We start from the raw sequence: 144,179 nt of genomic DNA, 5'->3' as shown, positions 1-144,179 counted from the left end.
GCTACTAATCAAGACCTTTTACCGTTGACTGAAAACATTTAATTTATGGTGAGCAGGAAAACAAATTATTTTAATTGGCTACAGATAAAAACACTTGAAGTTATAGTTTACTCATACTAAATACTAATAATAGACAACACTGTCTACACAGAAGATATTTCATACAGGTAAAGAATTGTTTGAGATTCCCCTACTGTTAATTTGACACCAGTATATAATGTCTCAAAATCATAAAAAATTGAGTTCTTTTACACTTTTATCTTTAAAAAGAAGCCATTAAAGAAAAAGCAAAACCATCTCAGATAAGTCATTGTGAATCTGAAAGTTTTATCATTCTGTTTGGTTATGCTGATTAGTTAAACAAAAACAATTATTTTCCCCATTGAGAACTCTAAATCTTCAGATGCTGCATATAAACAATTTAACTGCATAACACTTCTTTTTGACCCATGAAATAAATTCTCAAATGCATGAATTGTCAAAGAATGGATGCATGTTTTAGGTAAGAATAGATATAATTTCTATACAAATGTGCAGTTCTTCAGTAAGCAAAAAACTAACTCCAAGTTCTCATGCTTTTAATTAATGGCCAGTTAAATAACTTTCAGTGTTTGTACAGAAAATTCTGAAGTGACAGAAAGCATTAGAAATAAAGAGTTCTTTAGTCAAACAGTTTACACTCCCTGTGGGACTTGCTCTGACATAGTATAAACAGGGCTTGCTTCAGTGTAAGCAGTCAAGTTTCTTGTTTGGGCATCAGCGACAGAAGCTGTGGATGGCTGCTCATGCACCAAGCAGGGCAAGCAAGGGGTGGAGGTTTCCTTGCATAACACCAAAATACATAACCCTCAGCCACATTAACACATTTTATTAAGTTTATTTCCAACATTTGATACAATTTATAATATCATTGACTAGACTGTTTTCAGCCTCAGCAATGGAAGAGTTCTGCTGGGTGAAGTCACCTAGTAAAGATTTCCATGAAGACACTTACACAGGTGTCATTATGTGACAAAAAGGACACCAGTCATTTTAAGCTTTTTTTTTTCTCTTGAATTATTCACGAAAAGATTATTCATACATATATTTCAGTATTTTCCATCATCAGCACAATGTTACAGTATCCTTTACATGCATTGCTTGACTCTATTCTACTTTGAGAAGCATTTAAGCTTATAAATTGAGTTTTATTTTATGATGGTCATCATAAAAAGACGAGAAAGTATGTGGAATAAAGACATCAAGCAGTTCAAACAGAAAATTAGAGAAAAGGAATAAGAATATATAGCAAAGTATAATTCAAAATCATTGCTCAACCTGGTGGTGCTTATGATAAGGTATAATGTGATAGCTCAGTAGACTAAATATAATATTATAATAATTCAGAAGACCTAAGCATTGAGATCATCATATCTTAACCTGACAGTTTAATAAACTTAACTGTATTCATAGTTCTATTTATTATGGTAATGACTACATCCTGGACAGCACTGATAGACATCTGAACAGCTGTCCACATGTCCACACATTAAATGTACCTCTGTTGCAGGATCCTATCTTGGACAGCAGTCATATGTTGATGACCAAGGAAGAGTAAGAACAGAGCAAGCATATATACTTTTTCCCCCTAAGATTCTCCATCAACCAAAAATTTTCAGCTCGGGTCAATTGTGACTTTAAGACCTGATACAAAGGCATCAAGATAAAAAATTTACACTAATTACAGTAGTACTGCTAAGGACTATGGAGAATTTTGGTCTCATTTCATTCTCAGATTTCATTAAAGGTGATTTAGTGAGAAATTATTCATTACTGACTAGTTCTAGATAACTGGTTCTGTTTCTGTAGGTCATGATCCTGTAAGTCATTTGAAGGTCAGTTTATATTTAAAAGCTTATTTTATAGTCCTCTCCTTTGAGAAAGGTATTATTTAAAGCATGATTCTGTCTTTTAAAGAAGTTCAGAGAATAAATTAGTTGGATTCCCTTGCAGAGCAGTTCTAGAAACATAAGTTTTAAAGTGCAATGCATTAAAAAATTTTTATTATTATTATTGAATACATGCTTTAAATTAATGAAATCTCAATTTCTCTGCTACATCACGAGAAAAACTGTTTCCAAAAACAGCCACATGTAAGCCAAAGGTTTTAAAAACTCTGTTGACAGTCTCTGGCTAACAAAGCATGCCTTAGAGGTCTTTAAAGTAGAGGGAAAAAAATCTTTAAAAGCTCCCAGGAGAACAAGTAGGCACAAGGATATGTAAGACTCACTGCTGCCTTTGACAGAGTGAATGGCCATGGCTGGATTCTGGCAGAGAATCCCTCCCTTCCCATGGTGGAGACCAAGTTACAAAGATGGTTCTTGTTCTCAGCCCCCAGCAGTATGTTAATCAGAGTAGATTCAATAAACTAGAGCTGAAGATCCTCACAGACCTGGGGGTCTTTAACCAGGTCAACCCAATGGTGTGAAGTACAGATGTCACTGGAAGGTTTAGGTGATTTTCCATTCATTTCTTTGAAACACTTTGAGCTGCTTGCTGTGGTCACCTCAGCACTCTGTGCCTTGCACCTCAGAAAACAGATTCTTCCTTCAGCAACGTACTTTTAGGCACTGCATCTGCAGCTGGTGGGAAGCAGAATTTGAGATGAGTAAATCAACAGTGCTTGTCTTTTCTGAGTTTTGGCACACGTGATATTTACTCCTTTGCACATCCCCATGAAGTGAGCGGTTACTTAGTAAGCAAAGAGCAAGCGCTGTGTGAAACAGAAGGATGAAGTGTTAAACTGTGTGTCAGAAGATTAGAAGCAACTATTCTATATCTGTAAAGTGTTGCTAGTGCATTTCGGTGTCGGTTACAAACTGTATGACATTATTTGTTGAAGTATTATGGCTTTGCTTTTACTTCTGCAGATGCAAAGGAAATTAAAACTATCCAAAATACCAAGTGTTGCCTCACACGAAACTTACAGTCTGTGAAACTCGTGATTTCCAGAGAATGTCTTGTACCTTAGCATTAACTGAAGTGGTTGTAATGATCCACTGAGGGGTCAGACATAAATTTCATGTTATTACCCTGGTGCAAAACACAGATAAAACCAGAAATATCTGTCTTCCTCAGACAGACAAGGTCATTCAGGCAGCAATGTAGGTGTGTAACCAACACCTAGATACAGACCTTGACATCAGATACTGGATTTTTTCCCCTTTGTTTTCTGCTCTTCCACTTTAATAGCCTTATTTCATGTATTTCTGGTTCTCTCTTGTGTAAGATGTCAGACTGGGGGCCTCTGATCCACGCTATATGAAGCAGATGAGAACCTTTTCAGTCATGGGAAGCAGCAGAAATCTATGCCGCTCCTTATTATATTGTAATATTATATTGTTTTTCCATTCTCTTCTTAGTAAAAAGTTCTCAGATTATATTTCTTTAGTCTTGTGAATACTGCCTTGCAATAAAAGCAATTAAACAGCAGTCTCATTTGGATCCACTTGTATCCTGATGTATTTTCTTCTCAAGTACCAATGAAAGGCAAAGACCAGCTGTTGTCTTTGTTCTGCAATAGCTGCCAGCCAGCACTGCCATCTCCACTATAATAGAAAAACTTATCTGCCTCCAGGTACTTTTTCCTAATGAGAAAAATTCAATTGCAGACTCTTACTTGTATTTTGTGTGGTATCTAACTCAGCAAGACTACAGTCTCAGATGGGCTTCGAAGGTGCTATTATAATTAAATAACAAATACTACTTACTCCCTGATGTACATTTTGCAAAGAGCAACTCAACCACATGCGAAAATGAAGCCATAGCCCCTGCCCTGAAGATTTCACTATCTAAAGATATAGAGTAGTCACAGATAAGAGAGGTGACGGAGAACTTGAACAGAAAACTGAACTGCTCTTGTGAGATGCTTTCTTTGCTTTTCTAAAAAAAACCCACCAACTTTGAAATGTAAATATTCTATGTTTAGTCCCTGCTCTTGGTTCATCTAATCTAATAGAACTGAAAAACATTTCTTCTACTGTTAATGGTCACATGGGAAACAATACTTTCCCTTCATAGGAAATTTTCTTTGACATTTCTAGGAATTGTGCTTTCTACTGTTACAACATTAATGAAGAAGAGAAAAAGAACACACAGAAAGACCTAGGTTGCTAATTCCATGGGTTGGGATGGAATTTACTGTTATGCAGTAGGGTCCTAGTTTGTGACCAGAATTACTGTGATATACCATAATGTGACTAAAATTCATATGCACTGTAGAATTTCAGAAGTAACCAAAACACCAAGAAATATCTTTTCCATTGCTGCAATATGAATGAGCTGAATTCTCATGCTGCCTTGCCAGATGCATAATAACAAAATTCTGATAACTAAATGCATGATAATTTTGTTTAACCAGTTAATGCTTTCCGGTTTATAAATCAAGTGACAGCTGGAGGCAACAACACATTCCAGAGAAAATGAAATTGCCATACATAAATGTTCTCATAAAGAGATGCCCTTTACCTATAACGTGAACACTATATCTGTAAATAGTGACAGCTTAATTAAAAAAGGCTTGAGTTGAAGCCCACTGGAAACCTGCAATTTTCCTCTTAATGTAATGGTCTATACACATTTTACATATAAAAAGCTTTTCAGAACATGAATCCAAGTCTCAAAGAATGCCAGAGAAATTCACCTTTGTCCGCTGCCTTCACCTATGGAGTGCTTTTCACTCTGTCCCTCAGGTCCAGATGTGATCACCCTTGTTATTTGAGTATCCTTGCTTTGCTGTATGGGTAGTTTCAGATTTCTTCTTGCCTTAGCAATTATACAATACTATTATGCAAAAGCAATCAAAATGGAAATCTCTAGTACAAGGGAAAGCAAATACTTTTCTCATGAAACTACCATTTTGTTCATTGAAATGAACTTTGGATACCAAGGAACAGGTTTTCTTGTCCTGAGCTGTATTTTAAATATTCTTATCTCCAGATCAGGTTCTGCCAAAAACAAAAGAAGTTTCTGATAAAGTTAAAACAGAACTGCTCAATTTTTCCTCTCAAAAGATTTTTTCCCAACTCTGGGGACCTTAGTTGCTCCTTTTCGAATGGCTCCAAGTGTGGCCTTCAGTTTTCAATGAGGCTTAAAAAATAATCTTAACTAAAATGGAGAGGAAAATTACCATAAAAATTACCATAAAATATCCCTCCAAAAGATTAGTTGCAAATCTGTCAGAAGTTGTTAATGACTAGGGAAATCGCCAAGGAGGGGAGGGGGGGATAGGGGGTGGTGAACATTTAAAAAATTCTTTTGTTTCTTTAGATACATAAAATCATAGAACAATTTGTGTTTAAAATCCCCTTTGTGGGTCATCTTGTCCAATGTCCTTGCTGAAGCTAAGTGGAAGTTCAAAATTGGATCAGGTTGCTGGTATCGTTTTTAGTTGAGCTTTGAATGTTTACTGGGATGGAGTTTCCAGATCCTTTCTAAGCCTTTGTTTCAGATGCATACAGACAGAATTGGCTACAAGTATCAGGATTTTCTGTTTCAGTTATTTTAGTCACACCTTATAATTGTTCATTTCCTTGGAAAAAAAATGTTGAAAGGAAACTATATTATCTCTTGGACATTAAAAAACCTTTTTAAAAAGTGAGAGCACCTCTCCTACAAATAAGGATTTGTTTGAGTTTGAATGCTCCAGACCTTGAAAAACTTTGTATTTGGTTATGTTTTAGAAACTCCACAAATCTCCAGGGCAAGAAAAAGCACAACTGTATTACGCTGTCTTTGCAATTAGAAAAATGATACATCGACTATTTCACAATAAATGGTTGGTAACCTAATTCTGAAATATGAGCAAAATTGTCAGTGGTTATAATCTAGGATAAATACAAGAAGGAAAATGGAGAAATTCTGCTTTACAGCAATAAAGCAAAACAAAATTACTAATTACTGTTAAACTTTTTATTACATCAAAACTATCATGTTCCCCTCCATTGCAGGAATTCTTTCACTAACTTTATATTTACAATGGATTGTATTTTCATTTCATAATGAAGATTGCTTTATTTTCCTAATGCTTTTGACTACACCTAGTAGAAATTACATTTCAAATCATACTTAGGATGACAATGTTTGCCTGTCCTTTGCCCAGGTAGGTGGACGTGCAGAGTGTCGAATGCATGAACTTCTTTTGCATTTGTCTTCAAGGTTTGGAACAGTGCCTATATGTTTCAATTAAACTGAAGGATCACCTAATTATTCACAGTAAGGCATAGTTAGGTCATTGGGGAGTTATTCTATAGCACATAACAAGTTGCCTTTGGAAGCTGTACTTATAATAGTAACTCAAATAATTAGCCATCATGAGCTGCTTTCTCTTCTGCTGTATCTTTTATGAAGTGTCTCAATGCTATTTGTTCTGTGCAGCAAAATTAGTTCACAGAGCAATAGAAAAGTTATTTTTCTGACTGCTTTGAAAGAGTTTGTCATCTTCATAAACATATCCACATGTAGGAAGTTACAGGCAATATAAATTACAAACAAAAGCAGAGGTTGAGTACTCTGCAGTGGGTCCAGTTCAAGGACCGAAAATCATGAAATCCAAGCAAAATAAAAATGCAGGTGACAAAGGTCAGTTTTGGCTCCTACTTAATCAGTGTACTATCCTTGTAAGAAATTTTTCCCATGTATATATATGGAAATATAATATACCTAATTGCCACTATGCTCCTACATTGTTTAGTAACCTTCTCAGTGGAGGATCACACACAGATCTAGTTCTAAAACCATTTATCCATGTGGTTAATTTTCTGTGGAATCCAGTTTGATTCTACACACCTACAGATCCAAGAATGCAGAGAAGATCCATACAGTCATGTTTGTATTCCAGAAATCATGTTTGTATAAGCAGCACACAACAGGTTTAAAAAACTCTCAGTTTTGTTAGATTTTCTGGGCATTGAAAATAATTTATCTCTCTTTCTCTTATCTTTTTTAAAATTCTAATGCTTCAGGAAAAACTATTGCCCAAACAACAACATCTGACACTTCAATTCTTTCACACAACTTTTAATTTTAAGACACAAGAATTGCTGACTCATTCTGAACATTAGCTCTCTACATTTATTGCTTTTAACTAAAAACAAGAAGAAAAATGCTGAGGTGATTTTATTTTGGGCTCTAACCTATGCATCACAGCTAAGTAATAAAATACTTTCATCTTCTACTATAAAAAATTTCTGTGTGTGTCAAAGTATATTATCTTAATATCAGCTTCAAAGAGAAAGTGTCAATTATTGTGAAATAGTCCCTCTGCATATGAGGGAAATGGTCTGTCATCAGTTTTCCACTCACTGTTTAGGCTGCATTTTAGTGGAAGGGGAAAGTATTTGTTCTACATTGATATTAGGAATCAAAAGACAACACTAATGAAGTAGACAGACTGGTATCACAACTTCATTTGTAGAACAAATTTTGCAGATTGATCACAATAAATGCCAAGTTCCTACATGTCTTATAAATCACTCAAGGAATATTCTTATAGAAATCCAATTGCTCTCTATGAAATAGAAGAAGCATCACTTTCATAAATGCAAATTGATTATTTTCTTGGAAATAGAGATAAAATAAAATCTTTCCACTGTAAGATACTTCATAAAAAAAATCCCACCTAACAACTGCATTTCTAGAAGGCATGAACAAAGTACTGGCGAGAGATGAGAAATAAGCAACCTTGCCAGTGACCCCTCCTTTTGTCACAGGTGTGACATGCAACTTCTGCCATATCTCACTTCTTAAGTGCTTGTTCTGTATTTATAGAGAAACAACATTTTGCTACTATATCAACTGAAAGTTGAATATTCTGTTTCTTGCAAAAGGAACAGTTGTGTCCCATGTCAGGTATTTTATAATTTTAAGTAGCTTTGAAATGTAAATGCATCTTATAATCTTGCTTTGGTGAGGAAATTGATGAAAATATACTTTCCTAGTTAGCCTCAATTTAAACTGTTTTCCTGTCCCAAGGCAACTAGCTACTCAAATAGTCCCACTTGGAATGTTTTGCCTATAGACAATTGGATTTGAACTTTGCTTTGAAAATCTTTGCTTCAAAATATAAAACACTGCCTAATGCACCACATAAAATACACATTGACATTCAGTTCATTCCAATACGTCTAGCCTGGATCTGGAGGCTTTCATACCTACTCTCCTAAGTAAAATGTATCCTGAAAACTGAAAATGTCATGACTCAGATTGATCAGCTCACTAACTACTTACAGTATTCTGCTGTCCCAGAATTTATTGGTGCAACCATCTAGTTGTCTAACATGTCTGAAGATGTCATAACATGTCTTTACTCAGAGTCATTGTCAGAATTGCATCACTTAGTGGCCTTTGGAATTTCTCTATGCTATTTAAGTTGTCATATCTCCCTCAGAGAACATCAGTCAGAATACCCCCTCCTTTTTTTTTGCTATTTCAGTCATCCCTTTAAGACTACAGCAATCACTAGGGTTTTGCAGCATTTTAACACAGAAGGCTTATATTTCCCAACACTTTTCAATGTCCTGTATTCTTTTTCAGTAGACTGCAAAAAACTTGAAAATTACTAAGGTTAACACAGGGGTAAGGATCATGGAGAGAAAAGAACAGGTCCGCTGTAGGGGCTGCAGCTGAGGACAGGGAGGGAAGTAGGGAGCCAAGAGAATGCTGGACATTTGAAATGAAGCCTAGAGACTGAAGGCAGAACTGAGGTCATACACTGGAGCTCAGCTGGATTGCTCCAGAGTCTGGATTTACTCTGAATTGCTTGTCTTGATTTGCTGCCTCATATCTGTCTTTTTGAATGAGAAATTTAAATTATACATTGAAAATTAAGTCACAAGAGCTTGAAATATATCGGTAGGTTTATATTCAACCACCACGACATTCTCTTAATGATTTTCCATTCTTCTTTTGCTGGACTGGAAGAACGTAATAATAGCAGAAGAAGGATCATATATGCTCCTATGCTCTTCCCTCTGCTGCCTGTTCTTGTTATAAATGCTTCAACAGTCTCTCTTTCAGACAGTGAAATTACCTTGGTGACATCCAGGATATCAAGACTATTGTACAAAGGTAAAAGTACATACTATTCCTAAATGTCAGCCAGTAGCCAAGTTCTGCTTTTACCTTAAACATTGCTTTTTCTAAAGACACATGGAACTAATATGTACAACAAGAAGTAGAAAACTGATGTGCCAATAGGATACTACATCCCAAACAGACTTGATTAAAAAACTGGGGCCAAATTCATCCTCAGGAGGACTTCTAATAGGGATACATGAAAGAATGGTTCTTCTTTCTGTATTACAAGTATCAAATAATATTGCAGATTACTGTGAACAACCATGCTCTTGCCTTCTAACACTTGCAATCTGTGACCACCTTAGAAAACAGTCATTGTTCTAAGACTCTGAAGATTTTGATTTTTCAAGTACAATAAGCTATTATAAGAGGGTTTCTTCACAGTCTGACATCAACCCTGCTGTCCTAGCAAAGAAAATAATGTGATAGAAAAAAACACACATTAGTCTTTCCTTAATTTAACTTTCTCAGCAAAACCCACACAAAATCTGCAGTCTACATTAATATTACACTGTTTTACTGATTCCACTTAAGTGTCTCATTTTATTTTACTTTTACTTCAGTTATTGCTTTTTTCCCCTGATGTAAAATAATCTTTCTGCTTTCAATTTCTTCTGTAATTTCTCACCAGAAACCACACTTTATTCCTACTTGAAAGGGTGCTGTCTAATGCTGCCACCACAGAATAAATCATAGAATAGAATCATAGAATCAACCAGGTTGGAAAAGACCTCTGAGATCATCAAGTTCAACCCTTGATCCAACACTGCTGTGGTTACTAGACCATGGCATTAAGTACCACATCCAGTCTCATCTTAAAAACCTCCAGGGACGGTGAATCCACCACCTCCCTGGGCAGAACATTCCAATGCCTGGTTACTCCCTCTGTAAAAAATTTCTTCCTAATATCCAAACTAAATCTCCCCTGGCAGAGTTTAAGACCATACCCTCTTGTCCTACTGCTGGTTGCCTGGAAGAAGAGACCAAACCCCACCTGGCTACACCCTCCTTTCAGGGAGTTGTAGAGAGTGATGAGGTCTCCCCTGAGCCTCCTCTTCTCCAGGCTGAACAGCCCCAGCTCCCTCAGCCTCTCCTCATAGGACTTGTGCTTGTGTCCCTTCACCAGCCTTGTTGCTCTTCTCTGGACCTGCTCCAGCACCTCAATATCCTTCCTGAAAAATCACTGAAGTTGTTCAGGGTTTTCTGCATCAATGTGATTCAGAACAGACTTGGAACTATAATCCCCACTGCCCTGTATTTTCAAACACTTTGCTAGTGTCTTAGCTAAGAAGTGAGAGCACTGGGTAAAAAGTGACTAAATCTCTGCCCTGTACTAGCTGCCTGGGCTTAGATCCCTGTGATTTAAGAACACTGCTTAGCATGTAATCTGCATCCCCCTCCCCTGTATATGGCTGGCCATAAGAATAAACTGTTTGTTTCAAAATCTGAGAGGATCAAAAACTGGGAGGTTTGAGAATGGAAGGAGAGAGGGAGTCCTGTTTTGTACAAGAAAGAAATCAAGGGGTTTTGAAAAATTTTCATACAAATAATGAGCATAAAACATGCTGTTGCCTCAGAATAGTTAATGTAACCTTGATCTTCCATATCCCTTTAAATCATATGCCAGTTTATCTTTCCCTTCCTATTACTATAAAGTCTTCCTTGGATGTGAGAAGCTCTGAGAATATATTTCCATCTTTGCTAGTGAAGGGAAATTTCCTCACAAAAAACATTTTCATAAAAATTCCCCTTTTTAAGTTTACCTCAGTTAAAATAATATATAACTTTGGTAATGCATACCACCCTAAGAAATTATGCAAATTTTAGACTCAGTTTCACTACTGATTCAAGTTTGGGATATTGTAGGAGTAGCTGACCTGTCTTGTCACCTGCCAAGACACAGATAATAGTTATCACCACAAACCAGCACACATTTGCGACCAAGTAATTTCTTTCTTTATACCCAACATTGTACTAAATCACATCTAAACATTGCTGGTACACACATACTGCTTGGAAGACAGCTTGCTAAAAGAATAATTGCAAAACTGGCCATGAAATTATATCTAAATATATTCAATATTTTATCTTCATAGAAGATTGAAACTTGAATATTTTTCACCATGATGCCCTGATGGAACATGTTACTCACAGAAGAGCGAGGAAACTATAACCAGAGAGAAGAGATCATTCTTTCTTCTCACAGTTTCCGAGTGCTATTTGAAAGAGGGTAAACACCCACAAGAACAGGTCTGGACACGATGTCTTGGAGCAGAACTACATTTAGGGCAGCACTGAACTAAGTGCTGTATTAAAGGCCAGAAATATTTCTATCAAGTAATCAGAATGGAATCAAGGAGACTATGAATGTCTGACACACAAGGTCTAGAGTTATATCACAATACATTTCTTAATCAGTCTAAGATGGCAAATGATTTTTTTTATGTAAAGAATGTTTAATATTTCAATTTCAGTATGTCAAATTGTTTATGAAACATAGGGGAACTTCTGCAACACTCAGAGATGTCCAAATATTAGTCTATCACTTTGCTTTGTATTGCATTTTGCCCAATTTATTGGTAAACTCAAACCAATGATTCACACCAGGATTTGATAAAATCCTTCATACAACTTTAGATATGTACTGAACTTTAATTTTCGCTTTTCTCCTGGTAATATTTAAATTAAGTAATCTGCCATGATAAAACAAATTCAAAGCAATGGACATTTTGCTGTTAGGAATTGCAGCTATTGAGGTTAACTCTGAGAGTAACACCACCTATATTTGTTTGTTTTGTGCAGTGACAATTTTCAAGCTAAGCCTTTCTGAGCAGCAAATGAGCATTCCCGGTTGGGTAGAAACCACCTTGTGTGTTCTGGATGCTGTCAAAAACTTGATGATTAATTATTATACATACTGCATCTCAGATTAGCTTTTTGGTGCCCTGTTAATTATATATAGATTTCTCTAAAACTAGCTTGTTTTCCACTGCTGATGCCCATCTCCACCTGTGGTTTGAACTGCCAAGTCCAACCATTTCCATAAAAATATCTCTCCATCTCAGGAAATCCCAAGTCTATTCCTCAGGCTTTTGCTCCCCTTCCACTTGGGTCTCAGAAGGAGACCCTTCTAAGAAGGGGACTCATCCCTCTGGTTTCTCTGGGGTCATGATAAAAGGTGCTGGAGTCAATGTTTCTCCATTTCCCCATTGCTTGCCTTACCCCTTTTCACTATGTTTTAAGAGCCAGGCCTACCTATTGTGTTGACATAGTTATTAAAGCAGAAGAGAGAGAACTTTGCTAAAGACAACTGCAAGGGTTTTATTCTATTTGCTTTAAAAATGGCAATCATTAATTCTAGTTATCATAAAATTATATTGCTAAAAATTGAAGTCAAATAATTCTTTAATTTGAATCATAAAGACTCCTCATAAAGCCCACAGAAAATAAAATTGCAATCACTCATTTCCTTCTTTCTGAAACATTATATTGCAATTTAGCAGATCATCTTTGACTGTAGAGAAATTATTAATTTAAACACTATTAAATCAGGGAGGTGTCATGTAGTTAATGTTTTACAAAAGCAAAATCTGCTCTAGCAAAGTCATTTACCTCAGAATCATTATCATTAAATGATTGAAGCATATAATCTCGAAGACTTAGTTGCTAATTGGAGTATGTGTGCTCTGTTGTTGAGGGGGTGATATTTGATTTGTGACTTCTAACTGAAGTAAACACCCTGTCTTGGTTTGGGTTTTTTCTATCTTTGTGATAACTGAAGTCCTATTGAGCAACCAGGCAATATTAGCGAATATCCATGATCTTTTCCTTCCCTGTTATTTCAGCACATACACATTATAGTCTGTGGATTAATCTCTAAATCCCAATTCAACCCATAATTTTGAGCATCTGTGCAAAAAGACACCAATAATTGCCTGATGGAGCTAGCAGAATTTAATACACCACAGAGGATGCATAGAGGGGAGAAAAAGCATGAGCAAATGTAACACCCTCTGGCACAAAGGCCAACAGAGGCATTCACCCTCTGTTCTCTGTCCTTCAGAGAAGGATCCTCTCACTGTGATACTCCTTTTCCAAGAAGTTTACAGCTTTAACTCAAGCAGGACACAAACTGACCCCCAGTGCAATGTGGTTAAATGCTGGCTTTGCAAACACACAGAGTAAGTTAGAAGGAAAATTTTTCTTTCTGTCGTTCTTTTTTTCTATGAGCTAGCCTGAATCTTTGCCCATGTCTTTAGATTGATGATGAGTCCTTAGATTGATGATGAGCTGTGAGCCACACAAAGCTACAGACCCTTAAAAAATTGTTTACAAAGATAAGACAACTCTCATTTCTCTCAGGTACACCTGGGTTTACATTCGAGCCTCCTTGCTGTTTCATGTTCCACTTCAAGCTAGCCAATTACAAGGATCTAGCCTCAACACAATAATTTATAACCCTCGTCTGTTCTTATACATAGCACTTGACTGTCTAACGTGGACTTGAAAATCTACAAACGAGAGAAAAGCAACTTCACAACTACAAATTAGATTTTACTCAATAGTCATTCAGTAAATGATGCAAAGGACCAGACTGCTGGAGAGCCTGATTTGTTGAAAGGAAAAAAAAGCCGTTGACAATATTTTTGTTTTCCTCTTTTCATTCTAAGACCTTAGTTTTGTTTTGTTTTTGTTTTTTTTTTTTTTTATTTTACCATCTACTTCTCTATGCTAAGCAAATAATAATCTGAAAAGGCAGTGACATTTAACTGTTAAATTGATGCTGGACCTTAGCTTAACACTGAGAGTACAACAAACCTGTACAGGGACCTGCTATTCTCATCTCTAGAGGTAAATGATTTTCTAAGGAGAATTACCTTTCACTGAACCAGGATCAACAGCTACTTCTAAATACAGTATGAGGCACTACAGCAACAATCTGGCTTTCAGTAATTTTTAACATGTACACAATTTTGGTACTTTTTAGTAATTCAGGGCTTTTTTGGTTTTATTTTGTTTTTAGAAGCACAGATGCTTTTGAAATTTGCTTCTTGCCATTGCCATTGCTAGAGAAATGACTGTTCTAACTAAATGCCTGAAACTGAGAACTGCTGCAAAACTCATACCAGCATACTGCTGCTGCCCATGTTCTTAAAATTCTGGTAGCAAGTTCAGCTGGATGTCAGCTGGCAACACAGGTATAACTCATTCATCAATCTGTATTGTGCAAGAAGTGAAAACATAATGCTAATGTGTGGAAATACAGAAAAAGAGTGGAAAAAGTGTCTGCTTTCTTATTCCAGAGACATTGAGAGAATAAGTGTGGAAGGATAATTATGCCTGCCATGGATAGATGAGTTATATGCTGAAGACCTCCATGAATTCCACCCCTGCTTCAGAAGTTTTGGGAACAGGCCCATTTGCCTGCCTGTTTAAACAAATACAAAGGCTGGAGGGTCCAGCTACCACCCTGATGAACTCATGTCTCCTTGGCTTCATCAGAGCAGGGAAAGGAGAACACACAACTCTAGGACTCCCCAGCCAAAGGTTTCATTCCTTGATAAATTCTTCTATTGACTACCACAAACAATTTTTTTAGCATCAGGGAATTCATCAAAGCTAAGTTTGACTTTAGACTTTCTCTGAGGAAAAAAAGCAAAGTTTACTCAACCAGGTGAATAAATCCTCTAAAGTGATCAATACTAGCAGTTAGGAAAACAGTGTTGCCTTCCCTTTCATAAGGCCAATGCAAAAATATTTTCTGTCAAAAGGACATACTTAGGTTGAAAGAAGACACAAAACATTCTTTTACTTATCAGAATGTCTCGACTAACCCTTTTGGGGAAGAATCCTCATCCCTTTACTGCTTCTACATCTCTCTCACACTATGAAAGTCTTTCTGCTCGTACCTAGAGCAACACACCTTCTCTTTTAAAGTCACCACAGGACTAAACTCTTTCTTCTTCAGTAAGGTGGGATAAAGTTATATAGTATTGGCTGGCACTGACAGTATGCCTGAAAAATAGGGGTGTTTTCTTCCCCTTCAAATATATTTCTATACAGCTCAGAATCTCACTGAATGATGCTTGGACATAGAAGCAGAATTTCTACTTCAGATGCTTCACAATTTTATCACGGCACCAGTGAGGTCTTGTTTCTAAAAGGCTTTCACAAGACTACTGTCCTCCATCTACTGTCTGGTAGTTTTATCAGTTCAAGAGAACTCTCCTGCAAGAGTGACAAATATCAGCCCATGAAGCTGCCACACTCTCAGCAATCAGTGAAAATTCACTGCCGCACATCAAAACAATTTGGCCTGAGGGAATTGGGTAACGTGCTGGCATATCTTGCCTTTTGAGGTAATTAAAAATCACACTTCTGAGAATCCATTAATGACACAACTGAGATCCCAAAGGACAGAAGTCATTATGTGTATGAATCATGCTCTGTCATCCTCAGTTTTAGCTATGATTGACAAAACTCTGTTAGATCTTTGGAAGATTAAGTCCACAATGTGAATCTCTTTCGTCATGATCTGCTTCCTGACTGTGTCTCAAGGAAGGACTTTTGTGCACTGAATCAAGAACTGAGCAAATTGTCAAGTGACTGACTATTTTGTAGCTAGAGATGAAGCCAAAGACTACATCAATTTACATCTTGTTGGCACAAATTGGCTTCTCTTTGCTTTTGGTTTTCTAGAAAGAGATCCTTAAGGCAAAAGTAGCGGCACACACACAGTTAGAGAGTAAATAAAAAGAAAATCAAATGAGGAAATATTCTAAAATATAATAGAGAAGAAAAGAGAAGAAAAAAGAGAAGGAGAAAAAAGGAATTTGCCTTAGTAAGCTGGACATTATTCTGAAAAAGCAGATGAAGGCTAGGTCAGAGATTAGAAGAATAACTCAGGATCAGAGTCCAAAAGTTTGTTCTGCACCTCTGGGCAAGATGATTGTGCTCACCTTAAATATTTAGAGGTAAATAACGAGCTGAAGGAGTACTGCTTGTTGTGATAGGAAGAAAGCAACAGCTCTGTTAGCTATTTGCAGTGTTTTCCTTCTTTCCTTATCTCTCCTCAAAGAACCCTGTATCCAGGAGATGGAAAATCCAAGTAGGTATGCTTGTTATTTAGTAGTTTTGTGAATTTCAATTGAAATTTGGACAAGTTTATGAAGCAGAAATATACTTAAGTTATTATGCCTATAGAAACCATACTTGTTTCAGGCAGACACTAAATTGTAAGTGCTGGGAGATGTGAATATTGTGAGGCATAATATACATGCTTAGTCTGTCCTTATATTTTTCCGTAAACAGTCCCTTTGGTTTTTAACACCCAGCAAAGCTTTGAATTGACAGGTTTCTATCCTGATCCAGTGGCACCATTCAGGGATAATGCTGAACTCAGTTTTACCTTATTAATAAAACTGCAAACAACAGTGAATGCTGAATTATTGGCAGTGACAAGCATGCTGTACAAAGTCCCTTAAAAGCCTTCACAGCTCCCTTTGAAAGTTGTGCTTCAACTCACTATTCAGTCAGGTTATATCTGAACACAGGCAGAAAAAACCTGTGTTCCAGTAACATAGAGGAAGAAAAATATGTGCCTTAGACAAGCATACACTTAATACAAATCTTTAAATCCAAATACGGAAATATAATTTCAAAAGACTTAGAATTATGCATGCGGCCTATAATGCAATAAACTCAGTTTGATGTATCTTCAGTCAAGCTGTGTCAAAGGTCTTTGCATTTTGGGTCAGTCCAAGGAAACCTCTTAACATGGGATCATCATTTCAATTTGTCTTCTTGGCAGTAGCAGCCTACTGTGGTTGGAATTGGATGATCTTTAAAGTTCCTTCCAAATCAAACCATTCTATGATTCTATGATATCACTACAAGGAAGAGAACATTTATTATTATTATTATTATTACTAAATTCAGTTAGCCTAAAAAGACACATTTGTTCACACCCATGTCTGTACTTGTTATCATGTGTTTGGTAACAAATAAAACATTGGTTTTATATGCCTGGACTGTCAACATTTCTGTAAATTGATAATTTCGCTTTGTTTACCTTGATTTTCCTCATCCCATCATGATTATGTGGGTCAAGTGGTTAATAATCAGGACACATTATTGTTTAATTGTGGCTGTGAATTAAAGTTCAATTTGCATTGCAAATATTACCTTCACCTGTAAGCACCGTGACAATCAAAACTGGAGCTGAGCACATTAGCAGTGAAGCCAAGAGTGTAATGGATGGTTAAGATGCTTTTTTTTGCCGTCGTCATGGTGTGTGAGGCTCACTGAAGAGACCAGCTGTTGTTACTCCTTTCCTTGTTCTGAGAACATGTGGGGAATTTCTGTCTCCAGACTTTTCCAACTAACACTGAAATTTGAAACTGAGGTAAACAAAAGTGCTGCAGTATGTCTCCAGCCATACAGACTGAGTGAATTACATCTGTTGGGGAATCTGGACAGAGACTGTAGCTGTGTTCATGGATTTGGGCTTTTAGGTGGATTTGGATCACAGCAGTCTCAGTCAAAAAGAAACATGAGCTGACCAGGAAGTGACTTGAGGACTCATGATATAAATCCAAACATCCAGTACAGTAAGTCACTAGCTCATCAGTATAATAAATCTGGACCAATTCAGATACCAGACTTTACAGGGAAAATTTATTGCCATTTCTATGCGATAGATATGTCAGTGGCACAACAGTGACAGAAAGAGTCAGTGTTTGTCTCAAATAGCAATGATACTGTCCAAGCTGAGCATGGCATATACTGTTCCTGCATCAGGACCTCACCTTGGATTGCCATGAACCTCATAGAACCACAGAGGCCTTGAGATCACCTCACTTCTGCACGAGCAAGGAACTGAAAGGCATACCAATGAATTTTAGGATGAAGATGGGATTTTATTTGGTGTGGGAAAGATGCACACAAATAAAAAACTCTCTCACGAAAAAGGAATGGCATTGGGAATAAGGTTCAAAAGATTTACTTCAATAGGACTGTCATGGTTTAACCTCAGTGACTACTAAACCTCCCGTAGCCACTCGCTCACTTCTCATGGTGGGATGGGGGAGACAACTGGGATGATAAAAGCAAGTAAACTGCTGGATTGAGATAATAACTGTATAATAATTAAAATAAAATATAAAAAATACTTAAAATATTATTAATAAATGAAAAGGAAAATAACAAAAGAAAGGAGAAATAAAACCCAAGAGAAACAAGTGATGCCACCTACTGACCAATGCCCAGGTTTTTCCTGAGCAGCAGTCCCCGGCCAGGTTTCCCCCTAGTTTATATGGTAAGCATGACACCACATGGTCTGGGATATCCCTTGGTTCAGCTGGGGTCAGCTGTCCCTGATGTGTTCCTTCTTCACTTCTCCTGCACCCCCAGCCCCATCACTAGAGCGGTGAGGAGCAGAAAAGGCCTTGGCTCTGTGTAAACACTGCTCAGCAACAACTAAAATATCAGTGTGTTATTAACATTATTCTCATCCCAAATCCAAAATACGGCAGAGTACCAGATACTATGAAAAAAATTAACTCTAGTCTGGCTGAAACCAGGACAAGGAATCTTAAGAAATTTTCCCAAAGATGCATTCTCAGAATCAAAAAATGCAGAATAGGGATTTAGTACCTCTTATGTAAGCCTGAGTCCAAGTATCCTTTAATAAAGTGAAATAAGGGGCAAATGAGTAAAGGTCATAAGGGAATAAAGGACAAGTAAGTAGGGTTTTCTTATCACATTTTGAATTCGTATTTCTTCAGTAAGTATTTTTCTTGGTTTTCTACCGACAACTTAATATCTGCAATAAAACATTTCTTCAGTTAGGTACCTAAGATGGGTCAGAATGGAGTAGAATACTGAAAAACCATCAAGCATGCAAATAGTATGTTTAAAAATCAACGAATTTGTTAGAGCTCTGTGACCATAGTTGTATTCTGCTGCCCTCTCCTGCCACTTGCACATCATTACAACAGTATAATGGCTATATACAGGAAAATTATGAAGATTCACATCCAATTGCATAAAAGCAAACTAGTGCTTTAAAATTTTTCTAGGTCTGTACAGATCGTTTCAAAAGATCCTTTGAAATTTCCCTTTCCTCGCTGCTTTATTGCTTTGTATAGTAGATTAATTTATGTCTCTGTGTATGGCTCTATGTTTCTGTATTTGTAAAAAAATGAGGAATTAGATTATGAGATAATTCTGGATAAGAGCTTCTAGATGAAATCATGAATCCATAGAAAAAAGAAAAAGTTCTGATGTCTCCAAAGAGTTCAAGGTTTTACTTTCTGGCTCTAAGGAGTGATACCTACCAGCAAGTGAATCTAACTTGAACTAACTTATTACCAACTGATTATAGTTCCTTAACTTTGCCCAGAATGGATTACACAGTCTGGTAGTTAAGTGTCTCCAGTTTTCATTAGCAAGTAAACCCAGAGTGATCAAGCTAGTTAAATTTGGTGCACTGCTCCAGAAGCATAGGAGGCAATGACTACTGGAATTCAGACTTTGGATCCCAAAAAGTTCATGCTCAAGCCATTGGATCACACTGACAAGACAACTATTTCTCAGGCAACATTTGGGTAAGAAAATTCCTTCCTTTGTCTTAAAAGTTCTTATTGATCCATCTTATTAAAGATGTCAAAGTTGAAAATATTTAAATTACTGCATGGAACTCAACACACTTAGGAAAATAATTTCATTTTGCATAGAGTGGGTGGTTTATCTTTAACATAATTCTCTGGAGAACATGTACAATTTAGAGCCATAACCTTAATCCATTGAAGGACTGTGTAGAAATGCTCATACTGAAAGAAGACCACATGTTTAGTGGAAGACTGTATGTTCAATGAAAGAACACATGAACAGTGAACTCAGCAAGGCTAACAGAAAAAAGAAAAGAACAGAATTTACCTAGCTTTTAATTTTTTTTTAATCCTGCAAAGGGATCCAGGAACTATAAAACCCAAAAACATATTTAAGAAATGAAATGGCAGTAAGGAGGTTTACACACTCATACAGTGTAAGACAGCCTTTGCCTTCTCATGTCTTTCTGGACACTGACTTATTCTGTCTGTAAGTAACTTTGCTCTGTGTATTTTACATCTCAGTTTCTGAATTTTGTTAATACTTCCCCACTGTGAAATAAGAGATGACTTAGTGTTTTGCTTAGTTTTCTCTGAGAGTTGTGTCTGTTGCGTGTTATGAAACACCACCACAGTTTATGAAATAGGTGTTTTTACATCTGAAGTGGAAAATTCTTTCTTAGTGTATGTGCAAGGGTCTGTAGTGTCTACATGATCTAGCTCTTTAGGGTTGAATCTCCCAGGATAACTTCTGGTACCAAGGGGCAAACTTTGGTTCTACTTACACTGTGGAAAAATCCAAGAATTTTCTTGAATTCATGACATTTGTGAAATTTCACTGGTTTTGTTTTCCACCTACTAATCTATGACTACAGAAAACCAGGAAACAATTCCTCTTGCTTCTGTTTGCTTCCCATTGTAAAAAGAATCTAAGGGATTGCCTTCTTGGATCAATATGATAAGATGTTTCAAGGAAACAAAGCAGTGTCATGACTCATCCTCTCATCCCAATTCTGAACACATTGTATCTTCCTTTAATTATTTTTGCATCTTAATTTGAATCTTTTGCAATAAAACACTCTACTATTTATTATAATTGAATATAGCATGTTCTTAGATATCCTTTTGAGTTCCTACTGGTTATTATCATTCTAAGTGAGAGATGGGCCAGTTTGTCTAAATGGTGATATGAAATTCGAGGAAATCTGTCTATATTTTCTTTCCACGTGAAACCATTATTGATTCTATTGAAAAAAAATCAAAATACTTCAGTATGAGAGCAGTGGGACATGAGAATTGAGTTTGTAAACTTTCCAGTTTCTGGGCTGAGTTGGAGCAGCACCTGAAGGAGCACATCATAAAACACAGTTTTATCATAGGAGTTTTCCTTTCATTAACACGGATTTTGCTTACACATGAAAATCTTACCAGTTATAATAGCTTAGTTACACTGGTGTTACTATTGTAATCTAACTCATTATGTTATTGTTTACGATATTACTAAATTACCTTCCCACTGGCACAAGAATCCTGGAAGCAAGGTGTTCCAAATCTGGAGAACACCGCTAGATGGGGATGTTTTCTCATGTTGGTCTCATTCTCTGGGTCTGTCGGGCTGCTATTGCTTACTATAAGTATTTTCATTTCTGATGACTGCACACTAAAAAAAGAAAATGAGTTCAAGTAGCTTTCATGTATAAGCAAGTGCCATGTGCTTGAAATGTTTGCACATGATGATGTACTAACACTAGTACAACTACTACAACTAGTACAGCTAGTACTACTAGGGTACTAACTAGTGTACTACTAATAGTACAACTAGTGTATGGCTGTTTAGACTCAGAGGAATACATAGTGTTTTAAGAGTAGACAAAAAAGAATGGAAGAATACATGAGGCCTCCTTATTTTTTTAAAAAAGACCCCAAATTATCACTTATTTAGCTTATGTCACATGGTGAAAAACATCTTTTAGTAATATTTCTTATCCACAAAGCAGCTTCCAGCTCCAGAGTACTTAAATGTATTCATCCCCAAGGAAACAACCCAAAACACGATATGGGATGTTCAGTCAATGCTGAAGTGACAGCATGTATTGTCTTTCTACCCTCAGCAGTATTAAATATAATGGCAAGGACAAAGACTGATTTAGAAGCAGTTGAATAGTTGAAGCAAATAAGGAGATCTAACTTAAACCATTCTGTGATTCTATGATCCAGAAAGACCTGCCATTCAGATAAAGATGGAGAAAAAACTGATCAGTGAGGAATAGTAAAAACCTTTTAAAAAGTGTTTTAAGGTGCATTTTTAGTCAAAACAATGTTATTTAAAAAGACAGAAATTTTTAGTTTAGTATTTCCTACATATATTATAATTTTTACAAAATTTGCATGAAACAAAGACTTCTTTTCTGAATTATTGTTTTCAAAAATTTTATTACTGCCATTCAAAAATAGGTTATCATTCTTAAAATCATAGCAATCATAATAGAATCATTGAATGGATTGGGTTGGAAGGGACCTTAAAGATTTTCTGGTTCCTATCCACCTGCCATTGTCAGGGACATTTTTCACTAGACCAGGTTTCTCAGGGCCCCATTCAGCCCGGCCTTGAACACTTCCAGGGATGGAGCATCCAGCAATTCTCTGGGCAACCTGTTCCAGTGCCTCACCACCCACAAAAGGAAGAATTTTGTCCTAATCTCTAATCTAAACCTGCCCTCTGTCAGTGTGAAGCCATTCCCCCTTTTCCTACCACTACATGTGATATCACCACATGTTTCTTCTCAGGTTCTGAATGATTTTGCCTAAACACACAGGTGTTCACACATATCTGCTTTCTCTTTTAGTTTCTGTATCTGTTGCGGAACAATTGCAGTTGGAGTAGATGTATATAAAACTATTACAATTAAAGTTATCATCCTCTGTATGATACCTTGCAGCTGGGAGCTGTACAGACATCAATGTGAAGCGTTTTGCTACCCTTGCCCTATTCTTTAATTGCACTGTACCTGTTGCAGCTGCTACTGCCTATACAGCACTTCTGCACTACATAGTGATGACAATCCCAAGCATCTGAAGAGTTCAGGGACAGGGCCTGTTTTCTAATATCTCTAGGACAAGTTGTGCCAGGGGATGTTTAGATTGGAAATTGGAAAAAAAAAAATTATTCAGTGAACGAGTTGTCAAACATTGGAATAGGGTGCCCAGAGAAGTGGTGGAATCACCATCCCTGGAGATGTGGCACTTAGGGATACGGCTTAGTGATGAACATTGCAGTGCTAGAGTAACACTTGGACTCAATTATTTTAGAGGTGTTTTCCCATCTAAACGATTCTATGATTTGCTATTTCCTGGCTCCAACAAAATTACCCTGGTTAGCTGTACAGTTGCCCTGGTTCCACAGTCCCACTTAGATTACCTGCAAATGCATCACAAAGGGAGTGTGGACAGACAAGGAACACAAAGAAAATTTAAAAAAAATCATCCGTGTAATTGACATAAGAATGGGACCCCTTTCTTATGGGTTTGTTTTGTTATGTTTTGTTTTGTTTTCACATATCAGTGACCTAAAACTGTGGATTTAAGTTTGAGGAATAAGAATTTTCATATGAGGTTAATTAAATCTTGACTCCCTCAAAGCTGTTTTGGCCATTCATATTACAGAGCATATCAAATTATAAGCAGTTTCTAAAGCTTTAAAGTTTCTATTTAGTAAGCAGAAAGAGAAATAGACATTTATAGGTAATTCATGTTATGCATAGCTATATTTTTACCTTTGTATTAATAGGCAGAAAACAGAGAACATGGTATTACCTCTACTCTGTGCAGGTCTTTATTGCTTCTTCTAAACCACTTAACATAAATGTACATCCCAGACATCTCTGGCAGAGACTTTTTATGCCAATAATGAGAATTAAGGGTGTGTATGTAACCCCATTTGGAGAAATCATCTGCAAAATGTATATGGCTCAGAAACAAGTTGGAAGCATAGTACATCTGTTTGAATACACAGAAAAAAGGCTTTATTCAATTGCAGAGGTAAAAAGTATTTTCCATTGTACTTAGGTGATTTAGAAGCCTACTTTCACTGACATTGAAAACCCAGAAACTAATTACTAGATGGTTTTGATTAACTTTACTTTTTGAAATTCTCTCATTCTCATAGTTACTTTTTTCTCGTATATTCTGCTATATAAAAAATTCCAAAACAGAAAACTGAAACAAAACAGAAACAAGAACTGCGCATTTGCTCATTTGTAATTTCTCTGAATTCAGTTAAATACTAAACTAAGCTACTAAAAAATTACTTGTAATGTGTTGCACTAAATCAAAGATTCCCGCTGAGTCAGAAGGCACACAGTTTATAAATCAGACCGTAAACATGGGTAAGTAAATCTGGGCAATATATAAAAACTCTGGAGTTAGCACATTTGAAACAGAAGCTTTAAAAGTAAACCTTTATAAATCAAGTCCTTAAATCAAAGAGAAAGCAATGATTTTTCTTGTAGACCAGGGAAAGTTACTCCCCAAGTAACTTGTGCAGATAAAGGCTCTGTTTTTAATACAGGTTGATGTATTTATGTACGGAGAAACTACAGACCAATGTTAAGCAAGAAACATAAAAACTCTTAAGTACCAATCCAGAAACATTTTGACACCAAATAGTTTAACAGTTGGATAATTCAGAAGAATGTTTGGACAAATACAAGGTCGGGCATGACCACACAGCAAAGGACAGTCAGCAAGGGGCCTTCATCTGCTATAAATTATGCACAATTTAATTAGAGAAAAGTCATTAAGCCTAAAGTGAGCATTTCCTACCAGTTTATACAAAGTGGCTTTTAAAAGCTTGTTAAACTTTCAGCATCGAGGCCTACACATTCATCTCTTGTTGGGAAACTTGTTTGTGAGTATTTATTTAAGTATACATTTGTATTGCGAGTTAAGCTCTAGCTTTGCAGGCTCTGGCAGGACTTTTATTTCTTTACAGTTCAGGCAGCATTTCAGGGATTGTGCTGGCAAATGAGGTGTTAGTGTTCAGATGGAACATAAAAGTGAACATTTTACACATAGCCATAACATTATTTTGTAAATTATTTTCTTCTCCAAATCTAATAATCTTTCTGAAACTCTCAAGGTCAGAAATTTCTCCCTATAGTAGCCAGACCTCCTATCATTATTAGAGACGATATCTAATGAGGACATTTACGCAGTGAATAAGGAGGGATTATTATAAAATGATATAGCTACTAATAAGTAACCAGGAAAAACATAGGATTTTAAAAGATACATTTTCTTCATATTTTACAGTTAGAAGCTGGACAAAAGTGAGTCTTTTTAATGTGGATTTCACCAGGATTTTTTCCAGGACCGTTTCTGTCATTCTAGGATTTTTAATGAGTGGAAGTATATACATATCTATGTGTATACGTGTATATATATATTTATATATGGCTAGCTACACCAGGCCATACTTTAACAGACCAATCTGTTGAAACAACACAAACTTTGCAATTCTATTTATGTTATACATCCAACTTTATCTTCAGTGTGAATTACAGCCTTTCTGCAGTTTCCAGATGTAACTTTTTTCTTTCAAAACTGGTAATGAACCAGGTCTAAGCTCCCTTTAAGACTGCATTTTCATCAAGGACCTGCCAAGACTCTTGTTCCTGTCAAAGCCCAGGCATATAACAGACCCCAGGAGGAACCACAGGAGACCAGAGGACAGAGCACAGTCATTTGTGTATCTGTCTGCTGCATGAACTTCCAGAGAAGATTAATTGAATCTGGAATCTGACTGTCTTTTAGAAAAAAAAAAAAAAAGAAAACAAAAAAACCAAAAAACAAGTAAACCTGTAATCCCTTCCTCTTTGATAACACTTTTGCTATAACCAGTGTTATGTGCACAATATAAATCACATATCCTCTACACTTTTTAAAGTCGTATTACTACAGAGAATTCTGTATCCTACTAAGGGAGAAGAGCAAGAATCCAAGAAACCCTTTAGAGTCTTTGCTATCACCCTGTTTCATATGGAAGTTTCTGAGTGGAGGGTAGACATCCATATATTAGAAACCTTTTCCTCTGTGTGTGCAAGCATGCATATGGGCATATATACAAACTTTTATGTAGTCAAAATTTAAGCTGTTTATTTGAACTTTATGTAGAATTTGATATGTGGATTGCATTTGAAGGCATGTCAGACAGAAGTGAATGTGTAGTTCCATACTGTAGACCTTTACTTAACTATCTCTAAACTGAACCATGTGAAATACAGATTTTGTAATAAAGGTAAACTGTGAAAAATGAAGGTAGACTTCAAAAATGTAAAAAGAAAAACAGAAAAATAATATTTTTTTTCCTGATGAATTGTATTTTCAGTTTCTGCAAAAGAACTGTATATCCTATGTAGAAGTGATCTGCACAAGACTCCTGAATTGAAAGAGAATTCCTACATGGCATATCAGCTCACTGCTCCTCTTTGGACATCAGGTCACAAAATGTTTGGCTGATTAGTTCAAATTTTTGATACCTTCAGCATATCAGAAGATATGATAGGATAGAATAGCTGAGCTATCCTGCTGATAGCAAGATTGTGTCAAATCTCTTCTAAATAAAGGAAAAAAACAAATCCGAATAATAACTAAGTATTCCAAAGAAAGTGTTTTGGTACAAAGGTATGACAGAAAATCAGTGAAATAAAATTAATATGTTTTCATAATTACGTTCTCATCAGGATATTGAGAATTCTCTATGACACCTAATATTAGTGCCCATTCTAGTGAAAATGCATGTCCTTGTGTTTTGCTCCCTCAGTTGTAGCTGACTTGCCCACACTGGCTAAGCTGAACAGAGGTAGATCACCCATTGGCATGCAATGGATCAGAACAGCTAATTATTAAATGTTTTTCCCACAGTGCAGGTGATTTTGCTATTCCTATTATTAATCTTTTTTTTCCTTATACTGTATATACATTATTTTGTGTTGTTTCTTTGGACCATGGGCTGTATTTACTCATGTCCTTTAAAATATGCATGGCATAGTATATTTCAGGTCTAATGGAAGAATTTGGATCCCTTCTTTGTTCAAATAGTATTAATTAATTTATTACTAGATTGTAAACTAGCTTTTGATCTCTGCATCTACTTGTGCAATTTCTCTTATGTGATATGTTACATGGTTTTTATCACCACTGTAGAACTTTCTTTTTTTGTACTTGTTCTGAATAAATACAAAACCAGACAAATTTTAATATTTGAGTAAAGAAACGTTGACAATTCCAGAGAAATAGAACAAAAACATCCTTTCTGTCAGGGCCTGTGTCTATGTTATTGAATGATTTGTGACAAAGGGAATTTATTTCTGGAAACTGAACCTATTTAAATTTTCTAAGCTTTCACTGTCCCAATGGAACTGGCCTATTAATGTTCCTGCTTCTCTGAAGTCCTTTGTAGCAGCTTCCAGCAGGAGTCTGAATGACTCTTCTCACACCTAGATCAACCATTTCTCTCCAATTGTGGTGTCTGGGCTGTTATGTGACACAAAAAATGGTGGATGAGGAGTGGAAAGATGAAATAAAGATGAAGTAACAGCATGATACAAAAACTTCACATCAAGCTGGTGAATAAAAGGCCTATCCAGAGTTTGGAGGAGTGTACATGATATATCTGTGACATCTTTCTTATTGAGAAACCCTTTTCCATTTTCTTCATTATTTACAGGATTCAAATTGCTCTCTGCAGATGGGTTCAAGCCTTGGTTTTCCCTTTGAACATATGAGAAAGATCACCTTTTAACAAGACTTGGTATTTAAACCATGTGCTTTTTGTGGAGCTGAACTACAAAGGACTTTTTTTGTCTGAAGTTGGTTTCAGACCTGAGAAAGAAGTTAGCACCAAAATTGAGTGGTGCACATAAAAATTAGTGTGTTAATATATCATGTAATAAGATGATAACCTATAAAGGGTCTACACCAATGGGTTCTCAGGAAAAGAAAGGTGGTTAATTCCTGCTGCAGTGGTTAATTCCTCTTTTGCTCAGGATGAATAGGAATTTGAAAGAAGGGATTCTTCTCACACAGATTTGAAGATCACAGTCTGGCCTGAGATTTAAAGGATTGAGCCTAGAAAGAAGCCCATTCCCCTCGTCAGCCTTCACCCAAAAAAGCAGCTGTAAAGTCCTAAATTCAACATGAAGGTAAAGAAAAGACATGGGAAGATGAAGAGAAAAAAAGAACTGCATAAATCCAGTGAGAATTGCAATAAACCAGAGATCTCGTGTAAACATTTCCAATATTAAATTTCCACTTGTGTTATTTTATAGACTTAGCAGGTATTCCAAGCATCCAGATTTCTGACTGTTTCTCTGAGATGAACACCAACCAGACAAATGTGTAATGTACTCTTCAAAAAAATAAGCTGAAATTTTACTCAGGTATTTTTGCTTAGTTAATTATTTTTATGAGGACCAACCCGTTTCAATGAAAATCAGTGGGAAAGATATCACCATATATACACAGGTCATGCCCTCTAGTGATTTTTAGCAGCTGAAAGAGAATATAGGGTATACAGCTCCTACTAATTTTAGAAGCTGAGATAGGATAGAGTACTGTATAATATAACAGAAAAAGATACAAAGAGATACTTCATATATTAAATTTTTCCTTTTCTCTTTAGCATGAAGAGAAGTTGCCAAGAGTAAGTAGAGATGTTTGAAAGACATTCAGGTTGCTAAAAATATATAGTTATCAAAGAATACTCTTAACAGCCACAGGGAAAGCAATCAGTCAAGCTCCCAAAAGGAGAGTGGCATAGTGGTGGTGGCAAATGCAGCTGAAACATAATTTTATTTAATTGTCAGTCTGCTTGAAAATGCTGTCTTCCAAAGTGAAGCTTTTTTCCCTCAAAATTTCAATAGACTAAGGTGCTTTTTATGAATGCACCCATGTTATCAATTGTATCTGATGTTTATATGGTACCAGGTTTCTCAATGTTGAGATGTGGCAGTTTAAGCAGGCATAAAAATGTGGACTTTTTCATGATTTTGATTTTCATAATTGGTTATCCAGATGTGTGCAGTGGGAAAGAATGGAAGATGATTACAACCTCTTCATTGTACATTGGCTTACCTGGGAGCTAAAATGCTGTGGTGGTGATGATTTTGTGCTGGACTTTTATAGCAACCATTTTTTTGGTGGGTCCTCTGCCAAAATTTTGATAGATCTGACTACTATGGGCCAAGTTCTTGTCTGTTACTAAGCTGTGGAAATTTAGATATCAGGGTTGCAGAAGAAGAGCTATACAAGAGTAGGAATTGAGTAGGAAGCCAGGGTGGGACAATGTAGACAGGGACTTGCTTATCATCTCAGAAACTAAAGTGGATGCCTTCAGAGTCTGAACATGGTCTTACAATTTTTTGTGTGTTTTTTTATCTTGTTAGGATCCAGATCAATGAGCTAAATTTTTTTCAATTTATTAATGGTTCTAAAGGACATTGACCTAAGCTGGATGGGATATAGGACGAAAAAACATGGGAGGACAAATAGCATCAGAGTGATGCATACACTATATAGTATATATATGTTTTTTTAACAGGGATTAAGAAATATGAGAAGATGAGGATAAATATCACAAAAAAGTTTGGATTGTTATCTTGATCTTATCTGAATCTTAAGATTGAACTGGAAATCTCACAAGAATGGGCTTTCTCACAGTATTTCCAAAAGTTTCAGACATCATAAATACTTGTGGTATTTCAACAATTCCTTTTTCAGCACTGACTTTAGCCTGGTGTTGTAGAGGGGCAAAAAGTGAAAATTAAAGGGAGGGTGGGAAAGGAAACTTGACCTTTTAATTATTAGGAATTCTAACCTTTTTAGCTGAGGAAAGCAGTGGCAGAAGAGTCTATTCCAAGGATGTTAATGAAATCATCTAGTAATAAAACAAAACAAAAAAAAGACCAGGTTAGGAAAAAGCAAAATTCAAGAGAAAGATGAGTGAAAGGAAAAGAACTTCCTGATAACATTTTCTGTTTAGTTGAAGAGTTGTGCCACAAAGGAAATAGCAAAGGTCTTATAGATTAGGACCTTCAGGACATAAACCCAAGTCCTTTGAAGATAACGGGGAATCCATGGCATATAAATACAATACATACTGGTTGCTGAGCATAATCAGTGTGGCTTAGTACTAGAGAAACTGGACAGATGGCTTTCTTTAGAAAAGACATAATTCTATTGCGTATTTCTTCTACAACTTTAGCAATACAAGGTATGGTTTTAATGATTTTCATTCTCACCTCTTCCTGGAGCCACTGACAGCTCCTTTGAGCTGTGGGTTACTGTGTTGATTTCTAATGGAATATGGTTACCTAGTTCACAGGTGCTAGTTAGAAACTGCTTAACATTTGAGCATAAGAAAAGGGGAAAGAGCATTTTCCCAAACTTTTATTACAGAGTAACTACAGAACAATCTCCAGGGGCAGAGATTTTGAGGTGCTCAGTTTAAGACATTTGAAATACTGTGGCTTTCACCTCTGCTCTGATCTGTGGTTTGTGAGCCTCTAATCCCATGGAGGTGAAGAGCCTAGCAGGATTTACACTGCCGTCCAGAAGAGCTCAGACCACGCTGGGCCTGGGTTTGCCAACATGAACAGATGCAGTGGTTAGCATTAAAATGGTGCAGATGTCTGTAAATATTACTGCAAACACATGCTTTTCTTGACCTTTTGGAAAGATAATTTCTGATCAGTTAACTGTGTGAAAGACACCACACAGTTTCAGTAGTTTATTTCCTTCATCCTTTCAAAGATCCTGTAGGTAAGTAATAGCTCAACAGCACGTGTGTTTGTGTTATCCAAGGATATTCATACAGTTAAAGGCATAGCTGACTGGCAGATGATTTACTGTTCTTGTTTCTCCATCACGCAACTCAACTCTTATCTCATCATAAGTCAAGTGAATGGCTTATGGTGTGCTCTGCAGATGAATCAGCACCAGTGATCTTGCAGCTGGTTTGTATTTGACATACAGGTACAGCATGTTTGTATGTAATTGCCAGCGAGCCAGCAATGGATTTTTGGCGGGGTCCTCAGGCAGATGTTTTGCAGATAGTGGTCTTCATAAATTTAGCTGTCCACATTGCCTTCCAGGTCATTCTTATCTGCCATGTATAACTATGAGGGAAGGAGATATACTTGAGATGCTATATCTACTGTGAATATGGTCATGTGATATGAAAATTAACAACCCAAGAAGCTATACTCAAAAAGGTTTTGTGCCCTATATCATGCCACTGCTGGAACTTCAGCACTCAGAAGATATTGTAGATGATGGTTAATAACCATAGAAATTACTGTTTTGCTTTAAAGTATTCATTTCATTCCAAGGAAAGATCTACTTGCACCCTCAGTTAAAATCTCTATTTAAAGAAAGGAAGCTTCTTGATAAATCTGATGATAATCCAACTTCTCAGTAAGATTACATAGTGAAGATAGTGGGATAGCCTAGAGAACAAAAGCCTGAATAGATTATACTGCAAATTTTACGTTGTTCTATGGTTGTACTAGGTACTCCTTTTTTTTCTCAGAGTAAACCAGAAGGAGGTTTAACTAACATATCTTTAAATATCTAAAAGCAATACAACTACTAGATATTTAATACTTTTTCTATAATCCGCAGAGATAGAAAAGAACTTTTGAAGTGAGATTCACCCCATCTATATCAGACATTTCCCATATATCAGATATATGAAAATGTCGAGAGATGGCTACATCTCTGTTCACAGGTATGATTCAGCTAGAAGTTGAGCTTAGAGAAAGAAATAAATATTTCAAGTATCTAAGGATGCCCATCAAGTGTCTTCAGACACAGTACCTAACTCAGCAGGTGAAGAGAATAAATGTGTGAGAGCATCAGTCTGTTAAGCTTTCATACAATCATCACATTTGCTTTGCCCTTTAATCACTGTAGTTTTTCACTGACTTAAAGCAATGACATCACTGCAGCACAGAAGCAGAGTCACAGAACAATAAATATAAATCAAGACTCCTACTGTTAGTTCAAAACCAAAGATATATAGAGGGTTTTCCCAATATATATTCTCTTTAAAACAACTTCTTTTGATTCTTGATATTGCAAATAACTTATAGAATCATACCTTTGTGACTGTAGTGGATTCTATAGAAGCCACTCAAGAAGAAAAAGTCTGAAGTTCTGCCACAATAAATCCTCAGGCTTCTGTTGTTCCTGTCCTCCATAGTAATTGATTTTCCCCAAAGTTGAAAGGGGTAACTGGTATGGAGCATGTTTCCAATTTGTCTCATGCAAGAGTTTTGGGACCATCAAGGTCAACAGGACAAAAATATGCAGTTTCTGTAGATTAAGGTTCCTTCCAACCCAAATGATTGTATGTTTCTATATTTCCCGTAGTGCAAGAGATCACTACCAGTATTTGCAAACAGGAGTTTTTTGTCTAGAGTTAAAGCAAAACTGAGATTGTTGCTCATTGTCTGGCAGCAGGTCACTTTACCTTGCTTTATAGTAAGCCTTTCAGACTAACTTCTTGTCTTTTTCCTCCTTCTATTAGTTTATTTGAAAATCTGGCAGCAATCTGAAAGACTTCCAAAGGGAACGTGATAGACATGCAATCAACCATTAAAGCAGTGCTTAGCACATCTGTGGTAGCAAAAGCATGACCCTGTATTTGTTGACCTGTTTTAAATCATGCATCACTTTGCTGTATAACATTTTAGTGAAGTTCAAAATAGTTTTTATTGAGAGTTGCTGCATCAGAATAATGCAAACTGGTAGAGAAACAACTATTGCACTATTTTTGAAGCTATTTCATAATACTTATAATGGAAGATGCAGATTTTTTTAAAATCTAGTAGACTTTATTAGATTTTACTGAAAAAAATATTTTTTATGGAGCCCATTTCATTTTCCTATGCTGTCATTCTTTATTTTTAAAACTTTAACATGAGCTGTGAAATGTTTATCTCTACATGTGTAAAATAAGTCATATCTTTAAAATGTAAAAATGTGAAAGTAAAAATACTTCCTTATCTCATTAATTTCTCTGTCACCTTTATCTGTATTAAAAGTCATTATTCTTGTGCATAATGGAAGGGACCTCCCTGAAATTCCTAACAGTGTAGAATCAATAACCAATACAGTGATGATACAGGTATCAATGCACCTTAAGGACTTCCTGGCCCTTCTTGATTTCTGTGACCCTCTACAAATCAGTTTTGACTTGTACTGACAATAAATGTCTGGAACTTTGCATTTTTGCTACTGACACTGTACATCTTATTTATATTCTACATTACAGAACACTGTAATTCCTGTAGAACATGAAACTTCAGAAAAATAGCAGCAGCCAGTAAAATCCAGGAAGGAAAAACAATTAATATAAATTATATGGTTCTATAACTATAACTACAGCATTTTAGTGGGCAGGCTTCCAGTTTGGAAGGCAAGTCAGAATGCCTCTTCTGAGAATTGTTTTTATTAGTACAAGAACACAGCTACATCTGAATGCAACTAATGCCAGCCCACCATTTTGACACAATCAAGGTAAGACATCTGATTTACTACTAAATGGTAGAGGAAAGGTTACCAGGCCATTTTTGTTTACCGAGAAGTCAGTAGCCTGTCTTTAATGCTTACTTTTACTCCAGGGTTGCATGCATATTTTAGTTAATCCAAGTAAAAAATCCATAATTTTTAGCGTGGAAGACAAGGCCTGCATTATTGTTTGAAAATCTACATTAAATAGTATTAATGCACTAATCTCTTAACATTGTCTAAGTAGTCTAAATAAAAGCCTCATCAAGAAGCAAACACTGCATTAGTCTGACTGTACAATGTGACTACTGTTACAGTAGTTTAAATGGAATTCCAGTAGGTCAAAGTTTCCTCTAGTACCTCTGTTTTTTTATGTTATAATTTCAACAATATACCTTAAGAGACTTTTTTTTAAACTATCCTCATGGACCAATTCATCTGCAATTTGCTATACTTTGTAGGTTTAAAAGCCCCCACATGTTTAAGCTAGAAGAAAAAAATTCTGGACACATCAATAAAAAGGTAATATAATTCAAAACAGCTGCATGTAACATGCCATTACACAAACTGATACCACATTTCACCTCCATTTTGTATTATTATGCTATGTTAATCTCCAATTCTAGCTGTCAATATTTTATTGCAAGAGCAAGTAAAAAGTAAAATTAATTGTATTACAGAATAAAGTTACTTCTAACTAGATGAAAATATCTCACCTGTTGTACTATTACTTGCATTCTAAAATACTGTAGCAGTGTTGGAAACATGTTACCCAATAAACATTATGATTGTATGTTTACATTTAGATGTGATTATTTATATTGTGTGATGATGTATCAAGTATAGAACTAGGAAAAACATTTTCTGTAAATTATTTCATTCGAATATTGGTGTTCAAAAGATTGGTGTTAGGCATTCAAATTATAGAATCTTTCCTAAATTATTAGGTGTTAAAAATTATCTGTCTCTCTGCAGTCTGAGCTATGATTTGTTCAAAAATTTATGAGTTAATTATTTGACTTGAGGAAAGTACTATTTTAACTTTTTGATTTGTCTTTTCCATGATTATTCAACCACAAAATTGTACACTATGTCTTTGCAAAAGACCTCTTCATGTTCCCATTCAAATTATTTTCACAATTGCTATTGGCTTCAGTGCTTCAGAGTTATATCAATTTAATCCCAAAATGAGTTTTCTCTCTTAAACAAATGAACTGTGGCTTCTGGAGAGAAACTAGTTTTTCGTAGATCTTTGACTGCACAAGTACTCAAGAACAGAGAATTAAAAAAGCTCTAACAGACTGAATTTATTTTAGTAATTGACCACAACCCTTATAAAAGTAGTTTGAACTGTTTCTATAGCTAGTTATCAAATCAAAGAGGACCTGACAGTTCAATATGAATACATTTTTATGACCAGTCTAAGTTTTAATCACTGCATTTCCTGATATCAGCATCCCCTTATGTGGCAATGATGAGGACTCAGCTGGAATTTGTTTATGAAGGGAGAATTTCTTTTATCTACTCATTTTTCTGGATCTGGTGGAATTGATTAGGAGGTGGCAGACCTCACCTTTGAGGACCCACAGTGCAAAGTTGGTGAGGGACTCTCTTTCAAGAAACTATGCTAACTGAAGGCCAAGGCATTCTGCTGGTAGCTCAATCTTCCATTTAGATGTTCCTTCTCAGCAGAATGTCTCACAGTTCCAGTGAGCATCACAACAGGCTTGGTTTAAAAATGAGGTCTTAGTGATCTTTATGCTCTGGTGTGAAGCTTGTGTCCCTCAAGCCCTGTGACTCATGAGGTGTCTTCACAGCGCACCAGGTTTCCTCCTATATCATGATGCCACATCAGAGACAGGGAGATATTGTGCCAAATGTGGATTTTTCCCCTCCTGCATCCCCAGCTGAGAGAGATACCTTTCTACAGTCTCTAACCCAACTGCAAATCTCCCTTCTGCTGAGTCACAGGCATGTGGCCTCAACTTGAACCAAGCTGTAAATGTCCTTGTGATGCAAGATGGACTTGCAGATGATTTGTATGTTATCCCACAGAGGTCTGTTAGCAAAAGACTCAATATTTCTCATCTCATCTCTACTGATATCAAGGAAATTTTTCTACCTCCATTGCCCAAATGAACATGGCAGAACAAGTCTTCATTCTGCTAAATACTTGGTTACACGCCAGAAGAAAGATTACTTATACTTGGAAGACTATTTGTAACAGACTGTTGATTTTTGCTGCAACGCTACAAAAATGAAATCTACATAAATATTTAATTTTAAAAAACAAATCAACCAACCAACCAAACCCACCCCACCCAAAAAAAAACCCCCAACTTAATACAAACCCCAATCCATTTAAATAATTGCATAGTGATTTTTCCCCTCTAAAACCTGTATTTAATGTGGGGGTAGAAAGACTTTATGCCCATCTGTGTATAAATTACACCTAAGGAAAAGAGTCCAGAAACTTTAAATCATAATATAGATGAACCTTGCACTCAAGTTAGTCATCACACACTGGCAAAGAGACACATCCTTTTGTTCTCTGCTCTCACATTCCAAGATGGATCCTGTATGGATTTTGCTCACAAGAAATATTAAAGCTGTAAACTTTTTTCCCCTCCACATTCCCACTGACCCATAAATAGGGTGGCAAGTAAAAGAAGTGTATGTCAGAAATGCTCCAGCTGTTCCTCATGCTCAGTGTTCATTCCTTTTCCAGCATACTCCTCACCAATTCTCTTTATTCAAAACACACAATAAAAATACCAGCTAAAGTGAAGAAAATTTCTCACAGAGTCTTCAGCTCACACTCTTCTTACTGCTACAGCCTCACACAGCCCTTTTCTAATTCATCTGTAAAGTGCACACTGTACTGGTGTATGAAGAGCTACTTTCTTTCAAGCACTGCCCAGTCTGTCTTCTGGCCCTCACAACCCACCAAAATCTGGTTTTAAATATTCTTTATTTAAACAACTCTTGTCAATGTTGTTCACAACGTTTAACTCAGAGTTATGAGGCCTCCAGACTCAGTTTCCCACATCCTTGATAAGTGTCTTTTTTACCAGTCATCCCCTGTTTTCTAGCTGCCTCCTCCTCTTCCTCTTCATATATCAGCATTTATTCAAAATGAAAGATGTCCAGGAGGAGGAGTGCCAGCTGAGAAATATTTATTTAAAATTCGTGCAGTGCAGAGGTTTAACTTAAACTTCTGCTTCTTGTCTTCCATTTCTACACAGTTTTGAAACGTGGGGGCTTGTCCCTCTGAAGCACATGAGACTGAAAAGCACCATGGTCTTGAATAGCCCAGCTTACAGTTCTCTTTTTCAACCCTTGGTAAAGGCTGACAATAGACTCATAAGCTCAGGTCACACATTTGTATATGAAGTAACTTGTGTAATTATTGACCAGTATGAGGGGGGGAAACAGATGGGGGGAAACCCAGTAAATATGGACCTCTCAGTGACAGATTTTTGCACTGATCTCTTATAGTCTGGTGGCTTGTAGAGATCCAGACAGCTATTGCAGGTTCTGCTGAACAAGACCTGTGTCTGGTGCAGATGCTGCATCTCTCTGCTTCTTCGGGAATCTGCGCTCAGGAAACACATAAACACACATTTACTCTGTGGATTCCTTTCATGAGCCAAGATTGTAAAGATTCTCCCCTTTGAAGGAAGCCCAAAGGCCTGGCCTGGAATCGAAGCTGACCAGCATCCAAGGATGTGACTCAAGCTGTTAGAAGCAGAGGTTCCTCCTCAGGCCTGTTTACAGTAGAAATGGGAGAGGGAGAGACTTTGCAATTAAAAACTTTTCTTAGAGGACTCAGTCAGAGGCAAAGCTACGAGTTAAGTGACAACATGTTGTACCAGCAACCAAAACTGTTGCAGTTTCAAGATGAACACTTTGCTTCCATAGCTAAGTCTCATCTAGTCTGTGGGCAAAGGACAGTATCCAGTGGCCAGCTCCTGAAACTTGGATTCACAGTGCTACCTCAGAATTCAGTGGCAGCCCTAAACTGTGCTTGAAATAGTGAATACAACAGGGGCCTAGGTGGTGGTTGTCCCAGTCCTCAGATGATTCTTCAATGACAAATCCTGTCCATTTCTGACCATAACAGAAACCCACTGAACTGAGACCTCCAACACAGATTGTACTGACTGATCTAACAGTTTATGCTGGTTTTAATTTAAGATTTATGGCTGTCTGTCTGGATAGTTCAGGCAATTGACATGAATAAAAAACCCCAAAATAGTAAGCACACTACTCCCTAAAATGTATATCCAAAAGAAAAGCATGTATAGGGAGTTTTCCTAAACCTTTTCCTCAGAGACATGCTTGCCTAGATGTGCTCCTGCTGCTTGACCTCTAGTCTTTCTTTGAACTAGCCCATTGAATGACCTGGATTTGAAATGTTCCGGAGAAGTCCTTGAAGGCCTCTTCCTAGTGACATGAGAGACAAAGTATGACAAACAGTGGACAAATCCCAAATATTCTGAACCCAATTTACTTCAAGTAGAAGTGATACTGCCATCAGTCTCCTCTTAAGGCCAAAGGTATTCCTTATGTTCAAGTCATTCTCACAGCCTTTATCCTCTGGAAAGTCAAGGAGAAACCATCAGAAGTCTGTAATTCTTCAGCAAGTCAACTCAATCAGCACTTCACCTATAAATAGTGGGCTAGTTTGGGGTAAAACATCTTTGATGCTGATCCAGAACATTAGGATGACCAGAGGGACTCTTTCTGACCTGAAGAGAGAGTGGGGAGTGCATGCCAAAGTAATGGTCATTCAGGGACACCTCTGTTTTCTCAGCCCTTTAGGCATCATATGCATTATGTTACATGATAATTTAAAAAGTAGTTATGTGACAATGTAGCAGATGAGTGTTGAAGATACAGAATATTTCTGTACTGCATGTCAGTCTCCCGTACTTCTCAGGTTTCATATCTATTTTGTGTTATTAGTGCAGTCCTTGGTGCTTCACTCTGTAAAAAGAGAGGGAGAAATAAAAACAACTGTGGGTTAATAGTACAGATAATTCTATATAGTAATTATAGAAAACACAAAAGACTGAGCAGACAGCTTAAGGCTGTATTGGGTGATGTACCTGGTTGAGGCATTCCTTCAGTAAGAAGTGCTAGCAGGACACTTGTGTATGGGATCATTCTAACCTGCATTTTGATGGTGTGTCAATGGGGTGCATAAGGAGCCAGATGACCTTGAGTTTGCCACTTCTCTCCTTTGTCATTTGCATTGAACTGAGCTCAGTGTTTCTCCCAAATGCTCAGTGTGCCAGAATAAGTTAGGCAGGCAGTGATCATGTCCCCCAAGTGCTGCATGGACATACTAAATGAGAACAGTCCTCTCTCCTCTGCCAGGTCAATGTTTTCTATCCTTGGGGCCAGCTAGCACCGTCCTGCCGCAACCATACTCTTAAACAAGCTGTCCAAAAAGAGTGGTTGTATCCAAACTGCTTATGCAGGATTTTTTCTGGGTCTTGTTTAACTTCTACGCTACGTCCAGGAATTGTTCTGGAAAACTTTTAGTTGACTTGCACAAAATGGTTTTGAAAATTTAACCATATGGGTGAATAATGTCCAGGCTCTGTGCTTCAGTCCTTAATTTGGTAATATTAGCATAAACTGGTGCTGAGATCACAGTGGTGTGTTAATGCTCATTTATTCTCCCAGATCTTCTGTGTGGCAGAGAAACACTATTCAACCATTTTTTGTAATTTAGGCCAAGAAGCAGGACTGATGTACATAATCACACTGGTTAAAGGAGCAGCCCACGTTTTGTTTCTTATGTTATTTATTCTTTCAAGGACCCTATCACCCTTTTGTTTTCAGCAGAAACTATTCAAAAATTTTTTTCATACCTATCATTTCTGCAGTGCTACTGAAAGGTCAGCCTTTTTTCCCACCAACATATTCATGACTTCTCACATCTCATAGTTTGTGCAGTATCACACTTAAAGTATCTTCATAATCCTTCAAATTTCTTCTGGAATCCGTCTACAACTGACAAGCAATGCTAGTGTTGAATAGGGAAGAAATGTATTGAGATATTTCATTTCAGTCATTTCATTTCATTTCATCTCCTGAGTTTATATTTAGCTTTTTGTCCTATCAGTATAATGGATGTCTTTTCAAAGATCACTCCTTTTGTTATACATAGCACTTAGAGGAAGACAGGGAATATGTCTGTGACAATGATATTTACAAAGAATAATGCAAATCATATTAATTTGATCCCATTGTTATATTGGTTGTTCACACACGAAAGCATAGCATGCAGTGTTTACAGATCAAACTTTTCTTTAAAATACATGTTGTTGTTGGTTGTTGTTGTTTTTCTTGTTATTATTATTATATTTTACTTTGTTTCAATTGTTAAACTGTTCTTATCTCAATCCACAAGTTTTATTTTTGATTCTCTTCCCCATCCCACTGGGGGTAGGGTGGAAATAAGCAAGCTGCTGTATAGTGCTTAGTTGCCACCTGGGCTTAAAACAAAACAGTCCTATATGAAAGGTACAAAAAGGAAAAGGACAAATAAATACACACAAAAAAAGTTAAAAATTATTAGAAAGTACAGAAAGAAACTTCCTACATTCCTATTGTTCATTACTCTCACTAATTTGTCTTTTTCTAAGATATTCAAAGTTACAATAAGAAAGACCATATATATTCTTTTCTCTGCAGCTCATTTGTATTTTTGATGTATATCCAAGATAGTTGTTTCTAAATGTACAATTTAAAATACAAATTTTTCTCTCTTAGAGGTTATCGGGAGTTTAACATGGTGTAAAATAGAAAACTCAGCTCTAACTCATGTTCTTTTCACCTCACTCCACCCTCCCAAAAGAAAAAAGAAAACAGAATAAAGTGAGTTTAGTTTGACATCTCAGCTGGTTTGTTATTGCTTATTTTAAATTTGGAGAAAAAATGCTGAATTCACAGGCTTTTATAAAACAGTCATTTATTTCCCTGTCAGATATAATGAAAGTCAAATGAAACAGTCAGTTACAAACATACACAAAAGTATACTCTAAAACTCGACATGAACACTCACAACAGAGACAGTCTGAATAGTGGCAAAGTCATGTAAAGTTATTGAAAAAAGTACTTTAATTTACAACAGATTTTTGTTTTCACCAACAGCTGAGGACGTATGAGTGATTAACTTACAGACTGGGTGCTCTTGGGCCTGAAGAACTTCAAACTTCTTGAAGTATCTGGAAAACATGTCAGATACTATCTGACCTCTCTGTTCCCTGAAGGATCCTGGAGGATCTGGACAACTACATGTTGTGTTGCACTAAAAAACACTGAAACCTCCCGAATGAGCCCAGGAGCTCAGTCTTGACGGGGTAGTCAAGGCAAGAGAGTACAAGTGCAGAACATCAAATGCTTTGTCTGAATTTGGTTTTGATAAAGAGAAAAAGGTTGCATGCAGAAAACCAGCCAATTTACTGCTTCATAATTTATGTTCATAAGTATTCAGTATTCAAACTACTGCCAAACTCACTTTAATGGTGAACCTTAACTGCACTAAATAATAATAAGGGTGATTTTTTGTCTAACAGACTTCTATATATACATATATATGCATGTATGCATGGCAGAATCTTCCACCAGCCATTTTGCACAGTCTAAGCAGCATCTCTGTTCCCAGACAATGACAGTGGGTAAAGTATTCTCCTGAATCATGAGAACTACCTACTGCTAGAAAGCAGCAAGAAGGATCTCCATTCTTGCACCAAACTGACGGCAGGGGTGGAGTAGAGAAGGGAATATGCACTGCAGTAGATGGTTGCTGCCCCTCCTTGACCTCCACATTGGCAAGAATCTAGACCTGTTCTTGACTTACTCCCTGTTTGCATATAGGTAGGCGATCACAAATTAAGGCCGCAGTTCAACCATTCCTCAGAAAATTTGCTATCTTCTGTCTTGGTGATTGAGGACTGTTAAAACAGCAGGGCAAGAGTAATCTTTCATACATAATGGTATACAAAAATTTGACTGCAAGCATTAAAGTACAACATAATGAACAAATCTAGTGTTCAGCAACTGATATCTTAATGTTTAAAATGATTTAAAACATTCTTAAAGTGATCTTTTCCTTTTTTTTAAATTTATTTAAGCACTGATCCTTTTAAGGAAAACCACTCAACATTTCCATTTGGATGCAACTTCATTATGCAGACTTAATCTCTTCTGTTGTACCAACATAATCCAAAATTTCTTGTGAGAAAGGCTCACAATATTCCTTAGTCAGAGCAACGAAAGCCCCAAGATTTAGGTTGCATAAGATTTCACTGATAATAGCATCTTTGGTATTTGGTAATGAAAAAATCTGGGGCATAAATCATTGACTTTGTCAACATCTAGTACAGCCTGATGATTGTAAGAGGAGATAAAAGCTCTGATAAATGTTTTGTTATTTATAAATGTAGTAGGCATGGTTAGTAGTTCTTTAATTAAAGATTTACTGCTCTCAGTCCCAGGCCTCTTGTCCTTCTCTCCAGAGATGCAGATACATCTAAAACCCATATAAAGTCAAATATCTCTGCCTGGTTTTAAATTCAACATTGCTGCCTAATCAGGCTATTGGTCTTTGTCAGATAGTGGGTTACATCCACATTTGCTGAGCTTCCAGTTAAAACAACAGTATGGTGATGAAGCCTCCTTAACTACAAAGACTCAGTACACATTAACAGTGTTATTTTTAGAACTGGGCAAATATTGTAAACAATTTCTGCTGTAAATTGCTTAATATAAATAGAAGACTCTAATTTCTTCCCATATAGATAGGAAACTGTGAGCAACTGTGAGTAGTGTCATAAAGTACCCTCAGAAGGGGTAAATCTTATACTTTAGAACTGAGGATCTGGGCAGTAGGATCACATTTTGAGTTCTGCCATTTATTTCCTGTGTGACCACTGACAAGTGATTTCACCTTGTCCCTGAGACAAATACAGTTTCTCAATAGTAATTAGTCAGTCTGGAGTGACAGGGGATCAGGATCGCATAGTATCCGAGACTTCTGGGTCTCACACAGAGGTGGTTCCCTTGGAGATGGTGCACCTGGAGGCCTCTGAGCAGTGCTCAGGAGTGTTCCTCCAGTGCAGTCAAAACTACTCAGATCTCTCTCAGAAAACCTGCAGGTTTCTTTCAGAAGCTCAAAAATCATTGTACTAGACTTCCTCTCACCCAGGCACAGATCTTGTCAAAAAGAGCTGCAAGCATTTAAGATCCTGCCAGCCACTCCTAGCAATAAAGAATTTTTGTAAAGAATTTCAACCACAGCACATTTCATATCCAAACCTGAGCACCAGTAAGAGCTTTGCTGTGATTCCAGTTTTCCGTTAGAGCAAAGTGCCAAACACCTTGAACTCAGTTTCTCCAAGTGTAGATGGAACAGCTCCTAATTGCTAAGGCATTGCAGAGGCCCCAACTCAAAATCTGTAGCTTGAAGCATCCCATGGCAAACCCACTTGCAGCTCACTTGGTATGGAGCTGGTGTCCAGTCCCAACTTCCTGACAGACAGGCCCAGGCATCCTGACCTGAATGTTTCCAGAAATGCAAATACCTGTCTCCAGCAGTACACAATTACTGATATCAGTTCACAAGCATATAGCTCCAAGATCCATTACCACATGCACACTGCCAGGAGAAGTCTCCCTACTTTCCCAATTGATGCTGGATTTTGTCTTATCCTGCCTTTAAACAAGTCTTGTCACAAGAGGAATTGCTCCTTTTTGCTGTTTCCTGTCTTACCTTTCTCCTCAGAAATGCCTGCTCAGAGCACGGTGAGTCATGACATTTCAACTTGAAGGCTTATCTTCTGCTGAAACCCCCTCTTGTCCTCCTTCAAGGGATGATAGAGCTTCACAGTTCATAGCAGGAGTCAGAATTGATTTTAGAACTTGCTTAAATAGTTGATTCCTCTTTTCAAAAGCCAAGCTGTCAGCCTGTACATACGCAGATATTGCCAGTCCGTAACTCAGCACAGGTACTACTGAGATATACAACCTGGCATGTTCTCGTTTCCTGCCCACCGTGGTAAAGAGAAAATATTAAAGTTAAAGGCTCTGCTTGGGGTCTGGAGCACAAGTCCTATGAGGAGTGGTTGAGGGAGCTGGGATTTTTTAACCTGGAGCAGAGGAGACTCGGAGTGACCTTATCACTCTTTACAACTACCTGAAAGATGGTTGTAGCCAGGTGGGATTTGGCCTCTTCTCCCAGGCAACTGGCAATAGGACAGGATGACATAGTCTTAAGCTGTGCCAGAAGATGTTTGGGTTGGACAAGAGGAAGAAGTTCTTCAGAGAAGGGGTGATTGGGCATTGGAATGGGCTGCCCAGGGAGGTGGTAGAGTCACTTTCCCTGGAGGTGTTTAAGGAAAGACTGGATGTGGCACCTGGTGCCATAGTCTAGTTGACATGGTAGTGTCGGCCATAGGTTGGACTTGATGATCTCAGAAGTCTTTTCCAACCTGATTGATCCTGTGATTTGGTGATTCTATACTGGCAGTGTGCAATTTGAAAGTAAGTTTAGATATCATAATTTAGTAACAATCTGTGAGTATTTATTTGCTCATTATAGGCTGTGGAGATTAAGTGGTAACATTGAGTGGAGTTTGGAGATAAAAGTCTCACCCAAAAGTAAATACCTGATGGAGGCAAACGCCTATGTCAGGATTCAGAACCTTACGCAGAAACTCAGTGCCATTTGAGACTTATACAAGCCATGTGCATGGTGCCAGCAAATGTGACATGGTTACTTCAGGAGAGCCATATTCTCTTAGAGGAGCAACTAGAGAACAGGTGCAATACTGTATAGTAGAATCATGGAATCATAGAGTGGTTTGGGTTGGAAGGGACCTTAAAGATTGTCTAGTTCCAACCCCCCCGACATGAGCAGGGACACCTCCCACTAGACCAGGTTTCTCGGGGCCCCATCCAGCCTGGCCTTGAACATTTCCAGGGACAGGGAATCCCCAACTGCTCTGGGCAACCTGTTCCAGTGCCTCAGCACCCTCATAGTAAAGAATTTCTTCCTAATAGTACCCAAACTAAAGAAATATATACCTATAATAAGATCAAAATCTATGTTTTATGCATATGCATGGTATAACCTATATAAGGAAATATGTACTAATTATTAAGTGAATATTAATCCTATCTTAATATATTAAGTGAACTTAATCCTATCTTAAATCTAAGTGTCTTAATTTCAAACAAAATCCTGTCCAAAGTGCCAGTGCTGTTCTCTAAGCAGAAAGGCACTTGGATTTCAGTCCAACACAGTTCTGTTGTATTGATCTATTGAGTTGTGCAGGAGAAATTCAGGAACTAAGGAATTTGCTTGATATAAATTAAGTGTGCTTTGGTTGTGTCAAAATGTGGAAACTGTCCCAGAAAGATGTTGTGAGGAAGTGCCTTGGTTAGAAGGGCATGGGGGATGAAGGGAGGGGTGGACAGATATTTTTCTTCATCCAAATTACTTGGCTAGTTTGCAAAAAACTGTTTATGGTCAACAATGAAGCAAAAGGGTAACCATGCCAACACATTTAATGTTGTTGTAAATGTGACAAAAATTATCTGTCATTGTAGCCAGAAAAAAATACATTTTAATTACTTAATGTACTTAAAATGGCAGAAAATGAATATTCTAATTGGAAAAGTAAAGTGTAAAAGACAAAATAAATACTGATACTTTGAAACTGTCCTCAGCTGTTTCTGAAAGCCCTGTCACCATGCATGTCACCGGCGATGCTGGGATAACCAAGTAAAGCTGTGTTCTGATGTTAGCAAGAAAGCATGCTCTGATGTCTAAGAAAATTTCTGCCTTTCTGAAATAATTTTTGCATTACTGTTCAGAAATCAACTAAGTAAGGGTAACAGTTCCCAACCAGGAATTGACTAACTTGAGTTTAATTTGATGATCAACACCATGATCGTTCTGATCCCAGAAGTTTTACTCGGTGTCATGCACCAGCCAGCAACCCACTGCTCCACCAGTGAGACTGGGAAGAGAATTGGAAGGTTAAAAGCTAGAAAACTTGTGGGTTGAGATAAAGGCAGTTTACTAGGAATGCAAAGGCCATGTATATAGGCAAAGCAGAACAGGGAATTAATCCATAGCTTCCCATGAGTCAGGCAGGTGTTCAGCCGTCACGTAGGGCCACATCACACATCATGGTGACTTGGGAAAACAAAATACCATCACTCTGAATGTTACCCTTTCCCCCTTCTTCCCCCCACTTCATATACTGAGCATGATGCCATAAGGTCTGGAATATCCCTTTGGTCAGTTGGGGTCACCTACCCTGGCTGTGTCTCCTCCCAGCCTCCTGTTCACCTCCAGCCTCTTCACCAGCGTGACAGTACGAAAAGCAGAAAAGGCCTAGGCTCTCTGTAAGCCCTGCTCAACAATAACAAAGACTTCTCTGTATTATCAACCCTGTGTTCAACACAAATCCCAAACACATCACCATACCAGCAATTGTGAAGAAAAATAACTCTACCCCTGCTAAAACCAGCACAGTTGGTTAAGGCAGGACCAAGCATCAGTGTGAATTGTATAAGCAGTTCTGAAATGTGGATTTCTCTTACCTGCCCCGCGGAGCTGAAGAGTTCTGGGGGTTGAAGTGATGACTTGTTTTTTAATTGTTTGCTACACGATCTAGATCAATTCCTTTGCCATCAGGAAGATCTCCCTTCAGATTCTTCCCTAATATAATATCTGTTGGATGTAAATTTCCCTCTAATTAGAAAATTTAGAAAATCCTTTTTTAAAACCCTTATTTCCAGATTAGTATGTTCTTCAAATCTTCAGTGTACAGAACTATTTCTTGCATCAGGATACCAAGGGGCTGATTTCTGTGGTTGCAAATGTCAATAGCTGAGCTCACATTCAGCAGAATAGCCATTTTCTAGCAGAGTGGTGAAAGAACAAAGAAATCTGGAACTGGCTGGGATTGAACAATTAGATGTTTCTTTGCAGTTGAACCAGTTTTGTTTGCTGTAGGACTGTTGGTTATGAATCCTCATTCTGCCACCTGAACATACTCTAGCCAAATGCAAATGTCAAGAACCCTTTCCACGTCTGATACCTTCATTAAGCCCTGGTGTGCTTTTTGCACGAGGGTCCATGTGTGGTGCTGAATGTCTGGTTGCTGACTGTCTGCAGGAATCCATGACCCAGCTCCAGGTAAACCAGAATCACCCACATGGCGCTTTTCCACTTTAGCCTAGACAGTGAGATTATCAATAAATACGTTTGTTTTAGGAGCATGGTTTCTACGTTGAACATCCCATTCTTCTTCCTCCTCTCACTGATACCTCGGAATCTGTGGTTGAATGACCAAAGACCACCAAGACATCCTATGTACTCATGCAGTTACTGGCTAGTAAGGTCTGCATTAATTTCTGCCTTGAGAGGAATGGAAATGTCTATCTGCGACATAAACACGTTTGTACTTTTTTCTAAGGTATTAACTCATGTAAGACTAGATTTCTAATGACATAGAAGTTAAAAACAGATTTTAGTTATTGTTGGTGCTCTCATCTGTTTCAACATAAGTTATTTCAAAACGAGGAGGAAGATGAAGTGAACAATCAGCTCCAGGGACAGTGATAGCTGTCCCTGAAATATTCAGATGTAAGTTTGTTCACTTTGGGTCACATCTAAGCTGCAGTGGGAATTTAATCTTCTTTTGACTTGACATTAGTATGAAACCAAAACTATGTAGTTACTTTAGGTTCAGTGGTTCTAAACCAGTTTTCCACTAATAAACTCCCTGAAATTTTAGGAAATTCTGGAGACTTCTGTTTAGGCTCATTCTTAGCTTGAACACAGAGGTGGGTTCAACTTCAATTCAATCGATTTATTCAGAGAGAATTAGAATCTGACAGTTAAAATTATCCAGATTCATTAACAAGGAAAATAATGGTCAGTAATTCAAAGGAGGAGAAAGCAAAATATCTGGCTTTCCAACTGAGCTACATTAAGATCTAATAAACACTGCCAAGAAGGTATCCAGATTGCTAATCAAAATAAATCTGAAGATTACTCTGTTCTACAATGTTTTAAAGGAAATAAGTCTCTTCAATTCCAAGTCCACATTAAAGCAGCATTTTATGCTACAGCTCACTGCCCTTTAGTTTAACAGGACACCTCCTTAGTGGCCTTCCAAGCTGTAGCTTGCTGCTCAGGAACACTGACAGCTCCTGGCGTGGGCAGAGACAGTTGCTGTGGGTTTCCTTGAAGCAGGTCCAGCTGGGGGGCATGTATAATCCTCTGACTCTTCTCCAAAACATCATGACTGGGGCCTCCATAGAGCAGGATGTTATTTCATATTTATATTTAATAACCTCCTCCCTTCCAGCCCCCAAGAAGGGAGGTCTTGGGACTAACACATTATCCAATAGCTCAGAAAGGTTGGATTTAATTTGCTTGATTCACTACAGGCTTTCTGTTTGACCTGGGGCTAATCACTTTGGACTAAGGCCACGAGGGGATTTAGGTAGAACCCAGATCCTTGCCAGTCTTGCTTATCCAATACCTAATTTTCTGCTGGTTGGCATGTGCAAAATTGCCTCAGCCCTGATTAGAGCCAGGCAATTTTTATGGAAGAATTCTTTGTTTGTTCAAAAATGCACTTTCGTGTTGATGGAAACTATCTGCAAATTTGTACCAGATTTGACCAATTGTTTCAGCCAAAAAAAAATATTGGAAATGTCAAGATGATTTGTTTGAACATTTTTAAGGAAAATATTTTTGAAGCTGTTCCATTTTGAATAAATAATCAAATATTCAGTGAAGTAAAACTAGGACTGATTCACCCTCATCTTAGGTAAGAAAGAGTCCCAAAAAAGTCCATTTCTTGCTTATTGTCAGTGATATCTAAAGGGAAAAGAAAAGGAACAGTTTCTAGGAGACCAAATATATCTAACAGCGTAGTGACTCAGAGATCTTTTTGAATAAGAACAAAACTTAATATTTCTTTATTAGACATATATAATTATTAAAACTGACAACAACTTCTAGGCAAAAACCTAAAGATTTGGTTCATTAACTGAAAATTTGATGCTCTTTCATGCTTACAAGATGATCTGGGGACATTATTTCCAGTTAAAAATTCAATATAGAGTTTAATATCTAACTGTATTTTAGAGACAAGATTTACGGGCCGAAGCCTGATTTTTCTCCCAATATTTCTTACTGGCAATTTATTGTCCTCACTTGAACCAATTAACTAGATTATGATCAGATAATTTCCAGTCATGCACTTTCTTTGTCACTTTTATACACAGTAGGGGTGCCCAATTCAGAGCTAGAAACTCCACTGCACAGAATGAAATGTGAAAATTAGCTATTGTATTTTGTGAAGTCCCTCTGGATACTAATGCAGTCCGTTGGTTTTTTTGTGTCAAAGTTTTCTGCAGATAATTCTTCCTCATCTCCCAGAGACTCTGTGTGCTCTTACAAAACTTAAGGAGGATCATAACTGAGTTGTTGATTGCCAGTACAATTAAGGCACAACTTATTCATCTAGACCTAGGTGCCTGATGGTGAGATGACTATGCTTATCTTCCTGTTTTCTAGCTTCTGCTGGGAAGGTTATGGCCTTTCTGTGAGAACTACAGATCTGCCATCCCTCTACAGAGGTGCTGCATTCCCAAGCCGGTCTCAAATGCAACTGAACTGAACCCAAAAACCTTCAAAGTTTTTCTTCACTGAGATCCTGGCATCCAAAGAAAAGGTTCTTGCTAGCACTGTGTAACTTCTAAAATAAAAATAATACCCCTCAATGCTCTGGAGGTCTGCAAACAATCTATGTGTTAGACAGTCTAAGCTCTGTTCATCAAATTGTTTTAACTCATTGTAAAAGCCAGAAGTTCATTGCTTTATTCTGAAGAGACTAACAGGCGATAAAGGGGCACAGAGAAGGGAGATGAGGAGGAAAGCCAAATTACTGGCTTCAGTTTATCAGAAAAGTTTGGGGCTGATTCCTGGGGGCAGAAGCATAGCAGCTTTTTTTCCTTCATGATAGCTAATTCCCACACTGCTATCAGTTTAGAAATTTTACTGTGCAGGATCATGTTTAGAATTTGTATATCTTTTGGACAGTGTAACATAGTTCTTAAACTGACAAACAGGATAAAGATTTTGAAACTTTTTATAGTTCACTGGAAACTGAGAAATTAATTATGTTTCATTAAAATAAACTCTCTTTAGGTTCTTAAACCCTTGGTAATTTCATTCTTTTATATTTTTTCCATTTTTCACAATTTTTTTGGTGGCTGAAAGTGTTGGATTCCTTTAGAATGTCTTAGAATGCATGGAAATATGCATGCACATATTTAAGTGTGTGTGTATGTGCATGGGCATGTGTGTGATTTCCCTCCTCTGTTCTAAAGCATAGTATTCCCACTCATAGGCAGATGAAGCTATAGAAGTTGCAGAACCTCACTTCCAGTCCCTGGCTCTAAGTGATTTATATTCTAATCAAATCTGTTGTCTCCAGCACATGGATTCAATGAAGTGTGAGATGCTCTGCCTATAAAAATGTAGGAGTAAAAAAATATAGTACATTTTTCCATTTGTTAATAAAGTTCAGCAGATGTCTGTGCAAAGGACAAACAATAGACAGGCTGCTTATGTACAAATGTGGTCTCTCTCAGTGACTTCTGTAAGCTCATAAACTTCATTTATCTAACGCAGTAAGCTATTTTCAATGAAAGTTTCATTCTGAACGAACCGTTATAGGATGATTTTCTGTAGATGACAAGCTCATAATTTCTTTTCTAATTTTAAAAGCATTCAAAACTCCATAAGTTAATCACAGCTTTCTGACTTAAGATAAGGCTTGATGGATACCTTTTTTCCACCAAGTAGTAACAATCCTTTAAAATTCAGTTAACTTACTTTGAATTCACTCAATCATTTTGTTTGTCATAACACAGTCTTTTATGACCTTTTGTGTATAAATAGGGGAAATAAATTGCTTCTGGCAACATCAAAGTGTTGTTTCACTATACATTTAATCATTAGCTTTAAATGCTCCCAAACTAATGTTCCAAGACATTGCAAAGAGGTAATAAGTTCAAAGCAATAAGAAACATAAAGCAGGACTCCAGAGTGAGTTGAAAGGATTTTCTTTAAATATATAAGAGCTTTCAAACCCATTGTACAAAACTTTGTAGGAATTTTGGCCAGAACTAAAAGAAGAGCCTTACTCCCATATTTGAATGAATTACCAGATCTGCTAGATACTGTATGCCCTTCTGAACTCAAACAATCTGTCTCCAAGAAATAAAAAGTACAAAAATAAGCTTAATTGGTTCTGATACATGTCAGAAGTTGTGCTTGTGACATATTAATAAAGCTGATGAATGGCACACATGCTTAATATGAAATCTTGCAAAACTCATAAATTTTACACTATCATTTATAGCAGAAACTTATAACAGGGAGTTTTCTTTTACATGTTCAGATTTCCTTTGTTTTCCTTTACACAAATGATTAAGTCCAATTGTTTATGAAGATACACGTCACTAAAAAGTTTTACTTTGAAGGAGTTATTTCTCCAAACCTTGTCAGCAGCCCTCAAAATATCCATGCACTTGGATCCTAGGCACTCTGAATATCTTGGAGAAATGTCTTTGTGCTGGGGAGAGCTGCAACAAAGTGTGATGCAGTTATAAGTGATTTAACAATCATAAGAGACAACAGTACAACACAGGTGAGGCATAAGAAAGTCTCATGCACTTTGAGGAGATTTAATGCCTCCTACAAAGCCTATTATAACCATGTCTTTCCTACATGAGATTTGGATTGTGACCATAATATTGTTCCACATTGTCTTCAATCTTTATCCATAATTGGCAAACTGAGAGCAGCAAGACCAGGCTGTCACTTTTTTTTTCCAATTTCACATGCAAAACTGCACATGCATGAGTTTCATGCTGAAAACATTTAATGCTGTTGCATAAAATGGAAATTTGTGAGTGCCAGCACTGAGCTGAACACAAGTACACATTGCACATGCACGCAACGGATTTTTGTTAACACTCTGCCTAAGGGCATCCTGGCACTGCCTTAATAGCCTGAAAAATATATTTCCATAGTTTTTTTTAAAAAATATGTGATTTCCATCAGGTTATCACAATTTTATCTTGATTAAAGTTGGAGGCTTGTTCGCCATCCCAAATACTTCTACGTACTGATCAGATGCACAGGAAAAGGGGATAACAGTGAGGTACAGGTTTACAGACAGTCTTGTTGTCAACAACCTTATTCAGCTCCATCCAGGTATAGTGGCTTAGTCTGTCCCTGGGAGATATGGGACACTGTTCCCCTGTGCAATTTTCCAAAATGCTGCTCACCTTTTGGAAGCTGAATAACACCTGTTCTTTCACTAGGTATCCTTTGGAGGTGCAGAGCAGGAGAAATAATTTGTCTGTTGACTTTTAGCTCTTTAGTCTTTGATGCATAATGAATACACACCATAAACCCTCTAAAAAATAGACTATTATTAATTAAAGAGTAATCAAGAGCTAAAAAAAATTCACTTTCCCTTGGCCTAGTCAGTTCAGTTCATACTGTTTTAAATCAAGAAATAAATCTAAAGCAACGTTCGCTATATAAATCTGCAGAAGATCATCTGAGATAGACAGCACCACATATGTTTATAGTTGAGAATCTGGCAGCCAGAAGATGTAACAACTGATGGTCAAGATGTTCTGGTTCAGAGTTGGAAAGTAAATAATTCCTGAGAGGAAGGATTCTACGGTTCTGGGCAGCTGATCCGGTAATAAAATAAATAAGCAATAAAATCCACTTCCTGTTTTGAGAGTTCACATTTCATACTGGCAAAATTCTCCTATTAAATTCAATTTCATGCTTCCATAAATAAACCTGGCACCTTTTTAAACACTTTTCCATCTGTTTTACAACTAGAAGTGTATTATTTAATGCACTCTTGGGATTCACACCAATGGGAAAAGGACTACTTGTGAAGAACACAACATTTTAGTTGGAGAGAGTACAGAAAAATAATCACTAGCTTCCCTAAATTCTCAAACAATTGTAACAGGACTCTGATGTAATCATTTTTATCAGGAAGGAGAAAGAGAGCTTTTTCTTTTGTGTGTAAATGCTATTTTTATTCAATATGAAATGTATTTTAAAGAGGAACAAAATATCTACTTTTTTGGATATGAACAGATATTCTCCTTCTTCTCCAAGGTATGGAAAATGGCTCCTATATACCCTAACAATGTAATGAAACTATCAAGTCATTTAATCCTAGAAACTATTTCAGTCAGAAGTTACCTTTATTGACAAAAGAAGTCTAATGGCAATGTAAGTATTGACCTTTAATTCTTCATGCCATTTGCATTTATAGATATAATAAAATAAAAATATAAAATCATTTGCCCCAACCATCATCAAGCCCAAGGCATTCAGATATCTTGAGACACAGACAAGAGGACTGGGTGCTTGAGTCTCCTGTATCTCCATCTAGAAGCACTGCTGAGAAGGACAACTTAAAATTCTCTCTTTTTTTTTCCCAGTTGTCCTTGATCTTGGAATGAGATGCAGTGATGGAATAGAGTGAAAATGTTGAACTACATGCCTCTGCTCATTACTCACTGATTTTTCTACTATTATTTCCAGTATATAATTCAGAAGATATGTGGCTTAGTTTCTTATTTTTAAATGTGAAAGGCAACAATGTCAGCACTTAGGGCAGAGAACCTTTTAACCTCCCCAGCAATCCAATAAACACCAAAACATCTACTGAGCCTACAAAGCCCCCTCACATAGAACTTCCTCTGGATGGAGAGGGCAAGCTTGAGGAGAAAATGTATGTATTTGCAAAGATGTAGCAGTGAGTCTAACAAAGGTAACACAAAAGAATTGGCACAGACAAAGAAATCTTGAAATCATAGGAGAAATTAACACTGCATGATTGTCCTCAGGAAAAGGAAAAAGTATGGGATGTGACAAGGGAAAAACTGTCTCATCATAGATGGATCTTTGCCTTGTATTCTTAAGACTACACTTAGATTTAACTAAAGCCTTTCACGTACAATAATGTTCAATCTCCTTGAGATGAAAAACTGAAACAACTGATACAGTGTTCACAACAAAAGACAGCAGCTCTGATGGTACCAAAACAAGTCAGATTGAACACTGGAAATTATTTTGCTTTCTGTCTGACCTTGTATGAACACTGGAAATTATTTTGCTTTCTGTCTGACCTTGTACCTGCAACAGAGGAAAGATACACACAGGATAAAGGGCATCCACAGTGGGATGAAGACTTACAGGTAAGAATCCTGCCTCTCCCCTAACTCTCTTTGCCGTTGCCACCACTGCCACCATCACAGACATCCACTGTCACCAATACAATGGGAACTGGTTCAAAGCCAGGAAGCAGTTTGTTAGTTGCTGTTCTTTATCTTCATTCATGGAAAATTAAAATGTCTTGTCAACCCCATTTCATTACTTTCTTGTTTGGGTGCCCATGTGTACATATGCAAACCAAATATTGCTGTAGTTAGACCCATTCAAAATCCTAGCATGAACCACAGAAGGCATGCAAGGATCCTCAGCTCTAACATGTGCTGTGGATATTCTCATCAGTCAAAGGCCTTAATCCAGGCACTATAGGCTTTGAATGAGTTTGACCCCTTTTGGTCAGACATCTGTAGAGATGCCTCTTGAAGTTTCACATATGATGCATTTCCTCAGCATGCTGGATCCAGATGATTCTCTTACTGTTGCACTGTAGAGAAATTTTACCTTTTTAAGTAATAGTTGGAGAAAAATATTTAATACTGCATTTCTGATTTGGCCTCCACATTGTCTTTGTTGCTGGGGCAGATTTACTAGGGGATCAAGAGAACAAGAGGCAACAGTACCCCTTGATTATATCTAGACTCATAAATTTACCAGCTCCAGAGAGCGTTCCTGAGGTACTGGAAGTCAGTCAGTCATATATATTGTTAAATTGTTAGCAGAGTCCCTGGAACGGTTTTGACCCAGGTCAATGAGCAGGCTCACAGACAATGCCTGGGAAGGAGTGGAAGTTAGGGTGGGCCATAGAGCCCTCTCAAGAGTCACTTTGGATGCTACCACACTGCTCTGGAGGGTAGGGTCAGACAGTTCAGTGGTATGGATATCTGCTGCTATCGGCCCTTATGATTGCTGCTTTATGCATGGCAGTATTAGGATCAAACAAAGTGTTGTTTGGAATGACTCCGTCCAGTTGCATACGAAATGACTTTTAGCTTCAGAACAGGACAGATGTTTAATGACTTTGTCAGGGACATGGAGTTGCAGTCTTGGCAAGTTTGCCAATGACACTAGGCTGTGTGTTGTGGTCCATACACCGGAGGGAAGGTATACCACTGAGAGACCTTGACAGGTTTGAGAGGTGGGACTGTTAGAACCTCATCAAATTCAACAAGGCCAAATGCAAAGCCCTGCACATGGCTCATGGCAATCCCAAGCGCAATTACAGGCTGGGTAGAGAATGGATTGAGGGCAGAGAAGTTCAATATAACCTGGCTATTTGTACTTGCATCCCAGAAAGTCAACCATATCTTGGGCTGCATCAAAATCAGTGTGGTCAGCAGGTCTAGGGAGCTGATTCTGCCCCTCTACTCTGCCCTAGTGAAATGTCACCTGCAGTGCTGTGTCCAGCTCTGGGGCCCCCAACATAAGTAGGATGTGGACCTGTTGGAGGAAGTTCAGAGGGGGGCATGAAGATGATCAAAAGGTTGGAGCACCTTTCCTGTGAAGACAGGTTGAGAGAGTTGAAGCTGTTCAACCCGTGAAAGAGAAAGCTCTGGGAATATCTCGTAGGCTTCTTCCTGCTGCTCCTACAGTCCTGAAGGGGGACTGTATGATGGTCACAAACTTTTTAGCCAGAAAAGTAGCAGTAGGAAAAGGGTCAATTTAGATGATAGAAGGAAGAACTTTCTATACAATGAAAGTGGTAAAACACTGAAACAGGTTGCTCAGAGAAGTTGTGGACACCATACCCCTGGAAGTGTTCAAGACAAGATTGGATGGGGCTCTGATCAACCTGTTCTAGTGGAAGTTGTCCCTCTCCATGGCAGGGGGGTTGGAATTAGATGACCTTTAAGGTCCCTTCCAACCCAAATCATTCTATTATTCAATGAAATACACTTTGGGCTTTTTTTTTTTTTTAATTTCCCCTACTGCTTCTGTTACTTAGTTTTTCACATTTACTAAAGTGTCCATAGCTGGTTTTAATAGAAATACGTAAAATTCAAAAGCACTGGGTCTACTTTGTTTTGAAGAAGCAGATTCATCCTTTCCTATTGCTTAGAGGCAGTATGCAATTTTGAAATAAACCAGCATCTCCCACCAGCATTTCCTTTTTTGTTGTTTAGGGACTAACAAGAGCCCAAAAGTATTTCCTGCATTCACAGCTTGTAACAACTGCCTAGGGATTTTAAACACATGAATCTTTTTAGCTTTTCACAAGCTGAAATTGCCTTGTCATAATTCCAGTAACCAGCTTATTGATCCATATAATTTTCCTGTGTTTTCGTGCAATGTAGTAAATTACCTTGAAGTTCTGTGAATGTGTGTGTGTGTGTGTTTGTGAAGGTGCATATATTTACATATACACATGCAGGCGTGTATATGAATATACGCATAAATAACAGGATGATACACGTCACGTAGAATCAATCTGCTGGGCAGTCTTATATGCAAATAACATGCCAGTGCACTTGATGCAAAGCTTTGAACTCCAGTTCAAGAGTGGTTTTCTGCTCCCACTGGTCCTGTTGCAAAGCTGTTCCAGGATCTAACTGCTGCAGCAGATAAGAATCTTCTGATTTCCAGATTGAGTCTATTCAGGGACCAATTTATACCTTTCTGTTGTTGTGCCAGCATCATCCTTTTGTTTAAATCACTGTTCTTTTTCTATGGTATTTATCTCTCTGATGTATTTATAGAATGTAATAATATTACTTCTCGATTTTGATTTTTCAGGCAAGACTAGCTCTCATGACAAATTAAATAAACCCACTGTTCTCTGACCTTACTAGCAGTTCTTTTCTGCACTCATCTTTCCCTAGCATGGCTTACCAGAATTGTATGCAAGATTACAACTAACATTTCATTAGTGCTTTGTAAAACACAAATAATCCTTACCTGTCTCTACATAATTTTTATGTTAATCTTGGAAAGAATTCATATGGTGAAATTCATCATCTCAGCAATTTCCAGGTAATTAGGTCTTCATATCACCACCCTCTTCACACACACATCCCAAATGTAATTTTTATCTTGTTGAAGCACAACTCAATCTTCCCATTTGCAATATCACCCAGTTTCTCCATATTCTCAATCTTCTAACTCTGTGCCTCTGAAAGGCTTCAGGGCCTGACAGATCTTTTGTATCAATATCAATTGATATAAATTTATTATAGCAATTAATGTTCCGTCTCCAAAATGTTCATTAAGAAACAAAGCCATTTTCTCCCAGTCTGGAGTTTCTCTCATGCCAGCTGCTCTAGCACACTTTCTGGTCAGATCCTAAGCAGTTTTTCAATTCCTTTACCCATCTCATCTTCTTGGACTTTGCTGGTAATTTCTCACTGGCCATCACATTAAAAGTTTTCACTGATGTCCAGAAAGTTTATATTTGCCTTATTTCACCTGTCTGGAAATTCATTTATTTTAGAAAAGAAAATGGGTGGTTAGTTTGTTATGATCTGCATTAGCTAAACTATTTTAGTAATTAACCTCCATGCCTTTAATAATTCTTTTATTCCAATTTTTTTAAAATATCATATTATTGACCTAAAACCTAGGTGGTCTATAGTTTTCAGACAATTTTCTTATTCCACCTTCTTTACTCTGTGTGTGAGGTGCCTCCAAACATTAAGCACCAAACAGGTTTCATGCGTGTATTAAAAATAGCTGCTGTACCACTTGAAATTTTGTTTGCCAATTCCCTCTTGGGATTGTGCTTATTCTCCACTTTTTTTCTCCTGGACTACATTAGACATATTAAATTGCACTTCTACCTTAACTCTGCTGGTTTCTGTTTCTATAGTTTTTTTCCCATCCTTGCTTTGTTCCCCATGTCCAAAATCTTTGCTTATTTCCTTGAAATTTGAGCTAGAGCATAATTTCATTTTCAGCCTGTACTTGATTTATCCTTAATTTCTACTCTATCCTCACTACATTCTGGCCCTACTTATTTTTCCACCCTCTTTTTTTATATTCACATGGCTGAAGAATCTTTTGCTATGTGTTTTAATATCCTTTTCAAGGTCTAACTCAGCTTGATTCCTTGTTATTCTCACTTTATCTACATATTTTTTGGCCTCTAAGGTAGTTTTCTTTGATGATCAGTCATTTTCCCCCAGATGAGTGTAGACACTCCACTTATTTCTAATATCCTTTTTTTTTGAATTTGTGGCTATTCATCTGGACAGATCTGGAATCACTTCCTGCAAGTTTCCTTTTCTTTTTTTTTTCCTCTCTGAGACAGAGACTCATGATAAGTTTTACATCCTTGACTTAAAGGTTTCTTCTACATTCAAGTATGAAATTCAGGTCCAGATAAATTAACTGCCTAGTTTCCACTGTTTATCAAAATTTGCCCTTTGGAAAATAATGCTAATGCTTATGAAATAAATTTCCATTTAATTTCACTCATTACCTCATGGTACCTCAAGTCCAGTGTCATCCTCTGTGAACAGCCTGAGGTCTTTGATACTTATCAACATCAAATTAAAATTTTCAGCATCTTGAATTGAATCAGTGGTTAGTTGGTTAGGAGGAAGGTTAAAGAACTGAAGATATTGGGCACTACTATTTTTTCATCCTAGGCATGAATTATTAATTATCTGGACATTGCTATTTATTGCTAGTTCTATGCTTATAGAGACTGCTGTGGTGTGGCCTTTGACTCTCAGATCCAACAGGCACAGTGTGGTATTACTCATTCTTGCCAAGCTCTCTTTGCATTCACAGTATGATGGCCTCATCCAAACTCTCTTTGTCAGGTACTTCTGTGCCTATGCAAAGTACCAAACTGACAGGTTCTCCTATCCTGCTGATCATCTCAGGCCAGAACCCTCCTGGGCACCATTTTAAGGCATTCTGGTTGGTTGGGACACCAGTTTAAGAGTACAGTGAGCCCATGTCTGTACTTGAGCATTGCTTAATCTGCAAGGCAGCCTAATTTTTTTGGTCATCTCAGCACTCACAGATAGTGAGTGGGAAGTGAGTGGAAGATTTCAGCTACCCTGTTTGCCTGTCAGAAAGACAGCACAAACTTGAGCTGCCATGCCTTTCAAAATATGTCAGTCTTTTCATTGAGCAATGAGACAGTGACCTTGAAAAGCTCCAAATTCTGTTGCTGCAAGAAGAATAGTAAGCTCTCTGATGTGTTATGTCAAGGTTTACCTCAGCAATAGGATCCAGGCTCCTTGCCTTTGATGTTGGACAGGCACCATATGGAGAAGGAGACAATCACTTTGCCAGTGAGTTTAGCAGAAGTTTGGTGGGGAATGGAATTTCAGTTACTTCAGAGTTGCTGGAGACGTTTAGTATCAGAAATGCCCTAAGCATTTTACACTACTGAAAAAATATTTTATTCTCAGGTTCTTACTCAGGAAATTTAACTTCAATTAATTTTACCTATCACAATGCAAAATGGAAACTTCTCAATTCACTTTAGGTCCACTTTAGAATCAGGTGGATCTCTGAAAAAAGGAATTTTGCCTTCCTTTTTTTAAAAACAAATCCAAAGTGCCAGAGTAAAACTCTGGGGAAAACATTGCAGTAATGCTTTGTCTTCTAAGTGGTATAGGGGCATTTTTCAGAGAGCCTCAATATGTTTAAGTTTCAGCTTGTTCAGTTTGAGATTTAATTTTCTTTGAATGCGAGAATGTAGATTTTGACATACTGCATCACACCATGAGTCAAACCATGCCCAGCAGTCTCCAAGAAGCCAAGAACAATGAATAGAAAATTCTGAAAGATGTACAGGTTATGAACAATAGATAAGCTTAAACGTTTTTTACAAGAACTAGACACCTTTCTATAAACCATTTCATTTGTGAATAACGTATTAGCTTCACAGAAATAAAGATCACTTCCTGAAATGGAATCTCAACAAAATAAAAAGACAAAGCTTACCAGTTATTTCATTCATAATTTATAATTTTGAGAGTTTTCCTTTGAATTGTTTTGCGTTGACAAGATCACATATTCTTTGAAAGTGGAAAAAAAAGTTTTGAGATTCAAAATGTTTAAAATATGTATCAAAACATAAGGTCAATACAAGAGGTAAGAAAGTCTGGTTTGCTTGTATAGGTCCCTTGGGCTGCTGTCATATCAACAGTAGGAATCCCTAATATATTTGGTAAAGAGTAGTTTTCTAGTTAAGGGATGTACAAAGTAATTAATCAATCAGACAGAAACAACTCTTTTCCTGAAATGTTATCATGTCTGTGAGAGAAATAGGACCGATATGCCCTGAAATTCTTTTATAGAGAGAATAACTGAACTGTTTTTACAAATATTACCTGATTTTAAGAATTATTTATATGGGCCTTGTATTTTGTCTTATTTCCTTCCAATAGCAATATTACCTCTATCAATGCAGCTCAGATCTAAGTGAGAATTAATTTATATCAACTGGGACTTCTGAATTAACAGAGATGCCTTCTTCAGAAAGAGGAAGCAGACACGAGCTTTGATCTAATAACTTGTTCCAGGTTCTGAAGAAATAAGCACACTTGTGCTTGTGGAGTTTCACATTCATGTTTCACATATGATCTCTTAGCTACAAGTTTCCATTCAGAATCAGAAACTTGCCGTAATTTATAAGTCATTCTTGTGAAATACTAGATGCCATGGTAATGTGATGTTTGCAATAGGTTGCATAGTGTTACATGAACTGTTTTACAATGATCTGGAGAGAGAAATGATATCTGTATACAGTAATGGTCTGGAAATCAAAAAGTAGAAGAAAAAGTCACACGAGTTTTTAGTCAGCATGACTTATTTGGAGGCAATATTGTAGGTTTTTTCTGTGGTTGCTTTGCATCTGCTCTTAAACTGCTCTGCAACATCACTGATGTGGAGTTAGATAATGTTTAAGCTCCAGAACTAGATGCAGGCACTAGAAATGATAACTTTTATGACCTTCTACAGGACATACACTGCAATGTTTCCCCCAATTAATTCCTGTTTCTATGATAGTAAGTGCAGTTGACCTAGAGCACTGAAAAAAATGTCAATTTAAAGACCTCTTTTGATGAAGAATCTATACAATTTCTAAATGTCCAGACAATTACCTGAAAGTATATTAGAACAAATGTACCAATTAGCCACCTCATCCTTAACCTAAACATTTCTCCTGTTTTTCCTTGAAGATCATGAAACTTCAAAGGCACAAGGGAAATCAATATATTTAGACTATTCAGGACCTGAACTTCCGAGAAGTGCCCTCTATCACTTATTTTCTTTTTTCCTATACTCTGCAAAGGATCCACCACCTGAAGAATGGTAATGATAACACATACTTTAAAAAATTCATTTCCTCTTAGGGATACATTCAAATTAGTGAAAATCCAAAATTAACTGAAGATATCTGCAAACTACTTAAAAGTTCACAACAGGTGGACATGACAGATAACATGGGATCCCTAGGAATATCACACTTACATCAGACATCCAAATTCTGAAATGTTTTTTAAAAGAAACAGAACAGAAAAGAGATTTAGGAGGATTGGTAATTTAAAATGCATCCATAAATCTAACTTCTAAGACATCAAATATTTACAAATATGTAAATAATCTTTCCTTTGAACTGAATAATTGTTAGAGACCATACGTGCAGCTGCTTTTCTAACATAAAGGAATCTAAAATTGCTTTCTAGGCAGTATCTTCAAATTGATATCCCCTTTCAGTATCTCAGGTACATCTGCAGACATTTTATTAACAAGAGAAACTGCTGTCCAAGACTCAGATTCTTTCTTAAACAGTTCAAGTAAACTGCAAGCTCTGCTTTGACAGCCACCAGAAAATCAGCATGATTAGAAAGTAGGAGGAAGGGTATATAATATCCCTTCTGAGGCAATATGGCACATAAGTATTAAATTCTCATCTCATTTCTCTCAATTTGTGTTTTTCTAGGACATGTGTCTTTCCTAGCTAGTATTCTCAGCAGGAATGGTACATGTTGCTTCTGGGAATGGCACCACAGTTGGCCTTGCTCTAATAGTTTCCTACTTCCACTGAAATGAGTTTGCCTTTGTTCGTATTTAATAAAACTTGTTTTTTTCCTCTCCGTCTTGAGTTCTTTTTCTTCTGTTAGTTTTTCTAATCTGTCTCCAAATCTTGCTTGACTGCTCCCATATCTTTCAACCCTTATTTCTCTCATGTAATAGTTTGTGTTGCTCTGCAGGTTAGCTTTCCTCTCTACATCATTCATTATATCAAACCCTCCTCTCCATTTCTGATAACCTTGATATTTCAATCATCTGCTTCCTTCAGTTTCCCTAACTGTTCTAACAATGCCACCTATAATGTTTCCTAATGCTGCTCATTGTCGTACTTAGGACCTAATTTTTTCCAACAGCCTGGAAATCTTATGTTTTCTATTTGTCTCTGATCTGAGTGTTATTTAACTTGTCACTGCAACAGGAGTAAGACTTTTGTCTGCAAAAGTTGCTTGGCTTTTGATAATCTCGTTTGATGTTTCTCAATTACAAGCTTTTTAATAGTTACTGCTGTGATATCACTGATTTGATGATTGACACAACATAGAGATTTTTAAATTAAAAGAAGTTGTACAAACAAACTTAACCTTTTCACTTCTACCTCAAGACTACATACATCTTTCATATTATGCTATCTAGTTCCTATTTATTAACTCTGTTGAATTGAATGGACATGCTGACTTTTAAAATATTATACTAATGCAATTTAATTTCATTTTGCAAGAGCTTCAAGTGTATCAAGAAATGGTTTGATTCTTGCCTTTTAGCTTTTTGTCTTTATATTCAAATAGAACATTGCCAATAGAGTTTTCCCCTTACTTGTGTTCTATACATAACACTTTTTATTCTTACAGCTTCCTCTTTCATCACCAGTGTTTGATTTTGTTAAATAAAACATAATCTTGCAAACTGAAAAGTAGGTGACAAAATTAAGTAGTTTACTCACTGGCACTGCTATGATTCCCATGTGTCTTCTACGGTGTTGAAATTTCTCTAGGCAGGAGATTCAGATTATGAGTCAGAAGAGACAGCTGTTTTTATATTTTCCAAGAATATTGTGGCAATGCAACAGGAAGCAATAGCATCATGCTCAGGAATTGTGAATCACATCTGTCATTGACAATGGCACCATGATGAGATTATGTGATCTTTTGTAATAGAGCACAAATGAAGGTACAACATGATTGTGACAAAAAGGGATCTTTCTCAACAAACCAGTTAAACATTATGGGGAGAGACTGTAAAAGTATAGATATATGTATATATTTTTTTCTGTTTCTGTCATTTCTTCTTATCAGGTTATAGTTTGTCATGGGAATGACCAAAACAAAAAAAGTGGGGGGGGAGGGGATGGTGAGAGTGGTAATACACTGGACCAGGTTGCCTAGAGAAGCTTTGGATAACTCACCCCTGGAAGTGTTCAAGACCAGGTGGGATGAGGCCCTGAGCAACCTGATCTGTGGGTAACACTACCTGCCCATGATGGAGGGCTGGAACCAGATGATCATTAGGGTTGCTTCCAACCCAAACCATCCTATGATTCTATGAAAAAAAAAACAAAATAAAAACCCCAACAAAAAAATGAACAAACATACAAACAAAAAACAACTGAAAAACAACAAATAATCAAAACCAAAAAAGAACCATGTGTTAAGCTAGTCAATATTAAAATCTAGTTTGAAAGAAACATGAGATTTTTTATGCTTATACTGTTAAAGTAAAAAGCTATAAGAAATTGGAAATAGCATTATACTGCAGAAGATTCTTGGCAACCTCAGCTCTAGGTATTGTTAACTGTGGAACCTGTAATATACCATTTTGGCAGGTGCACAGACTGAGTGTATATAAAAAGGTTAAGATTATATTAAAAATGGCACAGAGAATTAGAATACGGCTGACAGACAGTATCTAACATGTACAAAAGGTTTCCACAGTGACATGTGTCATGAACTATTCATATTGAAACAGCAAATACACTACCCTTCTAATTATTTTAGCATTAGAATTGGTTTTATGCTAGCCAAGTGAAAGGACCCTGTAATGTTACAGGGTAGGATAATAAAAGAAGAATGTTTAACCTTCCCTCCAAAGTAATTTAGCCAAATCCTCTCCTAGCAAAACTCAATTGCCTCCAGAAAGGCTGCACTAGAGAGAAATTCATTCCAGTACGATTTTTGCAATGTGAAATTCAGCTCATCCTTTCTTCTGTGCCTTAATTTAATGTGAAAAATAGCAACACATAGCAGATTACCCTTGTGCTAAGGAAGAGAGATTTGCCAGAACTCAGAGATGGGCCCTAGCCTGTCAGGGACTGTCAGACAGATAAGGTTCATCCACCTGCTGCTGTTACAGTGCTGGCAGAAGCCTCTAGTTTTGTTCTCCCTCAGCATCCTGCCCTGCTGTGCACGAGGTTCCCCAGTAACATCTGTCATTACCAGCACTGTGAAACACACCAATCTCGCTGTTGAGATCTTTTGTGTTCCCATCCTGATTGCACTGTTTCCTTTTGCCATTAAATAACAGCAAAAATCCAATTTTTTAAATATTTCCCATCTCCTGTAATTTCAGTGCTACTCCAACTATCTCATGAGTCTGGCAGACAACCAGTTCATACTAAATACTGCTACAATCAGCCAGGGATGCAAGCTGCCTTGGTCTGGGATATAAAGTTATGCCCAGGTACTGCTTAAAGAAATTCCAAATTCTTACTAAACAAATCAAACTGGGGAGGGGACACACACACACAACACGACACACAGTGCTTTAAAAGCCTTACTTCTGAGACAGAGTATATAATGTGAGGAATTTAACCACAAATATCTGTACATAAATAAAACCTTTCATCTTTTCTAAGATTCAGAACTACATAGAATTTTTATATTTTAAGAACTCTCTCATCAGAGATATCTGAAAACTCTGTATTTGTTTTTCTGATAAGTCCATAATTTGAAAATATAAAATAACTATTTTCAACAGTGATTTTTCATTTTTTTCCTGAATTTTCATCTAAGTGGAAGGATTCTGAAAAATAGATCCTTCTTTCTCATTTTTTGGAACAGAAAACTTTTCAGTTCTTCAGGTTATAACTTGTCAGCAAGAAACATGGGATTTTTGGAAAATGCATGTATTATTTTTGAAGTTTTGGTATGGGAATAGAGTATAATTTATTATTAGTTGGTATTTGCATGGTGATGGGATAGCAATCACTAAAAACATAAAATAAGAAACATGTCAACCTTCTTCAAAGTTAATTGGCATTAAACAGGGACATAAATAATGGTGCCCTTTTTTGTGTGTGTGACTATTTTCAGAATATGTTATTCATTAATACAAATTCATGTAAAGAAAGATTTTTCCAATGTAGTTGTTTATTTATATTCTTATTACAGATCTCTGTAAAGCTGTCCATAAACATTTTAAATGCAACTACAGGAATATTCATTTGTTTGTGACTTCATGCATATTTTGTTTTGGGGTAGTTCCAACACCTTTTGAAGAGTTTAGTGAAAAAACAGTGAAAATGCAGGCCCAGAATCCCAGATCAACAAATGACAAAGGCTCATATTTTCTAGATTTCATAAATTATATATGCCCTTATTTCACATTTCTACACTTCTAATCTTCTAGAATCTCCAAACACCCTCATATGAAGGGAAATATTCAGTAATGATATAAACATGAGTTAAAGTTTTATAGTTTTTTAAGCTATATATATTTCCACCAGATGTCACCAATGCACTCTCTAAACTCCAGCTTCAGAGGCTTCAAGCTTTCCTGGTGTTGCAGAAATCATGTAACACACTGCACCATATTTAAGCAACCAGAGAAAAACGAAATGATCATCATTGCTTCTGAAGAGACTCATGACATTACTAAGCTTGTCCAGCTAATAATGTGGTTCTTCACTTAGTTCCTTCTAGGAAGGAGGTTTTATTACATGTTGGACCATTAACATGCTTATTGTTTTTTTCTCACAGTCTCTGTACAAAGCTGACATTCTTACTATCTCTGTGCATGTTTTCCTCTAATAGACTATCAATAATAATGTATTTGGTTTTGATTAGGTTTTTTTGCGAGACTACAGAGGGAGAAGAAATAATGAACATATTTTGGACACGTGTTGTAGTAATTTTAGGGCAAAGCAGAAGTACACTACGCCTTGGGGAATGATAGAAGCACTGGGGTCAGTAATAGAAGTTGTCTTCATGACTGCTTCTTCACTGGGAGTTCAGGCATCCAGCTGCAACATCCAAACCAAACACAGAACACAGTCGGGCCCTGGTTTGGTTTCATAGGGATAACTTTGCTGTTACTTATTAGCTTAAGCCTCTTAAAGTTCACTTAGATACAACAACAAAAAGCTGCAGAATGACCTCTACTGAGGCAGTAACGTGTGTGCGGTGCCAAAGCAGAAATGATGGGTTTTACACTGTAATGTCCCTGGCAGTACTCCCACAGATTTCAGAACATTGCTTTTTGTTTTCCAATGGTTTCTAGAAATTGTTTCACAAATTCTATTGGAACAGCATTGATCTGTCAGAAGCTGGACTTTCTGATTTGTCCAAAACTGCATAGAAATATTCATGTCAGGGATAAAATTTCTGGTAAAAACCACAAAAAAGAAACCCCCAATTCTGAGCGAAAAGGGAAGCCTGGGAATTCGTTTAGTTCATGATCATCCTGACTCACACTGGACTTTTAACAGTCCAGGGGAACTTTCTGAGTACCGGACTAGAGATTAAGGTCTGGGACCATAAAACCATTTAAGCATTTAGCTTCATGAGAATGAGACACCAGATTATCTTTTTATATTTAGCTTTAGAGGCTTTCTCTGGATCAATGAATCATAAATATACAAAGTGCAGCAGCTATATCGGGGGAAAAAATAAGGGAAATAAGACCTAAAGTTAGAGCTCATCCCCAGGAAATGGAGGATGTAGGTAAGTTGTCTGATCACCAAGTACACAGGAGTGGGTTTGTTCTCCCTATTTTCATTAAAACCTCAGAAGTTGTTGGGTTTGTGCCAGTGCACAACTGAAAAAAATATTGGAGGTTATGAGAAAACTGATTCTTGCCCAATTCTAATTATAGGTCTGGCTGGTAGCTCTCCATGTTATTCAGGTTGTCTGATACGTGCTATTATAAAATACAGTTTTCAGCTGCTTATAACTATGCCAGAACATTAACCATTTGGGCTGAAATATTTGCCTGCCTTGGGCTAATTTTTTAGTAACTACCAATCAAATCATTCAGGTCTTTCAGAATGTGAGTTGAGGGAAAAACACAAAAGGTGTGGGGCTTTTAATGCTAATAACTTCTGCTCACTCTTTTGTTTAAGCAGCCTCCATGTGCTCTTTATGTGGGAAGTCAGAATCAATAGATGTTCACACGCATTCATGCATCAGTACTTGTTGAGATACGGAGATCAACCCACATTTTCCCAAATTATGAGCTCTTGGGAAAAAAATTAGCAGCAACAAAATCAGTTCACAATTCTTAGTATCTTTAATTTTAGCTCCCAGGCTCTCCAGAGAATCAGTACTTGCTAGTCATGCTTGAACATTTTAACTTTACCGAGAGGAGGCAACCCTACAGACAACCAACTAGAAAGATACTGAAATATGTCAGTGAAAAGTGCTTCTCCACTTGGTTTCCTTGCCCAGTAAGGATGACAAAAATGAATTTCACCTTTCTCTGTCACCTCCCATCCTCATGGCTGCTTCCAGATGGGGCACCAAACTCCAAAAGTATCAAAGCCATGTCGAATGCATCAAAGGCAACCAGGAAAAGTGGAATAGAGAGGCCTCGGGTGTGTGAATCGCGAGAAGTTAAAAAACAAAATACGGTGGTTGCAGGGGGCTATGAAAACATAGTACCAGAGAAACTGGGATGGATTGGTGGGAACTGTGTCTGGAATTGACACAGAAAAGTGACTGAAATAAGATGAAGGAACTGGAAATGGACCTGAAAGCCAGGCAGGTGGTGAGGGGAAACCAAAGATTAAAAGAAGGTGTGAGAGAGCAGAAAGGAGGTTGCAGACCAGAAAAACAGCAAGCTGAACTTGCAAAGAGTTTGCTATTGGAGAAACCTGGGTTTTGCTGAGCCAGAACACTGAGGAACAAAGCAGTGATCTGATTAGATAGGTTCATTGTACATTGAGTTTTCAGTCCTGGACCAGGTCTTGTCTGAATTGGTTTTGGAGGAAGAGATGATGCACATCCAGAGTTAGTCCTTTAATGGTGTCAAGGCAGAATCAGTACGAGTGTTATAGCTCAATTCTCAGAATTTCCTAGTGTTTCAATTAAAAAAAAAAAAAAAGGGAGAGAAACAGTTACTTATCAACTGTGAGTAAAAGGCAGAAATTATTTTTCCTGTCATCACTGAAACTGAGAGCAGAGAGAGAGGAGGAAATTTAGTTCTAAAAGGAATTATTCAAATGCTTTAACAAGTCCACTCTGTGCGAAAACTCATTCCGTTCACTTCACAGCTTTCAGTGTTTTAAAGAATGGAGACATCGCAGCAGAGAATACCTTTATTTAGTTACATAGGACTTGTCTGTACCCAGAGCTCTCCTGCAACTGAATGGAGAAGATTTGTGAGAAAAAAGTACCATTAGCTATGTCATTAAAGACCTTCTCCTGATGTGTACAAACACAGCTGAGAGCAGGTTGGGAAAACAGTTTGAATTTGGTCTTTCACCAATTTTTGAACAGTTTTCTTTAACTTGTTTGTGTTTAATACATATTAGTGGAGATAGATTTATTAAAAACAAACTGTATAAAATCAAGCTACTGTACCCAAGTCCAATCATTGACTCAGTTTTTGTTTTCTCCCTACTCAGTCAAATCTCCCTCTAACTTTAGTAGGATTATGCTGGGTAAGGATTTAGCAAAACTCATCAACGACTTCATGATTTGGCTCAGAGCTCAGTGAAAAATGAACTCTTTAAAAGGACTGTCATGGAACTTACATAAATTTACCAAGTCAAAGTACGGAATATTCAGTGATTCATGGAAGTGTGGTTTTTATTAGAGCTCCTCTGAAACACAGCGGGCTTGCTTAGCAAGGGTTCATGCAAACATTTTCTTTGGTTTCAAGCTGCAAAGGTTCACACGCTCCAAGTTGCACTTTAAGTTTTGGGTTTGAGTCTTGGAAATGCCCTACTTTCACTCGATTTTTGTATCCAAACCATAGTAAAATAAATCTGGCATGAATGTGAACCAAATTCACACTGGCTGAAGTCCATCCAAAGCTGTGAATGCAGTTTAGATGCTTGGTGTGCTAAATGGCTTTTTGTTGTTCTTAACTGTACCACTGACAGCATGTTGGTATTCACCTTCCTTCTCCTAATGTGCCCCAGATTGCATGGCACCTTTGTGAAACTGAAGATTAAGATGAAATGAATGTCAAAGTCATGAAGAAGGTAAAAGGATACCATTACATTTGAAGGTCTGCACTAACAACAGGTTTCAAAAGAAACATTTTAGGAGTTTCTTCTATGGTTTAACTCCATTTTATTCTGTGTCATAAAAAATATAATGCTATTATACCACATTATGTAAACCATCCTTTTACCTACAACACCCTTGCTGTGTTAGAGTTCTCCATAAGCATCTATGAAGTGATCTCAGTGACCACCCAGATAAAACACGCTTCTGCTGTGTCCTTGTCAGGTACCTCATATATGAAGATCATTTCTTGCTAAGCTGCTCAGTGCCATTCCATCCCTTACTTTTTTTCTCCATTACATGTATTTCTTATCATATTTGTTCCTCAATCTCTAGAAGTTCACATTCTGTCTTATTTTTGCTGCTGTTCCACTACTATATAAGTAACTATTAAGGCTCTTCTTTCCCCAGTTTTCTTTTCTGTGAATTAAATTTTTCACCTCCCTGCTCCTATTGTTTTCCTAGTTTCTCAAATATGCTTTTCAACCTGATCTTGCTGAATGCTAGCATCCTGCTGTGCTTTCACCTCTCCACCTCTGCAGGAAAGCCAGGGAAAATTAAACTGACTTGGAGGTGGCTCTGATTTGATTGGAAAGATTGTTAAACAGTTATAGATATAGTGAAGACATTCACTGACATTTGCTGGAAGAAGGACAGTACCAATATGACTTGAAGAATGAGAGAAATGTAACAAGTACTTGCCAAAAAAGATGAGCTAGGCTGGACCAGAATATAAGCTGATTGAACTTTATAGCAGGAGATACCTATTTTAGCCATCAGGCTGCTGTTAACACTCACTTTAAAACTAATTGATCATACTTTCCTTGTGACCCTTAATTCTGAGCATACAGACAGCTATTTCAGAAAAATCCTCATGCTTTAGAATTTCTTGCTAAATTTACATTAATCTTAATGTGGAAGTCAGTACCTAGTAAATCTGAAGCTACTTTGATTAGATCAAGAGAAGTAGGAGGTACAGAAAAAGGTCTAGGTGGTAAAATGTTTTAGAGAAATACAAGTTGATGAAATTCAGTCTACCAACTTAGATGCCAGTTTTTCCTTTCTCCCTGTCATGACAGAGAAGAGGGGAATGACACTGGTTATCTTAGTCTCAATTTTCAATCTTCCTATCCTGACTGTTCTGCTAGTGCTCAAACCACCACTGACCAGCCCTTTAGCAATGCAACAATCTTTGCAATTGCCCTGTGATCTCTGAGCTGGTTCAGTATTTGCAGACACATTCTTTTTTTTTTCTGAAAGAGTGAGTAGAGTTTTCTCTCTTGTCTCAAAAGAAATAAGAAAAACACAGAGTCTCCTGCCATTTTTCACTACAAAATATAACAAGAGCTTGATACACTTATCCCATGCATGGTCTGATGTCACTTAAGTAGGTTTGGCCATCCGGCTGCCATTATAAAATTATTTCTAAGGTCATAAGAGCCAGATCCATAAGAATATCTTCAATATCTCTGAGGATATGCATACAAATACCTTCAGGATAGGTTTCAAGAGGATGGATCTTGACTCTCTTCAGTGGTGCTCAGTAACAGGATAAGGGCAGTATATTGGAAGAAACTGGAACACAGGAAGATTTGTCTAAATATGAGGAAAACTTTCTTTACTTCAGGAGTGACAGAGCACGGGAATAGGTTGCCCAGAGAAATTGTGGAGTCTCCTTCTCTGGAGATATTCAAAGCCCATCTGGAAATAATCCTGGGCAACCTGCTCTTGGTGAACCTGCTTTAACAGGGGGATTGAAATAGGTGATCTCCAGAGGTCCCTTCCAACCCCAGCCACTGTGTGACTCTGCAATATAAAACAGCAGTAGACACTTGCGCCTAAGCCACTTCCAACCTGCAGTTATGGTTAGGTTAGGATGTTTTTCCTTGTCTTAAAAGTAGCTGCTGCTTTCAAGGGCATGAACAATTAAGTGGAATTGCTTGCCCACTTGCTCGAACAGGAACATTAGTAGATAAGCTTTGAAGCCTGAAATATGTTTTGTCAATGGGGACAATGTTCTTATGAGAAGGAATTTCTCAAGGATTAATGAACTTATGGAACAATGACACAAATAACTTGCGTTTATGCAGTACGTGTAAAATAAATATTTCAAAGCTAATAAAGTGTTTGCAACCAGGCTTTACTACTGGTAAGTGATATAATTCAAGAGTTTAAAATAAGGCCTGACTGAGCAAAAGGGCTTAGATACAAACTCAAAATATTGCAGTGAGTAAGAAACATTGGAGAGAGGGATTTATCTAAAATACTGTCTCTTCCCTCAACAGCTTTTGTCATGAGCACTTCTGCAGAAGTCTGCCTAGAACTGTCTTGGTTTTTGTATATGGTTAAGTATAGCTGATAGAAACCACCAGGGCAGACCTCTCAGCAGAGAACCCAATTGGGAGGAGAGGGACCTGGTCTGAAAGTTTCATGTTTTTTCTTTCCATGGGAAAAAATTAGAAGCTGGGTGAAGATACAAGATCATTCTGTTCATTTGTTACAGTTGAAAATACCAAGAGATGCACAAATAAGAGACGTTGCAGGAATGACCCTCACTTTGACTTTTTTTCTCTCTCATAGAAGAGCCATGGACTCCAACTCCAAAGAATATGGGCTAAGTAGAAAATATTTATAGTAAAATATACCAAATCAATAACCCCCACTTCAGAGGAACGATCATCCATCAGAGTGTTGCCAAGTCAAGTTTTTCTTGCATATATTTTCTATTTGCCTCAAAAATCCTTCGGGTTATTTAATATGTGCTGGTACAACTTCTGTAAAAAAAGGCAAAGGACACCTCAGAATCTACTACAGCTTGGTAGTCAGGACATTCATGGCATGAAGATATATCTTTGAACCCAAAAGACCTGAGAAGAACACTATATCCAGTTTTCCTGTTTCATCTGTGCCACAGCTAACCCTGAGGTAGGATACCAAACCTGGATCCAGCATCTCAGGTTTTTGGATTGCTGTGCTGTCCCTTGCATTGAGTGTTCTAATTTTGTTGTAGGTTTTGGCTTTTAAGGGTTCTTGGCTTAATCTTTGAATTCCAAATAGCTTCAAGTAGGAGCTCAATGCCTAGTTACTCATCTCAGTCAGTGGTAACTCTGAGTATACCATCAGTAGAAATACACGTGCCTGAGTAACTACTGGCAAAAAGAAAGATCTCTATGGACCCACACTATTATACGGACTTTTTGTATCAACCTGTCCTAGTTAGGACAGCTGAGATCAGTTCATCATGGTGGGTGTAACCCAAAACTGTGTATTCTATAGCCTTCCATGTCATTTCCCAGAAACTAGACTATTGTTGTCAATAGACTATTCGCACCCTCTGCCCATAGAGCCTGACTCCTCAGGCTATAAACTAGGTGTTAAGAGGCCTGTGAGATAGGAGGATGTTTCTGTCCTCACACCCTTTGTGAGACTCCCCTCCCTGAGGGGAGTACCAAGCATTCCTGCCTGAACTGGAGGATATATAATCTTGGAGTTTTGGAACATTTTTCAACCCACTCGTGGGATCCAGAGGGCGGCTGCATCTCATCGCTCTCAACCAGACTTAGACCACCACTGGACTGCGATCACCAGTTCTGGCCAGACTGCAGCAGCTCTCCCACCAGCAGGTTCTTCCCCTCTCCCTTTACTTTGGACTCAAACAGGGCCCAAGGAACACCACTTTGTTCATGCCCCAGGGTACTGGGTTATACATTTGGGTTTTTGTGGGTTGAGACCAATTGTTTGTTTGTATTATTGTACTTACTGTATTATTTTAATAAATTGTTATTCTGACTTATAATCTCTCCTTTGAGTTGAGTTCATTCCCCCTGCTGGTTAACTTTTAAACCAGCACACAACCATACTCTCTGATTTAGGTTTCTAAATCCCATCTAAACTGCCCTCTAAATTCCTATATTCCTTTGTTCACCACATCCAAGTTAGTACTCTCACAGTATAAGAGATTTTCACAATCTCAAATGTCTCACAACATTGCTGTGAAGCTGAGAATCACCGTATTCTCAGTTTAGCAGATGGCAGGTTAAGACACAGAGATCTGGACTAGCTTGAACAAATCAATGCAAAGTGCCTGTGGTAGTGCAGACATTTGAGCTTTGGTTTCTCATACCCATCCTCCAAATAATCCTTGCTTTCTCCTAAAGTGAGTAAATATGTATTTTGGGGGCAAAAAGAAATTACGTCTGATACTATATAAGAGCATGAGAAGGGATAATGGGTGAAAGAGGATGATTTGATTAAACAAGCGGGCAGGAGAGCTGATACAGGATACCTTTACAAGAACTAAAGATGGTCTGTGTGCCTGTGTCCTTTGCCTTCAGAAGGCTCCAGTTTAACATGTAAATTGTCTCTGGGATTGAACAAAACAAGCACTAGTGCCAGTTTTTTTCAATGTAATGTATTCCATCTGCTTCATAAGAAACCAAACATCTTTCTGGACCCTCCAGGTACACAGTCATGTATATAGTAATAAATCACTCATAAAGAAAGAAATAAAATGTAGTTGAGAGCTCAGACTTTTACAGAAAGTCGCCATATTGTTCCATTATAGACTAGAGGGTTGCCCTCATAGTTTAGCAATCTGGCTGAAAAGGACCAATGCCTGGGTTTCCCCAGCCACCTGAGGAATATGTGTGGTCACTCTGGCTTCATAGACTGTCAGTAAAATAAATTCCCCAGGTTAAAATAGTTAGCACAAATGAACTACTTCCAGGAGATACCCTTTCAAGTTCCATTGATTAGATGTAGCACCTACAATGGCAATGATTTAAACTTGGGTGCACTGAGAAGGTGCCTGAATCTGTTGCCTCTAATGACAGTGCTGCAGGGCTGTGTGCCAGCAGTCTCCTTGGTCATTCCCTTGCAACTAACTCCCTGCACCTCTGGCACTCTCCCATTTACTAATACACGAAGTGGAGCGAAGGCAAAATAACAAACAAGTAACAAGAAGAAGAAAAACCTTCTAGTTCCCAAACCGTGTATTCACACATCAGTTGAGCGCGCAATTCTAAAATTAATATGGACTGGGGGGGGGTCTTTGTATGCACTGCAATGTTGTAACTGGCTTCAGTTTTGACCAAATGTCTCCTTGTCAAAAACTTTGTTCAGAGGCTCTAACACTCCACTGGATTTTTAAGCAATTTCCTTCTAAATGTCTCTTCCCATGTCCATGTGCAGATCAGTTCCATGAGAACAGATAGTTCCTTTCACTTCTGAGCTAACTGGTATAACCACCCACAGATGCTGCCCCAAGATATTTGCTTCAATTACTTCTTTCAGAACGTAAAAGAGTAATATCCCAGCTGTGTGAAAGGGTCATGAAGGTGGAAGACACTGGCAAGTGTGTTCTCCATCAGAGAAACTGTCTAAAATGAAGACTCAAATTCTAGGTGTGGACCTAGTTTATTCATCCTTTACCCTTTCTTTCCCACAAGTGGATGAAGTGGTTGGCTTGACTGGTTTTATGTATAGTCAGAATCCCACTCTTCCTGTTTGCACATCGCTATCCTCACAGGTGATACTGGTTTAGACCAGTACAATGATGAGAGTCACTAATCTCAGCTACCCTGTATCATATGGGTGGAAACATTCTCCATTTGTATTGAAGTGCTATTCGAATGTTGGAGGCAAAAGTAGATTCTTCTTATTCTACATTCTTGACAAAACATCTTTTCATTCTGCCACAAAAATTTCAACCCCTCTGTGGAAAAATGAAAATAATTTTACTTTTTTTTTCTGGAAATGTGAAAACCTGAAAAAAAAAAAAGTAGCATACAGTAAAAGAAATTCTTTTCTTCCCCAAATCCTCAGACATTTGAGGAAAGCAACACTATATACATATATATATGTATACACACATGTATATACACACACCACACAAAAGCATGAATACACATGTTCTTAAGGTGAAAACTTAATTTTGCTTAAGAGTATTGAGAAAATTCCCAATGACTGTTGAAGACAGAAGTAGCACTCTGAAGAAAGAACAGATCTTAAACGGAGAAGAAGAGTCTTCTTTTTCTATTGAGTAAGTTACCAGCTGTTTAATAGTATAGTAGCTCTTTCCTCACATAACTTGCAGCACATGTTATGTGTCCACTTCACTCATTTGTGGAAAGCAAGGGGTCTTCATTTAGCATTTGAGTCTTCATTTTTAGACAGTCTTTCTGCCAGAAAACAGGCTGGTTAGTGTCTCCCCTCCCATGCCCCCTGCATAGAGTTGGGATTTTTTCCTTTAACCGTAAGTAGTCTTGGAGTAGGTGGGTATTAAAACCTTTCTTCTCTCTTATAAATCTGTCCCACCAATTTATGACATAGGACATCACTACTCCTCTGATATTTTTTTTACACGAAAATACTGACAGTGCCAGGTTTGCCATGTTGAGGATAACAGCACAGCAGCAGCTTGGTAGGAAGAATATTTTTTTCATTCTGTGAAACTTTTTCTGAGATTCCATCATTTTTCTGGTCCCACCATAAAAATGGAGTCATTTCAAATGCTTGCATAAAATCTAACTAGTCCCTGAAAGGCACCCTGCACTAACTCATAGATCTATGTGTACATAGTTCAGGTCTTTGTGCCTCTCTTTTCCTACATCTTATAGGTTGTTACCATGTTATTGGCTTTTCTAATGAGTAGTAATTAGTGTAATTCTTAGATCTACCAGCTATTCCTTCCATAACCATTCCTGGACCATTTTTGATTGCTATATTTCTATAAAATGTTTAAGGTCCAACTAGTGAGTCTTTTCTAAAAATAACAAAATGATTTTGCCAGCAAATTCCTAAGGTATCATCACTAAAATAATTTCAGCAGGGCAGAATCCAAATCCAATTTATCAATTCTTAATAGTGTACTCTCCCTGCTCCAGGTAGCCTGAATATTTTAGCAAGCCAGGTCAATAAGCAGAGAGTAAATGACATTGGAAGAAATATAACAGAAGCTTTTATAGAATCATTTAGTTTGGAAGAGACCTTGAAGACCATTCAGTCCAGTGATTAAGTCAGCCAGTTTTTCCAGGAGAGTGCTGTGACTCTTCATGTGTTACCATGAAATCCATCAGCTGAAACATCACCTTCACAAGAAAATCTGATATGGTATTACTGGAGTTAATAACTGCAATTCAGAATCTTTCCCATGTAAACTTTGAGAAATTCAATCAGCATTTGAACTATGTACTGCAGTGAAATAATGTCCAGTTTTAAAGGTATCTGCTTATTCACACACTGTAGTTTGTGTTTTAAATTTATCTGACTGCTTAACTTCTTCATAAGGTGGCAGGAACACTGTGAGAATACAGAGGGGGGTCTGAGACAGGCGAACTGCACATTTTTCTGTCTAAATCCATCCTTGTAAGAAAAATGATACCATTATGATCTGTTTAAATTTAATTCTGTAATTTGCCAGTCACCACATTTTGTATTTGCTTCTGTGCCTTGTCTACAGGGTATACACATTAAAGCCCTATTAGTGCTATAGGCACAGCATTTGAAGGAAAGCATGTTATTTAATCTGGTGAGGTATATTTGATCCCTGCTTTTAGTTCTGGTAATGGTAATCCCAAATTGGGATAGTCTGAGAGGTTTTGAAGTATTACATTTTTGTGGGTAAAAGTTTTCAAATAACATATGCCCAGGTCTTGTGTTTAAGTGTGTACTAGGTATTTTTAAGTCCTGTGGTTGAATGAAATCAGTGGGCACAAATCTTCTAAACCACTGCACAGTTTTTCAAAGATTCTAGTGTGCCCCTGAATTTCACTGCAAGATCATGAATGGGATGTCTATTTAGGTTAGATCTCTAGTCATCTTATGTGTATCTTCCACACTCATAGACTAATACGTTTTCTCCTAGTGCAGTGTAAGACTCTTTCTCCAGATCAGCAATCCTCTTACCATTGGTTCAATTTTTGGGATCCAGGCAGCCTTCCAGCCTCTCTGCCCCCAGTCTGTAGTGTTGCTTGGGGTTGTTGTGCCCCAAGTGGAGGACCCAGCACTTGGCCTTTTTGAACCTCATATAACTGGCCTTGGCCCATGGATCCAGCCTGTCCAGATCCCTCTGCAGAGCCTTCCTGCCCTCCAGCAGATCAACGCTCCTGCCCAACTTCATGTCATCTGTGAACTGACTGAGGGTGCACTTAATCTCCGTGTCCAGATCATCAAAAAAGGTGTGAAACAGGACTGGCTCCAAAACTGAGCCCTTGGGAGCAGCACTTGTGACAAGTTGCCAGCTGGATGTGACTTCATTCGTCACCACTTTTTGGACCCAGCCACCCAGTCTTTTTCCCAGAGCAGAGTACAGCCTTCCAAGACCTGAGCAGACAGTTTCTCCAGGAGAATGGTCTGGAAAATGGCATCAAAGGCTTTACTGAAATCCAGGTAGACAACATCCACAGCTTTTCCTTCATTTGTTTAGCAAGTCACTTCGTCATAGATGGAGATCAGGTTGGTCAAACAGGACCTGTCTTTCCTAAACATATGCTGGCTTGGCCTGATCCTCGTGTTGTCCTGCATGTGCTGTGTGATGGCACTCAGGATGATCTGCTCCATGACCTTCCCTAGTCCCAGGGTCAGGCTGACAGGCCTGTAGTTCCCTAGATCCTCCTTCCAAACCTTCTTGTAGATGGGTGTCACATTTTCTAACCTCCTCAACTGGAACCTCCCCAGTTAGCCAGGACAACTGGTAAATGACACAAAACAGCTCAGTCAGCCCTGCAATAACCCTCTCCGTACCCTCAGGTGGATCTCATTCGGCACCATAGACCTGTGTGTGTCTGGGTGCTGTAGCAGATCACTGACCATTTCCTCTTGGATTATGGGGGCTTCATTCAGCTCCCCATCCTTATCTTCCAGCTCAGGGGTCTGGATTCTTTGACCATAACTGGTCTTACTTACTGAGTCAAAGAAGGCATTAAGTACCTCATCCTTTTCCTCAGGCTCTATCACTATGTTACCCCTGAATTCAATAGCAGATGGAGATTCTCCTTAGTCTGCCTTTTTATTGTTAATGTATTTATAGAAGCATATTTTATTTGTATTGGGAAAAAACAAAAGACGAGAGTAAAACCACCACCACCATTCCCCCCAAAATTTAAAAATTGAGGAATAAGAGTCTCTTCAGAGTGCTAAAATCCTCTTGACATCGGTGAGTGCTGCTCACTGAAGCAACCCAGCTGAGGCCACCAGATTTACCTCTGTGAGTAGCTATGGATTCATACTCCCACTGACAAGTGATCTTGACCTATATGTAGCACTCTGTTTACTTTGTCTCCTTTAATGACTGCTCTGTGCTCACCATAGGGAAACAGCTTATCACAGAAGCTGATGGCAGAAATTCTGCAAATTTGGTGTTTTTGTTTCCCATCACTGTCAGGGAAAAAAAAAAAAGAAAAAAAAAAAAGGAAGAAAGAAAAACTATGAAATCATAGCACCATTTCATTCTGTTCATATACTGTGGAATAAACTTTAAGTTCATGTGAAGTAGTAAAATAAGTGGGGTTTTACTGACTTGCCCCAGCTGAGAATTTTTTCCAGTGTATTTATATGTAAAATCATACAAACATGCTATGTGGATGGGTATATATATGAAAATCAATATTAAATTCATCATCTTTAGCTGCTGCAGACCACAGTGAACACTTGCTCTCTAATGGTTAAATGCCCTTTGGATGTGAAGCCCTTTGATTTATTGGAAGAAACCTGCTGGGCAGAACATACTGTGGAGCTGATTAATGTCAGCTTCTGTCATCAGTTTCCACTTAGATTCTTGGCCAGCTCTGACATCTCCTCCCTTAAGGATCCAGAAGAATTTGAGGACTGATCCAAGAGCTTTGCTGGCATGGGATTTGCAGAATGTGGTGCTTGCAAAATAAGGAAGATGAATGGAAGTAAAATTCCATGTTCTCTACTGGACTTGTTTCTTTAACTCATTTCTCTGGAGAAAGAGACCAACGCCAGGACCACACCAGCAAGGGAAACAAATCAATAGCATGTTCACTGGTTTTGTTACAGATGTCTTGCATTTCCTTTGCTGCTTTATATGCTCCCTCATAGCCTGTCAAACTGGAAAATGACTGCAGTGAGAATGCAGAGCTACCATAGCTGTCTAGATTTACACTCACCAAGGTACAAGGAAACTTATGGACTACAAACCAGTTGGTAGTGCACACCATTTTAGAAAGGATAAGCCCTTATCTGAACAGGGCTAATAAAAAGTGGCAACCTCTGTGGTTTGCAGGTTGGTAGCTCATGAGTACTGTGAGCTTTTTTAAGAGTGGAACACAAAATCCCCTGTCCTTTCCACTCACCCTCCCTCGGGAATGATGACTGCTTATGGCAGATAATTTTCTCGTATTCATTCTGACACATTTCCCTTGCACTTTCTCATTTGGAGAAAATTACTCTTACGTTTCTTCTGAGCATAGAAATCTCCTGTTGCTCATCACACATATGGATACCTCTGCTATAGGATCACACATTGCTCTAAAAATCCTACCAGCGCTGTACCCATTACTGAACACATTCTCACTGGCAAGAAGGAAGTATAGGTGAACAGTCAAATGACGAAATATTAAAATCAAAGTATAATGAGATTGTGGAAAACTTAAGAAAATGAACTTTTCTAGAAGTCACATTTATACTTCTAAGAAACCCTAGTACAACCCTTCTAATAACTTAAAGATAGGATTTCCTGTCCTGCATCTCACCAACGACAACCTGATTTGTCAGAAATATTGTTGTCTGGATTAAGAATATTACACTGTTCCCCTTTAGAGGACATAATATTTTACTGTTAGCAATCTGCTAACCAGTCTAACTTGTTCAGTCTCTTTTCATTTTCCCCCCTTCATGGTGAATTTGGCACTTTCCAAAATGAACTGTAAAACAACTGCACAGAGCTGAAGCCTTTATTTATTTCCTTGCTCTCCTTTATACCCCACAACCCATCCCTTCTTTCGTATTCCTTCACCACTACTTGTGTGCTTGGGTGCAGAGACAAAGTTACAAAAAAAAGGAAGAGAGGTTTTTTCCTTAGGAATAAGCCAAAGAAGTTTGTAGGCTTCTACAGTGCTACACAATTAAGCAGATCATTTTAAAATGTAGCTGTGGGAGTTTGCTGATGATCTGCTTTTTTTTTTTTTTTAGTGAAGAATTTTTCAGCATGGACAAAACTGCATGTCTATAAAGAAAAAATTTAAACCTGAGCACTACACAAAAAAAGACTTTTCCAATGGCAAATTAAGTCAATATATAGATTCCCACTGACTTTAATGGGCTTTGAATCAGTCCCAAAGTTATCTGAAATCTCCAAAGTAACCAAACTTTTGAAAAACAGTGTTTTTTACTCAATTTTCTGGGATAGTGATTTAAGTCTATAAAATGTAGCCATTTTCAGGGTCTTCAGTCTCAAGGAAAACCTGTTGGGAAATGTTCATTGAATCCAGGATGTTTACACATAAATAGTTTAGGTTCATGAACAAGAATTTTTGACTAAATATTGCTGAAGTGGAACATTTATGCCCAATTCTACTATGGATAAAATTAGCAGATGACACACAGGTTGGCAGGGTAATAACGAATGACAGAATGTTCTGGACTAATCAAAAAGCTGGGCCAATTTAAACAAAATATTCAAACAAAATACTCACTACAACCAAACATGAAGCTATGCATTGGAGAACAAGGAATGGTGTACTTGCCTTCGCTATCCTGGAAAGCAGTGAATCCAATAAAACTGTTTGTCCTGATGGAAAATCAACAGAGTATAAACTTCTCCATGGTGAATGTGGCCATTACATTTCTACAACGTAAAGTACTTTACTCTTCTTTGCAGCTTGGGTGACTCAGTAAAGAGATTAAAGGAGTTGGGTTTTGCTGGCTATCAGTAAAACAAGAAGTTGACTTGATTACACTGCAAGATTGAGAAAGAAATGTCAAATAATAATTACCAGGAAAAGCTAGCTTATTAGCTATAAGAACAGGCTTGTAGATGGAGCCAGATCAGTCCAGTTTAGAAAGAAGGGGGATACATACTTACAAGGAGTTAATAAATGAATGGAAAGAAATACCAAGAAAGGCAGCAGATTTTCCATCTCTTGATAGCCCCATAGCACAAAACTGTAAAACATACTTTAGTTGAAGACTCATCCTTTAGCTTGGTACCAGGATAACAGCAGAAAGTCAAATAGTCTCCTACACACAGGAAGTGAATTTGGATAAATCCATCTTGCTTTATTTATGAAATCTGTGAAGTAAGAACAAGCAGTTGTAACTAAAAAATAATTGGATAGAGCTTTGTCATTATAGTCAAACAGTTCAAAAGGCATTAGAGAAAAGTTTCTCTTGAACTATGAAAAGACATGATCCCTTCTACTTTGTGTACTAAATTGATGAAAAGGACCAAGTGCTCATTCTTGCTTCCGTTGACTCCAAAAGAGCATCTGCCATTGACTTTGTTGTGTGTAGTAACAACCTCTTGATCATTACCAGCAAAAACTTCAAATCAGATTTTCTCCATACAATTTTCCTTCAGTCAATTATTAACAGCTGGATCCTAGGTCTTTAATTAAGCTGAAGCTAATGACTACCTAAGAAAGCACTAATATCCAGCGCTGCCTTACTGATGAGACAAAGTGGCTGTTCTCTTTATGAGGTGTTTGCTTGACATGTTTGCATTACTGGGTCTGATGTTCTGGTTCTGAAGCTGATCTTCCAGGGTGCTTCATAATTGAGGTTTTAAATTATTTTAAATTAGAATACCCTGAGAGACCCCAAGCCATTCATCCAGCCAAATGCAGAATTCTCCAGAAGAGTCCTGTCAAAATGGCATCCTCATCATGCACTGAAAATACACTACACCCATACGATTTAAACTCCTAATTGTAATAATGACTCTGGCACCAAACTTTTCTGGAGGATTGATGGCTAGCTAAGGCTAATGGCTCTCAGATGAATTTCAGGCCACAGCTCCTCCCAAACAGTCATTAATCTTCAGGAAATGTCCTATGCTTCCATCAAGAGTGTTTAACTGTCTGTATTTTTAGCTAGATTATCCGTAACATGTTTCTGAAATCAGCTGAATAGAAAAGTAAATTTTTCTGAACAACTTTAAATGTTGTCATTAATTAATTTTCACATGGCTATTTTCTTAGAGTCCTGCCCAAATAATCCTTCACCTCACCAAAATTCTCAGTGACCTGGCTGAAGACTGGTCTTTACCTAAAATATAAATATCAAACTTGAAAAAAATATAAAGCAGGTTCTTCTGTTTTACTCAGCATTGCCCCAGACTAACTCTCATGGAGGTCACCGGAATCTGTCTAAATTATCACTTAGTTTAGTTCCTTAGCTTACCCATTGATCCTTGTCTCCTGGAGATTCATACAGTGTCATTAATTTGGTCACAAGTTCTTCTCTGAAGTGAATCAATCATCATGAGGAAACAAAACCTCATAGCGTTGTTGGAACAGTTAGCTTTGGGAACCACTCCCAAAAGGTCGTGCTCAGGAAGTCACATTAGGTTTGGCTCTGTTCATCTTGCTTACTCCTATAACACATTGTACCAGCCTTTGCATCCTCAAACGTGGCCTCGCCCCACAGTTCAGTTCACACAGTTCACACTTTCCATTCCATGCTAAGAAAACACAGTTCTGTCAGGTTGTAACACAGGTCTCACTATTCCTGACACTGTGAACTGAACTAAGAACCATTCACAAAAAGATTGTTATGATTTGAGGTCTCGGGGGAATCACATGGGGCCCAGCAGAGGCCCAGGACCATGTACTACATAGCACTGCTGCAGACAATCTGAGCTAAATCTGAGCAGCACAGACACAAACCACCCTTCACCACTCAGACTGGGGGCCAGGAATCAGTCCTGGTATTGAATGCACTTAGCAGTGCAGCCAATAATAACATTTCCTGGGAATAAAGTGAGACCATTGCCGAACTGCTTGCAAAAATTGTCCTGTCATCATTTTTACCATAAATCATTGACTGTCACACTAAACCTTCAAGAATCAGAGTTATGCAGAGCTCTTGCTGGAGTGATCCTTTTAAAGACAGTTCAGAAAAGTCACCAGGTTTTTTCTTCATTTTACCTTCAAAAGCCAAAGTTATGCCTTATTTTTCATGGTCTTCAGGAGCACTTAGGTAAGGGATTTAAGGGGTCTAAAAGGCCACAAAGCAGCAAATTTTCAGACTGAAATGCTTCTGACAAGCAAGTTTGAACATGTAAAAGAATCAGACACAACAATAACCTAGAAGAGGAATTTGAATAAAAATAAACTTGAACAAATGCAAATATTGGACATTTGCTGAGAGTTTCCAAAATAGCATTTGTTTACACAGCTTTTCAAGAAAAGAGATTTGATAACAGTGGAAAATTGACTAACCTTTCCAAATACTTGCAAGGGTTTGGTTGTTAGCCTTTGTTGCAAGGTTCTTTACTATGAAAATGTGTAAAAGATTTACTTAAACCAGAACAGGTACGAGTCTTATGTATACAAAAATGTGACAGAAATAAGCATCATGTTTCACTTTATCAATGTAGTGTTGAGGCCCGATACCATCCTACTGCCTGCCATTTCCCACCAAGAATATGACATCTGCAAAGAGCAATAAACCGTAGACCCCTATCAGTTGTACTAGCATAGAATTTCCCTTAGTAGTTAAATTATGAAGGCATATGGGAGACCTGAGAAATTTTCTGAAACCAGATCCCAGGAAACCTGATAGTGTACTTTCTTATCCATACATTAGTTCACCCTTCAAAAAGTTTAGAGCCAAGAGGAATCTCAAAGACCAATTCTTACTGAACAATCTGTGAGTGTTGTTAGAACTATATAGGGTGACCCTGCCATGACAGAATTTTGTGGCCAAAAAATAAGTAAATAAGTACCCTCCTTTCACTGTAAGATAAATCTAAAACCTTCTCAGATGTTGTTTTTCACAGGACTGTTACATAGAAAGAAGAAGACTCATGAGCATTGTTCTGGATAGCCCAGCAGTGACGAGTATTGATACACAACAACAAGCTTTGAGATCCTGCTCTCGATGTCCCTGAGAGTGGAGACACATCGAGCTCAGGCTACTCAGGTGAGTGCTGCAATCACAGGACAGATGATTCTCAGTGCTGAGGAGGGTTTCAGCAAAATTTCTAACCTTGGTTCCTCTCACTTTTGTTTTGGCAAACCAGCACTTTCCAACACAAAACATGTTACTGAACAATTCCCACTTAGCATTACTAAATGACTAATTTGGCTCCATAAAACACTGTAACATGGGAAAACTCATATTCCCATTGGTAATAAGGCTTTAAAATATAAATGGGGAGATTTTTCTTCTTTGTTAAAGTGTGATTCCTTATACAGTTATATGTGAAGGAGAGAATATGCCAGGATATGCCTTTAACTCAAAAACATCCAAACTATATTGTTTCAGCTAAGGAAAACTACTTGAAGGTATCTTTATTTATTTTATTTCTTAATACCTTGTCCAAAATTTTAGGTGGGTTATGGATATTTAACCATTTGGTTCTTATCTTAAAACACATTGAAAGAAAGATAAATTCATTAAATTACAGAATGGTCAATTTTAAGAGGATTACCTGTATCAGAAAGAGTAATCCATGGTTTACAACTGTAATATTATTTTTTAAAGCTGGTGGATGGAGCAGCTGCTTTGTAAAGTTATTAATTTCCTGTAAAGAATAGTGAATGCTTAGCAGTCACAATGTAAGGCAGGATGTAATTATACAGTCATGTGTGTGCATCTTTTATACATTAATTCTGCATGGAACTTCCCTTTCAAAATGATCAGTATTGTTTTCTGCTATGTGGAGCCAAAACAACATCCACAGACACAAAAATGAACTCTGTATCTGTTAGAAAGGGGCTGCAATAACAGCTGGTTTTAAGGACAGACCTTTGCAGAACTTCAAGTAGGTTGATTCTCAGTGGTCACGAGTACAGGAGGTGGCCACCGCACCTGAGGATGCAATGGAAAAAGATGTAGGCTTACGAATGGGAGAGGTCTGAATGTTTCAGGAAGTCAGGTTGTTCTCACATCTGTCTGAATGACAGATTGAGGCCTTATTCTTCCCTCAGACCATGGATTATCTGCACTCACTTATCCCTGTAGAGTCTCATTTACTGCCTTTACATGTTGACACTGGTGTGTTTGTTGTTTTTTTTTAATTGGGATCTCGTATGTGTGCAAGGGTTACTGTATATCCCAATTTCCCTAGAGGGAAAATTTTCAAACTTTTTTGTGCTCAAAAAATTCATCTGAGAGATATTTCAAGCTTACTAGAATCCTTCTGCCAGTCAAATCTGCTGTGCTGAAACCCAGATCACATGCAACACATTCAGATGAGCGCTCTTCTTGGTGTGTATGTAGTGAACCCAACACATTCCCAATATGTCAGATTTTCTACACATCCACACACTGTGTGGGCAGAACATAGGCATTATTTCTGGGTAGAAATTGCTGGAGATAAGTTTGGTAACCCTGCCTACCTACATTGTAAACCAGAGCTAATTTTTCCCTATGACCTTTAGGGAAAATAACTATGTCCTTCGTCCAAAATAGTTTCTGTGTTTCATTCACAATGAAATTTTAAATAGTCTTTATCATCTACAGTATCCTCCGTCTCCCTCATATTGTACTCCTTTATAGAGCAGTGAGTGAACATCTTTGAACCTACAGGTGTGTTTAAATTGTACATATGCCTCATTATCCCTCATTCTTTTGCTAGAGGATTGTTACCACCTGCCTACAATGAGTGTAACAGACACAGAGAAGGAAAAAAGAGTCTCCAATCTGTTTGGAACTGAGGAAAGAAACCTGTCCCATGCTTTCTGTTGAGATCTGCCCTTCAACTCAGTGAAACATAAACAGTTTCAGCGAAGTTAACCCACCTTGCTTTACCTTCTGACCTGTTAATGACCACAGCTCTCCTTTTCTTCCAAGCAATCCATTTGGAAGAAAATGGAGATCAACAACAGGAGACAGGAATGGAAACTGGTCTAGTAATTCCAGGACCAAAAGACATAAAGTCCCCAAAACTCCTTGTTTCCTGTGCTGCTTAAAAACAGAACAGGTTTGTTCTTTCCTGCAGAGCGGGAGCAGCGGGAGTGGTTGAGACGCAATTGGGGCCAAATGGTAGCTGGAGAAGAAGAGACTTTTTACAAGGGTATGTAGTGATGGTACAAGGGAGATTGGCTTCAAACTGAAAGAGGGCAGGTTGAGATTGGGTGTTAGAAAGAAATTCTTTACTGTGAGGGTGGTGAGGAAATGCAACAGGTTTCCCAGAGAAGTCATGGATGTCCTGTCCCTGTAAGAGTTTAAGACCAGGTTAGATGGAGCTCTGAGCAACATGGTCTAGTGAAGGTATTCCTGCCCACATCAGGGAGGTGGAACAAGATGATCTTTAAGGTTCATTCCAAAACAGGCCATTCTATGATTCTACAGCTTAGAGGTAGATACAAAAATGTTGTGTTCACATACAAGAGCTTCAAGGTGTTTATTCAGAACAGAACTTCACATTCTGGAGAAGTTTGAAATTGTTTAAGGCATGAAGAATTTAACAGATTGCTTCACGTATGTTTTTCTGATTGCAGTGTTGTCTTAGGCTGAAGAGCATATGTGGGCTTGCTTGCCAAAAAGTCTTTACGGTTTGTATAGTAGGGACTTCCGTTTAAATAGAGGGGGGAAAAAAGTGATTCCTGAAGCTGTACTTTTGTTTTAAATGGTGGTTTTGAATAAGGCAATTGGTTAGAGCAAGCACTCACTCCCTAGCCCAATTTAGCCCATTCAACCACAAACCCTGAGCATCTTTGGCCAGACTCCCCCATCTGTTCCAAACCCTGTGAGTTGCTGAAACTATTTAAATGATCTGGACTTCAGCCAGATGTGTCCAACTGAGAGTTCCTCACAGTGTGGGAGCCCTCAGTGCACACAAAGGCAGCACAGATTCTTCCTTGGTTCCTGCGCTGCCACCCCATGCTCCTACCTTGTTTGGTCCTGGTACAGGGACAATGTCATAGGGAGGGAGAGAATGCTGCTGACTGTGCTCATCTGACATGCAGGCCTGCAAGAATTGAAAATAACAGGAGGAAAACACAGCAACACATGAGTCCCAGTGCAAAACCAAATAGTAGGGTACTCTGCTTGACAGTCCCTTGGCAGTCTTAATTCACCAAAATCATGCTGAGCAGAAGCACAGAGAAACAGAGCCCTTATAATTTCAGTCCACATGAATCCAGTCACCAAGGAAACTCAAATTTTCTGTTCTTTTATGGGTTTTGATCATAGTTCCAAAAAACATATTGCAATAAATTACTTTCAGACAAATTCAAGGCTGAAGAAATGTGTAAAGATCTCCATGGATATCTACTTGATATCATCATTGGATGTTAGAGAGCTCTTCACTTCATCCTGAAGCAGACCTGAAGCATGTGGTTCAATTGTCTAAGTGCAGGCATATGGAATCATTTTAGGTGTCCTAGCACATTCCTTTCCAGACACTATCACAGAATTATAGAATCATAGAATGATTTGGGTTGGAAGGGACCTTCAAGATCGTCTAGTTCCAACCCCCCTGCCATGGACAGGGACACCTTCCACTAGACCAGGTTGCTTAGAGCCCCATCGAACCCAACCTTAAACACTTCCAGGGATGCAGCATCCACAGCTTCTCTGGGCAACTTTTTCCAGTGCCTCACCTCCCTAACAGTAAAGAATTTCTTCCTAATATCTAATCTACCCTGTTTTCTTTCAGTTTGAAGCCATTTCCTCTTGTTCTCTTGCTATATGCTCTTGTAGATAGTTTCTCTCAATCTTTCTTGTAGGTTCCCTTTAGGTACTGGAAGGCTGCAATTAGGAGACCCCAAAGCCTTCTTTTTTCCAGGTTGAACAATCTCAATCTGGGACCCAAATCTATGGTAGAAGGGTATAATTCATCTGTAGGTGGTGTGTCTGTGTACTAATTTGTGCTGATGCCTTAGATGTCCTGAGATATTTTTACACCAGATACCTATCAGAGGGCAAATTACTCCAGTCTTCAGTGGCCAGTCAGAAAAGTTGTTTATTTAGTTCCTCTTACTATATTACTTCTATTGACTCTGTTGACTACTGATGCATATATACCAAGCACGTCCATGGATATCTACAAGTAGACACTTGAGCTTCAGGGAAAGGTTCAGTTCCTTACACGTAGGCATCAAGTACCATTTCATATACCCTGACATTTCCCACTGGCTTCCAGCTGCAGTTCCTGAATATGTAGGTCCCCTGTATGTCCTGTATCCTATCTGCCAGCTCTGAGTTTTTTTGGATTTTCTCAAATGGCACTTACTTATGCAACTTTACTTATCCACAGGGCTCTTTAACTGGAACTGGACCCAATGATACATTTAATATTTAAGTGTCTCAATTTGAATTTTGCCCAAGATGACCAAATGGATTTTTCCTGTATTTTAATGGGATGGTTCACGAGGAAACATTGAACATTGCTTTTCCCAAGTAGTTACGAATGACCCTGGGTTTCCTAGGGAACATTTGGCACTGCCCATTCATATATCTCAGCAGCTTCTGACAGAAATAAGACAGTTGTAGGTGTGACACAGTCACTCCAAAGCACTTTATGTCAGGGCAAAGACCACTGTGACCGTGTCTGCCGTAACACCACTAATTTTTCAGGATAAATTATTTTGTGTTACCAGAGTGTTGAAGCACTGCAAAAGCTCACAAAAAGTCTCTGCATGAAAGAATTCAACATGTCTACAGTGGTTCAGGATAGAAATAGTGAATTCTAAGTGCAAACCCCTTTCTTATGAGGGACTAGGCTGGGATGGAGAATCCTTATTGTATTCACATCAGCTGAATGAAACAAGGAGGAGCATCTTCCCTTGGCACTTCTGTTTCAAATTTCTCCTCGAAAAAAAATATGTATGTCTCCATCCAAAATTCATAGGGCCAATAAATGTTCTATAACTCCATGCCCATAGCTATCATTGCAAAAATGCCTGGATCAGAGGGACACTTCTAAAACCAGAACAGAATTTATTATAGCTGTGGCAGTAAAGCATCTCTGCTAATCTAACTTGTCAGCCTCCTAGGGCTGCAACACTCAAGTCCACTTAGATGAAAAGATACATGAAAAGACCTTGCACATAAAATGAGATTGGAAATGCGAAATAATATTCAGCATAGTAAGTAGAGTAATTGAAAGAGAGATTTGAAGGGGAAAAGTTTTTGATGGGAAAAGTTGTTGCTAAAATGAGAAGGAATATCTTGGAAGTATTGTTTTTCCTTTCATTGATGCCTTGGGGAATGTTGTTGCTGACATTTCAGAGGATTTTTCTCTAATGCTGTATTACTTTTTGGGGTGGATTTTGTTTGTTTGTTTGGTATTTTTTTCTAAAAATGGAGCTTTTCAGGTCTAAGGACCAAACTTGAAATTTAAGCCAAATCAGATTTGCTCATGCCAGTTTTTATGCCTCTGAAAGGAAGTTACTGGGACTGCAGTAGGAACCTTCAATCCTTTTAGAAACACAATCCTCTTCATAGAGAAGATTAGTTTCTCAGTTTATGAACTTTAGCTGGGTAGATCTGAGCCACCAGGCTGAAGGGAGGCGCAGGCTGTGCCACAAGTGATTTTGCAGGTGTATGGTCTCAAGAGTTTGTGCACACTTGTACACAGAGGGATCCACAGTGCCTATATTCCCAGTACTGTTAAACATCAGTGTTTAAACCATACAGTTTTGCACACTGTCCAAAGACAGGATTATAATGAATAAATAAATAAGTAAATCCTTGTCCTCTTTGCTCCAGAAGAATAATAATATTTTCATAATTTATACTACCAGTAATCATTTGTGATGTGGCCCCATCACCACAGACTCTCCACACCCTTCCCACACCCCAGGACTCCATTTAATCCTCCCTGGGATCAACAGCCCCTACCCCAGCAAAGCTGCAGAAGCACTGCTGGTCTCCAGCTGCCACTAGTCCCAGTGCCCCCAGCTGCCCTGCTCCTGGATGGAGAGTGGGATGGGACAGGCTGCCAAGCCCTGCCCTGCTGACCCAGGAACATTCTGCCAGTACCAGTCCCCCTATGAATCCCCCATCCCTGCTGTGCCCTCACACACAGGTGTATAGCTGGAACCACAGGCCAGATCAAATCACACAATCAAAGTTTTTTTCTTTTTAAAAACCAGCGTCTGTCATACCTGGTGTTATTCTGAGAGTTAGTAATTTCCTGTATTCAGTATTAATAGGAATGGCTCCTTAATCCTTCAAAGCGATAAATGTACCAAATATTTTGACTGTGGCAAGTATTGCTATCAATAAATGGCAGGGAACAGTGTGTTTCCTGTGTACATATTGTCCTCTGATGAGGTCCACATAACACGTGGCTCCTAATACCAAAGATGGTGTAATCCTTCACTTGTCAGCACCACACTAAAGGTCAGTCTGGTTTTTCTCACTTTACAATTTTCCATCTGTCAAGGGATGCTTAATTCACAGCTTATTCTCACATCTAGCCCAAGGCTGTCTAAATTGAAAAACAGTCATTTGTTTACAATGTTCCACTTTTTTTTTAAAAGGAGAATTTTTCAAGCCATTGGTTTGTCACAAGAAAAGACTTAGAGGAGTTTTTTAACATAAAACATGAAAGGGTGGCTATAGTCTTTTTTCTTGATTATAAAAGCTGGTGTTTCCATAATCTGAATTTAGCATCTTGTATTTAGAAGACACAGGACATCACTGATGTTCTCCATGAAATGACACCTTGCTCACCGTCTTGTTCTTTATTATCTAGCAGAGTAAACCTGTGTGAAAGCACTTTAACCAAACCAATGGGCAACAGAATTGGGTTATATAAAACATTCTATCTGCATATATATAGGTACAGAAAAATGTGCATTTTAACAAAAATGTCATTGGCAATGAAATAAAGAATGCTACTTGTTTAATGCAGGGCTCAATCATGAACCTAGATTTTGATCACAAGCTGACACTGGCTTACTACTGACCTTTTGCTCCAGTGCCTTGCTGTACGTTGTAGGCTCTGTTACAAGGCACGCTCACTTACTGTAGCAATTTATGTTTAAATACAGAGTTATTAGATATTTGTGAAATAAATCTTTTAATGACGATAACTCTATTACCTATACTCAAAGAGGATAAGGCAAAGAGAAATGTCTAAACCACACAACCCCCACCCTCCTTTTTAGTGTCAATGACCAGACCTGAGTGACTTAGGGCTTCCTGAAAATTCCCAGGTACGGGGACTGTACTGAAAGGATACAGTAGTGACTCTTACTCATGAAAGCTAAAAAGTCTGTCTATCATTCCAACGGCCTGAGACACCCATTAGTCACAGTCCTTTTTTCTTAAAAAAAAAATTCAAAAATTAGGACAAATCTGTAAAATTTGTTGCTTTCTTCGTGGTTTAATTCTCTTTTTCTGAAGTTATATGGGACCTGAAGACATGACTTAGTCCACATTCTAGTCCCACCATCCAGGGATGGTCACTATATTCACAATGTGTCCTGAAGAAAATCTAAAGCACAAAAAAACATTAGAGTACGTGGTATTAACATTTTTTTCTGCAAAATTCCCTCAAGCAACTAAGATATAAGATAGCAAAGCTCCAGAAAAAGTTAGCAAAGTCTATGTTAAAAATTATTTGCTAAATTATGTATATGGTTTTTCATATATGGCCTTTCCTTTGTAGCTTATGAACTAAAACTTCATTACTTCTCAAGTGAGTTTACCAGAGGGTGTCACCTGTACATTGGACAATACCAAGACTGAAGCCAGCCTCTGACAGCTCAGGACAGTAGAAAATTGGCAAAACTTGTAGTGGTTGAAACACTACAGTAGCTCTGCCCCCTGAACTGCACTCAGCAGGCTTGACTTTGGACATGCAGAAGGCATCCTGGATACTGCAGCCCAAATCAGAACTGGGTGATTGTAAACCTGAAAAGCAAAATAGATCCCTCTTTAGCTAATGCACCAGTACAAAGAGCCATTCACAGGAAGGGCTGCCGGGACAGAAATGGGGCAGAGTTTCTTTTGTAAAAGTTTATCCGAATCCTTGTTCTCTGTGCTAGTTATCATGTTCTGATCTCTATCATGTCCTCACAAACACCCACAGTTATGTACAAAACAACACCCTATACAGGAGCAGGCCCTCTTTATATTATGAACTGTCAAGAAAAACCTTGTGCTTCTACTTTTTATAGTCACTGTGACTTGACCCAGTTGAGAAGAAAGGAAAACACAGTGACAGTGCCAAGAAATATACTGAGTTGCAGTCATCATCAGAGGCTTCCATTAATCATGGGAAGAACTACAGCAAAATAAGGAACATCTTTTTTAGGTTCTCTTTGTTTAAGTCTCCTAGGAGATTTATACAGCTCTGATGTATATCATGAACCTAGAGGGTATATTTTTAAAGGCTCACTCACCCCATCTGAAATTGAGCAAACATGTAAAAATAAATAAAATAAAGCTGGCCTACGTTAAGTGCAAATGCTACAATAGCGTAAAATGCATGCTAAAGAGTTTTCTTTTTAAAATAAAAGTCAACCCTCTTCTCTCCTTCCACTGTTTGCAGTATCTTCTAAAGTTAGAAACAAAATACTCTCTCTGCTGATTTCATCCACCTCACTTGGCAAACTCTGGTATTTCTGTCTTCGCATTGGAGTGCTACCAAATAAGCCCATTTCACGTTTCTTTGCTTTCACAGTGGGATCTTTAGGAGTAAATCTGCATTCCTGCACTTATTGGCAATGCCATTCTCAGACAAAAGGACTGGAGTCCTTTCTGCTGGGCTACATCACTATGGAAGAATGAATCTGTATCTGCCAACCTGCTGCACACTTCGTGCCTTCTCAGCTCTTTGGGAGGCAGCTTGCAGACTGTCACTCCTCTGAGCCTTCCTGGCAGTGTCATGGACCCTAGGAGTTGATTGGTCCTGTGTGCTCCACTTCTGCCTCAGCCCATATTTGCTCATTTTCTCCATCAAAAGCTCTGGAGTGGAAGACTGTCCTGAGACTGTTTCTATACAAACATAACCACAAACATAGTATTGACAGCTGTGAAAATTAAGATGGAACTAAAGGAAATTATTGCAGATGAATATGTGAGCTAGTATTTCAGTTTTTTTAATTTCAAATTAATTTCTATGAAGATGATAATTGTAAGGGTTATTTTTTCTATGTATTGTTTCTATGTACTTTATACACTCAAAAGTGATGGTAAAATTTCCTGTGGTAACATTTTGTCTCAGTGTGTTGCAAATTAGTACAATATGAAAATAAGCTGAATCTTCACCCTGAGTCTCTAAATTCTGACCTCAATGTAATTTATTTCTAAAATAGTGTTCTTACGCATTTTTCTTTATGTATAATTTTGCAAAGCAGGGAATGAAGTTGATTTTTTTTCTTTTCCTTATGAATACTGATTTGTCAAACTTGAAATTTTACAAGATGTTTATTATTTCCAAGTAATTTTCATTGGCAGGGTCTACAAATTTTGTGTTCAAATCCAGTATGAGTTCTATGAGACCTATATTGCAAAAGCCAGTGGCTCAGCTCAAAACAAGATTTTTTCTTTAATGCTAGTAAGTACTAGAATTGCAGTGTTGTCAATTATTCTAGTGTCTCTCATCAGGAGGGGAAAAAAAAAGTACATGGCTTGGTTTCCTTCTGTGTCAGAATAAAAATTAATGTAAAAACCTTGAAATTTTTTTCCTGAAATAACATTCTTGTTTTCTGTCCAGCTCTGTTTTTAAAAGTCAACTTTATAAAACAAACAAACAAACAAACAAAAAAATCTTAATTGCTGCCTAAAGTTGCACAGCAATCAAGACTTATCCTTTGGAAACACATTACAGAAATGTGTTGCATTATGCAACTTAGAAATGCTGTTGAAAAAAGTTAAGGTCTATTTTTTGGACAAGATTATCCAATGTTTGAAAATGTTACATTGCAAGCTGGCACCAGCCTCAGAAAAAGGGTTTTTGTGATTTATTTACCAATAACTAAAAACTTGCAGTCCCCAGAAAAGTCTCTATATCCAAGCAAATTTATAATGGCTGCATACCCTAATATTGCAGTGACACAACCCAATACTCTATTATCAGTGATAAAATTAGGGTACTTGCAATGATTACTGCTCTGCTTGAAATAAAGTCATCTTCCAAGGCCCTGAAAAGATGCAAGAGAATGAAGATGGATGCGCACACACGCTAAGAAAAAGTGTATTTGGTTCACTGTAAAGTAATTGCTCATGTTTTCCAAGGGATAAAAAATTACAGGACTGTTAAATAACATGTCTACACTAAACAAACAAATGAACAAACTCCTCTCTCTCTCTCTCTCTGTCTCTTTCAAGTTAGTTGCCTTTCCCCTATTCTTCCTAAACATTGATGTTCTGTAACGGAGAAAAATTGGGAAATGAGTCAAAGTCTGCTTTCCTGAGGCAGCAGTGACTGTATTGAACTCTTTTTTTTTGTTTATTTGTTTGGTTAGTTGGCTGGTTTTACCCCAGTCTTTTGTCTCAGGTTATATATATTTTTATGGTCTCAATTAAGAAATAGAATGAAAATCCTATTTCAAGTCACATCAAGTAGAAAATAGTATGTATGCACTGATTCAGATGTTAGGTAGCCCAAGACCATTGGTCAGAAGATGTCATAGGCAGAACTATTCACATTTTGAATTTGGAAAAATAGACTTATATTCAGTCACTCGCCCAGGGCAACATAAAAGTTCAGAAACCACCTGCAAAGAATAAGCAGAATTACAGAGAGGACTCTCTGGCACCCAGCCAAGAAGGCTGTGAAAGCAGCAATGTATTTTTTATTTAATCTAAATTTCTGTTCAAAAGAAAACTTAGATTCCCCAATGGAGGAAGAAAACTCTGGTTTTAGACTCACGAAACCTGAGTCCATCCCTCATTTTGTACCAAATGAATGTAGACAAGCTCCTTTTGTGGGAGCGAGACTTGAATGGTGTGAATGAAATGCAATTTACAGCCTGGGATCTGCTCTTTATTAATCATTTGTTTGAATCTTAGTAGTACTCAAGGGCCCTACTGAGGATCATGCCCTGCTACGAAGGCTCAGTGCAGAATACATCACCCAAGACAGCCCAGGCCCTGAAGAGAGCTGGAAAGAGGAACTGCCAAAGGGAACAAGAGCAGGCCATGTGGTCAGGGTCTTGAGGGGCTAAGTATTTGCCAGTTACAATTTTGTCTCATTTCTCAGTAAAAATTTGGGGCTGTGTTTGTTCATGGATTTCCTACAAGATATCTATCTAAGTGGATTCTGTGGGGGAGAGCTTCTTGGCAATTAAAGCTCAAAGACTGCCTTTTTTGCTGTTTTCGAGAAAGAAGGAAAACTCCACATGACCTCCAATTAGGTTTGAGCAAAATCGAAACACGTTTCAGAACTGAAATGCAGTCCCAAAGTAATTTGCATCTGCTCAGTGGGAACCAAAGGAGGAAGGAAATACTAGCAGTACCATCTTCCAAGACATGTCTGGTCCTGTTAATATTTGTTGAGTTGTGGTATAGTTAAAAAGTTCCAATACTGTGAAAAATGATGTGGCAGAATATGTTAGCAATTAACAGCATATACCACAGAAATGGAAAGCTCTTAGTGCTTCGTACTATCCACACTGAGATGTGGTCAAAGGAGAGAAACTAGGTTTCATTTTGGCTGTAAGGCAAAACACAAGTAATCTAGAATGAAAGGAAAGAAATATGCTTCACAATAGCTAAGCCCTGTGGAGGACCTGATTTCTGCATGGACTATTGTTTAGAAATTAAATGTTGATAGAAATTCACAATGATTAACTTTTATTGATCTTAATAAAAGAGAAAGACACTACTCTGTTGGAAGTATCTGTAACTGTGTATTTCTAAGTCCAAACATCCAATGAACATGAGTCAACTTCTCAGACATTATGCAATTAGTTTTCTAAGTGTGATATAGAAAGAAAAAAATTAACAGTCTTTGCTTCAATATTCATATTTCTTATTTCCTCTCATGTATGGGGAAGACAATAACTGCTTTTTGGAAGATAAAGCAGAGCAACATGTCTCCAGAAATTGAAAACTGAAGAAAGACCATCTATCCCACACAAAATAGACAATAGTTGCAGAGCTCTGCAAGTGAAGTCAGTAAGCAAAAGAACATCTTATGGGCTCTTAGAAGAGTCAAGGCTGAAAGAAATATAATTTTAAGATGAAACTTGGTGATGATGCATACATATGGATGCACTGATGCAGGAGGGTCTCATCACTAATTTTAAAAAGTCTCTCAGGTTTATTCGGTGGTTCACTTCAGGTCTTAGAATTGCTTCTAGATCATGTTATCTCAGATACATCTACATCCTTACAAATTGTTGCTGCTTCTTCCAACCACTCACCTGTACTTCCCATCATTGCATTTCTTATTTTCCAGTATTTATCTCTGAAGAAAGAAATCTTCATAGACAAAGACTGAAAACTTCAGAGAGTGTGTCCACAGATCTTTGCTGGAAAGGTAATTGTTCCAATTTAGAAACGTGATATCTAACTTCAAGGAATTTTAAGTGTAGATATGTGGATGCAAGACCATTTTCTAAACTGCTCTTACAGAACATGGACTGATTTTTGACATCTACCTGAAGGTGGAAGACTAGTGTCCTCAGTCAAAAAACTCAGACAACTGCACACAGAAAGATGAATGTGTATGTTTCAAAGCTGTGCACACAGCTTTCATGGTACAGATGAGTAAAGCAATATCCCCTAAAATAAATTATCAGTGTCCCCCTAATGCCCTAAGTTTTATGACTATCTAGAGCCTCATCAGAGCAACATCTATATCTTGAATGTTGTGTATGTCCAGAATACACAGGTATTTAGATATGTTACCTGTGTTCATTCGTATCTTAGCTCCTCTCTGTTCCCATGTGGAATTTCTTCATGCTACATTTGTTAAAAGAGGATATGAAAAATACCTAACAGAGAATCTGAATGGGAAATTTGAATGAACCCCTAATTTTGGTGCACTATAGGAAGAGAAATACATATAAACTATTCATTTATCTGCAAAACTGTACCCACACTAGGGTTTTACCTCATATACATTTTGTTTGTTTTTATGTCAATATTGTCAAATTGGTACTAGAGTTGGCCAGAAAACAAGAATTTTATTTTGCAAAAAAGTCATGGTTTCAGAAAACATTTTCGGTCTATATTGGGACAAAGCTGAGACCATTCCAGAAAAATTTGCAGTAAAAATGCATGTTAAAAAGTCTTTTCTCCTAGTATCTTATAACTCCCCCAAGTGCTCACAGGGACTACTGTATTGCAGCTGTACTAGTAATGAAATTGCCCAGGGACTGCTGCCTGCCCTGAGGCCAGCTCACACAGCTTGTGTTGACATAGTTAATTGCTTTTACCCCCCAAAACATGCTGACTGCATCTATACTGGCTCAAACTATCCCCTCAGCTGTGCTGGGACATTTTTGGGAGAGAGGTAGTTAGCCCAGGCCAAACAATTGCCAAGGACCATGCGAACAATTTAATTGTACCGACAGCCATCTGCCCGTGCTCAGGTTTGCTCTGGCCCTGTTTCACACACTGAAATAAGATTGCTCAGGAGACCATACTGAGGTCCCTGCTCTTGTTCTTCTCTGCCAAAGGAGTTTTCCATGCCATTAGCTATTTTGAGAAGGGATTTTCTCTGCCTGGATTCGATGAGAAATTCCAGCCTCAGCTTGCAAAACAGTCCTGACGAAAAATTTAATGGAAACACATGCACTGGTGTAAAAAGTTCAGATGAATCTGCATTTTTCTTCAAAAAGCATGCTGTTGACAAATTCCACTAGTGCAATGATTGATTTAAGATATGCCTTCATTGGAGTATTCATCTATACTTCAGACCTTGAATGTATTTGGCTGGTTTTCCAAGGCCATAGTTGCTAATGCAGTTCACTCCATAGCAATTACATTGTGGTTTTATCTACGTAAGAGCTGGATTAAACAATCTTGCAGATATCAAAGGGCACAACTATTCTCTTTTTTTCTTCTCCTTTTTCCTCATTATCTTCCTGACTGTAGTGGCTTCACTCACTCCTAACACAGTTGATAGATACAGCGTGTTTGGAGACTTACTGCACATATGTTTTGTCCTATGCTAATTCCTAAGAAATGTACCTTCTTGAGCATTCATCAATGCAACAACCAAGTATTCAAATAATGATTGAAAAAATAAACAAAGGGATTTGAGTGGACTGAATGTTCATTTTTATTTTATTAAGTTTTCCTCAGATCTTCTTATTTTGTCATTCTACATGCACCATCACATTTTTCCTTTTCCCTTCTTGTTTATTAAACAAGTCATTACTTCAGTAAAGAGAAGCATGTTCACTTAATTCCTGCTCACTTCAGAACCTGCTTTCACACCATGGAAAAACGAATAGGGAAATCTTGAGCATGTTTGAAGTGGTTTTAAAATTCTTCCCTTCTTTATAAGACAAGTTATGTTTATCAGTAGCTTTAACTTTAGGAGATCTACAAAGGGACTGGTTTGTCAGCAGAAGACTTATAAGTCTCCCTAACAGTATCAAAGACATTAGGGCCCTCTCAGTGGTAGGATGCTAGAGTTGCACACTAAAGATAGCAGACACATGCTTCATGGAAGTAGCACTACTGAAATATAAACAAGCCCTCTTCATCCAGACATTTTTGGTTATGTTTACAGATTAAATCTCAGGATGTGTATATTAGATGTTCTTGTTTCAGGATATTAATGGCAAAATGAACCTGTTTTTGATGTTTAAGTCACATTAATGTCTGATGGACTGTTAAAATGTTAAAGGGTACACCAGACATGCTGTAGTATGTGACATATGTTAGTCATACCATACTAGCTAGGAATTTGGATTTGTTTATAATGAACATAAATTGACTGAATTTAACCCCCCTCTACCTCCTCCAACAGTTAAATCACATTAGGTTCCATTTCCTTTGAAAGACAGTCTTGAAAAATTAGATGAAACTTGAAAAGCAGTTGTATTCAGATTTCAACAGTAGTACATAAAAGTAGCCTGCTTAGTAATAGGAATTTATGTGACCTGTGGACAAATAATTGGATATCAGAAGAACACTCAGAGATAGCTGCTTGCTCTTCAAGAAGTTTGGTGTAATAAAATAATCATCCTAACTCTTGAGCCACCATCAGAATAGTTGCAATCCTTATGATAAATCACTTTCATCCTGAACATATTTATGCTCAGGGTGATTTAATTTATTCTCTTTTATAAAAATGCTGAGCATGAACATTATCAAGACGTGCAGGGAGAAATACCAAATGAAGCAGGATAATTTATCTCAGATTTTAGGCATTTCACAACTTATGTTGCCTCCCTGTTTCCTTATTCTTCCCACCTGTAACTATCCCATATTTCTTACTTTATGCTAGCACCATAGACTCTTTCAGAGAAAAGTAGTAGCTTTACTCTTTGCTTCTATGATGAAGTTTCAGAGCATGACCAGATCATTAGGACATCAACCAAAGCTGAATTTTTTTACAAAATGTAATTCATGTGTGAGTAGGTCTGTTGAAGGTGGAAGGAAGGATTGCTTTGTTGTTAAGGGTCTTGGTTTTTGTTCATATGGCAGATTTTGGATTTATTTGAGTAAAGTAAAGCTTAAATAGCAGTCAAAGGCAAGGAGCTGCATATACACTGGGAGTTGCTAGAGGAATAGGAACCTTCTTCACTAAGCTTGGCCTTCCAGAGGACCTAACAGGGACGTGTCTGTCTCCCTGCAGGGTGTCCCTCTGGAGACAGAGTGACATTTCAGCATAAGAGTCAATCAGTAGTCAATACACAACAATCAGTACAGTCAATATATTGTGTCAACTCACACTCAGGAGGAGAAAATAAAATGTGATCTGGAGAGCAGCAAAAAGAAAAGGTGTCTAAGCGTAAGGAGAAAATCTGGGACAACTTCTAGTCTGCTAGTGAGGAAAGCAGGAGAGATAGTGGCTGAAAAGTGTGATTGGCTCTACAGTACCGTCAGCATTCGAACAAAACACTGCTGAGAAATGCTTTAAAATATTGCCAGTGAATTGAACTCATAGATCCTGGGAAAAATCAGACAGTGAAAATGCTTTTTCCTCCACATTCCCTATCTTTTCTGTAAATACACCCCTTTCCTTATGCCAGGCAGCACAGCAGAGGTGTCACAGACATCAAAGACATTTCTGCTGGCTTTACAACAACCAGAGAGTCCATCTTCTCAGAGGAAATATTCAAGAGGACCCTCCAGATGGTATACATCATTTTCCACTGCTGTAAAGTGAGCCATGAAGCAGAACAAAATGAACTGTATAGGCTGAGGGATCTGGCTCCTTATAGCAAATTTGTGTTTGAAGACACTGTTACACAAACTGATGCTAATAAATGAACAGATCAAACCTGATGTCTCTGAATCTAAAGCTCTGAAGAAATACTTCCTCTCTGGTATCTTGAACATGACCTTCACAGAGGCAAAAGAGAGCATCTATGAACTTTAATAAGTCAGGCATTTTAATGCTAAAAACTAACACAGCTGTATTTTCAGAGATGACAATACTTTATCTATTTCCTCTAATCACTTTAAATTTTGCAAAGTGACGTAAAAGATACCACCAATTTCTCCACAGATTCACTTGAAGGAAAGTGGTTTTGTACAGAGTACTCTTGCAGTTGTGGAAATGGATCATAGGTCTTGGCTCAGTGAGGGTGAAATCCTCTCTGAGGAACAGTGAATTTCTTTTCCTTTCAGCTTGTTAAGAGATCTATGATTGACATAGTCTTGGTAGAATAACAACAATAAATTGTATCTATGTAGAAAAGAAATTTGCAGAGTGTTTTCAGGTTTGGTTTTAGGCCAGTTAGGCACAACTTTCAAAAATTTTAAAATTATCTGGAAGAGAAAGTTTTTAGAAAAATGTCTCGTACCAACTGAAATGTCTGAGACAAACCCTTGATTATGGTTGACTTTTTAATTGTATTGAGAATGCAAAATGAAACACATCATAAGAGCATTAAACATGCAAAACTATTTTGAAAGGAAATATTAGATACCGGGTTCCAAAATTATAAAACAGGACATTTTGGCAATGTCAGAATATTTGTATCTGCCAAAATTTAATTTCAGTGACTCTAACAGGACTGTGCAAAGCATTTTCATTTCAGAACATCTGCATTTTTAAATTCCACTTTTTTTTTTTTTTTTTCTGGTCAGCAGTAGCATAGTAGTGATTCTAAAAACATGATTAATCCACCTGTACTTGCACATCTTTCTAGTGAAGAATAAGAAAATATTCTTATAATTGGTTTCTATTTTGAGAGGTATTGAAAGAAGTTTCAACTAAATATTAAAGAGTTCCATTTATATGCAATTAAAATAGTCAAGGAATTATAAAATGAGTCCTTATAATGATGTAAGAATATGACAAACACAAGTGTTGGCTCAGTGAGTTCTGCTTTTAATCTTGGCATTAAAAAACAGGACTGATGTCACCTTATTTTAGTTATTTAAATATTATTCCAGGCCTACCTTTGTCTATAGTTACTGAGAGGAGAGAGGCACTTCCAATGGAAGATTAATCCCAAACAAAGATGGGTGCCTAAGGTACATGGGATAAGTTTACCTCTGCAAATGTATGCAGTCTGGATGAGTTGTCTCAAGAATACTGTCACATTTTGGCACAGAATTCCAGTTTTTGCAAAAAATCAGTAATTCTAGAAAAATGAGACAAAAAATACTTTACAAGAAAATGAAAACAATTCATAATAAGTGTTTTTGTAATTCTTGATATTTCTTAGGACATCACTTGTAAAACTTCTACTTAGAGTGATGTCCCACCCTTCTCACCGCGTGATAAAAGAAAAAAAAATGGAAAGAGAAGAAATTTAAAGCAAACTCTCCTCAGAACAGGTCTCTCTGTCTCCACACAGGAGCAGTGAAGGGAGCCCTGATGATGCTCTCAGTCACCGGCCTGTGCTGGTGAATGTGCAGTCAGAGTTCAAGCTGAAGCTGATGGGTATAAAGCTTCTCCCTGCCTCATTGTTTTCTGTATTCATATAACGAGAAAGAGAAGAGGTTGCAGTAACTTTATGCAAGACGAGAAAACATTTAAAACCAAAGAACTTCTGTTTCCTCCGTTTTAGTCTGAAGAGGAATAGCAACCAAAAGAACGGCCATGGTAAGAGCAAATCTTATAACACAATGTGTTTTTCCCCACAGGACCATCCTAGCCCTTCATTATCTGTTAAACACAGTCCTCTGACGTGTCTAGAACAGGATTTAAGCCCAAATGGTTGTCAAATCACTCTCACAGTCTTGTGGTATGCTGTAGGTCTTATGGGAGTAGAGTGGAAAACTTGTCTTTAAATGAATCCGAGTAGAACTTCGAGAGGCTGCATGGATCTCAAATTTGTCTTTAGGGTATACAACAGTTCGTAAGACTGCTACTTTTTTGTGACATAGCTTTTATGGGGGTAGAGCCAGAATATTAAGCTCATTACTTCCAGATGGAAAGGTTGGACAAGACAGAAATCCTTGGCATTGGGACCATGGACAGAGTGGTGTGATACGGACATGACATATTGAAATAATCTAGATAGAAGATACAATGTTAGCCAAGGTTGTCAGTTGGATACTTTTTAAAACATTATATGGTTTGTAACAAGGTATTGTGTATCCTTCAAAATCCTCCAGATTGAAATCCTGGAAAGACTGTGGGGAAAATTGTGATTATTTTGCTTAAGTTACTAGAGTTCATTTTATATATATTAAGAGCTTGGCATCATTTGCCTGCAAGAAATTTCAGGCCAGCAATTTATACCGTATGAGCAATGTACATCATGCTAACAGCGCTTAAATGAGTCCAGGTGCTCATTTGTAACTTGGGATCTTGTGTGTTCTTATTCATGGGCTGTACACCGATAATAGTGTAGTGCCTCAAACGAGAATGCGACTCAGTTATGTCTCAGGAACCACACATCTGTTTAGAGATGTCTCTGCATGAAATCCTTACGGCTACACTGAGAGTTTTCCGCCAGGGGGCATGAAAACTCCACAAGATTAATCAGTCTTCCACCGTACTCTGCTTTGGATGTTTTGCCAAGGAAGACTGCCTAAGCCCATTTAGCACTTAGAAGCTCCATCCTACACATTCAATATGTGTATTATCTAACAGAGAAGTAGGAACAAAGGGAGACACGTTACAAAGACTTGAGGAGAACTGCACACTGGACATAACTCTTTCATGTAGTCTCTATTGCTCAGATGAGCTGCACATCTGCTTTTGAATACTGTGTGTAAAATGCTTGTTCATACACATGGGATATTTATGTTTTCTCTGAATTCAGAGAAAATATATCCAAAACCATTTCACTGTAGCATTTAAAAAAAACCCCACATTATGATCTTTTCTTTTTGTGTTCTTTCACAGGTTCAGTGATGAGCACATAAGTCTTGTCATAGACCACTATAGAGAGGTATAATGCTAATTCCTGCGGATTTTCCTGTATTTAATACACCATCTCCAAACATAAAAAGTTTGATTCAGCTCCTGTCAGTGATATGATGCCTCAGTACAAATCAGGGTATCTTTAGGTTTCTGATCACCTGCAGTCAGTACATTTTTGCCATTCACTACTGTTGTCCGAATGCACTTAATAAAATGCTTCATCTTACTCTTATGAATACAGCCTCTCAATTCTTTGAATGTAAAGAAAACCTGTTTCTATTCATGAAATTATTAACTTAATCACTTTCTTCAAGAAAAATAGTTCAGTAGGGTCCTAAAATGCACTACATTACCTGTTCTGTAAACAAAATACAGTAAATACAAATGGAGCCCTTTGCTCTAAAGGGGAGCTTTACACAAGATATATGTTATAACTCTCAAGAGAATTATGAAAATTTGGGAAAACACAAGGTATATTTTGTGAGGTAAATATGTCTATGTGTTAGCTTGTTTCTCTTCAATGTTATATATGTATAGGGTTTCATTCCTATCCATGTATTTCACTCTTATCCATTTCTTAATGTTCTCTGATTCCACACGCTCTGTTGAGAAAGAATTTTTAGGTGAAATTGCGATGAAAAGCTGATAATACCTTTCCCACATGCACTAACCTTTACAGAATAGGTAGGTCTCATGAACAGATTCAACAGGACCCTGAGAAACACAGAGATGCAATGTCTGCAGTCAACCGGCTGTGCAACAGCTCAAATTGTGCACAGGGAATTTTAGGGCTCTGGATTAAAATATTAGTCACAGATAGTCTCATTTGTTTTGTAGTCTAGTGCTCTTTAAGTATTGAGCACATTAAACAAAAAAAAAAAATAAAAAAAAAATAAAGAGGTCGGAAGGGCTCCATTTTTAAAGAAAACAGTAATAAACAGACTCATGTAGAGTCCCGGGAAGATCAGAGGACCCCGTGGCAGTAAGTAATAGCCATTCCACTTTCAGGAACTATTAGCTCTGAAAGTTTTTCAGATGACCTATTTTCTAGAGAGATTGTAATGCACTTCTGAAAATCTGGGGTTCTCTTTTACCTAATTGGCTTCAATTCACATCAGCTGAAATCTATACCACCTCTCTCACAGTTACAGAACTGGATAACAAATCAAATAAAAAAGCAAAAAACTTATGCACTGATTAATTTTATTTTAACCTGAGAAGACATCGGAAATTTGACCTAATAAACACTGTTATATAATTTGGTCATATCTGAATTAAGGCCAATAGCTTGTTCTCAGATAAAGTATATCTTTGCAACAGGGTCTGAACCTGCATTTGAAAATAGAATAAGATGAATGTTTCTCTCAGTCATGTACATCCACAGATTAATCATAGTTCAGCCACTTAAAACTATTCTACATTCTTTTTGAAGAAGAATCTGTGGTATATGACCTTATTTAGGGGAGTTCACAGACTAAATGAATCTATGAACAGACTTAATTATTTAGATTTGAGAGACAGAAAAACTCCTCAGTCATCCTGAAAGAAATAAAATGGGACCTAGTAATAGAGACTAAACCAGATGCGATTGATATCTCTCATAAACAGAAAATAAGACTGCAGTAAAAACCTCTTACTAGGAAGTGTTGAAAGATCCTCAGACATTGTTATCCATCAGGTCAAATCGAAAACATATTTGCTGTATTTATCACCTCAAATTTTGAATTTAGAATGACTAAGTATAAAGGAAAGAAAACTGGCAACAGTGGTCTGTCTTCAGTGTATTGTCACAGAAAAAAATAGAAATGGATGGAAATACAGAGTTTGAAGTTAGTGGAGGACATGCAAGGAGAGGCATGTCAAAGCAGTAAACTTATGATATACTGGTGGGAATTCAGCAGCCTGTGTAATGGTTCATGGGGCCAAGAACTCTAAACCTTATTCATTGCAAACAGGTTCTGATGCAAGTTTTGGGCACAAAACCCTTTAGACTAAAAAACCATCTTCAGAGTTCCCACAAACATGGGACTCTGCCCTGGGATGGGTATGAAGCTCTGTGCCTGGAAAGAAAACACGTCAGTGGAGTCAATGTACACTGCATTTTATGCTTCAGTGAAGCACGGAGCAAAACTCAGCAGAGATCTGCCTTGAAGGATCATCATTTACCTTCAAACTGTAGGAGTGAGTGAATAGCAATGCACGGTCAAGGACAGAAGAAAGAGATGGAGTTTCAGTGAGCTGTGAAAAGTGATGGTCAATCCACAGGCAGGGACCCTGTGCTTCCTCACAGTCTGTGTGATTTCACAACACCTCAGTTCCCTGGAACCATATATCTCGATACAGTCTGATGCTTAGATGACACCAGTTTTGGCTGCACTGTGAAACCCTGGAACAAAACCAGTGTTGTTTCAGTATCCTTGCACTTCCTGTGGTCCTGCTGGGTAATTTACAGACAGCAAAATTCTAAGAAAGAATAAATGGAAAAATAACTGAACTATCAGTTCTTCCAGAAATAAGCGTGTAGGACCCAGAAGGGACACAGCCGGGACATTCAGGAGGAGTCACCACAACTACTCAGCTGATTCCCTGGCCTTTGTAATTCTAGTAGAGAGAGTCCTAGCAGGGGCAGTCTGATCCCCAGGGAATCTGTTCCTTTGTAGGATGAACATGTCAACAGATTTTCCATGGGAATAACTGAAATTGTGCCATGTCTTATGCCCAAGGTCTGATGGGATGATTATGATGACCCTCTTGACCCAGAAGATTATGGCTCAGTGGTAGTTTGTCACAGACAAATACAGTAGCCAACAGATTTAAAAAGAGATAAGTTTTACCAGAGTGACTTCAGACAAACATCAGTGAAAAACTGACAGTGAAAGGATTCCCCTCTACAAGCAGATACAGCAAATGAAAAGACACATTTACTTACAGGAAAAAGAAAGATTCTTTCAAGACTTAAAACTTGGGAAAAGCATCACCTATAGACAGATTTCCTGCAGCTTTTTAAAATACATTTTTGCAGCAGCTGTCTCAAGTCTTGTGGAAATATTCCAGAAGGGAATCCTGTCCCGTGACAGAAGGACTGCTTTGATCACACTGATTGTAAAAGCAGATATAGAAGGTTACAGTGACAGAAACTTTTTATTTCTTTTTCTGAATGTAGAATCTAACATACTTACCAAGACTTTAGCTACATGGATATATGAAATTGTTCCTACTCTCACCCAGAAGAGTTAAACAACTTTGATGCAATGTAAATTTGCAGCAGTCCATACTGAGAATAGTTTTCCTTTATTGCATCAAGCTCAGCTAGCAGTGAGGTCAGCCTGCCTTGGTTTTTCTGAGAAGGTAGCAGATGTAGGTGGAGTCTTCTAAGTTGAAAATGTTTTGATGAAAGTTAAAAAATTTACCTTGATATTTCTGAATCACTTTATACTTCTCCACTCCTGTTAGCAAACATTAATTACTAAAATTATTAATATTAAAATTACTTTTTAAATTATAATCACCCACCTTTTTCCCTTTTTGCTACATTCTCTCATGTGTTTTGTATGGATCTTTTGCTTATGCCAAAACCACTGACAACAAAATATATGCTTTTAAGGGAGATCCTCTGCTAGGACATTTTTGAATCTCAGAAACCTAAAATTCTTCACCTCTGTGATCTTATAAGTATCTTAAGCTTCATATACTTCCATGTAGAATGAAACAAATCATGGCAAATGGAGATATCCAAGAGACTGAAGTGGAAAATATGTTATTTACTTTCAACTGACTTTACACAGACACAGCAGTTTGTGAATCCTGTCCAAAGCAGTTTCTGAGTTATGACCATGCTGCATATTAAGGTAGAGAGAGAAATGCCTGTAAGATCCTTTTATCATTGCTATAGCATATGGAAATCTAGAGTGAACAGTCATCCTTGGTTCCCCTACTTACGTTACAGGTTTATTACTGCTTGCATTCCAATTTTATGTGTGAGTTGCAAGACCATGTATAACATGGACTAATACAGGATGAGGGAGATAAAGAATATTCTGCTATTGCTATTTGTACTTCACAAGCTGGTGACAGCAGAAAGTGTCCATTTTTCAAAGCTGTCAGAAATCTGGAAGCAACAACACTTAGGTGCTTCAAGTTTACATGCTTGCTTGGTTGCTAGGTGAGTTTCCTTAGGAAGCTAATTCCTGCACTGGCAAACAAATAAACACTCCGTTCCTAACCCTGATAAGGAAGCCCAAGGATTGAAGGAAGAAAAGAGGAGCTCTGTGTTTTGGTTAGAGTTCAGCTTCACAAAATGAGGGAAAGAGAGGACAGCCTGCCCATGCTCCTCTTTCCTACCACTTCCCTTGAACTTTTGGGAAGTAGGTTTCAGCTCTGAGGCTGAGGGCTGTGGGTAGGCAGTGACCTAGATGCCACACTAAACCCAATTGCCCTTGCAAGGGATGGTTGTTCCTGATTCTTTCTTTTTTGAACAAAGTAGGATGACAATGCATGGGAACCCCTGTTTTTACAGGGTAAACCTGATGACCATGTTAATCCTGGCATCTTCTGCCTGCACAGATCCAGGCATCACATCTGAGCCTCTCCCAGAAATGAGCCACTGATGAAAATTGATCAGATACTGGAAAACACGAGAGGGAGCAGCTCCCAAGATTGCCTGTTCCACAGCACCTACAGGAGGTCAGAGGACAGCTGATTCCTCCCTCCCTGCTCATCGTTCATGAGCATTCAGAAGGCAGCCATCTTCCCTGAGGGACAGCAGCCTGTTGGTGCTCAGAACTGAGAAGTGACAGGGCAGAACACTGTCACTTCAGGGGTAGCCTTGGCTATGGTCAGGATTCCTACAAGCTTTTCCCATTGTGAATCTGCTGCTATGCCAATTTTGGTAAAGTGACTTGGATTCATAAGTCATTTAGGGGCTTTAACATGTTTCTCCCAAAGTGACTGGCCCAAGGTCGCAGAGGAAATCTGCAGCAGAACTGGGAAATAAATCAATATCTGAGTCCCAATCCGGAACTTCAGACAAAAAAACTACCATTTTTCATAGGAGGCTTAAATACGTGATGAGTTCTTTTATAATCATATAGTTTCCTTTCCAATGCCCTAAAGTTTTCTTGCTACAATCATTAAACTACTAGCTGTCCACTTTTAACAGTTCTGCAGGAATTCTTTTGTGTCAGTAGTGTTTGATAATAGGCCACATATGAGGTTCCAAACTTACTTTTTCCATTATTAACCTTTCCTTTACCGATATTTCCCTCAGTATGTTTTGTTCTTATACCCTCCTGCACCATATGTTTATAATCATCTGAAACTTCTGAGTAATCCCATTATTTTTCTATTCTCTCACACATCATAAATGTGGGCTGAGTTCTAGGATAATTTATGCAGGATTAAAACATGAAATTGGCTTCAATTCTTTATCAATGATGTCTTTAGAGTTTATCTCCCAAATTTGTATCCTTCTCAGCACTAAAAGTCTGGGAGATGGAGATCACAAACACATAGTCACACACACTCACACACATATTGAATACCAAAGTAAGTGAAAGATGATGAAAAAACAGGATTCGTCAAGGAAAAATACCTCATTGAAAGCATACTGAAATCCAGAAGAAGACTTCCTTCTACTTCTCTGTGCATCACACTAGCTCACTATGTCTTACAGGGAAGCCTGAAATGATTATTGCACTGATGAAGTGTAGAATTGTAGAAACGTTTTTCCAAAGGACAGGCACAAGCAGTGAGTGTATGAAAAGAAAGAGCTGAGTATGTGACAGGAGAAATAGTAACTGAGAAAAATCTGGAAGCCTAAGGAGAACAAGATTCAGCCTATAAACTCAGTGTGTGAGGGAGCAGCTAACACCTCCCTGAGTTCACTGGTTTTAATTAGCTTGTTTTACTTTACCCTGAGGGAGAAAAAGCATCAAAATTCCTCCCTCCAGAGACTCAAGTGACTGCTACCTCCCAGCGAAGGAGCTGGTCTGGCTACTTCATTCTTCAAACTCATTGGCAGGACACAGAAGTCACAAAGGCCGCATTACCAAAGTCACTGAAGACTTAGAGGTGATGAGAGCACTGCAAGTGCAGATGGGGCCAGAGGGTGCAGCCAGGGACTCCAAAGCCAAGCACAGAAGAGTGGCAGTAGATGGAGGAGCAAGCTCTGAAGATAACGAGGGAGGACAGCAGTCACCAGGAGCAGCTCTGGCTAGAGGCAGCTTTTAGAAGCTGGCTCAGGACTTGCAGTCTATTTTAAGAGCCATTTTACCAAACCTGCTGAACCATCTCCAGCTATAGATCTTGTGGTTTCAGGCGATGGGCCAAACATCCATCTTGAAGATAGATGTGTTCCTCTCAGCATGCAGCCTTTGTTCCAGTAGATGAGGTAGTCTTTTGGTAGAACAGAAGACATAAATGTAGCATGAAAACCCTAGTTTCCTTCAGTCAAGCACAAGCTTCTACTTATAAAGAGAAAATCAGATGTTTGCTAGAAACTAGCACTATTCTGACTTATTTATGATTTTTCTAAACTCCCACAACCAGCACTGTGATTTCCAGTGGGTTGCTAGCTTGAAACAAAAATAATTTTAGGAGTTCCTAGGTGAAACAGAGCAGTTATTTTTTTAATTAAACTACTAATTTCTTGACCCATTAAAAAAAATGCAGGTGACTTTTTCACTGAACCCTAGTGGTATTCACATGCTTTTGGATATAAAAGAACTGACAACTATGGTAAAGGGTAGGTGAAGGAGCATGTTTGGGATGTGGTGGGAGAGCAGGGTTTCTCTTTTCTGCAAATTGGCTTACATTTTTGTTAATCTGTGGCAATAACTTGCTGGTGTAGGAGTCAAAAATCAAAATCAGGGGTAAAAAGAAAGATTGGCACATAGACATAAGTGAAACAAGTGGAAAAGACAAGAGTGCAGAGGATGGTAAAAAACATAGTTCTACTTGAGAGGACAGACAGAAGAACCTTTGGCCACAAGATCAAAATATTCTCCACAGCCCAGGTTGCACCTTAACAGTGGGACCCTCTGTGTCTCCTGTATTTTGAAACAATTTCAGCAAGAGAGAAAAATAGAAGGCCTTTCAGGAAAACTTTCAGTACTTTGGAGCAGGCTAAAAGGTGTGATGCAAATAGAAAAAAGAGGTCCATACAGCTGGAGTACATAACTGGAGTCAGCTTCAATATGGGTCCTAAACATCAATTGGGATGAATCCCAGATGAGAGAGGTATCTTATGAGAAAAAAGGTTTTATTTTGCAATTAAAAATATATAGTAGTGAATTCATATGACAGTTATAAATGTCACTTAGCTTCATTTTGTAACTTCTGAGTGCAGGACATCAAAACCAAAAGCCTTTTAGCACAGTCTTTCTCTGTATATTTTTTATATCTTGTGGGAAAGAGTCTGTCCATACGTTTATTACATGTTACTTATGGGCCTTTCCAGTTCAGACTGAAAACTCTCACAGCACACTCCTGAAGACACCTCACCCCTTGTGGTGCCCTTCTGGGTGGTGGAACTGAGTGATACCTGATGGGAAGGGGTTGTGCCGCAGCATTAGGATGAGAGGCAGTGACAGGGTGCTGGCAGAAAGTCCGGAAAACAAGGATTAATCAGGCAGTTCCAGAAGGACTCATAATGATCTAATGTACATTGCTAGGGCCGCAGCAGCTCATTCCTCTATTTTTAATGAAAATAGAGTCCTCTGCAGAGAGAGGAACAACATCTGCATGAGGAAATTAAATCGGCCAAGGACCGTGATTTGTCCCTGAGGCCATCTGGCATGGCATGACTCACATTCATACCCCTCTGAAACAAAGTGAGGAGTGGTCCTCAGCCTGTGTCACCTGAATTGTGCCCAGGCATTAACTAGGATGGTGTTTGATGCCAAAAACAGTACCAGAGATCCGATTTAACTCTGTGGATAACTGCGTGACAGTAGTGGGTCTGTATCCAGGTATTGGTCAGTTTGTTGATAAAGTCACTGACAGTTACTTTTACCTTCTCTTTGGTTACTTCTTGATACCCTACCTTCCCTGATAAAATATTTACTGAACAACAACAATAACAACAACCACAATAATAAAGAATTATTACCTTAATATTTATCTCGATAGTGTCAGCAGGGCACTGGGACATGCACTTAGACAAAACAGGTAAGATGACACTGCCTGGATGTTGTAAGCAATCTGATTTGGAGAATTGGCATGGTTTTAAACCATTTACTACCCATTAGCTCATTTTGTGGAGTGATTTTCTTGAGTGCAAATTGGGTTGTATTTAAAGGACAGTAAACTGTACCCTTGTCTTCCAGAGTGCATTGCAAGCTTTTCAACTCCTGCAAATAAGGGTTTTTTAAATTATACTTTTAATAGCTTCAAACCATTTTTTAATAAATGCAAATTAAAATTACAGCAATGATTAAAAGTAATCCTTTCCATTTTTTGAAAACCAAAAATGAAAAGTTTGAAAAATAGAAAAATAGTGAATGCATACTGTGAGTACTATAAATTGGAAAAAAAAAAAAAAGAAAATGAGACAAAATTCGAACTTATCAGTGACAGTGAAAGGCAGACAGCTCCCACAGCTCTCAACATTACAGGTTACAGCTGTTCATGGCTGTGGGTTTTCTGCCTGATGACCTTTCAGGAATCTGAAGAGCTGGAATAAATATTGTTGCAGCAATAAAGTCATATTTGGGTTGGAGGGATTTGAGGTGGGCACTGCTGTGGTCAGTACCTTGTGAGAATCTGTGGTTTGGGTCCTTGAGGACCTTGCTTTTCCAATCTGATAGTTCTTTGGAGGTCTGGGGATCCAGACACAGAGTCACTTGAGGCTGCAGGATGAGAGAGAGTGGGAGGGAAACTTCAATGTAGCATGTTTTCTGTAAGGGCTTCTTGTCTGTTCAGAATCACATTAATCTCCCTGTCCTTTCCCTCTGACTCCTGGGTCATTGCAAGGTTTCTCAGCCGACTTCCCACTCATGGAAAGACTGTTCTCTGCCAGTTCCTGGGCTGTATTTTCACATGTTCAGCTGCAGTTCTGAAAAGTTGTGAGTTCTCCAACCATTTCCTCACCCTCAGATTTTGCAAGACATTTTGATAAGGGAAATGTATTCGAAAGCTGCTTTGTAAAATCCTGCTCATAGTTCAAAAAGTAACCAAGGGGTTTTTTTCCTCCAGTTTCTATCACAAATAAACAATTCCTGCCTTAAAATGTCATCCTCATAATCTCTCATCAGCCTCAAGGGGGCTGAAGGCAGTAAATCCTTTCCAACCTATGTTCATATGCCTGGAAGTCCTATTGCAAGTAACAATCTTTGCATTCCAAAGGTCTTTTCAGTGAGCAGCCAACTGCTTTGAGTTGCTGGTTTGATACTTTTCCCATTGGTTTCTGTCACAGAAAAAGTGGGTTGGCAAGCACAGACGCCAGTTTTATCTTTATGTGCAGGAAATGTTGAGGTAGGATGAGGGCAGGACTATTTCGAGAAATAGGGAAGCAGGCACTAGATGTTCTGAGCAGATAAATGTTCTGGGCACTGACATTTCTGCAGCTGTAATTCAGTTATAATACTGGTGCATTTGTCACTGATCCAGGGGCTCAGGGAGCAGAGAAAATGATTGCTTAGGAGGTCTAAGGGGAGCAAAGCAAGATATTTTCTGTTGTTAGTCACCTGCTGTTTCGTGTGACTGGGAAAATTTAGCCATTTATTCTGGAATAAGTGAAAAAGATTTAGTACAGTGTTAACAGAGCTTACATGTTCATTTTCTAGACTTTTCAGGCACAAGACTGGTGAAATACATGAACTTTGGAATTGCTACTTGGTCCATTTGCAGTTAATATGACTTGAATGCACTGTTACTTGGTACCTGTGGTGCAAGGAAAACACCTCCTGTAGTCTTGCACTAATAGGTACTACAGGATGGACTTTAAAAGGTCCCCCAAAGTACCTTAAAAGCAGTGTAGTATATGAAAAATGAAATTATTTCAAATGTTCTTCATAAACTCATTTATTCCTAGTTTGTGACACACTCAATGAAGCATCAAAGTGACCTCTGTTGGATCCATAGCTTTTTAGGGGAGCAGGACACTGGAGGCAGAAGATCCTGCAGCAGGAGGAGCATAACGGGTCAAATGCTAGGTGTGTAGCAGTGGGAGGAGAATTGTTAGAGCCACTGAGTACCACGAGTTAGTTGGAGCACATCCCCAGCTGAGTGCACAAAAGAAGGAGATGTGGGGAAGATTATAAACAGGGTGAGAGGGAAGGGAAGGAAACAAGTAGGGCTGAGATACGTGTACGTATGGTACAACAAATAGCAAAGTTTCTGATACTATAGTCAAGGAGTCCTAAGATTTACATGAGTATACACAGAGGCCATGGTAGGTGTGACGGGTCCCAGCCACAGTCCTGTCGTTCTATAACTTCTTTTCTGGGAAGTCACAGTGTTAAATCTGGCTTTCTGGACTAATTCCAGCAAGAAACATCTGTGTTTCAACCTATCTGCAACTAATATTTAACTGTGAATTTTACAGGAATTTGAATTTATAATCAAATGTTTACAAGTCACAGACATTACGTAATACTCATTGCACAGTAGTAAGTAATGAAGATAGCAGGACCAGACAGGGGTCATCTGGGCACACTAATGGAAAGCCATAGTGATACAGCCTGTGAAATCAGACTTTGTCCTAATCTTATACTACGGCAACTACTATAGAGATGCTGATGACACAACCTGCTGTTGCCAGGTTGTGTTCTTGCCAAAATGCCCCTTGTTGCTTGTTGGAGCAGCCCATGCCCTCAGAATCTAAGAAAAAGTCAGGCAATGCTGCTCTTCGCTGGGATTGTGCACCAGGCTAGAATCAGACTCAGCACTGCACTGCTTGAGCTTCAGTAACTAGAGGAAAATGATATAAGAACAGAAAGTACATATGAAAGAAGTACACCAGACAGCTCCAATATTACTTCATTTCACTGTAGAAAAACCTTCCTATAATAAGGTTTGGTTCAGAATAGCAAGGAGGTGTTTTCAGTAGTGTGAACTACATGAAGAATGTCTGGATGCAACAGTCTTCCCTGTCTTACTTTGCATAATATACATGGATGTCATGTGTACTTTTCCCCCCTTCTCTAACTGTTTCCCTTGTGTCACAAGCTCTCCATAAAGGGCAAGATATGTTCAATTAAAATAAAAGGCATTTTTTCACAGTAGGTCATAGACTAACCCCAGTATAGTGATAAAGTATCTATACAAACATGAATCCAAATCCCACAGCTTGAAGTCTTTTAAAGACAGAGATTATGCCTTCCTGCCTACCAGATAGATATTTTGTAAAAGTAGAATCCAGAGGAAAATCATCTACACTGAGTAATATCTAGAGATAGGTGCTTCTTTCTGGGACTCCACCACTCTTCTGTCCTAACATTTCCCCATCTCTCTTCTAGAGCAACTTCTGTGGCCAACTCACACTCCATTGCTGCCTTCCCCAACCCTTCCAGCTATGGAAGCATGTCTTTGTGACTGCAGAACCAGACTTTTGGACCTAGCAAGCAGAGCATCAATATGATCCTTCTTTCAGTGAGAAAGAAGGATCATATTCATCATCAGCAGCAGTAAATTTGCAGATGACGCCAAGCTGGGGGGGAGTGTTGATCAGGAGGGCTCTGCAGAGAGACCTGGATAGGTTGGAGAGATGGTCTGATTCCAACGGGATGAGGTTCAACAAGACCAAGTGCCGGGTCCTGCACTTTGGCCACAACAACCCCATGCAGAGCTACAGGCTGGGCACAGAGTGGCTGGAGAGCAGCCAGGCAGAAAGGGACCTGGGAGTTTGGATTGACAAGAAGCTGAACATGAGCCAGCAGTGTGCCCAGGTGGCCAAGAAGGCCAATGGCATCCTGGCCTAGATCAGGAACAGTGTGGCCAGCAGGTCCAGGGAAGTGATTCTTCCCCTGTACTCAGTGCTGGTGAGGCCACACCTGGAGTGTTGTGTCCAGTTCTGGGCCCTTCAGGTCAGGAAGGATATTGAGGTGCTGGAGCAGGTCCAGAGGAGGGCAACTAGGCTGGTGAAGGGCTGGAGCACAAGTCCTATGAGGAGAGGCTGAGGGAGCTGGGGCTGTTCAACCTGGAGAAGAGGAGGCTCAGGGGAGACCTCATCACTCTCTACAACTCCCTGAAAGGAGGTTGTAGCCAGGTGGGTTTTGGTCTCTTCTCCCAGGCAGCTATCAGCAAGACAAGAGGGCATGGTCTCAAGTTGTGCCAGGGGAAGTTTAGGTTAGATATTAGGAAGAATTTCTTTACAGAGAGGGTGGTCAGATACTGGAATGGGCTGCTCGGGGAAGTGGTGGATTCTTCGTCCCTGGAGATTTTTAAAAAGAGACTGGATGTGGCACTTAGTGCCATGGTCTGGTAACCGCAGCGGTGTTGGATCAAGGGTTGGACTTGATGATCTTAAAGGTCCCTTCCAACCCAGCTGATTCTATGATTCTATGATATTTGCTCATTCCCTATTTTTGCAGACTGTTTTGGTTTCTTTCTGAACTTCCTCTGGTTGCACATGATAAGAAAGGGGAGATGAATTTTAAAAGAGAATCCTGTGGACAAACTGAGATCAGAGATTGCCATGTCACTATGGAAAAAGATGTGGTCTCTGAGTCCTAGAAAGGGATTGTGGAGGCAGCTTTCTCCCAAACATTTTAGGATGACTTTGGTTCCTCATTGTGATTTCAAGGGATCTCAATTATAACAACCTGTTTTCAGTCATGCTCTGCTTAGGATGACTATATATATATATATAATTGTTTAGTCATATATATAAATATATATGACTGTACCTAAAGGGGAACCTACACATTTGCTTATTTTTAATATTTTACAGCAGTCTCTGATAGATCTTCCAGAACAAATCTCAGCCACTGTTCAAAGTTTACAAAGAACTGAAGACCACTTCTGGAAGGCCATTTGGATGTACCTGCCATGCTTTAGAGGCTATAGGAATGCAATACAAGAGACGTGTCCAGAGAGTGACTCAGAAACACAGGATGTGCTGTAGCCCTGCATCCAAAGATACCTGATTTCTATCAGTGGATCTTACCAATGTACAGTTAAAAGTGAGAGCCATTGTTCAAAGCTCTGCAAACATGAACCATTTCTTTTCATCCAGTGATCAAGAAAGATGTGACCCATAGGGTCATGCAGAAAAATTTGCAGGAAAGTGTAAAACCAAAACTATCCCAGTGATGCCCTGGCCAAAAAAGCCCCCTCAGAGCTGGGTGGTCCAAGCTCTCCTTTCTTGTCTTCTGTTCTCTGTCTCTGACTACAATATCATTTGGTTGTCTGGAATCCTAATCCTTAATTTAGTCCTGGATAAAAAAGGGATGAAAATAATGGAGCACCAGTACTCCTGTTATATCATCAAAGCATTATGATACTGATGAAAGAGGATGATCTGTACTATGTTATAACCCAGGACCAGAGTGTTAAAGACTGTTTCATACACAGAACCATTTAAAAATAATTTTAGAATTTGAACTGTATAAACATTAATATGATTTTGGAGCCATAAAAAAAAATTTGTCCTTGCGTAAATGAATATCTGGTGCAATATGTACTAGAGCTCTTCTGTGGTATCATAATGAAAATAACAGTAGTGTCACTGTAGTCCAGGGCATTGCTGAAGACAATAGGAATTCTTCTAACAGAGGAGGACAGCCAAGGAAAAGCTAGGCATGTGCTCTGTTATGTAGAAAATGCTCTCATCTTAAAAAACCCCATGGCAGCAATTTAAAAAAATAACAGCCCTCCAAAAAATGTACCCTACCAAAACCAACACAAAAACCCAAGTCAAACTAGCGAGGACTGGAAGCATTGAGAACTAAAACATGCAGTAGGCTAAGGAAGAAAAAAGAGCATTATTCAGAGCATCCCTTTGTAGCACTGAGGTACATTTGGGGGGGTGGACAGAGGGGAAAGTAAAAGAAAAAAAATGAATCAAGTTTTTACTGAGATTTTTAGTACTGTATTTTAGTATTGTATTTATTTTCAGGGGAAAAATAAATAATTTGTGGAATTCTTTGGATTATTATATCATCTGCACATATCTGCTTTATTATTAATAAGGAGCCAAGCACCAGTAGCAATTATTATAAATACGTGAATCCAGGTAATGCTTAGATAAATGCTATCAAAGGAAACAATATAATAACAATCGGACAACAGAGAGATACAAATTTTTACCTTTAGGATGGTCCAACACGAAGATGTGTGAGCAGTTGACGGATACCACACAGAGTGCTGCTCCCTGGTGTGCAACAGAAAGAGGAAAGGACATCTGTGTACATATCCATCCACAGATGGTTTACTTTTTTCATTATTGGCCAGAACACTTCACAACTTTCATAGCTGGAAAGTTATAGCCTTGGAAACTATACGTATTTTTCAATTTATCTACAGTACAAGGTTGAAGACTAATGATGGAGGAAAACATGTACCCATGGTGAGTTTCTTTTGGAAAGCTTTCAGGATCCTCTGCAGAATCTGTTCTAGACAAGAATCTCTTGGAGACTGGTAGTTCGCCTCACATGAATGTGAAGACCTTGGGCATTCCTCATGGCAATGAAGATGGCAAAGGTACATTGCTTTGTGGGATATTATCACAATATGATTACTAAGGGAGATGGTAATAAAGCTATTGTGACTCTATAAAAAAATCCCTTCTTTATGTCATGCCCACCAGAAGGCTTCAACCATGATGCAATCTATCTGTTAGCATACCTCTGTAGGTGCATAACTGTTACCATCTCAGTGAAAGACAGGCCAACAGGGGTCCTGGCTTGTCCAACATCACAGAGGGAGAAAAAAATCCTGAAATTAAAACTTAAATAGGTTATGTTCCTCCTGAATTGAATTTCAGTGCTTGTAAATGGCTCACCTTTGTGTTAAGAGAGTCCACAATCCTCAAGTCCATATTAATGTTCTCCAGGTGTCTCAGATTTGGTCCTCAGCTCCCAGCTGCCGCTGTTTGGGCAGCACTGAGTACCCCAGTGTTTAAACACTTCCTGTGCCCTGACAGAAAGCACAATTAAAAAACTCTTCTGCTCAACCTGCTCTCAGCCTACATCCTACAGAATGGGCTCCAGGCAAAATGGGGCCATTCCCTGTCTTTTATTCAACATCCTGTACTGCTTACAGGAGATGCAAGTGCCCCGAGAGTAGCATCCCAGTCACCGGGCCTTAGCTTGTTTGTAGGTTATGTGTAGGATCTGTGTGGGAGGGCTGATGGAGGGGCTGGAAGCAGGGCTAGCTCTATTCAGATAGCCTAAAGGCAAAACCAGCTACACAAGCTGAAGAGAGAGCATAGGGAGTTGTCCTGGTAGGGCTATTTTTAGCTTCATCTGGATCATATTAAGTATTCACTGGCATCTCAGACTCCCTTTCTCCCACTCAGTGATGTTACAGGGCCATATTTGATCCTTGTGCATAAAGACTTATGCACAAGACTTGAGCAGTGACAGCCTTGATCCCAAACAAGCTGTAACTAATGTGTTGTTAGTAGTGACAAATGATGAGGAAATATCATTTTTACAGCTGTGAAAGACAGACTGGTCTAGATTCACTGTTGAGCTGAGCTCTGGCTTCTCAGCTCCACAGCAGTGTTTAGAAATGTGAATCCTAAATATGGGGGATTTGGTCCCAGAAGAGCAGGATTTTAGCCACATCCTTCCTTGTTCACCCATTTTCTATCATCCATATCAGACAGTTTTCTACTAAGTAGCTTGGGTTTGATGAGTCATTCTGATACTGTGCATCAGAATTGGAATAGAACTGCCTTTTTCAATAGTGCAGGCCACTGTTTTTCTTCAAGCCCATCTTCTTTGAGGAGGAATCTTTCCTGTCCCTCTAGAAATACTTTTGCCACCATACTATGTTGTATTAATTAAGAATTCTGGATGATCCTGGATGGAGCTTGGCAGGATTAACCTGGATTTAGCAGACAGAATGACTACAGAGTAAATCAGAAAGAAAATACCCTTTTCTAGTACAGTCATAAATTGCTTGTTTCTCCATGACAAGGTAAAGTGTAACTAGTAAAATGTAACATATCCATTGATGCAGGGGAAAAAAAAGAAGCAGAAAGCAAACACAAAGTTGAGGTTTTTTTAAACTATCGAAAAAAACCCCAAAACATCTTGCTTCTTGGGAACTGGCAGATCACACAGTTTCCATTGCTGCTCTGATATTTAATAAAGTAAAATTGATCAAGGCACAGAAAGATGTTCTACAGCATAAATATTTTTTGAAGCAGGAAGTTTAGATGCTGCTAAAAGACTGTGACTTGTGTAACTCTCCTGTAGGTTTCTAGAAGATTGGGTACTCTATAGGTTTTTTGTAATACACTATGTTTCCATAATGCAAAGTGCAAAAAATAATAATTAACGCTGAGATTTGTATTTACATAGTGGAGAGTATTAGCACTATGAGTGAGGCTGACAAAGATTGGTAGATGAACTGTGTTTCCAGTATCTATAAAGCTGGGATATTTGGCACTTGCTAGGAATGAATATTCCATATTGAGGATTTAAAACTTTCCATAATTCTTACATATATAAATTGCAATTTTGACACCTGCCCTGTAAAGTGCAAGTGTGAGGAATGGACTCACAGGCATAATCATCCTCCACATACTTTTTTGAACATTCATATGACTTTTCCAAATAATTGCTCTTTGAATTTTATACATTGTTATACCAGGTGGCAAACTGCAATGGAATAAACTGCATAGTACCTTGTTATGTAATGGGAAAGCATTCAATACTTAGTGACATATCCAACAAAATCTACACCTATCACTTCCTCCTTTAGAGTGGGTTGTTTACTAGACTTTATGGGTTGGATTTGTGTTTTCTATCTGCAGGTTCCAGGGGCTCTGTTTTCATTGTTCACACCAATTTGAAGCATTCCTTCATGCCAAGACATTTGTGTATGATTTTATCTAGGGTAACGGTGATTTATTCAAAGAAAAATTTCTGCCTGCATTTTGTGGTGGGTTTGGCAATCATCTCTTTTCCAAACTTGCCATATCCTTCAAGAAAGAGGAATTAGGTTTAAGAGGCTCTGCAGCTGTTTGGCACCTGATATTCAGAGCTTATTATTATTAGTGATTTGTGATCTCCAACCAGTCAGATGACTCCTTTCTCTAAACATTTTTTACTTTATTTTTTTCACAGGGAATGTAAAACTTTCCTCCTTTAAAGTCCAATGAGGGGAGGTGAAGACATTTATTTTTCAAATGTTAATAAAGTGAACTTTATATTATTATTTCAATGACTGATTAAAAATATTATTTATATCATACGAGTGCTTCCATGCGTATTATAGGGTGTTTCATTTGTGATTCATCTGAGACAGAACAGTTCCCTTTCACTTAACAGTCCTACAGAATGACCCCAAATTATTCACAGAATGTTATGTAATGTAAACAGAAGTACCTCTGAGTAACATATATGTTTATGGTTTTCCATTCTATGGAAAAAAGAGATTTGTGTTTACAAAGATTTAGGGAAGTCCTGTGGCTTGTATTAAGCAGGAGGTCAAAATAACTAAGCACACTGATCTTGTTGGTCTTACACTCCACAAATCCTTAATGAGCTACACTATGCACAACTCATATAGCCCCATTCCACTGGCTCCAGTGGTAGTGAACCCACTTACACTGATGGAGGACTTTGCTCAATATCTTCTCTTTCTCTTCATTTACCAAAATGGGCAACCAAATCTTGCTAATTGTATTGTCATGGGTAGGTTCTAAACAAGTCTCTCCACAGATTTTGTTAATGGAAATCGATTGGTTTGTTCTGCTCTTGCAGAACAACCCCTGTGTGCTGAGCTGTGCCGTGCTCGGCACTGGCCGTGATGGGTGATGTAGTCACAGAACTGAGCAGAAGTCAGCAAGCTCCATCTTCTAAGTAAACACTTCTACACATCTCCAGAACCAAAAGTCATTGCCATCAACTGTATTATTGGAAATCACATCTCATTCAAATGTGGTTTTTTTCCTTAATATGGATCTGAAGTAATGCTTCCTTTGCCATGTGCTTCCTTGGAACATGCTTCTTCTGGAGCCTCAAGCTGGTACTGGGGTCATATATTTGGGCCGAGAGTTTTCCTCAATCTGGATTACATATGAGTGATATTAATTACTGCAGATAATACCAATATTTTGCTCTTTAACACACCTTTCATCTGGAAATCCTTCAAGAAGTATACCATTGTTATTGAAGTATGAAAAACTCCTGATAGGTTGGTGAGCACTGCAGGCATAAATATGGCAGACCCTAGAGTTATGAAGCAGTCTCAACTCCTAGTCTCCTGCCACAGCCACTAGAAAATATTACAGAAGAGATACCAGTGTTGGGGAACGCAGGGCAGAGTTGGACGAGTACCAAGCCTGGAGAAAGATCTATAGCCCTGAGTGACACCTTTAACACCGGACAAGGCTTTACTTTATTGGACTTTACTCCATGACACCGGATTTGACACTATATCGGACTTGACAGTTTTCTTGTTCTCCCCAGTTTTCCCCAGTTTGTTGTTATACTGTTATATGGTTCTGTGTATCCCAGTTGTTGTTTTTGAAAAATCATCCTCCATATTGTCTTCTTCCTCCCCTCACAGTTTTCCCGCCTTTTTCCCTGCTTTCCCGCTCCTCTGCCTGCCATTGGTTGGAGTTTGGTGCAGTGCAGAGGTAGCTCCCATTGGCCCTTTCCCCCAGAGACCTCCAAACTCCTCCCTTCCTTACCTAACTGCCCAATCACCATGTTTCCCCAGTTGTCAATCCCACGCTCCTCCCTAGTCCAAAACTCCACCCCTGAACTTACCCTTTATAAGTTACTGTTTCCCCAATAAAGTTGGCATTGCTCCACGAGACTTCTACTGTGTCCTGAACCCTTCTTGCAGTGCCCGATCCTTTTCCTCTCCCCTCGGGTCGTGGCATACCAGGTGTAACTAAAAAGTCTTATTAAAAAGTCTTTTTTATTGTATTTACATCATTGTGATCCTGCTGAGTTCAGTAAGCTTTCACTGGACACTTTTGGTTGGTTCTTATCAGCATGTCCAAAACAATGATTGTTGTTTTAAAAATCCTCATGGAAAGCTGTACTAAAAATGTGATTTTTCTAGCTGATTCTTAGGCTTTTTTTTTTTTTTCTTTTCCAGGACTCTCTGTTCTGTACAACGCAGAGGTGCTTCCAAGATGAGTCTCACACTCAGAGATACTCATGGTACTCACAGTTTGTCGCCAGTGGGCTTTTGGCCAGTTATCCCAGCCCACAGAACTGGCAGACTGTACTCAGAGCTATTGGCCAGGAACCCAGAGACATTCCCAAAGTAGAAAAATTGTCCTTAAAAATAATTATCTGGCCACTGCAGCTGAGGAACAGTTTCAGTACCATGGTTGTAAGAAGCAGTTCTCATTTCCATCAAAAAGTTTTCTGGCTAAAACCAATTAGTTTATGCCTGGAATAGGGTTTGTATCAACTGTTCAAAGGCAGCCTAGAGTGACTATTAGATACGGTCTGGGAATCCAGCAAACTGATTTCTACTACTGGAATATGAATATTCATGGGAAAAATAATCTGAGTTTTCTGTTCTTTCAGTTCCTGTGTCTGTCCAAAGTGAGTGATTACATGGACTCCATTTATAAAGCACCTTGACATCTGCAGAGCACTAGTCTAACAGCTGGACATTATTATTAGTCTGTTCAATTGATGTTTTATACTATAACCATGGCAATAGTATATCTGAATGACTTCCAAAGGTAAAAATAAACAATGTGGTTATTTAAACATAATTTCTCCCATAAAGGGAGATGTGCATTTCTCTTTAGTTCAGCATTAACAAATACTAGCAAAATCCAGATTGGAAGGATAAGCAGAAAGGGAAGTACAGGGAAAAAGTTGGATTTGGACTGAAAAGTGAGATTTGCATAGCTTCCAGTGGAATTAATTTTATGATTCTGATTTATAAATCTTACCTTATGTAAATGAGTTTCACTGACTGAAAGGTTTCCAGAGAAAGGAGCTCCTAACAATGGTTAATATCTTAATGGGTGAGAGTCCATCACATACATTAATCTCTGCAGGTAAAAAGAAACACGGGGATTTATCTTTTATGCATGATGAATAAATGCTTCACACTGTGGGCAAGGCACCAGACTTCAAAAACTAAAAGTAGTTGGTAGGAAGGCTTGACATTTGACCAACAACAGCTGCAAAATCTTTTCTTCCTATATGATGAAAAACAGTTAGAAAGATTTACCTGAGACTACAGACCAGTGCTTTGGCAGATATTTAACACCATTTCAAAGTTACAGTTCCATGTTTATTATCTTGTTCTATATCACCTCGTCACCATTTTTAAAGATTTTTGGAATTACTGCATGAAGAGTCACCCCCACTTGTAGATCCATCAGGCTTAAAAAGAAAAGGAAAAAAGTACACAATGTTCTCAGGGATGTATTTCATTTCTCTCACTATTGCATTTTCATAGCACCCTTGCCCACCATATCCTATGAGAATTCATTATGCTACAAGCATAGCTCTGCAAAAACCTTTTGAAGGAAGGATGAGGAACTAAGCCACAGAAGCTGCTTCTATTGATATTCTATATGCTAAAAGTATTTGCCCCAGGGAGTGATTCAAGCTCAAGGGGTGTAGCATGGTCACATCCAGACCACCCAGAACACACTGACCAGAGCACACAAGACAGCACTTGCCTATGGGTCTCTTCTGTCACTGTGTGATATCTCTGTGGCGATGAGACTTCATTATTTTATAACTTTTATCAGTTTATGGTGTTAAAAATAATTTATGTGCTTTCCTGCAGCCCACTAGAATAGCACTTTTATGGCATGAGACAGACATTATGTGCTGCATATCTTGACACATGATAGTGTCTGGTAGTGCTTGAAGCCACAGGGCTGTGTAGAGCAAAGAGATCCAAGCCAGGTGCATCTATCTGTTCTGCCTACTGGTAGCAGTTTGGGAGCAGAATTTCCCCAAGAAATGCACCCAGTGGTTTCCAAGGGAGCTAACCAACCCACTCCAGAAGGAAGCCCAGAAGTGAACTGCACTATATCTACACAGGGTGGACCGCCAAGGGACCACAATGGATGAAGGAAGTAGGGACATATTCATTTGAGAGTACAGATGTATCCAGATGAAAAAGGACAGGTATTTATGAGCCGAGTGAAGTTGCAAATGCAATTAACAGTCTGGGTTCTGCAGAGGAATCCACAGAGACAGCACAAAGACAGTGTCCTAAAGCAGCTAGTGGGAGCGTCCCAAAGAGCCTGTGGAAACATGAGAATATCAGCTAAAAGAGAGAATGATGCCAAAGCATCCACCTTTTTTTGTGTCTTCTTCTACACAAAGATGACTGTTTTTTTTTTCTTATTACTACTTATGTCTTAAGTGTCAAACACCAAGAACTCAGACTCCATAAACAGTTGTGTTGGAAGATGAAATATATGTGGTCAGTTTGTCTATGAAAAGTTCTTTTGATGTGCAGCTACAGTAGTGAGGAATCTGCAGCTGCAACCAGGGGAGCAGAAGGGGAAGATCCAGATTTTATAGATTTATTTATTTAAAGCAAATTCTTTGATTCAACATCACAGTCAGCTCTGTCAGATGTGTAAGTCACACTACATCAGTGAAGGCTGAAGGGCTGATTCTTGCTTAGAGTTATTCTAAAGCTCATTGTCACTTCTACCACTTTAATACATTAGCTTCTCTCAGTTGTAGTTCTCTAGCAGTGAGGTAAATCCAGCAAGATTCATCCAGTCCAGGGCAAAATGGCTGGATCAATTGTATGAGGTTCAACAAGGTGAGTCCCGCACTTGAGTCACAACCTCATGAAGTAGTACAGGCTGGAGGCAGAGTGGCCCATTCCTGAAGGTATTTAAAAGACATGTAAAGGTGGCACTCAGGGACATGGTTTTGGTAGTGGATTTGTCAGTGCTGGGTTAATCGTTGGACTCTATGATCTTAGAGGTCTTTTCCAACCTAAATTATTCTATGACAATTAAAATTGCAGGGATGTTCTTTGTGTTATTGCACATCTTCAACTGTGGTACATAGGATACAAGACAAAGATTTAATAACAAAGCCTGCAGAAGCTCCATCTCGGAATACCACATAACACAATGAACATTGACTCTTTAGTTTAAATACTCAAGTAGCTGGAGATCTGCCTCTAAATTTCATCTCCAAAATAAACAGAACCTCCACCTGAATGGTCTAACAATTTGGATATCATAAAGGGTTATCCTTTAGAGGTTTTAACACACAAGATTGTCCTGGTTCCAGGACAAAATAGTTAATTCCAAAAAATAGTTAATAGTCATTAGAATAGAATACAGGATGGACTAAGTTCTGCGTGGGGCAGCTGAAATTCAGCTCAGTTCCTCCTTACTGTTGCTGGTGGCTTAACACTCTGGTGGTTGAGCTCTGGGAGGTCACTCGTTGGTGCTTGAGATCTTCTATTGATTGTGCAGAGAAACCGGACAGATCATTTTTTCTTCTGATTCTTGGAGTCTGGGACATATCTGAAAGTAAAGCTTTGCAACACCGAGAGTTTGTCCATGCAGTTGACAGTAGCACCCTAAAATGCGCTCCAGCCACAGGTTGCCAGTCTAGAGGGCATCTACTTCAAAGCTGTGGTGTGTTGACGGACCAAAGACAATTTAAGGAAGTACCACTTTCAAGTTAGGCAGATCACTAGCTCTAGCAACATCCTTAGTGTTAGCAGGGAGCATCTCACTGAATGTGGCAAGACAGAAATGAAAGTGTGAGTGAGCTGGTGCTGGGGCATGTACATACCTTAACTTTTTATCTACAAGCTTAATGGCCAAATACCTCTTGAGAGATAGCCCTAATGACTGTATTGTATTAATTTTTTCACTGTGCCCAACACACAGCCTGTAGGATGTGTGTGACTATAAGGACAAAACACTAACCCAGAGACCTTGTCTTGCTCATTTTTTTTTGGCACTAGGAAATTAGAGAGAGGTTACATACACATTTTATATTCCTAGTGTTTCAAGGAAACATTAGATTACTGTATACATACTGCTAAACTTTCTTTATTCTAATGAATAAGGAAAACAGTATTTCCCAATGTGGCCTACTTAGCAGGAAGGTTTATGCTCAGCCAGTGTAGTGGAATTATACTCGACTGGTAAAAGTGTAAAGCAGCAAACTAAACAGTAGCTTCTTCCAGATAGTAATGCCACAATTAACAGAAGTGTTTCTCCATTCCTCTGCAATATAGCTGCTTGTGAAGTCCACTTATAATAATGACATCTGATGGCTTGCAGGCCAAACACAAAATAGTTATTCTATCCTTATACACGAAGTAGAAGATAATTATTTTTGGAATTTTTATTAACAGACCCAGAAGCTGCAGTAGTTTACGCTTCTACTGACTCAGATATATCTGAGGCATCAAATATGGTGGATAAAGGAGCAGTTTGGTTTACATTTTCTTTCCACTCTGCTACTGCACAGAGCTGGAGAGAGCTGAGTCCCACTGATCCTACAAAGTGATGTTATCCTTACAGCTACTTGTGTCAGCCAAGCCATATGGACCATGCATTTGAAGACTGACCTCTGTTCGGGTCATATTTTCACAAAATTTTAAAAACAACAGGATCGTTTCCTTTTGTTTATCTATTCCCTTGTTCAAATAAGAGAAGTTGAAATAATATGGAACATGTCTAGTTTTGTTATCAGTTGGACTAACTTACATAGGCATAGAACTATTCTAAGTATTTAGAGCCCTTAATTAGTATGTTTTCATGAACGGACATTTCTAATCTCCTTGGACTTCCAAGCAGATGTTTTTGAATTAAAATCATTCTATTTCAAAAGACATCACTGGGCTTACTATAACATTTAAATAATACATTCCTTTTGATCATGGTATTGTGACATACCTCAGACATCTTCATTATTTGTGGTATTTCTTCAGACCCCCAATGAAAGATGATATTGTGTTGGCACTGAATCAAGTGGTTATGCTAAGCACTGCTCTATGTTATGCAGTGTTTATTAAAATCAACACTATGAACAATTTAAAGCTATTATTATTACACAGGAGGCCTTTAAATTAATTTGTGCTGACAGAAAAACTACAAACTCTGACCTGCTTCAGCAGTTTGCCTGTGAAAGCAAGAGCAATTTTACAAATATTATACACAAAAGATAAAAATCTACATTTTATAGTACCTGTTCCAGAAACGACATTTGACTGGAAAAAATATTCAACCACAATAGCAAGTGTGACCAGAAAGAGGCATATTGCAAAGGGACTGGCCAGTTCACTTTGGTTTTACTTCAGCTCACATCTAACCTATGCATATAATATTACAAACAATTACAGATGTGAGATTCCTCATCACTGCTGCAGTACAATATTTAAAAGAACTATTGGCACAACTGTGCTAAAAAGGAAGTGCCATTCTTGACCTGCCGTTTGGATGTCTCCACTTGCCAGAGGAAGCAGATCTATTTTCTGAGTAAGAGAAGAAGCAAACCTTTTTTAAAAGAAAAATGTTTATGTTTATCAGCTAAATATAAACATTGTCTCTTGATATATGACAAAATTTTTATGTGATTGTAAATACATGAAAGGATAAATTTCATCTGAAATAAGCTTAATTCTGTCTCAAGTGGTCTCAGCCTTAATGCAATAAACACGTATGTTTTGGTCAACCTCAGAGGAATTTAGACATATGTGTCAGTACCCTGCTGAAAAAGGTTGCAGTCCTGAATCTCTAGATTACTTTTTTTTTTTCTGTCTTATTCTGCAGCACTACCAAATCTGTAGAATTCAGATCTCAAGGCTAGAATAGGCAGACTGTGCACACAGTAAACTTAGTCAAAGAGGGTCTTTCACCAACCTGTAAATAGAAAAAGATGTGGAGGCACCAGTGACATCTGGCCTCTTTCACATGTATTTCTGTTTGCCAATGTATTTTATACAAAATACATAATTAAGGCACATGAAACATTACATTTTTAATTCCTCCTTGCCTTTTTAAAAGGTAAAAGAAAAGTATGAACATATTCTTTTTTTCCCTGCTACTTCTAAACTTTAGAAATATAAGAAACAGGCCGTTTTATTGTAAAATAAGTTAAGTATTCTGTCTACCACGAAGTTAAAAAAACCCCTTCCTTTACTCAAAATGTTCATTTGTTCAGTCTTTGACAACAACACATTTTAAGCAGTCTGATTAATATCCTTTGCTTTGAAAATCTCCCTGTCTCCAGTTGTTCTTCAAGACTTCATTTCACTGCCTCTCCATTCATTTATCAAGTTTTCCAGGCAACAGAAGACACAAACTTCTTGCCAGTGAAAAGGTTGTAGAAAAATAAAAGCATATTTTGTGGAACACATTTAAGAGAAAAAAACCAAACCACAGACAACTCTTACAGGGTGGAGTTTTTAGCTGGTTACCTTCAGAGGCTGATTATCGTTATCATCAAACTTGGCAAAATGATTCAAAATAATTTCATTTCTTCCTTGAAATCTCACTGGATCCTGTGCTAACATCAGACTCAGGATGAATTCATAGGGAGCAATGAAAAGCAATTTTGTAATTTATGAACAGAGAGCAGATCCATCCTCGAAGCATATGTACAAACACATGGCCATGCCCCAGTGTGAATTTCAAGCAAACAGTACGTTTCACAAAAAACAGTCAGTTTGCTCATTTCTAGAGAACTGGCAGCAACTTCGACTTGCTGAAAGATCCAAAAAACATAATTTAAGTATTGTATTTAAAGTTAATCTAGCTAACAAAAACCAGGGATAAACTTTCCTAGAGTAAAATTGTAAATTAGATGCAAATTGAAAATAGGAGTGGAACTTTAATGAAGTACAGTATTCCCCACTGCTGAGGAAGTTAATTTGATGGTTAATGACATTCGTTTACACATGGCTTCATTTGCTCACTTCCTCCAGTGCAATGGCACTAGCTACCCTGTTGGCAGTTAGCAATCAGGAAGGAGGGTTTTTTTGAAAACTCATCTATCAGAGTTAGGAACAAACAAAAGAAAAAAAGGCGAATCAATGGGACTGACACTTCTGAATCATCCCCAGTGAGCAGTGGGAAGTTTTAAGCAGAAAGACTGAAACTTGAGTAAGTATTTCTCTGAGGCAGATGGAAGTGAATCTAGGATGCTCTAAGGGTACCCAGTGGCCAGCTTAGTGGGGTGCCACATGGGCATATGGGGTCTACTGGTGAAGTACACTCAACCCATTGAAATAAGCCCAGCAACTTGTAGGAGTGGAGGACCAGAGAGGAGGAATCCTACTTTTAGAGTCACAAATTCCCAAGCTTTTTTCAAGTCAGCCCAACCATGACATGCCCACTACAATTTTCTTCCAGCCATTCTATATAAGCCCTTACAACACATTCAACAAAGCTGTGACCAAGCCCTTAGCTCTCTCTCGGCTCAGATCAAATCAATAGCACAGCAAATAAACTACTGAGTCAACAAGGCAAATGGATTTCTCACTATATTAACTGCCTGACTGTTGACTGTGCCCTACTTTATGCTTTTTCAATCATCTTCAGGCAATGAAGCTCCAACTTGGCTTCCCTACCAAAAAGGAATTTATTAATATCTCTGTGAATTACATAGGATTTTGGATTGTTTTCCATACTTTATTATTTATTGCACATAGGGTGAACAAGAACCTACTGGAATAGAATTCCAGCATTTTAACAACAGCAGTTGAGGAGAATTTAGTTTCTTTACAGATGGTAAAATCCATGTTTTATTTTTTTTTATTTGAACAAAACAAAGGGAAGATTGAAAGACAGAAAAAAACCCTAAAAATGAGAAAGAGAAATACTTTTATTAGAGTATTATGAAAACAGTGTGCCATGCATATTTGGTTTAAATTGTATTAACTGTAGTCTACTGAGATCAGATCAAACTACAGCATAAAAAGAGTGCATTTGTTTTCTCTGTACTCGGCAGAATTATTCACATTTGTTGTTTCATCAGATATTGTTAATATAATAAATTGCATATGTTACACTAACTGGCCTTTGCCAACATTCCCAAATTAGTCTTCAAAGCAACATCTAAATGATCTTCCACTATAAAGGGAAGAAAATGCTGAATATACAGTGCATTAAAAATAACAAAGTGGCATCATAAATGTCTGCATGCACATTCATTTCTGCTGGCCCCTAGAGATCTTTCACTGCTAGGGCTCTGTAAATCCAAACTAGACCAGTGGTGATATATTTGCCCAGGAAGCCCTTGTTTTAAGTAATCTCATCTCTTTGATCAGTGCAAAACTGCAAATCTAAAGTCAACGGTGGCAGAACAAACTTTAGCAAACAAAGACTTGCCAAACAGGGCAGGTGCTGAGAAATATTAGGCTGCTGTTGTAGTGTTTAACTCCCTTACATGGTGATGAAAGAAACACTGCATGTGTCACTGAAAGCGATGATAATAAAACATAATGAAAATAATAATGAATCCCCACTGTATGTCTGCAACAGTGCTCTTGTTCATGCCAAATCAGCTACCACTTCAAATTATTCCTGCACACAGGTGTTCTTGAGGTAAGAACAGCCATTTATGCTTTTTCTATATTCGCACAAGTTAATATTAGAGCTGGTTTATAAGGGAGAAGAAATTCAAGACTGCTATTCATGTTTGCTGGTAAATCCACCTCAGGTGACTGAAACAGTTACTGTAACTGCCATCCCTACCACTCTACTCAAAGGGTTACTGTCCTGTATCAAGGATGGCTGAACAGAGCAGAAATTTAGTCCAAAACTACCACAATTCACAGCCCACTCTACAGCCAAAACTGGTGACAGTTTCTGAATATGAGAATCTCATATTCACAACTTAAATATACTGTGCTCTGTACTCTGTGCTTCACAAGCACCTGTCTCTTTGAGACAGTAAAATCAGTTGCAAGGGCTATCTATAGCTCTCACCTAACCAGATGCATGCACAAATGCACCAGTGTTTGAATTTTGAATACTCAGGATAGGATGTTTTATTTCATGTTCGATTCTTCCTGTAAATATCAAAGAAAATAAATCAAAATTGTATCATATCCATGAAAAAAATATTATATTTATGGGTAATATTTTTATGAAAGAAAAATACTTCTGTGATGCATAATCATCACAGACAGGAGTTGCTCACATAGGAGTAAGAGTCATTGCACAAAAGTGAAGCTGAGCAGGAGTATTTCACCTAAATCTCGTCATGAAAAGTGTAGATTTTGGTTCTTAATTGTCCAAGTACTCTTTAACATCAGCGTTGAAGTGAGGAGAGGCAAATCCTACCAGACAAAGAATCTGTTCAAAACCAGGTATCTGAGGAAAATGGAGTGAATGAAAATCAGGAGATCGGTAACTTGACAGTATCTTCATCTGACCAAGGTGACCCACTGAGTCAGCCTATCTGTCTTCTGGGTTCTTAAAACAACAGAGAAAAACATGTCTTTTTTTAATACTTTCACTGAAGCTCAAATTTTAAGTGATGCTTTGAGCGTAACTGGGACACTTTAGACTACCACACTGAAATAAAAAAATCCAGGAAAAGTTCCTAGGGACTAGTCCTTGAACAAATGCACCACAGGATGATTATTTTTCATCCCTGGCATGATTTTGGCCTCTGTCAGCATTTTCCCAGATAGTTCCTAAACACAGATACGGTGTCAGAAATTTCCAGGAATCTATCCCAAAAAGGATGTCGACACCTTGTTGTGGAAGATAAAGAGCATTCAAGAGTACTGATGCAAACTGTGATATTCCAGCTGGCCTCAGATCCAGGGGGCAACCCAAGCACATCTAAATTAGTGATAGCCTTAGAGTAACTGAGGTAAAGCACTGAGAAGTATTAGGATTGCCTATAAATGGACACACACTGGAGTATTACATCCAGTTCTTGTTTCCTCTTTTCACAAAAGAGGTAAAAAATTGGCAAGGATGTGGAGGAGAGCCACAGAAATTATCAGAAACCTTGGAAGAGAGCCTTGAAATAAGAGATTAAAGGGGTTCAGTCTGTTGAGTTTAATAAAAACATCCAGTGATGAGTTCAGTGATTACAATGTGCAAGTATCATCACAGGGAGAAAATACTGAGTGGCCACAGCAGCACTCTCATCTCACACAGAAAGGCATAATGAGAGGTGAAAGCTGGAAGTGAAAGCCAGACAAACTCAGGCAAGAATCAAAACACATATTTTTAAGAGTGAGGGTGATAACCATTGGGCTGCATTTCCAAAGGAAGTGGTGGATTCTCTCAACTACTGATGGCTTCAGATCTAGACTGGACGTTGTTCTAGAAGATAAGTCTTAGCCAAACACAAATTGCTGGACTTGACATAGGATAACTGGGTTAAATTAAATAGCTTGTGTCATTCAGGAAGTCAGACTAAATAATCTAAGGGCCTTTTCTGGCTTTAAGAAACCTATGGATCTATAAAATGCAACTGTGTAACTATGTATTCTAGTCCAAGAACAACACATTTTGATAAAATAAAATTTCCATAGTCCAGTGTTATGCTAACAGACACAATTCCAAGAGATCAGACTATAGTTATAAAATTGGAAATGAATAAAGCATGATGACGTGGTGATGTTAATAACAATACCAATTCCTCATACAGGGTCAGTCCATAAAAATTGAAGCAAAGTCAGGGGAATTTTAGCACTATAAAATTATTAAGAGAAAATACGCTTCGGCTTTCCAGACTGGTCTCCGAACGTCATGGATCTAAATTGAAAAATCACATCTATCCTATTAACACTTGATGGAGGATGGGGTATTTTTTTGGCTATGCTCATTCCACTCACTTACGGAGTTAGAGGGTGTCAGCCCAAGCACTGAAATTCAACCATCTGCCTGTTCAATAGTTCAAGCAGTTCTTGGCATGGTTTTGGCTCTGCTCTGAAACAACTCTTTGCATCATTCAGGAGTCAGTATGGGCCAAGGACACTCCTAGAAAGCCACTTGGATGTACCTATGCCTCTTCTGGGAGTGAACATAATATGGTAACATGAACATTGCTTCACCATCCCATTCAGCCTGTGATCAAGGAAATAGGTCCTGACATCAAATGCCTAGCAATACAGATGCAGCCAGTGAGTTCAGAGTGTCAGCTGCTCTGCAGAAAAAGGGCTGATCTCTCAGTTCATTCCCTATCTCTGCTACAAAAATATTTACACTGTATATATTTTAATTTCACATATGAATTATATTGCTGTATCTCTAAGGAAAATCAGCACTTTCTAAACTGTTCAACTGCAAATTGAACCATAGCATTAACTATTTGAAGAGATCTATCAAGGTCAGATCCAATTAAAAGCCAGAAGTAACTACAAAGGGTGACTCAATACTCTCATTCTAGATCTTTAGACCTGAGAGTAGAATTTCAATCCAAAATAAGAAACCTATGCAGAGTTAGACACTGTGGACAAGTCACTCAAAACGCATTAAGAAGGGAGCCATTACATTATCTTGAGCATAGAAGAGCATCAGCATACCAACCTCTCTCTGGAATTTAAGGGAATGCCTCCATTTACTCATAGCTTGGGATTTGCTTCTCAAGGCATAATCATATGGTTATTTTGCTTCCAGGTACAGCCACTCAAGGCTCTTGCTTTCATATTACAGCAAGAGAAGGAAGACTAACATTAATATGATAATGAAGTAGCTATATCTCTTTCCTGATAAATGGGAATATCCTGATCTGAAGACAATTTTGGCTCAGGTTAGGAACTAGGAGAGTTCCTTAACCACAAAGCTACTGGTTACAGCATACAGCTGTCCTGCAAAAGTTGCAGCCTTATTTCCCACGCAGGAAGACAAGTTGAGAAGGGACCTTACAGGAGCAAACACAACTACCATCAGGGCAAGGAGACCAATCTAGGGATGTAGTCCCCTGTGCTGTAGTCCCATCTGAGCTACATGTAAGTGTTGAATTAAGTGGGCTAAAGCCCAAGTAGAACTGCAGTGAATAAAACCATGAAGAGAATGAAAAGGAAACATCAAACTCGATGAAAATGCTTAATATAGGTAAAGGCACAATGAATTTGGCATGTCCCTTTCCTTAATGTTGCTCTAATTTTAAACAGCCTATTGTACTGTGCTGTTGATAGCCTTGTGTGAGCCATCTAGGGTTCAGCCAACTCAGCTGCATGATCAGTAAAGAGACAATGCTACCACACACACGGTTATTTGGATTAGTGAATACCATACGTAAGTAAATCATCTGCCAGATGGCATCAGAAGAAAGCTGCAACTCTCTCACTTTCATTTCCACAGCAGCAAACAATGTTCCGTGTTTAAAATAAACTCTTCCAGATGAGTAAAAGATAAACTTTGTGGTGCTTTTTTCTTGTTCTTCCCTTTGACTTCAGATTTTTTTCTTAAAAAAAAGAAAAAAAGAAGAAACCTCCACCTACTCTGATTGAGCTACATTAATGAAAAGTCCCAGTTTAGACCACCGCAGTACAAAGCTGTCCCTCTAGGCAGCATCAAAATTCCATGCTATTTACTGAACAAAAGGCAAAAATGAAACACAATATTTTCATTCATCAACTTCTGTCAACAGAACCCTTAAAAATGAACACCTACCACATTAAACCATTTCCTGTAATTTTATGGGTTTTCCACAGTGAAGAACTATGTTGCTCTGATGAAACATGGATGTTTTCACATTTTATGCAGTTTTAACCCTTTTTTTTAAAAATAGCAAGTATCTAGAATTAAATAAACAGAAACCACCCCCAAAAAACCAAATGCAGAAACAATATAACTGTAATCAAAGCTTTTCAATTATTCCTTATGAGTTTTCAAGTTGCCTCTGCTGTCTCACTGATGACAGCTCATCTCTTATTCTGTTCTATTGTCCCAAGACCCCAGTCTTAGATATGCTAATACGATCAGTCCATAATATCATCTTGCTGCTATATAAAATATTATGATTTTTGAAATTTTCACCTACAGCAAAATTTTATGAACAAATCCCTCCATAAAGCAGGCTTACATTTTTTTTCAGTATCTGTGGTGATGCATCTGAGACATATTTAGGCCTCTGAAGATTTGAAGTAGGGCAGACTGAAGGAAAACGATGCTTTGGTCTTTTTCTTTCCAAGTATTTTCAAAGCCAGGCGAAGTGTCAAGCAACCACAACTATCAATGACTTCAACTGGACCTGCAGGATCTCAGCCTTTCAGAAGAGCAAATGGGTTTTACTGAAGCAGTTTTCAATTTACCATGGGATACTCCTACAGTACTGTATATAACAGGCCTTCAGGGCAGGCTGAAGTCTAAAATACCTATCCATGTACACTAGAGAAGGTGTTTCTGTCTGTAAATGAGTATACAAAATGATATCACTTAGCTGTTGCAGTGCATGTAGGTTCTGAGCCTCCAGGTGGGTCACTTGCCTTTTTGCAGATGCTGCTGATGACCCTTTTCTTGAAGCATCTAGGAAGTCCCTGGCATTGCTTGTCTCAAGGGAAGATGGCATTTGGAGAGTGGGTGGTCATGCAGTGACTTAGGAGGACTCAGGACACTGAGTTTTAACCTTGGAGAAGGTTAAAACAGGGCTTAGATAGTCTGAAGTAACATCATCAGACTGCAGTCTAGGTGGCAAACTGGCAGACAGCCCAACAACTGCAGAGATGGGCTAACACTCCTTTGGAGAAAAAAACACTCACATTTCTGGAAAATGTCACAGGATATTTAATATATACATAACACTGTTATTGCCACCCCTAACCCACCCCCATAATTCCACAATTTGTGAAGTATTTCTTGAAAAATGCCATACATACACAGAAGTGCATAAAGCCTCATTCATCAAGCTTGAATGAATCATCATCCAACTGGCTGTAAGGGATCCACTGCCCAAACCTAAAGCTGGGAGATCAAGATCAGCAAAATATTTAGGTAGCTGACTCCCAGTGCTTTTAGTGAGATCATGATTCCAGACTGCTTGCTTTGGCCATGCAGCAGATGGTGAGAAAAGGTCAGTACCTTGCTGAAGTGATTATTAGAGATTTTGAGCATGTGACATCCTCCTGAATCTTTCATGGCTAATAACCTACTGATTCTTTCCTTTATGCAGACTAATTAAGTTTCTTGCACATTACCTGATCATTCTTCAATGTAGCAAGAATGGCCTATCAACCTTGTTAGGTGGTCAGTGTGCCAGGCTTCCCCCCAAAAGGCAATTAGGAAAGCACTCCTTTCTCCATGTTACATAGGACATTTGGAATTAATTAACTATTCAAATTAATTTCTCTGATCTGAATCCAGTTACGACAGGTGTGAGACTGTTAGTGGTAGCTAAAGCAGTAAGTCTTGAGGGAGGTCGTCATTTTCTGTTATGAGAAATAGCAGCACCATTCTGGGACAGATCAAAAATAATAATTCAACTGTGGAGGCCTCCTGGATCGTTTTGCAAGTCAATTACTCTCTAAATGATTAGTTTGGAAAAAGTTATGTGAAAAAGGGAACAGGCCTTCCATTTTAAAGTTATTTGCATGACTCTTGCAAGTTGTTTATTTTCTTTATAGCCTTAGGTGGAAAAAAATTAAGTGTGCTTGAAGTGGGAATTATCCACATTTTTCAGCAAAAGCATAATCACACCGCACATTCACAGGGCTCAGGCTTTGAAGCCTGTGAAGTATTCACTTAGTAGGAAGCTTAGGCAAAGCAGCCAACCATTGAAGAGAGGAGAGTTTAAATACTTCTGTTTTTATTGCATCATGGAAAAAATTATCATTTATCTCATTAAGATGGAGAATTTTTACTGGAGAACCCCCACTGGGTTTATAAGCTTGCCTGCTGTGCTGACTGGAGTAACTGAAAGAACAGAGTTGTCCCTTTGCCTGGGGATAGATGCTGTCCTGTGGCAAGTTAAGGAAGGTAAATTGGTGACATAGAGTATTTTTTTAAAAAAGTACCTAAGTCTCCCTTGGCTTAAACAGATGGGGCATATAAACCAAATACATGCAACAGCAATTTAGTTCACTTGCAGAAACCTCAGCTATAATAGCTACATATGTGCAGAGAGGATTGGCTCATACCTAGGGCCTGTGACTGAGAATCAAAATAAAGAAACAAACAAACAAACAAAAGTAAATTTTTCTTTCTTAAGTTCTTGATATGCCCATGACAGAAATTGGTAAAAGGGGTGCTTTCAAAAGCACCATAGCCAAAGTTGAATAAATGATACTGAAGCAGTTAAAAAGTGCTTCCCTTAAGACATCTGAAGCCTGTTTCTCTTGACCCTTACATGGAGATGCTTTCTCCCCCAGCTATGTCTGTGTGTTCTCCAGCTGCAAAAGCAGACAGTGGGTATTGTATACCTGGATGTGGCTCTAAGCATCTGAGCTCAGCACTGAGCCTGACAGCTCTGTCCCCAGCCCAATGCCTCATCACATACCACAGCAGCACAGCAGCCAGTGACGTTCCTATGCTAACAACCCTCAGCTCCTTGGTAAATCACTGACAGCTCTTCCTGGCTGTCTTTCAAAATGAGAGATTAAATTGCACCTGCATACTTGTTTGCATACACATACATTCTCATAAACCAATTCTAAAATAAGCCTTTTAGAATGCAGTTATTCTGCGATGTTGTTGTCATACAAAATGTGACCACTGAGATAAGGGGCCCCCTTGAAGCATTTCTACCCATTGCTGAGACTGGCCAAAGGCTCCAGTGGGGAAAGTTTGCAAATAGTCAGAATTAATCTCTGCTGTGGCCCTCCACCTCCCAGCTATGGCAGGCCAGAGGCACTTCCCCTGTGAAAAGTAAAAGGGCAGGGCTACATCCTCAGGAGTCACTGTGCCCTGTATACATCCCAGCCTGCTTTCAAATCCCCTGGGTACAAGTCTGGAGCACTGGCCCAGCACTGCTGGTGGACTCACAATCAAACACCCAAATTCTAACAATTTATGTAAGATAGCTGAAGGTACATTTTGGGTTTGGAAAACTTGCCTTGTAACATTTATGTTTATCAGAGACTTCAACAACATCTTAAACTCAGCTGTGGCTTCCTTAACTGTATTTATCTATCTGTAGTTATATATCTGCACTTCCTTATCTGTAAGGTACTTGCCAGCAATGTGGTCAGTGTCTGCAGCTGCCAACGAAAGCTGCATTCCATGGGCTTTGCCTGATATTCCTGGTTGCTGTCTTCCTCTTTCACCCTTATTTTAAAAACTTTAATTCTTCATGAGAAATAAGTTTAATATGAGGAGAGTGGTGCTCATAGGGTGGTGATGATGAAAAGAGGCAATTGGAATGCAAGTTTTAGCTGCATGCTCTTGATAGAAATTGGTTATACAACAGTAATATAGAGAGCTTGCCACATCATTCTGGAGACACTGTTATACTGGGGTGAAGTGTGAAGGTGCTAGTCTCTTAGTTTACCCTCTACCAGCTTCAAGAGGAGTCATTCAGCTGACAGTTCTCAAATCATACACATATATCTGAGTTTACTGAGCTCGTATAGAGAGAGGAGAGGGGAAGGGAGAGGATGGGAGGGGAGGGGACAGGAGGGGAGGGAAGGGGGCAGGAGGGGAGGGGAGAAGTTACTTCCTCAGTCAAAATTGCTTGGTTCTAATCTAGACTGAGTAAGCATTACTCAGAAGGGCTATTCTTCGATTTCGCGCTTAGATTTTGCAAGATCTGTTGACCTGTGAGGTCTCCAGTTCCTACATGCTACTTGAATGACAAAGTCATCACATACACATTAACAGCAGTCTCAAGGGAGCAATCAAAGTTTTCTAGTCCACAGCAGTTAAATGACATTCAACCTTGAAAGTGACATATTTCAGATGTTGAAAAAGCCTACCTTTCTAAAAGTCCATAACGATCCATCCTTTTAAATTGTTTTCAGGTTATACCAATTCATTAATATTCCATTAAGGGTTCATTAATGATTACCCTACTCTGGAACAAGGACTGTAATTTAGTTATGATTACAGGAATGTAATCCCTCTCTGACAATGGCTCTTATTTCCACAATGTTTCAAAAGAATATAAAAACAAATACCCGTTAGATGTATGAAGGATGGCCTCTTACACACAACTGGGACTTCCTATTCTGCATCTCTCATTTCAGTACAAATCCACCTTTGCTGCTTTGAAGGCAAGTGTACATTTTATGTTGGTTATTCAGTCTAAAAATTATGTATCTCTCTGCTCCTCAGGCAGTTTCAGTGCAGTTCTTTACTACAGTATTTTCAGGTTAACCATCTTCTCCGTTCTCCACCTTTGTATCCAAGGCTTTCCTTGGAAGACGTATACACATTTCAGCAGAGAAACAACACTAGTGTTCCTTTAATATTTCTTCAGTACTATTGAAACACAAACCCAGGTTTGGCTCAGCTTCTCTGGATCTCTTTATAGAGAAGTTAATGTTAATGAACTTTTCATTCTTCAGCTACCTGTTAAAGGTGCTGCGTGCAACCATTTACGAGTATTTAAAATGAAAATGTGAAATGCAACACTGACGATCAAAGCAGGACTTCTCTGAGCACAACTCCCTCTGGCATCACTTAGAGAACTTTGTTAACACTCAGAGTATGCTTTGACAACACATCCACCTCTACACCTTGTCTTGAGCAGTTCAAAGCTCAACATGTTATAGGATTTTAAAAACCTGCTCTGCTTTGTAGCTTGCCTTTTGATTTTCTGAAACGCTGTTTTCTGCCCTACCCAAGTCACTTGCCCAGCACTCAATCTTGCTAGTAAAGGGTAAGGCAAGCTCAAGTCCATTCCACTGTGCAAACCCTAAAATATGCTGAGTTTGAGTAAACAATCAGAGAAAGAATCTAAAAAATTTAGCTGGTTGCCACCTGAGTGGCAGAACTGATGTATTTATATGTAAGCACTACTGAATACATTTTTTATTATTGATTCTCCTTTAAGTAATATTAACATAGATCACTCTAAATTATTCTTCCATATTTATACTAAATTTATACTATTTAACTACTAGAACTTTTTAGTAATGTAGAGCAAAATAAAAAGACATAAACGTCAATACAAACCCCTAAGTTACGTGAATTCATGCAAAACCCATGTATTTGTTTGCAGCCCATTTTATTTCTACCAACCTCACACAACAGACTCCCTAAACCAACACAGATTCATCTTCTGCTTTAATACAAGGCTGCTGTATTGAGCCTGCTGGTTTCTGATACATCTCCCACAATGAAAGAATGAATGCTGTCTTTTTTTACAGGATTTTATTAAGGAATATTCAGTAGCTGTACGAGACAGATTTACAGAACATTACTTAGTTAAAGTGCCATCAGTCAAGGCAAACACACAAACTGAGATTCTTCGGTCTAATCTGGGTGAGGTCTTACAAACTTTGTATGCACACAATTTGTGCCATGCAAAGCCCTATAAAGACCATAATACATCTTGCAACTATCCTTTTAATGAAAACCAAGGTTTCAAGAAACAGCAAGTTCAGTACATATGAAAATAAAAATACAGCTTGCACAACCAACTGTACTTACACGTTGAACAGCAGCAACACCACTAAAAATAGCTGACTTTGTGCTTCACAGCAGAACTGCACATGGCTCAACAGTTCTGTTTACTGAACCATGGAGCTGTCAAGCCTTTGAACAGAACTCAGAGGCCTCAACAATTACAGTGCAAGATATCAGTAAAATTCTTTATTCCATGTATTATTCTGATGGCTCATAAAAAGACGATAATTCTATTATTAGGACTTATTTTCACATTTTTTACAGAAGTGTTTCACCATCAGTACCTTGCATTTTCCAGGCTGATTGCAAGTAGTGGAACATGAGAAATATGCATATATATTGCAAAACACAGTTCTGTTTAGTTTTTATTTGTAAAACATGAGTTTCCAAGCAGATTTAATGATAAATTATATTCACACCCATAAACTGTATTTCAGACTTTTGTGAATGCCTATCTCTGTTGAAGATTGTCTTTTATTTCAAAACAGTTCCAACATAAACCACTCCCTTATTTCATACTTATTGAGCAACATACTCTGTATTCCCATAGCATTTAAAGTGAGAATTTCACTTTTGTAAAAATGCATTGCATAGTTATCTGCACTCTGTTTTGCAGACACCCCCTGGCACTTACTTCAATAAGCCAACCATCACTTCACTGATATCCCACAACTTTCTTGCAACCAAGTCATCCATAGCTTTGGGCAGGAGTTCTTCCTCTTTGCAGTCTCCAAAATATTTTCCTGTCACGCCTTCAACATCAGGAGAAGAGGCCAAATAAATAGAAGTCTGGGCTCCTTCCAGAGGTGTTTTGAAGAAAGCCCATGACACCAAGTTGAACAGGGGTTTGGCCAGCAAAGGAATATTCACGTGCCTGCCTAGATTTGTTCTGACAATCCCAGGATGGAGAGAGTTGACGGTGACTCCTGTGCCTTCCAACCGACGGGCTAGCTCCCTTGCAAATAATATATTAGCCAGTTTACTTCGACTGTAACAAAAGCTTTTATTGTAACTTATTTCACTGTTCAAGTCTTCAAAGTTGATCTCTCCATATTTGTAAAGCTTTGAGGATACTACAACAACCCTGCTCGGAGCAGAATTTTTGAGAAGGCCCAGAAGAAGGTTGGTGAGCAAGAAGTGACCCAAGTGGTTTACACCAAATTGCATCTCAAAACCATCCTCCGTCTTCATGTATGGACACTGGAATACCCCTGCATTATTTATCAGAACATCCAGCCTTGACTCCTCCTTTAAATGTGAAAGAAAAAAATCATTCAGTTTTAGAATTGTCACAAAAAACATATTATTACGCTTCATCTTTCTCACTGGCCATTGTTAGAAAGAAAAAATTTCATTCCTAGTTTTTTGAATTGTAACTTTCTGACATTCTCTTAAAGCATTGCTGAAAAAAAAACCCCTAAGTTGAACTACCACTAAACTGAGTACTTGACCTCAGTAAGATGCACGTACACGAGAGTAGGTCTGTATCAACTTTTAAAGAAAGCAGAGAACACAACCATCTGCTTCTCCAGGAGCAGCTTCTTCTGTAACAATTCAGTGATAATTTAACTTTGTAATGTATTTTTTTCCCCCCTCTAAAGAAATAACCTGTCTATTGCACTGCAAAAGGACACACATTAATTTATGGCAAACGTGCTACAGCAGAGGGGTCTACTCAGCAAAAGACATGCAAACATGGAACACAATGTGTTAGCTCAAAGAACTAACCTCAGGGCTGAAGAGGAACCATTGCACTGTAGACCCACTATCTTACTGGGATGATGTCATGAAAAACTTTTCAAAACAATGTTCTAATGATTTTAAGCACTTATCTTACTTTAGAACAAGCACATGTCATTGTGCTCCTTGGTGGCAACTATGGAGCAGGACTCATAGAAAAGTAGTACTCATGTTTCATACAATTTGAGTCCAACAGGTCTACTCAAGAACTAAGGAACCAAAGCTTGAAATATCTATGAGGTGTTCAACACATGCTATTTGATGGATCAGTATTCTGGTTCAAGTCAGTAAAAAACAGACTCGAGGACATACGTTACACTCTACAGAATCAGGGGATACAGGGAATTAACAGAGAGGGTGGTATGGATAATTTAAATATATGCATCGTGCACTTCATGTTCCAGAATCCACTCAAAAATTAAGAGCTCTCCGGTTTACCCAAAACTAACTTTTTAAAAAATACAGATTAAAGTAAGCTGCCTAAATAAGCTCTGAATTCAACACTTTCACCCACCTCTGACAAAAGACTGTGAAAGCATCATTTATGCTTGCATGAATCAGAGGCAAATGTATTCACTTTCTCTAGAAAGTGAGTTCTCTTTGCTATTAATTTTTTAAACCCAATGCAGGGACTGGAAGGCAAGCTGAGATAATTCTGGGCCATTTTGATGACAAAAATAGAGAACCTCACAAATGAATTCTGTACTATTTGCCTTTTATTTCACTGCCATTAGCAGCAATGATACAAACAGAGGAAACCCCAAAACTGCACTTGGCATTCAGTTAAAGGTTCTGGCATTTGATCACTCAAAACTTCAAGTACTTCAATTTCAGACTGATTTCTGTGGGACTTGAGGCTGCTCAGTATTTCATATAACTGGGTTCCTGAGGCATGATCCAAAGAGTGTCAAATTCACTTCTCCTCTTCACCCAAAGGGACACAATGGTCACTAAAGCAGGACAGTAGTGATGAAGTACTGACTGTACATTTGCTTACTGAAGTGATCCTTCTTTCTTTTAAGAAAAATATCTGACTGGAGGATTTATTTTGCAAGACTTAACACTTCAAGAAGTAAAGACTTCCACGTGTGCCATTTTCTGAAATTCCTACATTTAATAGGAGTAATGTGATCAATGCCAAACAGGCAGCTACTACAACCAAGTGCAGCAGAGTGCACCAAACACTGCTCTGATGGACAATGCTACTCCTTGCAACCTCTGAGCTCATGTCCATTTTCTCCATTTTCCCATGGAACTCTCC

At 38.2% G+C, this 144,179-nt stretch overlaps 1 protein-coding gene across 1 annotated transcript; it reads right to left on the bottom strand.

Moving 5' to 3' along the window:
* Positions 1 to 140,917: 140,917 nt before the first annotated feature.
* Positions 140,918 to 143,496, bottom strand: LOC108644317 (retinol dehydrogenase 14-like). The gene has a single exon (XM_018088804.2). The coding sequence runs from the start codon at positions 142,493 to 142,495 to the stop codon at positions 141,809 to 141,811; it is 687 nt and encodes a 228-aa protein (XP_017944293.1). The 5' UTR covers positions 142,496 to 143,496; the 3' UTR covers positions 140,918 to 141,808.
* Between the last annotated feature and the right edge of the window lie 683 nt (positions 143,497 to 144,179).

The sequence above is a fragment of the Manacus vitellinus genome, unplaced genomic scaffold (assembly GCF_001715985.3).
Source record: "Manacus vitellinus isolate BGI_N305 unplaced genomic scaffold, ASM171598v3 scaffold_11_pilon, whole genome shotgun sequence".
NCBI lineage: Eukaryota > Metazoa > Chordata > Aves > Passeriformes > Pipridae > Manacus > Manacus vitellinus.
Note: the sequence above shows the minus strand (reverse complement) of the source record. Positions and strands in the feature narration are given on the sequence as shown.

Coding starts and splice junctions, on each gene's coding strand:
- LOC108644317 (XM_018088804.2), bottom strand. CDS start 142,495: ATGAAGCGTAATAATATGTTTTTTGTGACAATTCTAAAACTGAATGAT.